Source organism: Jatropha curcas, chromosome 3 (genome assembly GCF_041381405.1).
Source record: "Jatropha curcas cultivar XTBG-Jc1 chromosome 3, XTBG_Jcur_1.0, whole genome shotgun sequence".
NCBI classification, from domain to species: domain Eukaryota; kingdom Viridiplantae; phylum Streptophyta; class Magnoliopsida; order Malpighiales; family Euphorbiaceae; genus Jatropha; species Jatropha curcas.
Window position 1 is genome coordinate 644,726 of NC_143153.1, and position 129,132 is coordinate 773,857.

General features: G+C 32.7%; 21 protein-coding genes across 37 annotated transcripts in view; 11 read left to right on the forward strand and 10 right to left on the reverse strand.

The window, feature by feature from the left end:
- The window catches only part of LOC110010609 (RNA cytidine acetyltransferase 2), a 5,273-nt gene extending 3,145 nt beyond the window's left edge, over positions 1 to 2,128 (forward strand). Inside the window, exons 8-15 of the mRNA XM_089719604.1 lie at positions 67 to 106; positions 204 to 335; positions 459 to 558; positions 647 to 716; positions 1,112 to 1,241; positions 1,465 to 1,590; positions 1,700 to 1,774; positions 1,872 to 2,128. Coding sequence (XP_089575730.1) covers positions 67 to 106; positions 204 to 335; positions 459 to 558; positions 647 to 716; positions 1,112 to 1,241; positions 1,465 to 1,590; positions 1,700 to 1,774; positions 1,872 to 1,907 — 709 coding nt within the window. The 3' untranslated portion in view covers positions 1,908 to 2,128. The remainder of the gene's footprint in view (positions 1 to 66; positions 107 to 203; positions 336 to 458; positions 559 to 646; positions 717 to 1,111; positions 1,242 to 1,464; positions 1,591 to 1,699; positions 1,775 to 1,871) is intronic.
- Positions 2,129 to 3,127: 999 nt separating this feature from the next.
- Positions 3,128 to 8,177, forward strand: LOC110010603 (uncharacterized). Its single transcript, XM_020683539.3, has 14 exons — positions 3,128 to 3,221; positions 3,317 to 3,353; positions 3,703 to 3,772; positions 4,089 to 4,182; positions 4,281 to 4,336; positions 5,433 to 5,588; positions 5,677 to 5,714; positions 6,228 to 6,267; positions 6,349 to 6,480; positions 6,592 to 6,706; positions 6,806 to 6,875; positions 6,958 to 7,090; positions 7,425 to 7,550; positions 7,661 to 8,177. The coding sequence occupies exons 2-14, from the start codon at positions 3,319 to 3,321 to the stop codon at positions 7,943 to 7,945; spliced, it is 1,350 nt and encodes a 449-aa protein (XP_020539198.1). The 5' UTR covers positions 3,128 to 3,221; positions 3,317 to 3,318; the 3' UTR covers positions 7,946 to 8,177.
- Positions 8,178 to 9,109: 932 nt separating this feature from the next.
- On the reverse strand, positions 9,110 to 11,566 carry LOC105644828 (nuclear transport factor 2B). Its single transcript, XM_012230312.4, has 2 exons — positions 11,156 to 11,566; positions 9,110 to 9,421 (listed from the first exon to the last, which is right to left on the reverse strand). Exons 1-2 carry the CDS (start codon positions 11,450 to 11,452, stop codon positions 9,347 to 9,349), a joined length of 372 nt encoding a protein of 123 aa, XP_012085702.1. The 5' UTR covers positions 11,453 to 11,566; the 3' UTR covers positions 9,110 to 9,346.
- Positions 11,567 to 12,551: 985 nt separating this feature from the next.
- HK3 (histidine kinase 3) lies at positions 12,552 to 19,979 on the reverse strand. Of its 2 annotated transcripts, XM_089718931.1 has the most exons (11): positions 18,573 to 19,978; positions 17,916 to 18,197; positions 17,572 to 17,741; positions 17,021 to 17,233; positions 16,583 to 16,769; positions 16,451 to 16,502; positions 16,113 to 16,342; positions 15,558 to 15,656; positions 13,851 to 14,971; positions 13,311 to 13,680; positions 12,552 to 13,120 (listed from the first exon to the last, which is right to left on the reverse strand). In XM_089718931.1, exons 1-10 carry the CDS (start codon positions 19,056 to 19,058, stop codon positions 13,425 to 13,427), a joined length of 3,096 nt encoding a protein of 1,031 aa, XP_089575057.1. In that variant the 5' UTR covers positions 19,059 to 19,978; the 3' UTR covers positions 12,552 to 13,120; positions 13,311 to 13,424. The 2 variants fall into 2 exon arrangements, with proteins under 2 accessions (XP_089575057.1, XP_089575058.1); XM_089718932.1 differs by lacking the exon at positions 17,021 to 17,233 and having other exon boundaries at positions 18,573 to 19,979.
- A 9,396-nt stretch (positions 19,980 to 29,375) lies between these two features.
- On the forward strand, positions 29,376 to 30,801 carry LOC105644826 (Ribosome associated membrane protein RAMP4). Its single transcript, XM_012230308.4, has 3 exons — positions 29,376 to 29,517; positions 29,975 to 30,131; positions 30,635 to 30,801. Exons 1-3 carry the CDS (start codon positions 29,515 to 29,517, stop codon positions 30,679 to 30,681), a joined length of 207 nt encoding a protein of 68 aa, XP_012085698.1. The 5' UTR covers positions 29,376 to 29,514; the 3' UTR covers positions 30,682 to 30,801.
- Positions 30,802 to 31,768: 967 nt separating this feature from the next.
- On the reverse strand, positions 31,769 to 37,600 carry LCR (Galactose oxidase/kelch repeat superfamily protein). Of its 2 annotated transcripts, none has more exons than XM_012230307.4 (2): positions 37,164 to 37,600; positions 31,769 to 33,337 (listed from the first exon to the last, which is right to left on the reverse strand). In XM_012230307.4, the coding sequence occupies exons 1-2, from the start codon at positions 37,307 to 37,309 to the stop codon at positions 32,092 to 32,094; spliced, it is 1,392 nt and encodes a 463-aa protein (XP_012085697.1). In that variant the 5' UTR covers positions 37,310 to 37,600; the 3' UTR covers positions 31,769 to 32,091. The 2 variants fall into 2 exon arrangements, with proteins under 2 accessions (XP_012085697.1, XP_089575088.1); XM_089718962.1 differs by lacking the exon at positions 37,164 to 37,600 and adding an exon at positions 36,685 to 36,709.
- A 3,951-nt stretch (positions 37,601 to 41,551) lies between these two features.
- ACOS5 (acyl-CoA synthetase 5) lies at positions 41,552 to 44,753 on the forward strand. Of its 3 annotated transcripts, none has more exons than XM_020683372.3 (6): positions 41,561 to 41,997; positions 42,061 to 42,645; positions 42,834 to 43,032; positions 43,193 to 43,338; positions 43,834 to 43,901; positions 44,268 to 44,753. In XM_020683372.3, the coding sequence occupies exons 1-6, from the start codon at positions 41,596 to 41,598 to the stop codon at positions 44,494 to 44,496; spliced, it is 1,629 nt and encodes a 542-aa protein (XP_020539031.1). In that variant the 5' UTR covers positions 41,561 to 41,595; the 3' UTR covers positions 44,497 to 44,753. The 3 variants fall into 3 exon arrangements, with proteins under 3 accessions (XP_020539032.1, XP_020539031.1, XP_012085696.1); XM_012230306.4 differs by having other exon boundaries at positions 41,567 to 41,997; positions 42,064 to 42,645; XM_020683373.3 differs by lacking the exons at positions 43,834 to 43,901; positions 44,268 to 44,753 and adding an exon at positions 43,535 to 43,800 and having other exon boundaries at positions 41,552 to 41,997.
- Positions 44,754 to 47,613: 2,860 nt separating this feature from the next.
- On the forward strand, positions 47,614 to 53,006 carry LOC105644822 (squamosa promoter binding protein-like 2). The gene is made up of 6 exons (XM_012230305.4): positions 47,614 to 47,739; positions 48,300 to 49,153; positions 49,363 to 50,123; positions 50,325 to 50,452; positions 50,966 to 51,235; positions 52,216 to 53,006. The coding sequence occupies exons 3-6, from the start codon at positions 49,423 to 49,425 to the stop codon at positions 52,557 to 52,559; spliced, it is 1,443 nt and encodes a 480-aa protein (XP_012085695.1). The 5' UTR covers positions 47,614 to 47,739; positions 48,300 to 49,153; positions 49,363 to 49,422; the 3' UTR covers positions 52,560 to 53,006.
- A 4,236-nt stretch (positions 53,007 to 57,242) lies between these two features.
- Positions 57,243 to 60,654, reverse strand: LOC105644821 (Ran BP2/NZF zinc finger-like superfamily protein). The gene is given in 10 exon segments (XM_012230304.4): positions 57,243 to 57,265; positions 57,268 to 57,636; positions 57,712 to 57,736; positions 57,968 to 58,077; positions 58,170 to 58,221; positions 58,571 to 58,641; positions 58,915 to 59,188; positions 59,741 to 59,856; positions 60,121 to 60,166; positions 60,511 to 60,654. Coding segments are annotated over 10 exon segments (1,095 nt in total). The 5' UTR covers positions 60,520 to 60,654.
- A 1,574-nt stretch (positions 60,655 to 62,228) lies between these two features.
- On the forward strand, positions 62,229 to 67,562 carry LOC105644820 (hypothetical protein). 6 transcript variants are annotated; one of them, XM_012230299.4, is made up of 8 exons: positions 62,229 to 62,574; positions 63,117 to 63,200; positions 63,288 to 63,411; positions 64,077 to 64,153; positions 64,266 to 64,778; positions 64,918 to 65,448; positions 65,947 to 66,159; positions 66,953 to 67,562. In XM_012230299.4, exons 2-8 carry the CDS (start codon positions 63,183 to 63,185, stop codon positions 67,277 to 67,279), a joined length of 1,803 nt encoding a protein of 600 aa, XP_012085689.1. In that variant the 5' UTR covers positions 62,229 to 62,574; positions 63,117 to 63,182; the 3' UTR covers positions 67,280 to 67,562. The 6 variants fall into 6 exon arrangements, with proteins under 6 accessions (XP_012085689.1, XP_012085690.1, XP_020539090.1 ...); XM_012230300.4 differs by having other exon boundaries at positions 63,117 to 63,197; XM_020683431.3 differs by having other exon boundaries at positions 63,127 to 63,200.
- Positions 67,563 to 68,017: 455 nt separating this feature from the next.
- On the reverse strand, positions 68,018 to 70,131 carry LTPG1 (glycosylphosphatidylinositol-anchored lipid protein transfer 1). Its single transcript, XM_012230298.3, has 2 exons — positions 69,611 to 70,131; positions 68,018 to 68,410 (listed from the first exon to the last, which is right to left on the reverse strand). The coding sequence occupies exons 1-2, from the start codon at positions 69,933 to 69,935 to the stop codon at positions 68,199 to 68,201; spliced, it is 537 nt and encodes a 178-aa protein (XP_012085688.1). The 5' UTR covers positions 69,936 to 70,131; the 3' UTR covers positions 68,018 to 68,198.
- A 4,887-nt stretch (positions 70,132 to 75,018) lies between these two features.
- On the forward strand, positions 75,019 to 76,322 carry LOC105644818 (glucuronoxylan 4-O-methyltransferase-like protein (DUF579)). Its single transcript, XM_012230296.4, has one exon. It carries the CDS (start codon positions 75,165 to 75,167, stop codon positions 76,011 to 76,013), a length of 849 nt encoding a protein of 282 aa, XP_012085686.1. The 5' UTR covers positions 75,019 to 75,164; the 3' UTR covers positions 76,014 to 76,322.
- Positions 76,323 to 78,787: 2,465 nt separating this feature from the next.
- On the reverse strand, positions 78,788 to 80,362 carry LOC105645005 (uncharacterized). 2 transcript variants are annotated; one of them, XM_012230508.4, is made up of 3 exons: positions 80,112 to 80,362; positions 79,930 to 80,001; positions 78,788 to 79,846 (listed from the first exon to the last, which is right to left on the reverse strand). In XM_012230508.4, the coding sequence occupies exons 1-3, from the start codon at positions 80,154 to 80,156 to the stop codon at positions 78,923 to 78,925; spliced, it is 1,041 nt and encodes a 346-aa protein (XP_012085898.1). In that variant the 5' UTR covers positions 80,157 to 80,362; the 3' UTR covers positions 78,788 to 78,922. The 2 variants fall into 2 exon arrangements, with proteins under 2 accessions (XP_012085898.1, XP_020539015.1); XM_020683356.3 differs by having other exon boundaries at positions 79,930 to 79,997; positions 80,112 to 80,361.
- Positions 80,363 to 82,233: 1,871 nt separating this feature from the next.
- On the reverse strand, positions 82,234 to 85,989 carry LOC105644817 (phosphoribosylformylglycinamidine synthase). 4 transcript variants are annotated; one of them, XM_012230294.4, is made up of 5 exons: positions 85,574 to 85,984; positions 85,321 to 85,424; positions 85,000 to 85,113; positions 82,847 to 82,930; positions 82,234 to 82,517 (listed from the first exon to the last, which is right to left on the reverse strand). In XM_012230294.4, the coding sequence occupies exons 1-5, from the start codon at positions 85,872 to 85,874 to the stop codon at positions 82,461 to 82,463; spliced, it is 660 nt and encodes a 219-aa protein (XP_012085684.1). In that variant the 5' UTR covers positions 85,875 to 85,984; the 3' UTR covers positions 82,234 to 82,460. The 4 variants fall into 4 exon arrangements, with proteins under 4 accessions (XP_012085684.1, XP_012085685.1, XP_020538967.1 ...); XM_012230295.4 differs by having other exon boundaries at positions 82,444 to 82,716; positions 85,574 to 85,987; XM_020683308.3 differs by lacking the exons at positions 82,234 to 82,517; positions 82,847 to 82,930 and adding an exon at positions 83,441 to 83,732 and having other exon boundaries at positions 85,574 to 85,989.
- A 1,615-nt stretch (positions 85,990 to 87,604) lies between these two features.
- On the forward strand, positions 87,605 to 91,112 carry LOC105644815 (oxidoreductase, 2OG-Fe(II) oxygenase family protein). 3 transcript variants are annotated; one of them, XM_020683610.3, is made up of 7 exons: positions 87,605 to 87,831; positions 87,910 to 88,064; positions 88,315 to 88,670; positions 89,494 to 89,632; positions 89,930 to 89,996; positions 90,087 to 90,208; positions 90,595 to 91,112. In XM_020683610.3, exons 1-7 carry the CDS (start codon positions 87,725 to 87,727, stop codon positions 90,726 to 90,728), a joined length of 1,080 nt encoding a protein of 359 aa, XP_020539269.1. In that variant the 5' UTR covers positions 87,605 to 87,724; the 3' UTR covers positions 90,729 to 91,112. The 3 variants fall into 3 exon arrangements, with proteins under 3 accessions (XP_020539269.1, XP_012085682.1, XP_012085683.1); XM_012230292.4 differs by having other exon boundaries at positions 87,606 to 87,831; positions 87,913 to 88,064; XM_012230293.4 differs by lacking the exon at positions 87,910 to 88,064 and having other exon boundaries at positions 87,610 to 87,831.
- A 704-nt stretch (positions 91,113 to 91,816) lies between these two features.
- LOC105644814 (chaperone protein dnaJ-like protein) lies at positions 91,817 to 92,420 on the forward strand. Its single transcript, XM_012230291.4, has one exon. It carries the CDS (start codon positions 91,926 to 91,928, stop codon positions 92,217 to 92,219), a length of 294 nt encoding a protein of 97 aa, XP_012085681.1. The 5' UTR covers positions 91,817 to 91,925; the 3' UTR covers positions 92,220 to 92,420.
- Positions 92,421 to 95,105: 2,685 nt separating this feature from the next.
- LHCA2 (photosystem I light harvesting complex protein) lies at positions 95,106 to 96,833 on the reverse strand. The gene is made up of 5 exons (XM_012230290.4): positions 96,674 to 96,833; positions 96,173 to 96,358; positions 96,041 to 96,078; positions 95,438 to 95,952; positions 95,106 to 95,321 (listed from the first exon to the last, which is right to left on the reverse strand). The coding sequence occupies exons 1-5, from the start codon at positions 96,727 to 96,729 to the stop codon at positions 95,304 to 95,306; spliced, it is 813 nt and encodes a 270-aa protein (XP_012085680.1). The 5' UTR covers positions 96,730 to 96,833; the 3' UTR covers positions 95,106 to 95,303.
- A 5,370-nt stretch (positions 96,834 to 102,203) lies between these two features.
- Positions 102,204 to 103,650, forward strand: LOC149497282 (meiosis-specific protein ASY1-like). The gene is made up of 6 exons (XM_089719589.1): positions 102,204 to 102,374; positions 102,455 to 102,531; positions 102,610 to 102,667; positions 102,771 to 102,937; positions 103,015 to 103,152; positions 103,255 to 103,650. The coding sequence occupies exons 1-6, from the start codon at positions 102,245 to 102,247 to the stop codon at positions 103,306 to 103,308; spliced, it is 624 nt and encodes a 207-aa protein (XP_089575715.1). The 5' UTR covers positions 102,204 to 102,244; the 3' UTR covers positions 103,309 to 103,650.
- Positions 103,651 to 105,525: 1,875 nt separating this feature from the next.
- Positions 105,526 to 107,167, forward strand: LOC105644810 (Rubber elongation factor protein (REF)). 2 transcript variants are annotated; one of them, XM_012230287.4, is made up of 3 exons: positions 105,526 to 105,677; positions 105,764 to 106,003; positions 106,520 to 107,167. In XM_012230287.4, the coding sequence occupies exons 2-3, from the start codon at positions 105,764 to 105,766 to the stop codon at positions 106,964 to 106,966; spliced, it is 687 nt and encodes a 228-aa protein (XP_012085677.1). In that variant the 5' UTR covers positions 105,526 to 105,677; the 3' UTR covers positions 106,967 to 107,167. The 2 variants fall into 2 exon arrangements, with proteins under 2 accessions (XP_012085677.1, XP_089575520.1); XM_089719394.1 differs by lacking the exon at positions 105,526 to 105,677 and having other exon boundaries at positions 105,755 to 106,003.
- A 345-nt stretch (positions 107,168 to 107,512) lies between these two features.
- On the reverse strand, positions 107,513 to 109,680 carry LOC105644811 (NADH-ubiquinone oxidoreductase). Its single transcript, XM_012230288.4, has 3 exons — positions 109,512 to 109,680; positions 109,077 to 109,383; positions 107,513 to 107,817 (listed from the first exon to the last, which is right to left on the reverse strand). Exon 2 carries the CDS (start codon positions 109,358 to 109,360, stop codon positions 109,085 to 109,087), a length of 276 nt encoding a protein of 91 aa, XP_012085678.1. The 5' UTR covers positions 109,361 to 109,383; positions 109,512 to 109,680; the 3' UTR covers positions 107,513 to 107,817; positions 109,077 to 109,084.
- Positions 109,681 to 111,614: 1,934 nt separating this feature from the next.
- LOC105644812 (HCP-like superfamily protein with MYND-type zinc finger) lies at positions 111,615 to 113,741 on the reverse strand. Its single transcript, XM_012230289.4, has 3 exons — positions 113,349 to 113,741; positions 112,978 to 113,140; positions 111,615 to 112,835 (listed from the first exon to the last, which is right to left on the reverse strand). Exons 1-3 carry the CDS (start codon positions 113,603 to 113,605, stop codon positions 112,086 to 112,088), a joined length of 1,170 nt encoding a protein of 389 aa, XP_012085679.1. The 5' UTR covers positions 113,606 to 113,741; the 3' UTR covers positions 111,615 to 112,085.
- Between the last annotated feature and the right edge of the window lie 15,391 nt (positions 113,742 to 129,132).

Consider the following 129,132-nt stretch of genomic DNA (forward strand, 5'->3'; position numbering starts at 1 on the left):
TATTCTGAAAATCGACTGTCTCATTTCATTTGTCGTCCTCCTGATATATGGTTTTATTTGTTGCAGATTTTACTGTGGAACAGCAGCCACAAATTACATAGAATTGGTTATTCCTTTTAGCTCCTTTCCGATATAGCAGTATAATCTGATCTCTCCAATTTAAGATGTAATTGCTTAATCAAATTTTTAACTGATCTTTTTAGGATCCATTTGTCAGTCCAAGGAAGAAATGGAAAAAGTTGTATTATCTAGGGACCTACATCAACTTGACTGTTAATGCTATTAACCGCTGGGAAGGATACAGTTTCTTCTTGTTGTTAGTAATGATCTTTGAGGTATGGAAATACTTGATTCTTAATATAGAGAAGCAGAGAGAGAGAGAAATTGATCTATTGTTATTATTGTAGCAAACGTCTCACAATCTATAGATTTTTATATTTTCACCTGTAATATATCAGGGAAAAATATATTCACCTGCGATGTTTAAACCATTGCCTGATTATGAACTGGAGATTTCTAAATATGACGAGAGTTGCTCTGTCCCTAACCTTGCAGAGCGTAAGTCTTATTCTAACCAAAATTTCTTTATGTTATCTTCCTTCCTCGCTGAATAAAATTGACTGATCATTTAGTTACAATGTCTCAGAGTCTCGAATCATATTCATAAGACAAGTGGCTTCACATTTGAAAACTTTGGATCAAGAGGTTGCCCTGAGGTCAGTAGTGGGAAACTCTCTTTAATGTTAAAGTAATTTGTCGAAGTCGATTGAGCATTCAGAAAGTTGCTGTTCTGATACTGTTGAATCTGTGAGATTCCTTATGCTACTTGGCAGTTTATTATATTTATCCTAAGCTAAACATTTTTTTTGGTTATTCAAATAGATGGTAGGCTTAGAGGAATGTTAATCATTTGTTTGAAAAAATTGTCTAGATATAGTTTTTGTTTGCACTTATAGCAGGTATTGACTAAAAATCCTACAACCTTTGTGTTATCCGGCTAACATGTAAGCAGATATATCGATGAAGATATTAAGAAAGAAGTTCTATTCTAAGCTGTTTTGATTTAACATCTTTCTTAAGCTTGCTTTGCCATTTCCTTCAACAAGTACAGGTTATTTGAAAGCTTTTCCAGAATGATCGTGGCCAAGGAACTGCCTCGTGTGAACAAACTGTGGGAAGGAAGAAACCAAGAAATAATTGATGATTTTATTAGGGATCCAGGGAAACTAGAGACAATTGACGTAAGTAGACGGTAAATGCATCATTCAATTCTCCAATTCTTACATATGGATGACATATATGGGAATTGGATAACCAAATTACCCCAAAAAAGAAAGATCTCCTCTAGGAAAAGGTTTTAATGCTGTTCATTGACATATATGAATTCAAATAAGAGAAACCTCTAAATATGGCCATCTTCCCATAAGTGATATCTGATTGAAGTCTACTATTCATCTTTTGTAGCTAGTCATTCACTTAATCTGTGACCTTTCTTCGAGTTATTTTAATGGGAAATTGCCAATTGAATTGTCGGGTGATGAACAATCCTGTTTGCTCTGTGTGTTGCAAGCTCAGGTTAACCTATTTCAGGTATATCTAACTGTCATCATCCATTTTGCGTTCTAAAATCTAAAATCCTGATTATTAAAAAGGTGCAAAGGTTAATCTGCTCTGTTATTCTTTATCAATTGTTAACCAGGATGATGATGCAAGGTCCAGGCTCAGGAATATTGTTGAGAAAATTAATGACTTTTACAACACTTTATCTCCAGAGGTATATTATATCCCCACCTCTTTCCTCTTCGTCTTAGTGATGTTTTATTTCTTTTATTAAGAAAATTCAGATTTATAATATTTCCTACTATGCGCAGGTGGTGGATGATCCCATGAAAAAGCTGAAGCTTTAAGTAGACAGTCTACTAGCAGCAAACTTTATGATCCAATGGCATTCATATTCATGAACTTCGTTGTGTTTTGGTGATTTTAAATTTCTGGGTTATCTTTGTTCCTAAGAATTAATTTTACATTTTGTGTCGGATTGCCTGTTTCGGTACAATGGTAGCAGTTCTCCTATCTGCAAAAAGAAAAATTTCCTCAAATGAAGTATATGAGCTTTCATTTTTGTTTACACCTTTCATTTTCCTTTCCATATCCCAGCCAATGGCTAGTGCAACTCATCATCAACGCACTAAATCAACGAAGCAACGGCATTATTAACTGACTTCTAGAAACTAAATCGGATTTCTTAAGACCAAGAGTTGATTGCAAGTTTAATCAAAGTCCTAATGCGATCATCAACTATCTTCCTCATTTTGCACCTAACAACAACACCACATACATATAAATAATTATTTTGCGCCACTCATGAAATATGTTAACAAGCATGTGACTCACTCACTAGATAAGCCAATTAAACTGGAAAACTTGGGCTCTAAAACCTGAAGCTGTCGCTCTTTCTCTTTTTCTTTTGACAATGAAGACCTGAAGTTTATCTACTTGAATCACCAAAGAGTAAAAGGACGTCTGGATACCGTAATTTGAATGCTTAAATAAATTGTTTTCCTTCGCTTTAAGTCGGCTATTCAACCTACCATTAAGCAAGGTTTGGAAAAAAATTGAAAATCCTAACTGAAATTGAATTATTTTCGGTTTTAATTCGATTATTTAACTTTTTGATTTTGAATCTATTATTATAAAACACTTATTTTTTTAATAAAATTAAATTAATTTAATTCAGCCTTTAAATTTATTTGATTTTAAAGAAAAATTATACCGTTTCCATTTTTAGGTTTCGGTTTTGTTTATATACACTGGTTCAACCCGCTTGATAGGTAGGGAGAGAACGTGAACAAACGGACCGGGATGAGTTAACTGTAGCCCAATTTTTCACGTAATCAAAATTATAATATAATTGGGCTTAGTAAATAGAATGTTCCAGAATATTTAGTATAATTTCAATACCCATAATTTTTCGTTGCGTTTAAAGTAGTAAAAGAAAGGATATTTAAGTAAATTTCTTCTCAGCCATGAAGCTGTGGCGGTTATAACAAATTAATAACCGAGAGAGAGAGAGAAGTTTGTTATCCACGCGCGTATTATATATACAGCTGTAGTGCCTTTGTTTGCAGGTACTGTTCTCGTCAGTTTTCACTCTCCCTTCATTTTCTTGTTTCTGAAGGAAATCACTCGCAGCGTCAGCTTCGTTTGTCTCATTTTTACTGGTTTGAGCGCTAAGTCCATCTTCTTCATGCTCGTTCTCTATTCATTGCTTACGATAAACTGCATTTATAGTTTGTTTATATGTTCTTTCTTGCAGAAATGGCGGACGATAGCGTTCCAGTTCCTGATAAGCAGTGAGTTGTTTTTTTTCTGATATATTGACTGCTATGTCTTTCGCGTTTCCTTTTTTCATTTTACTGGACCAAATGATGCACGTTTTAGCCTTAGAGTTTTTAGTCTTAAAGTTATAAGTCACCATTGGTAAAAGCAGTGACAGAGGTCTATAGAAATCGCGTTTTTTGTGGAGTTGGAGTTGAGGTTCAATATGAGTCCACGAAACGCTTGTTTTGGCTTTAATCTTTCGTTTCTATGGGTCCGTATTGAACAACTCACGTTTGCGTTAATCTTGTGGATTTGCTTTCTCCTAACTACCTTTGGTGGTGCTTATAATATGCCTTTTAATTTATTCCTTGGCGCTTTCAGGCTTTGCCTGTATGAAGTTGATCTCTCTCGGCTGTTTTTAGACGAAGATCTCAACCAAAAGCTCTCTCTGGTGAGCGGATTTCACATTCTATATATATCTTGGTCCGTTTGTTTTAAATATCCGCGTTTGAAATTTCTATATGCTCTAGTTTTTTCTTTTTCTTTTCTTTTTTCTGCTCTGTTTGGATTCTTCTTGAAAAGTCCTTATCATATATACATGTGTACCAGCTTACCAGAATTGCTTGGACTGATTTTTTGTTGTTGTGCTTTTCCATATTTTAGCGTTTTGATTTGAAAAACAGAAAACCTCTGTTTGATTTTCTTTCGCTGTTGTAACTGAGCTTCTTCCCTCTCCCTCTCGTATTTCTTTTCCGGACTCATAAAAGTCGCTTGCTAGTATCAGTAACGACCTGCTTAATGAAAGCTACTTGAAGAAGTCCGTCTCTAAAGATCCTAGGCGTTGCCTTTATGTTCTAATTGGTGAGTTATTGTTGTTGGTAGTAGTTCGTTATACATAGATTGCACTGGTGATGTGATTAGTTTGGTAAAGTTTTTTGTGCTTATTTTTGCTTGGCTAGATCCGATTGAGTCATGGAAGGCACGCGGTGGCCCCACAGTGTACTGTGCAATTCAGGTATTTTATTTGAGCCAATCAGTAGTTTATATAATTGTATGATGCATTACCTCTCTCTATTTTCGGGACTCTCTCTATAGAATTTTGAGGAAATCAGTTTGGTGTTTAATTCAAAATTACTTGCAAAGTTATTTAAGAAATTCTCTATGTTGACAATTAGAAAAGCGAATTATGCCTTCATGCAAATATTAGTTACATTTTGTAAATAAAATTCGTTAACGACTAGCTTGCTAAGGAAGCCTATTTACATGATAGTCCAATCTCCGATGATCTAGGAAATCCTTCCTTGCTCTTGTGATGCATTGTGCGCTTTTGAGTCTTGAGCAAAAATCTTTTGATTTCAAAAAATAAAAATAAAGAAAAGGAGCGAGCTAGCCTTCTGTAAGTGTATATATCCTTCACTGGAGCCATATAAGGAATTTAGATATCATATATGATTTCAGAAATATGCACTACAAATTTTGTTCATTTTGTTGATTTAAGTTATTGCACTGAATAAAACCTTGGATTGAGATCTAAAATGTATGCAACACTGTGTTGACCTTATTCTTTCCTGAATTTATCAACTTGGGGATCTAGAAATTTCTCTTAGGGTGGATTGATGTAGATAAATAAGCTGAATTGTTATGACCTCCCTAGTATTAATGCTTGTCTCACCCTGAGGAGAGCAGAGCGACTTGCAGAGATCATCTTAGGTTCCTTAAAACTAACATAAAATTACTTCTACTTTGTAACTTTAAGCATAAGCTCTTTACTAAATTATTACATTTAATGCTTTCTGCTTTTGGTCATTTGCACATGTGGGTTCAGAATTTTTCATATAGCTCTGCTTGGAAATTGTAATTCGGGAGGATTGAATTAACCTTGTAGTTGAAATATAACATGTTTCTTCAAGCTACATAAAGTTTCTTGTTGATATATATACATATAAAGAAAACCCATATTCTGGCATGATGAGACTTTCTCCTAGAACAATGCTATGTAAATTTAATTGTACGTATTCATTACTGAAATTTCACAGCAGCTAGTTTTGATCTTTCCATGGTCTTTATATTGTAGGCATTTTAATTGAAACTGTATCATCACCTTATTCCAGGTGTATCTTGAGGGGGAAATACCTGATTATCCTGAAGAAGATGAGAATGTTGGGAATTTCATAAGCTACATATTATCACGTTACCCTCAATTTGAGCAGAAGAACCTTGTAGGTGCCCATATTTTGCATTTGTTTCAGATACTTGATGCATCAGAGGTAACACTAAGTGCCTGACTTCAAGTTTAGATTTTCTTTGCCATAAGAAATTTGGGTTATGTGTTACTCTTTTCACTCCAACATTCAGGATGGATATGGTTGGACAGCATTGGATACTTTGACAAGGTAATGGATATATTTATTTGTTTATTTCTCTTCTTTATAAATGCCAATAAGAAATAATTCAGTTTCTTCAAGAATGTCCAATATTGTTAATCAGAATTGGACGCATAACTGGGAAATATCATTTTCATTTTATTGGTGAACAAAGACATGAAAATAGTAATGTGCTAGCTAATAGGATTGAGATACATACATTTCGATGTTAGAAATATATTTTGCTGTGATATTTCGTATTTTACTAATAATTTTTGAAATTTAATTTGAGCGTCCTGTGTCCCTCTGCAACCATCTACAGCTCTACATTTTCTCGGTTAAAGGAACATCAAGAGATATATATGCTCCCGATAAACTGTTCTTTTTAGTTTATATTATGCATGGAGAGCATATTAATCCAATTACTTTCATCATCAGCAAAGAGGACAAATGGCAAGTTATTTCCATTGTGAAAAAATCGAGTGTCCAAATTCATTTGTAGATTTTCTGATATATAGAGTTTGTTTTTTTATTTTTCTGCAGATTTTATGATGGACAAGCAACCATGAATAACACAGAACAGGTTATTCTTTAATATTTTTTTGGATATCTCTAGTTTACTGATTTGGGGTATAGTTACTCAAATTTGTAAGTATTGTTTTAGGGTCCACTGATCAATCCGCGGAAGAAATGGACAAAGTTGCATTACGCAGTCATCTGCAGTGACTTGACTGTTAATGCTGTATCTCGCTTGGAAGGACTCAATTTCTTTGTAATCTTTGCTGGGACCCTTATGGTATTGGAATAATTGATTTTTGTTAAACTCTGCTTAAGATAGGTTTTACTATACTTGTGATGAATGTCTTGCATGCTATAGTTTTTTTAATACTCTCTTCTGATGCACTAGAAACCTGGACCCAAGGATACTTTTGGTGAAATGCAAATATGGATGTTCAAAAAGTTGCATGACTATGAATCTGAGGTTTCTGATGGGAGATTTGCCGTCAATGTCCTTGCTGAGCGTTAGTCAATTTTCCTATATAAAAACTTTGCTTTAAGTTAAAGTATCTCGGTTCCTTAGTGCATAACAATTAAAAACTGATTTATTTACATTTTCTCAGAATCCTTTTTTGCATTCGTAAGACAACTGTCTAGAGAATTGACTTACTTGGATCAATCGCTTGTGCGGAGGTCGGTGTATATCGGAAAAACCCTTTATTTTAGAAGCAATTAATTTCTTGACTTCAAGTACTTACAAGTTGCTGTATCGCAGGATACTTAAAAGCTTTCATGACTTGATCCCGCCTAAGAACATGCGTTGTCTATATAGAATGTGGACAAGAGGAAAAGAACAAGAAAGAGTTGAAGAGTTTATCAAGGTTCCAGAGAAACCAGAGAATCTTCAAGTAAGTATTCTTCTACGGATGGTAATTAGAAATGCATCTTTTTGAAACAAAATGTACGAACGTCACTTTCACTTGCTCATATGTATGTCATTGAATGGGATTCATTGTGTAGGTATTGGATTAACCAAATCACCCAAAAAAAAAAAAAAAAAAAAAAAAAAAAAAAAAAAAAAAAAAAAAAAAAAAAAAAAAGGAGAAGAAAAGGCATTCCTTTACTTAGTAAAAGTAAAGAGTTTTTAAAACAACAGTAATAAGAGACATATGAATTGGATATCTTCAAACTCCAAGATCGTACATGGCATCTAACTAAAGCCTCTTAATTCATTTTCTGTAGCCAATAAGACATTTGTTGGAGGATCTTGCTCAAAGATATTTGACAAGGGAACAGCCAATTAAACTGTCACAGGATGAAGAGGATTTGCTCATCAACTTTTTGCAAAACCGACCTAATATGCCTCTGGTATGTTTTATTTTTCATCCTCTGTTTTGGCACTCACGAAATTTTAACACCTAGATATTCTGGTTTTTACGATTGCTTAATTTTGTTTTGTTAATTGGTGATGCGGGCAGGACAACGATGCAAGGTCCAAGCTGAGCAAGATTTGTGAGAAGGCTGCTGAATTGTACAAAACGTACGATGGAAAGGTGGTGGAGGATCCCTATGGAAGGAACCAGATAAAGGAGTTGACTAAGAACGAAAAGGTGGTCGTTGGAGTTATCAAAGATGGAAAGGATGTGCCTGCGGATGATCCCGATGTAATCAAGAAAAACAAAAGAGATGTTGAGGATGATGATGATCTCAATGCGAACAAGAAACCGAAAAGTGAGGCAGGTAGTTCAGCAGGAACATCATAAAGAGAAAAACTTGGAAGAGTTTCCGCAAGGTTTACTATAATTTCCTTTCTTTGTGTAGACTCGGCCGAATTTGTTAGCCGATAAAGTTTACTATAACTTTCCTTCTACTGTGGACTCTGCCAAATTCAGTATGGGCGCATTGCTTAATTTGTTAATTCCGAAACTTTCTGCAAGGTTTGGTTTGTTGGTTCTTTAGTGAAGTAACAAAAAAATGAACAGATCTTATATCTTATATCATTTGCTTTTTTTTCCTTTTTATATTATTATTATTATTATTATTATCATCATCATCTCCATAATTTACAAGCATAAATCTCTATCAAAATGCTTTACTTTTTTTATTTATTATAATACTATAGTTTTTATAATTTTAAATTTTAAAAAGTGCGAAATGTATCTCAAGTTTTAAATATTTAGAATTTTTATTATTAATTAAAATATTTAATATCTTAATAAAAGGAGAGCTTTGACAACTGGGAAAATTTTTCACAGTTTTGAAGAATTAAGTAATCAAAAATTAAAAATTGCTTTATGTTTCTAACAAATAAAAAAACTAAAAACAAACAATTACTTACAAAAAAATATTAAAATTTAAAATTTTTTTTAATAACTTGGCCGTTTATAAATAAATAAAATTGTATTATATATATATATTCTACTACAAATATTGTTAATAAACTTTGACCAAAATTTAGTTGATTAATTTTGCACTTCATTCACAAAATCAACCAAACAATCTAAAAAAATATAACATGAAATTCTTTAATTCAATGAATTCGCAACTATAATATTTACAAATAAATCATATAAATTTTTTATCATATATATTTATAATCTGCCAAAACTTAAACAGCATATAAGTTTTTATAATTGTATATTTTAACTAACATCGAAATTAGTGGCAATCTAAAACATCTTATTGAGCGGATTAAAAAGTAGTATATAGTTAGACAAGGAAACATTATCTTTCCATCCAATAAATCATATAGCTTACGTAATCAGTCTAGTTTTTATTAAAAAAAAAAAAAAGAGAGAGAAACTTTTTCATTCAAAAAAACTTTCGTTTCCAAATTCAGTTAAGCAGTTTTATTTGTCTAATAGAATATGCTGGATGTCTTAAAAGTTGTCAATAGAACACAAACAACCCCTTCATCAACAAAAACATTACCAAATCTTGAACATCTGATTTTTAATAATTAGGCGTCTTTTACCAATCCAACCAATCACAACAAAGCATCTCCAGAATTTTGAGACAACAGGGCACAATGCAACACTAAACATAATCATAACCAACCAAAAATCACAGTTTTCATTTCAAACGTCTAAAAGCAGAGGCAAGAAAAAGTGATTTTAATCCTGAACATTTTGGGCCACAGTGACTATTTGAGTTTGATATGGTCTTCAGGCATAGTTCAACCGGAAAATATCATTCAACACGTAAAAGCTCCCCTGTGGTGTTGGCATCAAATGGAACATCTGGGAGCATCAAGCATGACAAGGAAATTAGGTTAGGGGAAAAATGAAAAATTTATGTTTTTATCCAGAATAACAGATACTAAAATGTAATAAATCAAAAACCTCCAACCCACTTCAACAGAAACGGATACATGTGAAAACTAATTGCAATACCAAAATTATGATCCCAGTCCCAGAAAAGCAAGGATATCAACTAAAACAAAGCCCAAGTTGTGCTAACTCCTGGAGAAAAAGTAGATGCATTGATAACCAAGTGCTCCTGATAAAACTAAACAATAAATGTCTTAAACAACATTTACTGTTCAAGATAGGCTAGTTATCAATGTATGCCATTAAGACTCAAGATTAGTTGACCACAAAACCTATCATAGGCAAAAGCAACCAGTCTTGGTAATATTTCATGCACACAACAAATTGAGCTTCCAAGCAAGCAATGCATACGTCAACAAAGTGTGAATGCAAGAAGCACAACTAACAGGCTCACACTCAAAGAAGCACATAAATGCTTTAACCGGTTGAGCTTTAGATGCTCCAATGTTGAGCTCTCATTGCACAAGAATTTCATCATTTACACGTGATGCAATTATTTTGGCCCATTTTATGCAATCAAATCAGTCCATTTTTTGCTTTCACAACATTTACATTGCGGATGCACTTTACAAACAGCATGGAAATGCAAACAATAAGTACTTGTTTCATCCATCGGCAGCATCGAAAAAAAATCCTTACAATAAAATCAAGCAATCCTTGGTGAATCAATACATTGTGCACTATGAGCCCAAACACAGAAACACATATTGCTACTGTGTCATACTAAACCCTTCACAACATCAACTCAAACCAACAGATAATGCAACACTCTTTACGTTTCAAAACATCGCAAGCAAAATATCCCTTCCAGGTGCAGAATAACCAAATTTGAAGCTATAGAACAACAACAAAACATCTATGTGCAGGGCTGAACTTGACATTGAGAAAATTCATGATCCATCCGCCATGAACATAATGCATCACACACAATTAAGATGCTTAATTTTGCGCCAGTGTAACATAGTTCCCGAAGGTGTGGCAAAAGCTCAGCCTAAAGTAAAATTGAAACCAGATGCTCAAGTAGAATAAATACCAAACACTCAAGTCAATAAGCCTAGCTACCTGATTGTAATTTTCCCTAGTCCATGTATCTGCACAAATGCCTGGAGCACCTGAATACTTTTTCAGTAATGCACACACTAGATACTAAAACTTTGTACCTCTAAGAAATTAATCAACTTAATAAGCACACTACACTAGCATATACAAATATTGATAGCGATTCAAGTAATGCTCAACTACAAACTGCAACAGGAATATGGAACAGAAAATATAGATTTAGCTCAAACTCTAAGAAAAAACTTCAGCAATTGGCAACTCAATAGTGTCTGAAGAACTGCCAAAGATCTATAATCCTGGATCCACCACATAACAAGAGAGCAAACGCAACATTATATAAAACCAGAGAATGACCTAAAACAAGTAACCAAATCCCTAATGCATAAAGGAGATCGATACTTCAACCTTCAAAATCACATCCACAACAAGAAATTTCAAAAATCTAAGACCGATCACCAATAGATCAATCCACACACGCCTCGAATCCCTAAAACTGCTAACAAAGTAAATCAAACATCAACTAACAATAGATCAAATAAAATAAAATAAAATCCTCTAAATATATCCATTGAATTAAATCTATACCTGACTGAACTTGAGAGCGTGTTGTTCGCCGGCGAGCTGGAGGTTACCAGAGACAAAGACAAGCATGCCACCGGCAGGACCAGATGGCTGACAATCGACGGTTGTGATTCTATGCTGGCACTGTTTGAAAGGAAGGCTAGTGAGCTTAGCGACGATGTTCGGAGAGCCTTGGATCTTCTCGCCTTCAAAGGTGAGCATCGATCCGTCTTGGTAGAGGTTAGCCAAGCCAGCACGGTTCGCATCGAACGTGGAGTAGTAGTGCTCGACAAACGCCTTCGCTACCGCGTCTGGATCCATCTAGAAATCGGATTCTGGATTTCTTTACACTTGTTTGGCTCTCGGCTTTGTTTTTCTTTGTTTCGCCGCTTGCAAGTGACGCTACTTCGTGCAAAGAGCAAAGAGAAACTGAGAGAGAGAAGGTTTCTGTTTTATAGTATGATCTAATGGTGGGGATTGAAAGTTGGAAATTTATTGTTACGATGGGTTTTCTAGATTTCGTTTGTCTACGCCTCCACAGAACAAAAACCACTGCTACGAGTGCGTATTTTTAGTTTCCAGTATTTATTTATGGATTCATTCGTAAATCAAACCAACAATAATAGATATTTTTTAAAAAATTATTTTTATTTTATTATTTTTACTTATTAGTGAATGGAGTCATATATACTTGCGAAAAAAAAATATCAATAAATAAGACGACAAATCTAGTCTAGATAATCATTGTTTTTTCATTTAAAAAATTAAATGAAATGATTTTTGGTTTAATTTTATACTTAAAAGAAAAAAAAAACAAATTTCGTTGCCCAATTTTATCTAATGCTTTAGTTATAAAATTGAAATTAGTAATATTTAGAATATAAAAAACTAAATATTTAATTTAGCAAGTAGAAATGTAGAATGTTAAAAAAAAATTATAAAGATAGTCATCTTTATTTTGATTTATCCTAAAATATAGACTATTTTTTTTACATAAAAATTAATCCTTAAATTGTCTATTGTACCATTATTAAATTTTATTTTATTTTCAATAACCTCATTAATTCTTACTTGTTATTCTAAAATAATTACTCATATATTATTTAAAATGAGCATAATAGAAAAATTATATTGAAATTATACTTTAACTGCAATAATTGTTAATTTCTTAATCTGTGTGAAAAATAAAAAATCAACTATCTCCTTAGAATGAAGGGTTTAGAAGTTTTATTTAGGGTAAAATTGATATTTCATCAACTTAACAGTAACAAGACTATTTAATTAAAGAATAAAAAATAAAAAAATTTATTTCAACTATTCATGAAAATATAAATTTAAACTTCTAAAACTCACTAAGCTATGAGGGCTAAATAGCAATTATTCCAAAAGAAAAAGTACAAAAAAACATATGGAGTCAAAATGTTACAATCAGACAAGAATCATGAGATAAATCAAATTTGATACACAGTCTGTCACTATATAAGTTACATGGATTCCTGGAACAACAAATTTTTCTGTATGTTAGAAGCAAAAACAAGAAGAAAGGAGACAGTACAACTGCACATCAGCATTTTATTGATGAGATAATATACACTAACCTATCCTTTCTTGACTTGGAGAATCTTTCATTCTTTCATCTGAATCTATCTCTATGATACAAATAGATAATCCTCCAGAAAGAGAGATCGTTGGATCATCAGCAAGAATTTTATTACCACAAGGATAAGAGGCTGCCATTTTTGTAGCTTCTATGATACAATCAGATAACTTGATTTTCTTTCCCATCAATTCAGAAGTATCGAATTTCGGAGTCCTACCCTAACAGCTTTTTCTCTGCACAAGTCTCACATAATAACACTAACCAACTGAGAACAACTTTACAAGGAAAAATGAACCAGCTTCACTGTGGCTCGCAAAACAATAAATGAAACTCAAGCCCAATCAATCATGGCTTCTATATACACTCTCTGCAACAAAACATATGTTTTCCTGGAGAAATGTCGAGTAAATCAAGCAGTCAGCAGGCCAGTAAATTAACAATGTCAAATTCTAGTCTAAATAAAGCAATTAAAAGAACAGTTTTACCAAAAATGTGAACGGGAGTTTGATAAGCGAAAACAACAAAATCTCCAAAAGACTATCAAATGCAAATTTCAGTTAAGGTCAATAGAACACTTACTCTTGGGAGAAGCTTTTCACCCATTCAGCTATCTCAAAAGCATCCCAGAGAACAGCTGCTTGAGCTCAAGTCATGAGCACACTTTCAATATTAGCCTGCCTGTCTTCTATAATATCACATTGGGACTAGATTGGAAAAGCGTGAAACCTCCCGATATAGTAGTTCGGCTTCAAATGGTTTGGAAACATACCCATCCATTCCGCACTTTAGGCATTCCTCATGTGTAGCTTGGATTACATCTGCAGTCATTGCTAAAATGGGAACATGCCAATTTGGAAGATTTTCATAGGCTCCAACTGAAGCATCTCCATTTTGAATAGAATTGTTGAAATTGTTTTCTTTATCCCGAATTTTCCTGGTAGCTTCAAATCTGAGGAGAAAGCATTTCATAATGATTACAATATACAAATAGGTAGCTATGGAAAACAATATAGCAGGAGGGAAAGCAAAATTATAATTTGTGTTTTCCAAAAAGCAAAACCCAAACAGAATAAATGACCAGGAAAAACTTAAGAAGGAATGAAATGTTGTTTGACATACCCATCCATTTCAGGCATCTGGATATCCATGAAACAAGCATCAAAATCGTGAGGAGGGGTAAGCAATTTAATTGCCTTTTCCCCACTCTCTGCACAGACCACTTCAGCTCCATACTTTTTCAAAGCCCCAGCAGCCACTTTGAGGTTCACACTATTGTCGTCCACAATAAGAATTTTTCTTCCAAGAAGAAGGTTGCAGAGCTCCCCATTGCGTGGAATCCCTTTGTTTCCAACACCCATTGCCCGTTGTAAAGATGCAGCCAGCATACTTGCTCTTAGGGGCTTCATGATGACAACTGGAGTATCAACACCTGAAGTTGCAGTGTTTGTTCTGGAAGAGCTAACAGAATTAGCCAGAAGGAACAGTTTTGGAGAAGTACCATAATTAATTTTCCTTATATTATTGACAAAGAGAGTTGAAATGCTTGAATCCCTATCCCATACTTCTTGTTCGATAAGGACCATGTTAAATACTGAATTCCCACTGCTTATGCTTGATGAAGCTTGACTCAAATCAGAAACCACTTCAATATGAATTCCAAGCCGCTGGACATGATATCTTGAAACCTTGGCCCTAACAGGCCTGGGATCCACAACTAATGCTGTCATGCCCCGAAATTCGGAAGGGACTGTGTTAGACTGGTTGCTGATTGTGTGGCTCTTGTACTGACTTGAATTTGAGGAACCATTGGCAAAAACAGCAGTAAATGTAAAAGTGGTTCCAATCTTGGGAATGCTTTCAAACCCAATTTCCCCATTCATAAGGCCAACCAAACACTTGCTTATACTTAAGCCAATTCCTGTGCCTCCATATTTTCGGGAAGTGGATGGACCAACCTGCATAAAAGGAGTAAAAATTCGAGATTGGGCTTCAAGAGGGATCCCTTCTCCTGTATCCTCAACTGAAACAATTAGATTGATAAGGTCAGGAGAGGAAGGCAAAAGAGTATGAATAGATCCCTCTTGACTGAAAGTCCTAAATCCTGTCCAACTACGGCGTCTGTCTGCAACAGGGAAACCACTCAATGTGTTTCTTGATGATGATTCTGTCTCCACGTCTATGGAATCAATCACCTCTTCCACAAGATGGACAGTGACAAAGATATGCCCTTGATGTGTGAACTGGCAAAAAAATGAAGCTTAAATGTACTACTCTTACAAAAAGTCTTTAGAACAATGTAGATGTGCGAACTAGCAAACAAATGAAGTCTAAATGATTCTACTTCTACAAAAATTAAACTATGTAGATTGAATTATGTTGAGTGAAGATATTAGACATTCTATAAGCTTGTTAACATGGATCCTGTACTTCCTCAATCCATCAGACAGACAAGACAACAAAGATTTTCCTGTCTTTGAAGAAAAAAATTTCACAAAATGGCCTTTATGTATGCCAGGCACAGCAGGATGTCCTATAGAATTACTAGCCAAAAGATTAATTAATTTAGTTAGGAAAACAAATCAGTTGGAGGACCGTACAAAATTTGTAAGAACAAGTTCCAAGTTAAAAGTTACAATTTTAACCCACGTGAGGTACTCACAAAATCTTTGTTTAACATGAACGTAAGATGGAATGCGCTAGAATGATAGATCATGTTTTATTCTAAATTTCTATGGCAGTGGAAGACAACGAAAAACTTTTGCAGTGGCCATGATTCTGAAATGAGTTCATCATAGAGGCTCAATCCAGAAATAGATAGATGCTTACTTTTATTGAATTTCCCATGAGATTGATGATGATTTGCCGAAACCTCCCTGGATCACCGATTAGCGTTTCAGGGACATTATCAGAGATGTAAACTGCCAACTGCTCCTCCCGCCAATTTTATCATGCCAAAATCAAAATGTTAGATATTAGATGGTGGAATTGAGCATCAGAGAAGTAAAGTTCAAGAAACTAGTATTAAAAAAGACAAGAAAAAAAAAGAAAGGAAGACTGTGCTAAAGGAGAAATTATTAGATAATGCACATGTATTATCCTCTCCTAAAGTTATTACAATCTAGTTATTTATGCTGGAGATTTAGTATTTATGTAAAACTAACACTATGTTTGAAGGATTAGTTGAATTAGAAAGGAAAAGATAGTCTTTGATCTACTGAATTGGAGAAGAAAAAGAAGTAAGGGATAACGAAGTCCTCTAATACATTTTTGGTTGTTTTCCCCCCATCTCATCCATCCCTCCTATAATTCAATCCAAATGAAGAACAAATAGAGCACACACCACTCTAGTATCTACTAATTTCACCATCAAAATAACATTACCTCTACTCCTTTCCCTTGAGACTTGTCAGAAAAGAGTGACAGTACATCATCCAAAATTGCCCGCAGATTAAATTGCACATCCTCAAGCTCTAGCTTGCCAGATTCAATTTTTGCTTGATCTAAAACCTCATTAATTAGTGAAACTAAAGCTTTTCCACTGGCTTGCGCAGTTCTGACGTAATCTTGTTGAGTCACATCTAGATCTGTGTCCATAAGCATGTGCAACATTCCTGGAAAAAGCACATATTTACATTATCATGGCTCAATGATATTCTTAGCACAGGCTAAGTAGTGCATGCCTATGACTTTGATGACTAAAGAAAAATCTCACAACTCACCTAGAACACCATTCATTGGGGTTCTGATCTCATGCGAAACCGTGGCAAGAAACTGCAGAAAATTGAAACTAGATTGATTTTATGCTACAGAAACAAAATGTGACCAGCAAGTAGATTAAAATCATCAATTACCTGAGATTTTGCAACATCAGCTACCTCAGCTCGTCTCTTAAGCTCCATCATCTCATGGTAATCATCTTCAACTTTGGCAATTCGATTGACAGTTGCATGGAAAATATGTCCGATTAGCAGCGCAATCACAAGGACACCAACTGAAGTTGTTGTAGCTAACCATGGCCAAGGTGGCTTTTGCTTGAACCTGCATCAAGGAAAAAATCTAAATTATACACATCTGAAACAATATATATATCTAAAACATCAAAGCTTCATATTTAGCTCATCCAACATAATAAATTTTCTATATCTTTGATGTGATAAAAGCAACACCATACAGACACAAGAAGATTTGGACTAGCTATGTGAATAACAGGACTTTCATTAGCAGCAAAACCAATAGGTCAGAAGCATACAATTTCAACTTGGGAAGAAAGGGAGAGGACTGTTTTCTACCTGCAATGCATCTCATGCTTTCTATGGGGATCTCCAAAATTAAGGGTGCTAACAAGTTTCAACTCATCTTCTGATATATTTGAACCATACATGCTAATGGGGTAAGACTGGTTGGTAGTGTCATACACATCCACTAGGATAGTTTGTTTGCTTGCAAGCTGGTGAAGTAGCTTTTCCACTAGTGATTCAATATCAAAGACTCCTCCAAGATACCTGCTTAGAAGTGCCAGCAAAATTGTGAGCACTCCTCCTTAATAGTTATCATTATTGCAATAATTCAGTATTTCTAGTTTTTCATCAGAACATCAGCTCAAAGAGATCCTGGCATCACACAATATAGAATAATTTTATTTTTTCTCACGGCCCTACTGGTATTAATTTTCTTCTAATTGGAATTAGCTTTATGATTTTCAAGCATTGTCATTTCTCCAAGATTCAGAGTCTGTATTTAGTAAAGCCGGAAGGAGCGCCTATTTCCACACACTAATTCGACAGAAGGAATCATTATGAAATGTTCCTATAAAATGTATGACTGAAGACAAAGATAATACCCATCAGTCGCTTGAATCCTCTCATTAGGAGTTGCATTGGAGGGAAGATCTCTCTTGTAGACAGCAAATGTCAAAATAACTCCAAGGCGGTTGGTTTTGAGTAACCTAAAAGGAGCAGTTAGAACCCCAGTTCCCGATTCTCTAGCACGCAACACGTTTTCCCTGTCTTCCTGTAAGCACAGATAGATATAAACCAAAATCCAAACATAAGAATCAATGCCAATGAGTTCACACGCTCCATAAATTAGTACCGAAAATTCCAAGAAGGAAAAGAACATCCAAGTTTTTATGTAATGACCATTGCAAAATCTGTGTAGTGCTTTAAGTCAAAGTAAGGAACTCACTTTTCCAGACAGCATATCAAGAGAAACCACATGTGAAATGGTATCCTGAGCAAAGATGACAGGGGCATATTCTTCTTGAATTGGGGATGGCTCCAATAATTCTGGGACATAGTCATCTTTATGAACTGGATTTTGTTCAAGGGTATCCATCCTCTTAATAGTCCAGCCTTGTTGTTTCTCAAATTGTTCCCTTTCGGAATGGAGCACCCTCACAGCATACGCCACGCCACTTGTGAGGGGCCTCTCAAAAGCAGTTCTTTCTGTGTACCTTGCAAAAGTCCTCTACAAATTCTTAAAGTTAGTTTGTATTTTTGACTGGATATAGTAAAAAGCACCCGGATCTGCTTCTAGATTAAGCTTTAATATTCCAAAATGAAAAACAGAAGCAAATTCACCAAATCTAAACATTATAAAGCAATTTACTGTTTGAGAAAAGCTTGAAGAAATAGAGTTATCCACTGAAGGATAGAATCACAGGTAGGTGCATGATGAGTACCTTAATCTAAACTAGAGAGCTAATGGATCAAGTCTGGCTTGCAAATTACAGTATAGAAATCAAATTCACATTCTTCAACACAAACAAGAAACATTAAGGCAATTAAGGACAAAACAAGGAGATTTATCATTGCCTAGAAGACTGAGTAAAGATCTAGAAACCTGATCAATAGCAGAAGGGTCCTTGCCATGGTGAAAGGTTGAGATCAAAATGGACATGGCCTGTACATGGTTCATGCTAACATTAAACTGATCCTGTAACATCCTGGCTCTCTCATCACACATGCTTGCAAGGGTTTCTTTCCTTTTCTCAGTGGCTTGAGAGCTCATATACCATAAGATCCATAAAGAGACCATGATCCAGCCAATAACCCATGCAAGCAAGAGCTTTCTCCACCATGTTTTTCTTACTCTTTTAGACCCAATATACTGGTAGTAGTGATGGTGCATCTTGCAACTAAGCCCTGAGATCTTTTCCCAGAGCCTGAGCCACATCTTGCCACCATCACTGAGCAAACCAGTTTTGGTCTCCACAATTTCACCATTAACGAACCAGTGCATGGAAATTACCGATACAATCCAGCAACATAGCATCCAAAGTAGATGCCCCACCTTTAAACCAAACCCAAATACATGGAGCAAATTCATCCAAAACAGTAGCCAACGCAAGCTACCAAGAAACAGTACCGAGGTGAAGTGGGTCTTACTGCTAATTCCAGGCAGAAAATATAAAAGGGCAAAGAGAGAAAGAGACCCACTATCAAATCTACAGAAACTGTCTAGCAAAACCCAACGTGAAGAGAATTCAAAGTTATTAGAAGAACAAAAGAGGCACAAGGAAATGAAAAGGAGCAAAGTCCACCAAACTCCGAATTCACTATAAACAAGTGGAATCAAAAAGAGGAAGTGGGTATGATAGAAGATGCTATCTTATCCAACAACAGGAGCTACAAAATAATTTCAGATTTAAGTGCAAGAAACAAGCCCCAACATAGAACAAGATAAGAAATTCACACAACCCACAAGAAAGAATCAAAGAATCCTCAGATTCTTAGTTTCTAATTCCAAACAGAAGTCTGTTTTTTTTTTCCCCTCTCTTTATCCTGTTAGCAACCACCACCAACCAAAACTCAGAACACAGAATGGACCAACGAACAAAGATTCGAAATTCAGTTATTAAATCAGAAATCCAAAATCCCTCCAACAAAGAATCTGCCAAGAAAAATCTAGTTTACAAGTCTCTTCAAGTTCCACCTAAAAATCAAACAAGAAGAAAAAATCAAGAAACATGTAAATGCATTTAAAGATTTTGACTTTCCAGTGTATATCCCATTTCTCCCAAATCTAGATTATAACCCAGGTAGTAAAACATGAAGAATTATTAAGAATCAATAGTGGAAGGTTTAGCAGTCTAAGTAACCGCAGCAGGAGAAGTAGTAGCAGTACTAGAAAAAGAAGCTAAGAAGAGTGGATTCATGGACACACTAACAAAGAAAGAATCTGAGAAAGAGAGATGAGAAGAATATGGTTGTAAAAATGTCTGCTAGTGTAGGCCATTATCTCTATCCATACCATCCAACCCAAAATAAAAAAATAAAAATCATTTTTTACAATTATCATTCAGTATTATTTATAATTTTAAATAAGAATAACAATGTCACTGATAAGAGAATAGTATTTATTTTTATTAACTTTATTTTTTTATATTTGTATTATTTAAAGCTATCTAAATATAAATTATAAAGGGCAGAAAAGGTATAGTTCCACTAAGCAAAATCACTGCTTTTTCACAACTTTCCTTTGCGTTCACATCCCCATCCATCCATTAACCAAAGTAGAAAACTTCTACACGCTAAGTCGTTAACTTATGTGGCTGTACTTTTCTTCTTTGACAAAAGTACCCTTCAATCAAAATAAAAATTCAAACATTGAACATTTATCTTTTCTACCCTCAATTTGGCATTAGATGCCCTACGCTTTTCCCAAAATTACCATTTCAGGACCAATAGTCAAAAAAGATTAGGTAAAATCAAACCAATGAATAGGTCCCATGATGGGAACCTCTCAAGGTGTTATTGTGTTATCTATCTATTTTGTTCTGGAATCTAATTCCCATTATGTATATGATTATAGACTTCACTTATAGCACTAACCTATCAACCCCATTAATTATTTCATAATAAGTTATAAATAAAAATAAATTTATAGTAAATGAATTTATTGTAGCTTGAATTACATCATCTTTACTATTATATAATATAAAAATTTTCACGTGATATCTCTTTTATTTCTATGTACGTTAAAATAATGAAAAAATGATAAAAGAGAGAAATCCCACTAATGATAAAATCACCTTTATAATGCAAAATGTGGTCTTAACCAACTCTGCCTAACCTATGGATGATAGGGTAAGCATCTTTTCTTTAGCTTTTTGTAATTTGTTTACAATATAGGAAGCAACAAGAAGCAATCTCTTTTTGACAAACTACAAATGGCTTTGCATGTAAAAAGCCAATAGAATTGAGGGGTAATATTGTCATTAACGCTATGAAGTTGAAGACGACTTGGTTGGAAGAACATGAGTGGCGAAGTTGTGAATTGATGGAGAAGTGATGGCAAAAGTATGAAGGCGCTTTAATCAAGGCTTGTCACGAAGTGATTAGGCCATCACTACCCACTTCGTTTTGGTGTCCTCTGGGGAGCTCTTTCTGACAGCGACGTCCACGTCAGCAGCACCGGTTCTCTGGCAATAGCCAATCATTTTATCTAACGTGTACTGCCCATAATAGCCTTGTGCTACGTGTCAGCCGTGGGTTTGGGATAAAATTATAGCATCTCCTTGCCACGTGTACACATGGGATCACTCTTTTTTTTTCCCCTTAATGACATAGTGTTGCTTCATGGATTGTCACCTTGTCAACAACACTTGTAATTCCTGTTATATCCACATGACTTGCAATTATATTTAATTATATATTCAATCAATTAAAATTTAATTAATAAAATTATTTAATTGAAATTATTAATTCAAAAATTGTTGACTCGAATAAATTTTTCAATCTCCTCGTGTAAGATCATATATGAAAGTTTTTCCTCGCAATTTCTATAGCTATATTAAATAAAAAATGTTCATATTTTTAAATTATTTTTATAAAAAATTGCATAAATTAATTAATAAACTTAGCTTGGTAGAATAATTAATATTAACATATGGTCTTATAGCTTAGGTCTTGGCTGAAATAAAATTAATTAGCCTTCAATTCTTTTTAATCCCATAATATGAAATCAATGGTTGCATTTGTTATTATTATTCTTTGATGATTAATATACATAATAATGGAGGCTAACTCTCTTACAACGCATGGGTATAATAATAATTTAAAATATAATTATATTTAATGATAAATTTCAACACTTTATTAAACCTTTATACCTTTGAATTTCTTTTTTCTTTTTAGCTAAAATCAACTTTAATAGAATAATTTTTAATCAATCTTTATCACGATAATACATTTATAGTCAGTAATATTTAATGAGAGAAAGACGATATCAGTAAATTATATAAAGAAAATAAATAATTAATAAAATAAATACTGTGAAAGAAATAGCTTAATTATTTCTCACAAACTTATTTATTTGCTTATTTTTTTAGTCAAATCTAACTCAATTTATTGGTATATAATTCCTTGCTAATATATTAACTAAACGATAATACTAAAAATACAATGATGTTGGAATATTAACAGGTAAATAGCAATAGTCTAAAAAGTACTACTGAGTACAAAAATTGAGTTATTTTCGTCTAATTTGGCCTCTAATGAATATTATTATATATGTATATATTTCAATAATTAAATCCAATTTCAAATTATTGTTTTATTACTATTAGAAATAAATTATGTTTGAAAACAAAATCAATTATGTCTAGAAATGAATTTTAAAACTCGGATCAAACGGATAAGAATAAGACAATCCCAACTAATTCATTCTAGCCTAATAGTAATACTTAATTAAGGAGGAAAAAAAAAACATAGAGAGTATTTGAGAATAGAAATTGAAAGGTAAGAAATAAGATGTAAAAATAAAATAGAAGATTTTCATTTTTTATTATGTCTTCCGTTCCATAATTTATGTCCAGGTTTGACTAACTATATTAACAAAATTTTTTAATTTATGTCCAGGTTTGACTTGTATATAAATTAAAAATTTTGTTAATATAGTTAAACTATAATTTTTGCTTTATTTTTTCTGATATACCCTTGTGTCATTATCCATAAAAATTTAATGATCCATATTAAATTATTTTAAAATTAATTAAAATTTTGATTAAATAAAGTTTTATTGAAAAATTAAAGATTAATATATTTTTTTATCAGAAAAAAAAATATAATTATTTATTAAATTACTATCATCCACGGAAAATTTAATTTATCCAAAAACTATCTAAAGTCATTAGGTCGCTCACTTACACCAACCTGATCAAAACTTAAAATATAACAAAACTAGAAACACATCAAGTACTGTTTAAAACAAAACCAAAATTAATAACAATTTGTCGTACATCACAAAACAATGAAAAAAAAAAATAAATTAACGATAATATAATAGTTTGACTATTATCATTATTTTTTCATTTGCACCATATTTTATTCCTACCAAATTATATGGATAAAATTAATCCATATTTGGACCATATACAGCAATGAGAATATGAGATTATTTCTTACTTTAGATCTTCAAAACATAGTGTTAAGGTTAGTTAAACTTTATGTTTAATATAATTAGAAATAAGGACCATGAATTTAAAATCATCTGATGAGTTTAGAACAATAAAGAAAAGAAAATATGACTTATGAAAAAAAAAATAGACAAAAATAATTTTTTACTGTAAATTCTCTACCCTATTAAACTAGCTCTAGCCCCTTATAAACTTGAAACTTTCAAATTAATCCAGGAAGAAGGTTCGATTAAAATTTGGCAATACACACCACAGGCAGAAATTGAGTAGAAAGATTAATTATGTGTTAAACATAAATGATAGGTTGAGAAGGTTCAAGGTCGGTCCAAAACTGAAGAAAGGACTTGACAAAATAATTAGGTAGTATTTTCATAATAAAAATAATAATAGAAATTTAAAATAAAATAAAATAAAATAAAAAACTTGCTTAAGTCACCATCTCTCTCTCTCTCTCTCTGAAAACAAGCCAAGCGTCAGAGATTACGGCTTTGCACCCACCACGTCGTGCATCGCTGATGGGATGCTTCCATCAACAAACTAGAATCAAAGGTATATTTATATATTTCTTTGAAAAGGATATAATATATATTTGACGCCACTTAATCAAGGTAAAAAAAAAAAGTTTAAACATAATAGTATAGCTGTACTGATTAAAACATTCTAATATATATTAAATGTTTGAAATTTTTTATTACTACATAATATTTAAATATTATAAGAAATATTTAAATCTTCACAAGTTAAAATGAAAGGGCAAGTTTAATTTTAATTAGATTTAAATTTATTAAAACTGGTTTTGATATATTAATTTATTTAGTTTTTTAAATTCATAAATGTGAAATAACATAAATAATGCATGATGTGCAATGTATAAACCACGTTTATAACAATGACAACGATTGTCTATTTTTTTTTAATTATTTATAATCTTGCCCCGAAGAAGTGAAATAACAAATAAAATAATATTATTTTTCATTGAAGCTTTAACAAATGCAATCATCTTATTATTATTTAAAGTTTTTCTTGCATTTAAATATTTTTTAGTGCATTTGTTTTATTGGCCAGTTTTTTCTTTTTTTTAAATTATTTTTACTGATTATTGTATAATAATAATGATAATGTGTTTAGCTCTTGCAAGAAATGTCAAGATGCCGGCTACAGCCATGCTAGGGAAGTATATCAACCAGCACGTGGCAGGGCAAGAACCGTAGGATAGCTAATAAAAAATTGGAGATCTAATCCAATGGAGAGAAGAGTAATTAATTAATTATAGATTAAGAAGTGTTAAACAAAGATTAATTAATGTAGCTAGTATATATTCTATAGTGTTTAATGGAGATATTTGGTCACAGAACATTTTCCATGGTGGGACCAACATGTCCATTAATCCTTTAATTGTATAGGACAACGATGTGTCCACGTGATCAATGGTGGGAATTTGCCAACCTTATTTTATATTCTTTTTTAATCCAGCAGCAGCCAACCACCGACTACCTTTAGAATAATTTCAGCTAATTAGGATAAAGAAATATATTAGAAGAAGAAGAAAAAAGCAAAAAGGAAAGGACATGTAACTTTAATTAAACCACACAATTAAACAAATGAATATGTTTAATTAATTAATTATTATTATTAAGCATGCACCATCAAATCACCGTCGTTGAGTTGATAATCCTACTTTTATTGGTGACTCACAGCGCAATTGCAACACCAATCATAAGATTTCATTTGATGTTGCGTATTTCTAACTTGAGAATGTAAAAAAGAAAAATGGCCAAACTATTGAAGCAACGAGTCAAAGAAACAAGTTCTATTTAATTTTTTATTACTATTTTTAGTAAATTATATTTATAAAACTAAGAAATAAAATTTTTCTAAACTTTTTTTTTTTTTTTTCTAAACCTTGTAATATCTATCGACGAAAGGAGGAGTGCCGGGCGTGGTTCCCATCTTCTTAGTAAAAATTTTTTAATTTTATGTCTTAAAATAGCATATTTTCTTAATTTTGCTCCCAACTTTGAATTTTTTTTTTTGCCCTTCTTAGATTGTGTTCAACAACTTATAAAGTTTAACTTTTAACTTTTATGAAAAGTTATTCAAATAATTATTTAATTATTCAAACAACTAAATACTATTAGAAATAATTAATTTTACCGAATACACTTTTAATCTCCAATTCTTACTCCGTGACTCCTAACATCAAAAGAATACTCTTAAAGTAGACTCATAAACCCAATATAGATAAAGTTTAATTCAATAAGTTAAGGGTAAGTATTCTAATTGGAAAAGTTGAGTTGAGGCATTCCAAAGGCACAGTTTCCCTTTTTATTTTCGGATTCAAGTTGGAGACAAAGAGGGAGTAAGAAAACAAAAAGGGTTAAAAATAGCAATAGGGGTGAAATAAAAGTTGATAAATGGGATTTAAATCCAGAGAAATGATACATTGAATCGTGCAATATTTGGTCTTGGAAATGTCCTAGAGTACACGGAACAATGACTATATAAAGATGCGTAGTTTTAAATGGCCAAGCCAACTCTGTACTACTAATGTTTTCAACCACAGACAGACAAGGACTCGACACTTACTTGAACTGCTAGAACTAACCATACTATTTCCACACACCCAAGTCAGAATTGCAACTGTCCACTCTACATTAAATTCAAACAAATTGTGTATTTGATTTATCCAAAAGAATATTCCATTCAATATATAAAAATAATGTCATGGACTCGAAATCGGACAAGAAGAGTAACTATCGGACGCTTGCTTAGAATACCTTTAAAGAAAACAACTAAAAGACTCGGTCAATGACTCTCTATAAGCCAATATCAATCATAATATAATGTATTGATGCATAATAGCAAGGCAAACCATATATCTAATTATTAAGCAATACGTAGCATATGGTACACGGCACACGAAAGTACACATTGAACAAGTAAGAAATCATTCTCATAAAGCGATATCTGCAATTATATTTAGGAATGGCACGGGTGAGAATAGCGATATACCCATTAATGAATTGAATGGTCTTTCAACTTTCATTCAGCGGGCATAGATCAATCATCGATACTGTATGAAAAGAGGAACGCAAAAGTATCTTATAAAAAAAGTGAAAGTCAATAAAAATTTGAGATGTGAACTATTCTAACCAAACGATCTAAACTTAAATTACTTGTCACCATCTCTTAATGGTAATTTAGAGCATGGGATATACATATATACGTGCATGTTCTAATTCTAGAAATAGTCTACCTCATTAACTAATTTAATTCTCAAATTTCATAGGTTTATTTTCATTGATTTCTCTCCTAAATGCTTGATAGAAGACGCGATAGAAAATCCAATAAAGCAAGAAAACCACTAAAATTTGTAAAAAGAGATTGGATTTTTAAATAATTAGATGAAAGAAAAAGACAACAACGTGGCATTTTTAAGCAATAGACAAATCAAATTTGAAATAAAGAACCTTTTTTTTATTTCAATTTCTTATTGAACATGTGTCACCAGTTGACAATTGACTTGGTTCGTGGCTAGCACACAAACAAAGCACTTCCAGTCCAGCAATTTGTGAGTCCCTCGTAATCGCGATGGACGATAAAAAGCAATACATCAACAGACTTTTTTTTACAAACGTAAATGGGTCCGCCTGAGCTCGTCACAATCTGCAAGCTAGGCAAATGGTTGTTTCAATCATTGTTGGTTCAGTAATGGAATAAAAGTAGAAAAAGTGAATAATAGCCAAGTAGAAGAAAGAAAAACATCATGCACTTAAGATCATTTTAGTTTTCAGTCGTATAGGTTTAGCTCATTTTGTATTACTGTTGTGTCCTGAGTTAGTATCTATTTTGCAGAAAAGCATAAACCAGAAAACGTAGAAATGCGGAAACCGACACCTAAAATATAATTTTACACGAAAAACTAGTATTTTTTACTTGAAAATGGATATGCGGAAACGCTATGACTAAGAGTATTGGTCGACAATAGGTTTGTATATGTGCCTTGGAGTGAAATGCTAAAGACAAATTCCAATTTCTCGAGCAAGTTATATCATTTGATTTGACCACAGACATTATCGCAGGCCTCCAGTAAGAATCCTAAAGAAATAAAAGGGTCAGTTTTTCTTTGAAAAGTATAGAACTTCTGTAGTATTATAAATAGGACAAAACAAAATTTGACGATTGAAAATTGTTGAGGGGGCCAGAAATGGCATAAATTGGTTCCAGGTGTTAAAGTGTTGAAGAACCTATTGGTCATGAACTTTCCTGCCTAACAATTTTTCTGGTTAAACTTTGTATTGCATAAAAGCAAAACGAATTACAGGGTCCTAACAATTATGACAAGCTAGCAACCATGAAAATTATAAAAAAGGAATTTTTTTCTTTACATGTGAAACTTTGTCAAGTCACAGCAATTCAGTTCCTTCTCTCATTTTAGTTTTAGCAAATCAAATGCTCTGTACACCATTGATAATGCTTTTACAGCTTTATTTTGAACCCTGCAAACCCAAAACGTCAAGTAGTTTTAAGGCTTCTCATCTCTGAATCAACATATAGAGAAAGATTCAACTAAACCCAAATCTTGAAACTCTAAGCCATAGGTAATTTTTTTTAGCAGAACAAAAAATCAAACTTTATATCAAGCCTTGATTTTGTAAATTGGTAGAATGAAAATTTTTAAAGGAAAAGGATAGCACATTAAAGCTTAAAGTTCTACATAACATAATAGTAACACCTGTACCAATAATTGACCAAGGGATCCTCTTCTTTTCATTCAACTTTTTCGTAAAATTGACTAACTTAACAGTCGGTCCAATTAGATTAACCATTTCAAATCAAGCACTCATCTGATAGCTATTGCCCTCCAGCTATAGAGCCAAAGGATTATCCAAAAAGTGAAGTTCTAATAAGCAAGACTATGACTAATTAACCAAAGAAAAAAAGAAAGAAGCTGAATAAATATGAAAAAAGCCATGAAACCTTAAATTTAAGAGAGAAAGATAGAGAGAGAAGCCTAATGCCTTCCTCAAATTTGACATGAACTCTTAAAAACATGAAGTCCCATTTTCCATGTGATTGTTTGGGATCGAAAGGTTGAATTCAACAAGCAAGAATGCCAAATTCATTAAATACCCAGCACTGGAAGTTCTACCAAACTCATGGGAAACTATTAATTTTTTGATGTCAACATTTAATGAACTTGAAAGAGAGGCATCGGTAGTACAACAATCTGGACAATTGGGTCATCAAGTAATTAGTAAAGCAGTAAGCCAAGTACACAGGTCCTACAGTAGTACCTTTCTTGATGCTTTTCTTAAAGGCAAAGAATGATCTCAACTCAACTTTTTGATTCAAAAATTTCCAATTCAAGTTGAAGAATGGAAATGGAAGGGTAATACTTTCGCTAGTTATGTAAGATTTTGCAAGAATTCCATGTCTGTGCAGTGTGTCAATGGAAAAGAAGTTCTTTTGGCGAGGAGAGGAAATTTAAAAGCTGACCCTTTTGGGTTAAAGTGGCCATGAACGGAGAAGGAACAAGTTAGTTGTCAAGCCCATATCCACAAGCAGCCAGCGTAAGGCTTAGTCTTGAACAGGTTTAAACCCCAATTGGAATGTCTCAAAATGTGAGACTTAAAATCATAATTCGAGTAGGAAAAATTATATTGCTTGAAGTTTCCGTGGGCTGGGCTGTAAGCAGCCCATTAAGTTTCAAAGAATTTTAATTTCATACCTTATATACATGCAAATGGCCGATCTATGGTGCTTTTTAATACAAAATTTTAATACATTTTGAACTTTCTTTGAGCTTATCCAGACCGATCAACGGTTAAAATTGCAATTTTCAGAATGAAGGGTTGAAAATGACCGTTGTCCTATCCAGACAAAGAACTAACGAGAAATCCAGCAGAAACAATAAACTCTATTATTAGGAAAAGGTTAAAAACCGGTAAAATTACTAATTTAGCGATCCAACACGTTTCAAATGTTTGCTTGACGATGACACGTGTCTCTAGGAGACCACGTCTCGCCACTTCTCAATCAACCCCGGTTAACTCTAATTTGCAGTCCAGGTATGCATATTGATCCAATTAAAATCCGACGCGTGTTCCATATTCGTGGCGCTGCCAATCACATCGAAGGCTGTGACGATACGCCAGTTATGCTATCAATATCTCCTTTTTGTATAGCTAATATAAAAACAAAAGGAGAGTGATTTTTTCTTCAGAAAATCAGACACAGATCGGAAGAGAGGGAAAGGGGAGAGAGAAAGAGCTCGCCGGAGAAGGGAGGAGACGAAATCACCTGTAGTTTCTCTTTAAGCTTCATCGCTCCAATCGTTCCCGGCTATCAGATCTCCCCGTAACCATGGTAAAATGTTAAAGATTATAGCTTTTTCCTTTTATATTCAACTTCTTTTGGTTTTGACCTTGATCCGTTCCTTATGTCGGTTTTATCTGTTCTCTTCATTTAGTTCTATAGTAGAAGAATTGTCTTGTTGATCTGCCTTAGACCAGAAAAATAGGATGATAAATGATTAAATCGATCTGATCTCTTGATTTTTCTTGTTGTTTTATTGCTGTTGACCTTGTTTTGGTTTGTCTTAGAATTCTTTTGGGAAATTTCATGGATTACCTGATTACCATGCATTTTTCTTATTTATATCAAATGGTTGTATTTTAATGGTTTGATTTAATTGATTTAAGTGTTTGTTTACACTTGCATTTTAATAAGCTTCTCAATTATTTTTAATGGTTTTTTTATTAAAATGATTTGTAATGGTAAATTGTATTAAATTTTGTGGTATTCCTTTTTCTTGTTTGTTTAGACTACATCAAGGCGCCTTGCAGATAGGAAAGTTGAGAAGTTTGAGAAAAACATTACCAAGAGAGGAGCTGTACCTGAAACCACTACTAAAAAGGCAAAGGACTATCCTGTTGGCCCTGTTCTGCTTGGATTTTTCATATTTGTGGTCATTGGATCATGTAAGCCTCATTACATTTATTTGTCATTTGAGTTTCTATGGCTTCCTTCCAATAGTTCTGATGGTTTCCATCAAGTTCATATAAGAAGTAAGATTGATTGATAAAATTTGACTTGACAATAGTGATTGAACCTTACTCAAGTTTCTCTGCTTGTGCCATGTTGATTGCAGTCATCTTTAATGCAGCTGAATGTACAAGAATTGAACTTAGAACTAAAGATTGTCATTGAAAATTACCTATTGCTTTCTATCACCAAATAATCATATTTTACAATTTAACCGAGAAAGATAAAATGAAGGATAGCACAAACCTTACAGGAGCCTGGCAATTGTGTCTGGTTTAATAGAAGTTTGATAACCAGGGTCATATGATTGTTAATCTTATAGAAGTTGAAAATTTTTCTTGGTTTAATATGCAACAGGGAACTAGCATCTTAGTGTTTCTTGTTAACAGAATTGTTTTCCATGCTTACTGATTTGAATTCTTTTTGTTGCTTATAACAGCTCTATTCCAGATAATCAGGACTGCTACAAGCGGAGGCATGGCATAAATGTAGAACAAACATAATTGAAAGGTGGAAGATGTTAGCCTGTAGTTGAGATGGAAATACTTGACTTTGTTATTCTTGTTCTGAACTAAGCTATTTTAATAAATTTGCCCATTCCTATAATATGTGTCTAGAAGATGTCTTGACAGCTGCTAACGATGATGGTGTTATTTTTACCTGAGTGTCGTGTCGACAGTTTATCTATTTTTTGATCATATATGAGTTTGGAACAAAGTGATGCATCTGAATTTCAGGCTCTTGAAATGAGATTGCTTTTGTGGTTCTTAGGCTACAGCTATATATCCTTTTGCCCTTTTAAGAAAATGTAGGATAAGGGATCTCTCTTTAGTGGAAAATTTCCATAGAGAAGAGGAACTGCAAAATATAACAGAATTTATATCCTGGGTGTTCATCTTTGTTTTTGTTTTTGTTCTTGTTCTTTCACATGTAACGATCAGAATTCGGGGTTTAGCTATGCACATCATGGCTATTAAGCGTAGCTAGCATACTGCGGTCGGGGACTTTGTAAAACGTGGGCATCTTGTTGTAAATTCAGTGGTTCAGATCATCAGATGTGAAGTACAGATTTGGGCTTTTATTATTTTTACATTTTTTTAATTCCTGCCTGTTTTCCCGTCATTGATGAGCAGCAAGTAGCCTTCTCTGAATTTGTTTCTGTATTCGATTTTGTCGTAAAAATGAATCTTAAATCTTAACGGCAACCTTTGATTAATGGATTTTAACATATTAGTGTTTTTTTTGTTACATTTTTTAACATGTTAGTTGATATTCCAAAATTAAACGTCCTGTAGTTGACAAGTTAAATAATAATACACACATTGCAGGCCGTAGGCTGGGTGGGCGGGGGAAATCAAGAGGATTCAACGCCATAAACTTTTAAGCGGCAGAAAAAATTAACGTAAAGAATGACAACTAAGCTTCACAATGTGAATAATTTTAAATTAGGGGTAAAAAACATTATATATTATTTCATTTTTTGAAAGAGAATAATTTCTTCCGAGTTCTTTCAGCACCCTAACAAAGCAGACTTATAAGCTTTTCTTTCAACAACTTTATCTGATGGAGATCCTCAACAAAAATGCAAGCCATCATATCATAAATGGGAGGCACATTTTATAGCTCCCTTTGCTCTGAAACATACATAACTATAAACCAGCTATTTTTGAGCAGCATATAAAACGTAGTCTTTCCCATCAAAAGTTATTTTTCAACGTGTTTGTACAATCATTCCAAGGATTATCTGCTTCATTAAAATAATAAAGTTGTGCTGGGTATAAAATAGCCGCAACAGCTTGTGCAGCCAAGTGACTGACCAAAAGACCAACACTGAAGTCTAGAACCCCCTCCACTAACGTGAAAACGCTGCTACAATACCCAAAGGCAATGTATACATCAAGCTATAGCAGCAAGGCTTGGGTGGAAGGCAGTGCCGCAGGCAATCCACTGCCGCTTCCTCCCACGTGGCACCAAACAACCAGGAACCTTTAGCCATTCCCTGCTTTTCACATTGTATGTAACTAGTCGGTTCATTTGTCTGGATCTCAAAGACAACATGAGCAAACCTTTGTTGCCCAAGCAAGTCATCCTAACGTGCTTCCCATAAAATTCCAAGCACCATATGTTTGGCATTCTGTCAACCTCCTTCCACAAGAGAGTCATCTTCTGCAGCTCCCATATGCACACGCATGTGGCCGCATTCTTTGTTAGCAATCCCACAAGCATGATTCGGCCACCACACACTGCAAGTGTGTGGTCATTCAGATGGGGTGGGGCTGGTATTATATACTGTTTCCAGACCCCAGTAATCATGTTGTAGGACACTATCCCTTCAGGGTCTGAACGCATGAAATAGACTGTGTCATTAATAGAAACTGCTTGTGATCGGAAATTCAGAGATAGTGGTAGCTTAATATTAGAAGGCATGCTTCCTGGTCGAGTCCAAGAATTCTTCATTGAATCATAAACCTCATACTCTCCATCACAGCAAACCCATAGGATCTTGTAGCCCCCACCGATTGCATTTCCATTCAATGTCATCCCCACAGCAATTCGCGACCAGACCTTAACTGACCTGGCTGGCAACTCTTTGAAAGACTGGGTCAGAGGGTTGCAAACATAGAAGTTTCTGTGACCAATATCAATAAAGCACACCAGACCCCCTGCAGAAGCAACTGGCAAGACAATCATCTTAGTGGGTAGAGAAGAAATAGTAGGGTGATGCCATTTCTTCAAGGAAGGATCATACATTGCTCCAGAATTCACATTTTCATGAGTAATAGTGTAAAACCAGGGATTGGAATGTGGAACTTGAGCACAATGCTGAGAGAAGCTCTCAGAGTCCAGCAAGGAATTCCATTTTCGACAAACTGTGCGAAAGCGGAAAAATGTTGCAATGGGAAGCCTAGCAATGACAGCTTCGAAAAGGTCCTCTGGAAATTCTTTCCACACTTCTTGTTCCATGATCTCAGTCGTATCAGTAGTTCCTAGTAACTTCCCTCGATTCCTCTCCTTTCTAGATTTCTTCATGGGAGGAGGCTTGGAAGGTTCCAACATCTTGAAACTTCCAGATTTTCCAGCTGCCATCACAAGATCACAGTAACCATCTGCAGAACCATCATGGATATCAAGGATGCACCATCTGTTAAAAAGAACAAGAATTTATACTCCTTAAATTACAGTAGATTTACCGAATGCATATGCAAGAAATTATTTTGGTAAAAACAATTGCAAAAGATGAGCAGATGAAGGCTCATAAGGTGAAGGCTTAAAGATGCTAATAGCTAGAGTATGTATACCTGCAAAGCTTGCAAGACATATAATATAAATGACATGCATGGCAAAACTAAAGCCTGTGACATCAGTAAAAATTGAAGATATCTAATTCAACATGTGCCAACTGCGAAGTAAAAGAAAACTAGTAGCAAAGTCATAGATTTAGTAACACTTCCAACTATTGATCCTCCAACCATGAGAAATTCTAAAATAAAAGGTGTAAACTACCAAGCAAGATTTCCTCTCTTCCAGAGACTGATGCAAACAACATAATACAGGAATAGCGAAAAGGGGCCGCAGTGCAGCACTCTTAAGTATAACTGCCTAGAAACTATTGTACAGATAATATTAAAAGAATAGAAAACATTTATGCACAGACAAACACATGTATGCAATTTAAACAGTATGTTTGACATTGCTATTTGAATTGCTATTGAGAGAAGCCTTTTGTTGAAAACAATGGTTAAACGTCACTTAAATTTGTAAAGTGAATTTCACAAAATATTCGTTGGAAAATCCAAAAAGAAAAGTGAATTTAACTATTTTAGTGATAAAAGCTTCAAAAACAAAAACAACACGAACTATTTTTTCCAAGATCATCTAAAATAATGTTTCTTTGGAAAAGCAGTTTCAATCTCAATGCCAAACAGAGTAAAAGTCTATAAGCATTGGTTCTGGCCCTACCATCACACCAGACATTCAGAAGCTGTTCAAATCAAAATAGGCACTTCCTCTTATACTTTGGAATCTGTTTGAGACCTAGGCACGACCCCTCTTATTTTGTCAAACAATCATTTTTTTGTTTATTTATTACTTCTCAGTATATAGATTGAGCATTTCTTTTGCTTTATTGTTTTAGCAGGTGACAAATAGGAGGAAATAGAACCATGTAGCATAACTCAAATACTTTGGATTGATACCACACTAAGTTATTGTTTTGGCAGGTTATACAGGGGAAGAAAAGAATGTATTCTATACAAAGAACCACATAGCAATCCCCATCACATACACAGATAAGACAATGCCAAGTTATCACATTTCTACAAACACAATCCATAGACAAATAGAGCATTGTGTGTGTATGTGTATGCATCAGTACTGTAATAGGAAAAACAGAAGTATCACCATTATGCCGGCAACAATATCACTACAAGAAGACAGCAGACAGTAACAAAAATATTTAGAATCACAGAGCTAAAATGGAAAGAACTTGGTAAGGGCAGTTGGACAATGAGCAGAGCTCACGCATAGAATGCCCAGGGTAATATAATTTGGAAGAGGGCAGTGTGGAATTGCATTCAACAAAATGGGAAAAAAAATGCAAAATAACTGCAAGGGAGAAAACATGAAAATGAACAGAAATCTTTTGCGACGCCTTTGATTTAAAAAAGAGGTCATTTCCAATACTTTAAGAAAAATTGATATGATGGATTTTGAAACGGTCAATCAGAGAACTGGACAAAAAAAATCACGCAATGCTTTAAGAAAATTTAACATTTGGAATAAGAAATGGGACAAAAATCCTTAGCTTTGACTAATTTGTCATTCTCTTAAATCCCCCAAGATAAGCAATTTAAATTCATGCCTTGGAGGTGAGATTGTTTGAAATCCCTCATTTAATGAATGAGATTTTTCATAATATTTTTAACCAAAAACGTCCAAAATTCCGTGGATTTCAATCCATCAAAACAAAATAAAACGTCTAAAATTAGGAGATTTCTTCTTATTCCAAATGTAATCTACCATATCTACATGATCGTTATTATAAAGAGTTTAAAATTCATTGTGTAAATTTTTGATAAGTTAACTAGTTTCTTACAGTTTTCCTTTTCACCTCAACAACAATTTTACAGAGGTCTTCCGAACTACCAAAATATTGAGTTCTTGGAGTAAAACAAGTTCAAGCATACAAGATAGGATTCAATTGAAGAAGATTTCTACTTTCTCTTTTGGGTTGGGGGACGAGGAGGGTGGGCGAAGCCTAAAATTATTAGAGTTCCCCTCCTGTTTTAAATACGAGTTTGTACCTGACTTCAATTATAGCTCTTCCCTATCAGAGTTGACTGAAACTGTATCATTTCAGAGTTCTGTTCTCTGACAAAGTATTAGCCGAAGCATAACCATCAATGCCAAGAACTCATTCCTGGACTAGAAGTCCTGCTGTGTAAAGCGATAACTCTTTCAAAAAAAAATTTCAGAAATAAATACAACGAACTATTAGAACCCTTTAAGACATCATCGTCCATGCAATAGTTTGTGACTTCAAACAAAAGATGGGAAACTAGGAATCACACCACTAACTTACATATAAGAGAAGTCGTTGAACTTACAAGTAAGAAACCCCCAATAATCACTTGCCAATCTATATGACCATGGCCCTCATGTACATTATAATTGAGGCCAAAAGATGCTATCTTTCTGTAGGGCAGCATCAACACCCACACTTACAAATACCAAGACATCACGTCCAGTTGAAATTGTTATACAAAGAACAAAGCCAAGCCGAGCATGTTATCACAAAGACTTACTACTGCAAAGGAAATATAATTATACCACTAACTGGTCCTCAGTGAAAGCAGATGTGTGTGTGCATACACAAAAACAACAAACAAGGAACAAAATCTTGGAAGCAGGAAATGTTGACACTTTATAGTTCGTTACAATTAGCTCTAAGTAACTAGTTTGCCAGCATACATGCACCTGCATTGCTGATAAACAAACATGAGAGACAATGAAAAAAATTGTGATCCATGAGAAAGAAATGTTGTCGCACAAATCAAAGACCTAAAGGAATAAATCAAAAAGGAACCGGGCCCATTAAATCATGCTTCATAACATACGCCAGGATTTTCCCACCCCTACAGCCAAATATATAGGTCTCTTCTTTATCTTTCCTCTTTCGGAGGGCAATGACGCCCATTTTTGCATGACTTCCTAAAGCATTAAAGACTGGCAATACGTGATGCTAAGATCCTATTCCATAATTTACAGTACCATAGTACTGAGAATACAATGTCTGTTATCTATAGAATGCACATAATTATCAGGATTTAAGTTTATCAGTGATCACAATCTTTAAAAAATCAGCAGCAAGCAATGAGATTCAAAAAAAAAAAAAAAAAATCCCATAAGAGGGGAAAATTTAAAGGCAAGGGCAAATTAAAATGTGAAAGTTAATCAAAGTTCCCAAGGAATAAACATTACAAAACTAACCAATTTGATAGCCAAGAAAACTAATTAAGCTGGCCTGCTCTAGTACAACATCCAACACACGCTGAAAACTCGAACTTCCTTGCAGATTAAAAAGAAAAATTAAAGAAATTGCAATTACTGGTAATGCCATAATCTTAAGATCATCCGTGAAATTAATCAGAGTCAAAACTTTAATTAAAAAGATCAAATGAAATAAAAAGTATTAAAAAAAAGGAAAAGAAAAACAAAGGAAAAATAGTAGTATAAGCATTAAAACCGCATTGCGTGACAGAACACGGCAAGTTAGTCACAAAAGTCACCTAACTTACCAAACTCACAATCAAAATTAAATAGAAACCACCTTAATTATTAACTACAAAACAGAACAAACACAAAAATAATGAGTTAAAAAAACACCTATAACAAGTAAATTCCAGTTCAAGTCATCACATGCGAAATAGAAGATAATCGAGAAACGAAAGAGATCTAGAGAAAGAAACCTGTTGTGATTGTCGTTATGGTTGTGGTGGAGCTCGAGAAACGGCTGGTGATGGAGATGAAAAGGAGGAGGAGGAGAGCCGTAGAGATTCAAGAGGTCTTGAAGCTGACCGATTAGTTGCCTAAGCATGGCCAGCTCTTCTTCCATGCCCTGAAACAGGCAAAGAGAGAGAGGGAGAGAAGACAGAGACAGAGAGAGAGGCCACTTTCTCCGCCTCTGAAAATACACACTAAAAGGAAGCACCACCACCAATCCAATCAAAAACCCCCCGCAACGCCCCTCAGGCTAGACCCAGAGAGGAGAGCCCAAGTCCCTTTCTCTCTTTTCTTTCTCTCTCTCTGTCTCTTATGGCTCGCCCGCTCTCTATATGTGTAAGCCAATAGTTTTTTACCACGTCATCTTTTAGGCCCACTCGTTAAAATTTTGTAATTATTCTCACCCGAATGAATGCAACTTTGTCTCAGTAAGTAAACTCTACTCTACTACTCTATATATTTTTATCTTACTTGCTTTCCTTTTTAGCCCCTTTCGTTTCTTCTTTTGCGCGTTTGCTACTAGTGGCCACTTGTCATTTCCGGCTTTTTAAATGCCTTTGGCTTTCTTTTCATTTTTTTTTCCTTTTCTTAATGTAAAAATTGTTGCTCTTTTAGAAATAATTTTCAATCATATATATAAATGCCAAAATTTAAAATTCATATTTAAATAATTTTATTTATTAAGATAATATTAGAAAATAATTGACAATTATGTTATTAATTTTGTACAAAACAATGGATGAAATGGATATTTTTCTTAATATAATTATGTATTACATACCAAAATGTTTCAGCATTTATTCTATATCGGTGTTATGATACCTAGTGTTCATAAAAATTAAATATTTCTTTTCAAGTGAAAAATTCATTTTTAATTGTTAGCGAAGTGGTTGGAAAGCATAATTATGAACATTAAAAAGAAAAATAATATGAATTTTGTCTCTAACGTTATAAATTTGAAATCTAAAACTATGACTTTTAAAATGATTTTATCTGAATATCATTTCAATCAAAAGCATGAAAATATATATGAAAAAAGTCACATCACAGTGTATCTTTTTTAGGAAATGAATTAAAATCCTTTCACAAAAATTATTAATTTTATAGGCTTAAAAATTTCCAATTTCTTTTTGCTTTCCTCAAGATAAAATCCAACCAAACATTTTGTTTGATGTTTCTTTCTCATAATTAATACAATTATAACACAGTAGAAAAAGATTAAATGGGATGATTTGGAAGGGTAATAAAGTGAAAATGAAAAATGACCACGTTTTGAGTGCATATGATTCCCTCCATAAAGGAGAATATTTATTTGACCAGCCTTCCACGTGTGTGTGAATAGAGGCTTATTATGGTCAAGAAGACCAAAACTCAAATACCGACCTTTTTTTGAACCAGGTTATGTTTTGTTCTCGCTTAAATCAACGGCTCAGGTTTCATCTATCCATTCCTTTCTTCGTTCCACGCACACGGCATGATTGTCTTCCACTTTTTACAAATGTATGATGATTTTGTTAGAATTACGGAAGTATCTACTCGATGTCACTTTATGTGAAATGCCTTTTCTGCCCTTCAATGAGTGAAAACTATCATTCGTCCCTCACACTTTTTTCCTTTTTTATCCCGTGGAGTTTGATAATTATGTAGAGGACTACCATTAATTTCAGCAGGATAATTATTATGATCTTTTTTTTTTTAAAGAAAATTTAAAAATAACGATGATGATTCCCAAAATGAGAAAAATCATAATAATAAATATAATATGTTTTTAATTTTCTAATAAAAAAAATCATCAAAGTTCTTTTTTTAATTCCGGATAAATATATTATTCATAATGAGTTGAGTTGATTTGCAACATATTTAAGTTTAGCGTACAAAAATTTAAAAATCTTCAATTGGAGTTAAACTCAGGCTCAATCTTACTTGTTTGGCAAATGAATTAAATTCAAAATTAGTAATATCTAATTCAAAAATTCATTGAGTGTCATCGAAATGTATCGTATCAACCTTATTAAATTATATTGGTTAGAAAATAATAAGTTTGCGTTAGACCCAATTCGAGGCTTGATTCACCCCCAGCTAGAATTTTTTTTTTCCTTTTCCTTTTTTATAATTTTTTGCGTTATTTCATTTGCAAAATATAAAATGTGTAAGTTCTAATGGTAGCTTGCCACGTAAAAACTATGATCAATGAAGACAGCAGGCTAGTCACCCACCTTTGTCCCCTAGTGGGGTAATACATATCTCCAATTCATGAGTAGGGTGAACTTATATTGTAATATGAAAATTAAATCCCACCAAGTTTTTGCAATCATTAATTAAATTCTATTATGCTAAACTTTAATATTATAAATATGTATTTATATGTGTATTTATATGTTATATTTAAGCTTGCATGCGTAATCGAATTTATTGTATAAATATGGAAATGCTCAAAGTGAATTTAAAATTTAAAATAAAAAAAAAGAAAAAAATCAAATACAAATGCTCAAATGCCACCCAAACACCAAATTGTAATTTAAAATTAAAAAACAGTAATAAATATTTCAGTTTTTTAATGTTGATTGATTTTAGAAAAATAAAAATCTACCAATGAACATGTATAATTAGTGGACACTTGTCTTATAATTAGATGCCCCTTGGAAGATTTCTTTCTTTTTCTTTTTATTTTAATTATTTAATGAACTAGCCTGTCAGATTTTCTTTTACCTAACGTCTAACGAGTAAGAAAGCTGTTACGGTTAAACTGTCACGGGGATCAACGACCTAACCTCAAAAGATTTTGCTCTTGCTTCAATGTGGCACTTGACCATTGTTTTTCCTATTTGTTAGGTTAAGTCTCTTTACATCTAATTATATATGCTACCAATACCATCATTTCCAAACCATAATTCAAAGGGTTAAAAAAAGCAAAATTAATTACATTTTTACATTTTGATAAATATATCATTTACGTATTTAAAGAATAGTTCAATTTATGTATTTTACCAATAATTAGAATTAAGAGTTCAAAATTTAAAATCGGTATAAAACTATATTATAAAATAATTATTGATTAATTTTATGTTTAGTGCGAATGGGCAGAGAGTAATTTATGTAATATATTGACATATAATTGCAAAAAATGTAAAAGAAAATTAAATATTTTTAGAAGGAAAAAGAAATGGTAAACGAGAGGTGTGGAATGTAATTGAAGGAAGAGAAAGTGGAGAATTTGGTAAAGGAGAAAGTAATGATGATAGACGGAGGCTAAAGTTAAGGTAATAGGGAAGTTTTTATTGGGTTTTTTTTAATGATTAGGTTTGTCAAAACCAAGAGTATGGGTTGCGGTGGGTAATCATTTCGGCTTGTCTAGGGAAGAGAAGCTTTGATTCAATTTTTCTTTCCTTCTTCAATTTTTTTTTTTTTTTTTACTTTTTTTTTCTTTGTTTGATCACGTCTCATAATGATCATCATCATCACGGATTCCCTTCTTTTACGTGTGCACATCCTTCTTTTTCTTTGCTTGTTGTGCCCTTTTTCAATCTTGACTTGTGATGGGTTTCTGTTTGCCATTTCTTCTACTATATCAAGTATTAACATTTAAATTTTGAATACTACTATAAATTTATAGTACTATTATAAGTTATGGGTTTTAAATTGTAAAAAATGTAAATCTCTTTCTCTTCCGTTTCCAAATAAATTTTCTTCATTCATAAAAATCGGACATTCGACCTCTTACTTAAGAGATACGAATCCTTTCTATCCAAATGAATCTCTCATTCGTAAATATACTTGTGTGGTAGTGTCTAATAATTTTTCAAATTTGTATAGTGAAAGCATTGTGATTGTTTAACGGACCAAGGATAGGTAGTGGAGATTCAAACCCATTAACATGTATAGCAAGCCCACTTAAAGTTGCTAAAATGAGGTTGGGCTTTCAATCTCTAGAGCCCATTTACATGCTCAATACAGGTAGACCTGGCCGGTTCAGGCCAGTGAGACTTAGACAGAAATTTGGAACAAACCCTTCCAGTTTTGGGCTGGTTCTGATAAAATTTAAATGAAAAAATATCTATTGTTCCAAAGTTATTGTTAAAAAAATTAAACTTAATAATTATTTTAAAAGGTATGCATAAAATGAATATTAATTTCAAGAAAAATTTAAAATAAATATAAATCCCATCACAAAGAAGATGATTATAGTAGCAGATTTTTGAGCCTGTGAATTCTGATCTCTGATTAGTTGGTGACTCTAACATGACTCAACAAATCCCTACCAACCAAACTCCATAGCAAAGCTTACTCCTCCGCTAATTGTAACTTAATAACTTCCATGCAAACTACATGACCTTAAGCTCTATCTTCCTTTAAAACACAGCTCATTGCCTACCCTTTTTTTCCCTATCGAGAACCACCATGTCAAAAACTGAGGAACATATTTTCCGAAGCCGATACCCGGCAGTCCCGGTGCCGGAGAATATGACAATACCGGAATTTGTACTTCAAGATGCTGAATTGTATGCAGATAAGGTAGCATTTGTGGAAGCTGTGACAGGAAAGTGCTATACTTATGGAGAGTTAGTTAGAGAAACTAAAAGGTTTTCCAAGGCCTTGAGGTCTATTGGGCTTAGAAAGGGGCAAGTTGTAATTGTTGTGCTGCCAAATACTGCTGAATATGGCATTATAGTTCTAGGAATAATGGCTGCCGGTGGGGTTTATTCTGGTATTAATCCTGCTGCAACTGAATCTGAAATTAAAAAGCAAGTGGAGACTGCCAATGCTAAATTAATCGTCACAGATGATGTTAGTTATGGACAGGTAATAACTATAATTATGATAACTAATTCTATATTTTCCGATGATCTGAGGATTTTTTCTTAGCAGGTGAAGCATCTAGACATTCCTGTCATTGTAGTAAGCGAAGTGCGGGTAGGAAATGCTATGAATTGGAACGAGCTACTAAATGCAGCAGATCGCGCAACGGATAAATTTGCATATGAGCAAGTTCATGATTATGATCTATGTGCACTTCCATTTTCGTCAGGCACGACAGGGATTTCTAAAGGAGTAATGTTAACTCATCGAAATTTAGTAGCTAACCTGTGCTCTAGTCTTTTCAGTGTAGGACCTGAACTGGTTGGTCAGGTTACTACATTAGGGCTAATTCCATTTTTTCACATATATGGAATTGCTGGCATATGTTTTGCAACACTTAGGAATAAAGGGAAAGTGGTCGTGATGAGAAAATTTGAACTAACTACATTTTTGGATGCACTTATTACACATGAGGTCACTTTTGCACCAATTGTTCCACCAATTATTTTGGCCTTGGTTAAGAACCCCATAGTAGAGAAATTTGATCTTACAAAGCTCAAACTTAGGGCCATTATGACTGCTGCTGCTCCACTTGCTCCTGATCTACTAGCTGCCTTTGAAAACAAGTTCCCTGGTGTCCAAGTCCAAGAGGTGAGTACAGTTAACCTAATTGGCAAGCTGGAAGGGTTCTGAATTTTGAAATCAGGGTTTTTAAAACCCTAATCCCTTGTATTGTAGGACAAGTACTTAACTATTTGCTACTAACTTAACAGGCTGGTTCATGAGATTATCTTGCCATAATTAGACCAATTATAACAGAAACTTGCTTGTTTTATTAGGCATATGGACTGACTGAACACAGCTGCATCACACTAACTCATGGAGATCCTGAAAAGGGTCATGGAATTGCAAAGAAAAACTCAGTAGGGTTCATCCTTCCAAATTTGGAATTAAAATTTATAGACCCTGATACTGGTCTATCTCTACCCGAGAACACCCATGGCGAAATTTGTGTAAGAAGCCAATGTGTTATGCAAGGTACAAAGACGTATAATAATTATATTAAGCATATAATCAATCTTTTTTTTTTTTTTTTTGTATTATCACGAGTATCCAATATCTTTTTTGAGCGTTAGACTATATCATTTCGGGATTCATTTCCATGAAGTCTTTTTCCATTGTTTTTTTTTTTTAACAGGTTACTACAACAATAAGGAGGACACAAACAACGCTATTGACGAGGATGGATGGCTACACACAGGTGATATTGGTTATATTGATGACGATGGAGATATTTTCATTGTTGATCGAATCAAAGAACTAATCAAGTACAAAGGCTTTCAAGTAAGACTAGCCATTCTAATCACTTATACGTGCTCTTATACAAAGGCTTCGTTATTTATTTATTTATTTTCTTTGAGGGCAATTGTTGCATTTTTTGTATTTACATGTAAACTTGTTTTTGGATACATAATGGTTGTTGGGCATCCCATTTTTTTCAACTCCACCCTACACTACTAATTAATAGTTTGGTGGGCAGGAGCCAGGGACTGAAACTACAGATTTCTTTTACCTCTAGGTAAACAAAAAGCAAAAAATAAAAAAAACTAATATATTTAACAAATTTTCACCGATCAGAAATTCATGTCCCATCCTCAACTCAATGATATATGTAGCAAAATCTTTTCTGACTACTACCTAAAAAATAAACAACTTAATTATATTAATGGTATAGGTAGCTATATATATATAACAATGAAGTACAAAATAGTTTCTGACATATAATTTGTTTTTATTGCTAAATTATCCGACACTATTGTTTTGGGATTTGGGTATTAGGTAGCTCCTGCAGAGTTGGAAGCTATACTCCTCGCACATCCCTCGGTTGAAGACGCAGCAGTTGTGCCGTGAGTATCTGAACCAACATAGTACATTTGCATGCAGAATCATACATTTAAATGGCTTAAAAATGAGATAGTATGGATCCTCAGTTAGAGCATTCTGTGTGGAGTCTCTATGAATGCTTGGGAAAGAAAGCGCTAGACTCTTTTGCACGCTTATCGCGAATCTGGATTAGTTATAAATATGATTATTTAGTTTTTCCTCATATTTTTTTTTTTTATATAGATAAGGATTAAGGTAATTGCTTATGATAGAAGCAAGCATTTGGCCGGTTTAATTGATTTCATTTAAGTTTTTTAATACAAATTAAAATTAAATGTAAACATTATTTATCAAAGTTCATAAAAAAAATGGCATTTATGGAATTGTAGGCTTCAAGATGAAGAGGCTGGGGAGATTCCTGTTGCTTGTGTTGTGCTAAACAAAGAAGGCAAAGAAAATGAAGAAGATATAATAAACTATGTGGCCTCTAATGTTGCCCATTACAAGAAAATAAGAATGGTGCAATTTGTGGACACTATTCCTAAATCACCTTCTGGAAAAATAATGAGAAGGCTTGTTAGAGAAAAGATGATTGAGAAGATGCAAAGACAAAGCTAGCTAATGGCCAAAAATTACACCTAAAACTTTAATTACTTTTTGAGGGATTAATGTTAATTAATAATGATGTTCCTTGACTTGTTTAGTAATGATAATCCCTCTTTTGTTTTTTTTTTTTTTTTTTTTTTTTTTTTTTTTTTTTGTTTTGGACAAGATAATCATATCTTTTGTCCTTTGGCTGGACCCTGTCATTGAGAGAACCATTTAACAAGATGTTGGACTTTATAATCAAGCAATAAAAGTTTATTTCATAAGAATGTAATGCTATTAAATTTGTGTTTGTATATTTAATACCTAATGGAATTATTTTAACTTATGATGGAAATTTTTCTTTCTCATTAATCAAGATTTAATGGATGTACCAAATCAATATGAAAAAGATGTACTTTAACAACTCATCGAAAAAATAAATTAGTCTAATACTTATAAGTTTGATTTGATAACTCTTTCTATCTATATACTTTAAGACCGTATTAAATAACAAAACATCTTAATTAACTAAGATTAAAACACTATCAGAGCTTTTAAATTATCTTTAAATATTTTGACCAAATCAAAATTCCGTCTTTATTAATTGCACGTAGCACACTCCATCTTTATTAATTGTATCCAACACTCTAAAGTTTTAGCTTTTAATTTTTTTTTTCCAAACATATTCATTGTTTTTTTCCTCCGATTCAGCTAACTAAATAACTAATATTCTTTTTTGTCATTTTAAGTTAAACAACTTTTTTTTTACTGAATATTTCTAATTTAATCGTTATATAAACAACTACCAGCTACATTTTAAATTAAACAACTAACTAAACAGTTATTTTTTTACCGAATACTTTTAATTTAAACCGTTATATAAATAACTATTAAATAATAAACAACGACGAACAGCTACTAAAATAGCTAATATTACCGAACAGATACAATCAACTCTTTTTTTCCCCCTTATTCTTAGAACAATATATTTATAATTTTCACTTCATCCTTTACCTTGTACTTAAGTACTGAGTCCTTTCTTACCAAGTACCACCAGATGAAGGCTTCCAAACCTTAGTGTAGGAGGAGGATATGGGTCCATAATGGCAACCTTTTTCTACCACAAAGTGTTCTAACTAGTAACTATTGAAAAGGCCCACAAAATAAGGTCCATAATGTGCCAGCATTAGAAATAGACAATTGGTAGTGGCTGGCTGAGCCAATGTGGTCCTATGACCTACCCTACTAGTGATTAAGTCTAAGTCCTTTGATAATTTTAATAGGCTTCTATCATCACATATAACTCTAAAAAATTGACTCTACAAGGAACCGAAGTACAATGTTGGTTTTAACATCATTCTGCCAATAATTAATGCTACAATGTTGGTTTTACGTGCCCTTCTTTGGTGCGCTAGATATCTCTCCTGAAAATCCGACCCGATCCATTTTGTTTCGATCAATCCACTTAAAAGAGAATATAATTTTATCACTTTAATCTGTTTAAATTAAATTTACTTGTGATTCAGTTCGATTTCACATAAATTAATCAGTGAGGCTTAAACTCAACCTAAAATAATACAAACCGAATAAAACCAATTGAATTGCCTGATTTAATTCGATTGAAATGTCAATTTTAATTCGATTTAATATTATATTTTTTAACCTTAATTGAGTTCAGTTTTAACGGAAAGGATGGTTTGCTCGCCCTTACTTTTTTTCTATTTGTTTTTGACAGTCTTTTAGTTCTTGCAGATCTCCCACGAGTCAGTCATAAGCATAAGATCTTTTACTTGAATTTTATTATTTTATTATTTACCTTGAATGCCAACTTCAAACCACATAGGCTTTATAGTTTATTATGATCAACTTGAATTAAAATTAATTTATTTAAACACAACCCACTTTTGCTTGTCCACTAATATATGATTTTTTATTATTATTTTAATTTGAGTTCGATCACATCTTAGGTTGATTTGATAATATATGGTATAATAAATTTCCAACAACCACTGCACCTACTTGTTGTTGGTATATAATTTCAACTTGTCCAAGTTGATGGCAAATTTATCCTTTCTTTATTTAAATTAATGAGCAATTTTCAAGAAAAAGGCTTAATTAATTTCCACTTAATTATAAATGAATATTTTTAAAATATAAATTATTTTACTTTGGATACAAAAAATTTTGAATTTAAAAATTAATTCCTTGTATTACCTTATTATAAAATAAAAAAAAATTCATTTGCATTCATGTATGTTTTCTATATAAAACAATTATAAAATTGCCATTGTTGTAAATGGAGTAATGGACCATAGAATTTATTGTTTTCTTTGTACAAAAAATTTAAAATTTGAATAAAATTTTAACGTAAAATTACTATTTCACTAAATATTTTTTTTAAATTTTTAGTTATTGATTACATTTAATTGCAATTAATTAAAATAAAAAAATATAGGCTTAACATATATCATTATAAATTACAAGCTCTTTAATCTATGACGTGAGCTTAATAACAACTTCACAATTATTTCAAATATTCTCCAAATAGTTTTTTTTAGATATAAAAATGCATGCGTAAATTCAATTATAATATCAATATGCGCTAAAAATGAACATAAATTATATTTCCAAATGAATTTTACTTGAAAAATTAAAAAATTTTAAAATCTTCATTTCGAGCACGGAGACAATAAAAAATATCGAACAATTACATTTATTTTCTTTTGAAATATAAAATTAATATTACTAGTTTATATTAAAATATTTTATAAATACTCGTGATCTTTTCTCGAATTTTACAACGAATATTCAAACCATAAATTGTTTTATATTTTTATAACACCCAATCACACATGCTGTTATATAAAAATAATTAATTTTCTTTTTTTATTTGATTAAATTAAATATTTTTAATTTTCCAATAAACAAGAGAATTCCTTTCCTTTTCTTTTTCCCTCATATTGACCAAGCCGTGCAGTCAACGTTGAAGCCGAGTCGACTCGAGTAGACTATGACTCGAATCGACTCGGTCTCTTCTCGCATACCACTCTTTCTGCGCCACTGACAATGATGACTGTGAGCCTTCCCTTTTAAACCGTCCAAAAAAAGCCAACTGTTAGTACTTCAACTCCACTTTGCCTTCTCTCATTTAGCTTACTCAAAAATAAATAAAAATAAAAATACAATCCATCTATTCAATCTCTTTATCAGATTCCTTCTTCTTCTTCTTCTTCCATCCTAACCAATCGTCTTCTCTGCTCGTTTGGCTGATCCGTAAGCCTTTTTTTTCTTTTGCATTTTTTTGGCACTTCTCTGTTTACTAAGCAATAACGATTAAGGATAGAAATATGGAAATTTATATTTTTTTAATTAATATTTTCGTTACTAAATATGGTGAAACTTCTGGGATTTTGCGGCTGAGGTTGAAACATCATTTTCTGGATAGTTCCATTAAAATGCTTCTGTTCTCTCTCTCTGGACTTTTGGAAAAGATGCTTTCTTTTTTCTTTTTTTAACCTTGTTGTTTCTGCTATTTAATTTTCCTCGGGAAAGTGGAATCGGAAGAAGTAAGAAACTGTGTCGTTTTTGCATCAGATGGATTTCCCCACCTGCAGAAAAACCATAAATAGTAGGGGACCGAAGACTTTTAGCTTTTTCTCTATAGAAAGCTACGACTGTAGTATTTTGTTTGTTCTGGTTCTTCTTTTCTCTCCCGTACATATATGGGTAAAAACTATAAAGATAAAAACTGGGTTTGTTGTCTTTTATTGGTAGATTTGTTGAGAGCTTCTTGATAGGCTATTGATTTATTTTTCTTTTTAAATTTGTAACAGGGTTTTACAAGGTGGTTGTTGGGGAAAGCGATTAATTATTGGTCATTTTTATCTATTTTATTTTCTGGGAGGAATGGATGTAGATTTGTTGATGAATAGATGTGGGTCTTATTCAGGGCCCTACTTCTCTGATTTAGCCCAAACACATTCAATGTGAATTATTGTAGTTGGAGGTTACTTTGTACGGATCACACTTTGATGGTAAAAGGTGAAGCATTTCTCCTTATTACAGTTAGTTCTATGCTTGATAGTATATGATTGGAGAGGGAGACATAGAAAGAAAGAGATATTTTTGTTAGAGAGTTCACAATTCATAAATAAAATAACGGTAAGAATTCTTGTAGGAATTTGACTGCAACTACTACAATCGACAAATAAGTGTTGCGGGGAAGTGGAGAACAATTTTTACTTGGATTAAAGAGAGAGGAACCTTTCTCTGAATGGTGGATAGCTTGTTAGGTAGGAAGCTCTGAGAGGATGAGAAGAAGAAGAAGAAGCTTTTATATCAACATACTGAGCTTGTGAGAATCCGCAAGATCAGATGTTCATTTTCTTGGATTGAAATCTGTGGCTTTAATTGATTGGTTTTAGTAAGTATTATGGAGATAGAGATTGAAATGGAGGACTATGTCTGCAAAAGAGTTTCTGGGTTGGAAAGAGAGTTCCTTTTTGAGGATGCTACTTTTGTCTAGTTAAGAAGTTTCGAGTTTTTGGGTTTGTTGAATTTGAGCAGCATAAGTGGAATTTGTTGCAATATCAAGATGAGGCAGATCTGATATTACTCCTTTTAAGATTGGTTCTGCTGATTCAGTTGAACAGGTATGGCTGACCCTTCGATCGAGTGAAATTTAAAGGTAAGCTCCTTCTTAGGGTTTTTTATTTAAATTTTCAGGCTGCATACTGTATGCAATACTTATGTATTTGTATAGACTCTAGCTTCTTTTACCAATATTGTTCCTCCCAATGTTTGCTTGTGCGATATTTTCATGATTAGTTTTAAGGTTTTATTCTTTTTTAATTGTTTGGGGTTGAGTTACGAGCAAATATGTCCTATTTTGTGCAGGATCTGGCATCTGGTTGCTTGCAAGTTATATAAAGTAACTGTAATCTGTAAAGTTGTTCTATGAGTTCTCTCTCACTGATGGAGTGGAACACAAAACCCCCTATACAGTGGGACTGGGAAAACCTAATAATGTTTAATACAACTAATGAACATCCGAAGAAGTTAAGGGCAGCAGTGTGGGAAATTGATGGAGAGAGAGGAATTGATTCTGCTGGGTCTTTTTACTCATCTAGAAGTGGTAGTGGTAGTGGTGCTTCTGGCTCTGATTTGGGACTTGCTTCTCTATCAAAGAGCTCAAAGGCAGCTTCCATAAATTCTTCATCAATTGGAGAAGTGAAAACATCCACATTTACTGGGGAGGCTTCTGAAGCTATTCCAGAAGATTCCAACAATGACAAATCATTTGGAAAGGTGAACCCAACTGGTGCTTCTTCTACTCTTGATGTTTCAGTTGGCTCTGGTGAGCCTCTGCTAGCTTTAAAGCTTGGTAAACGGACATACTTTGAAGATGTTTGTGCAGGAAGCAATATTAAGACTTCATCTTTTTCTGTGACTCCTGGTTCTTCTGTTTCTCCTGCAAAGAGATCCAAGTCCAGTAGCCAGGCTTCACCTACCCCACGCTGTCAAGTAGAAGGCTGTAACCTTGACCTGTCATCAGCTAAAGATTATCATCGTAAACATAGAGTTTGTGAAAGTCATTCAAAGTGCCCAAGAGTCATTGTAGCTGGTTTGGAACGCAGGTTTTGCCAGCAGTGTAGTAGGTAATGTTTCTAATGAATATGTGATGATTGTATATGTTAGAAAACAATGAGGTCTGGGAATGTCCATTTTACTGCTTTTTTTGTCAATTATCATGCTTATCTTGTATGAGAACTGCAAATCATAGTACTTTTCTATCTTGTTTTTTCCTTGCTTGTATCGGCAATTCATTTGATGCTTTGTTGGTTGTGGGTGATGAAAAGGTTCCATGGTCTATCAGAGTTTGATGAAAAGAAGCGAAGCTGCCGCAGGCGTCTTTCTGATCATAATGCAAGACGTCGCAAGCCACAGCCTGAATCAGTCCAATTGAATCCCGGAAGACTGTCATATAGTAGGTTTTGAACTCTTGACTTTGACATCTCTTTTGCATTGTATGTGAGCACATTATTGACATTGAACTGTATTTTCGGTAACTATTGTGGTTTTCATAATCCTGAAATGAAGCTCCAAGAATTGTATGATAGACTTGCACGTTTGCCTTAACAAAGATGTATGCAGAGGCACACTAAGAGGAACCTCTTTTCTAATATATAAACATTAATATAATTGTGATCTCTATTTTACTCATTTTGTTTAAAATAGAGATCACCGTTATTGATTGATGCTTGCAAGTTGATGTCATTGGTTTGGAACAATTTATCTGAATATGATAAATGTTAGGTTTACTATATTTGGAAACTGTTTATGAAATATAAATCACCAATATTGTGCTCATGCTAGCAGACTTTCCATTGTGTGTGTGGAGGAAAATTGTTCTAATAAAAGTACAGTAAAGATGCACTCAATATAACACTGGTATAGCACCATAGCATTCCTGCAACTTGATCTGTATTTACTTGCGTAGGTGAGAGGCAACAGATGAGTCTCGTTTGGAACAGGCCCCCGCTGGTTCATTCCAGGCAAATTGCAAATATATCATGGGAATGCCCATCCAGCTCCAAATTCACTATAACTAAAGAGTGTGTAATGAAGCCTGCAAAGGTAGGGGTTATCAATGGACAGCTGCGTTTGCCTGTTAATGAGCTGGCAACTTCCATTCCTATGCACACTCATGATTCCAAGAGCTTGTTGTCATCCAAGGCCAAGGTCACCACTGCTGAGGTTCTCAACCAAGGTTCGTTCTACTATGTATTAGGAAATATTCTTTATGCTCCATTTAATTTTTAATTGTTGATGAGGTGATTCGGTATCATACTATTATATCTTAAAAACCACTATTTAAAGATGTGGCTGTTTAAGAACCGACAAGATCTTGTCCTTTGTTAAAAGAACCAAATAAATTACGGCAGCTAACTCATTAGATTCACCAGTTAAGTCCATGTATATTGATGCTACCTCTGCCATACACTTTAGCTAACTCCTGTTGTCCGAATAAATTACTGGAAGATCCTTAAGTGTCTCATACAGCAAAAGATAAGGCGAAGCAAAAGCTAAGGTTCCTGTATTTGAATGAGAAGATTCAATCAAAAATTCTGATGTACATGCGTATACATACATATATATGTATATGTATTAGTTTGAAAGTGAATTTGGGTGCAGAGATAAGAATGTCCTTTGATGACCTAGCCTCTCTTAAAATCAAGGCCAAGTAAGGCTAAGTCTATGGCCAAAACTGATGGATAAATTTATGGAAGTAACTGAAAATTGAAAGAAATGGTGGAGTTCAATGTAAAAGTCAAAATTTTGTATTAGGAAATAATAAAAATAACTGTAATCAAATTTAATTCCTGCGATCTAATTCTCATAATCCTGAAGTATTACCAATTCAATTCTAAAATGTTAAGGAGATTGTTATTATGTGATTTGCTGTATACATGTGTATGTGTATTTTTCCTGGTCTATGCCCGCTTTATAGTGAAGCTCATTGATGATTGTTTACTTCCCCCAAAATATTCAAGTGAATGAAAAAGGATCTGTTTCTTTTACTCATGCTGAGTTGGTTGGTGTGAGATTATGATGAATAAAATGTTGTTGAAGATGAATCGATGTTGTGCATCCTAGTGCAGTGCATATAACGGGCAATTTTGAGCTGGCCTTTGTTGTTGTTCTTTTAGTGATGCTTGTCTTTCTAAATCAAAGCACCAAACTTTGCAGGTTTGGAAGAACCAATTATCTCATCCAATGTGGATGCAACTCAGGATCTTCATCGTGCTCTCTCTCTTCTGTCAACTAATTCTTGGGGCTCATGTGAGCCAAAATCCATTTCACATGAGCAGCCCACGCATACAAGTCATACTGGGCTGCCTCAGTTATTGACTCAGGCTATGCCCCGAGGCTCAATAATCGAGCCATCGGATTACTGGAGGACTGAACAACATTCTGACTCTCGAGTGCATACCTTGACTTCAGAGAATAATGACAGTAGCAGTTACTTTCAAGAGTTCCAGCTGTTAAGAACCTCATATGACAGTGACTTCTACTCTAGTCAATTGAACTGACTGCTTGAAATTCAATCATAATTTTCGACTTGACTTGACAAGTTTGTGCACCAAAGGAGGTCTATTGGTCTAAATCTAGCTCGATCGTATTACATCATCTTCCCTGCATGTTTCGCAAATCTAATTCAATTTCTATTGTTGAAACATCTTTGAAATTCGAGTAGCAGAAGAAGGTAATAGTTATTTCCTCCAGCAGCTTGGCGTTCGTTGCTTGTGCCGTCAGATTTTAGATAATGGTGATCAAAGGATTGGAAGATGTATTTGCTAAAGTTTGATTGAGGTAACACAATTTCAATTTTATCATTAAATGTGGGTTATTGTAACTAGCAGAACAAACATTAGTGCAGGCATGTATTTGCTGCTGCAGTATCTCCCGTTGTTTTCCAATTGTTCGCTGCTAGTTGGCTTACTAATCGATAGTTAATAGTAGAAGTGACTTTTAAATTAGTTCGCAGTCTTTTCTTTTTGGGCCATCAGATACTATGTACTAAGAATATTGTACAATTTGCACTATTGCCAACAGTTTTAACAATACCACAAATTCCATTAAGGGCAGCCCAAAATCGAGCCTGAGATTTTGGGTCCATTTGATTAACCAAATCAAATCAAATAGAATTAGGTCGGTTTTAGTTTTTCCGAGTACGTTTTTATGATATTCAAATTTGAAACCAAATGGTACAACACCGAACCAAACCAAATTAAATAAGTATGGTTTGATTTGAAATCAAATTAGCTATTTTGAGCGTAAAATTCATTCGGTTCGTTATATATGGTAACCAAAATTTAAAAGCTATCCGAATTCGACCTAATTGAATCGGTTTGATTCTGTTCTCACTTAGGAACCAAGACTTTCTCCCCTCTAGTATCACCCTTACGCTATGAAGGAAGGTGAATCTCACACACAACAATAACAATAATAGTATTAATAATTTAATAATAAAGCTGCCAAAATTACTATTTCTCTAGTAAATAGGAAATTATTAAATACAGTAAATCCTGAAGTACTCAAAAATTAATACAACATCTTTCATTTTTGCGAGTGCAACAACAAACCTTAGTTTCAAACTAGTATATAAATTATTTATTTTGATTTATTTTAAATATTCACTCAGATCAAGTTAAAAATAATACAGAGCAAAGTATAAGTAGGAAAAAAATTAGTAAACAATGCAAAGCAGACGAGTGATAGACCCTATAATATTCAACAATTCAATTAAACAAGGCATAGTAACCAACTTACCATCACAAATTAAACAAAATCAGTTATATTATATTATATTATATATAAACTCAGCTTTTAACCCAAAAAAAAAAAAAAAAGATTAGGAAAAGAAAATTTTAGTATACTGATCATGCAAGCTCCATATATAGCCTTCTCTGTCTGATTCGACGAAAGTGAATTCTGCAAGAACTGTAACGTTAACGTTGAGTAAAAACATATGCAAACTCAAGAATCTTAACGTTGGAAATAAACATATGGGGAGAGTATGGTGTGCTTGGATCCATGGATGCCACCGGCAAGAGGCAATCAACGGTCAAGATTGGACTCAGCCTGTGGCATACAGGGAACCAGGCACAACCCTTTCACCTTTTTTTATTTCATATATAATATAACATATACTCTTCCATCTCTTTTCATTATATTATGTTAGCAAAGAAAAGAAAAATATATGGGACCGCATGAGTTGAATATATTGAGTGACATTTTCATATTCAAATTTTCGATATATATTAGTTGATGAGCTCTACAGAAAATTTCTTACCATTTTTAAAATATTCCCGACAGACCAAATACAGATTCTAGGAATCTATTCTCAAGAGAGAGATTCCATATATATAGAAACAAATAGTATTTTGTTCCAAAACATTTCCGAGAATTCAGTATGCGTAATAAATACCCCATGATTTGCATAATATTGTTTTTATTTAGTTTCCAACTTTGTATCAATTGAGCTAATTTCTCATAATCGCGTATTCATTTTCCAATCACACGTGTGCTGGGTGTGCACGTGGCACTTCTAATTTCTTTTCCTAATTAATGGATGGTACGGGCATGACTTGCCTACAGCTATTACACAGAAGGGCTCGCCATCGCCAATTACTTTTTGCCATTTAAAAAAAAAACTGTTATAAATTATTACTATTTTATTAAATTGATTTATTGTATGACTGAATCCATACACGAGTTCAGGTCAAGAATGCATCAAAATGTAGCTTTGCTCCAGTAAAATTTTTGCTCAATTGGCAATTTCAGCAAGATCCGGTTTTTAAGACTTTGTTTCAAAATTTACTACTGAGACTATACATTTTTTTTTTATTTTTTTATTTTTAGAGGCCTGAGATTGTTGAGGATGCTTGAGAAATGGAAAATTTTTTTTTTTTTTTTGGAAAGAGAAATATATTAATAATTAATAAAAATAAAACCAGGAAGAAATGGAAATAAGTTATATTTATATATTCATTAATAATGATACAAATTAGATCAATATGCCATATTTTCTTTTAATTATATTTTTTCGGGATATATCCTCAAGTGGCAACCCAAAAATATTATAAAGCACTCAATCGCTTAATACCTTTATGAAATTTTCTTTTCCAGGTTTTAGCTTAAATTAACCTATTAAACGGAATCTCCACAACACCGCTTCTGCTTAAAAATAAAATTCGCATAGGATTTCGATCTGAAGAGGTGGGAACTGTTGCATAAAAAACTTTCCTTGCCTTCATAAGTTTCCTCAATTTTTTTTTTTACGTACATCGAACTTTTATACGTCATGTAATAATGAACAGTATTTTAGAATTTATATTATAGAATAAAAAACAAATTACATTTGTTTAAAAAATCATATTAGTGCTACAAAGTATCAATTGTTTACTAAAATTCTGAACATGCCTATATCCTCATCAAAGCTCTATCATAAAGCCTTTTCCGACAAAACACGCTTTAAAATATAAATATTAGAAATATAAAAATAATTAAATAAGAAAGTAAGCCTCATTTGAAAAATCTGGTCATTTTTAACATGAGAAATAAATAGATCAGTGATCGGTTATTCCAAAAAAAATTATAAAAACTGATTTTACATTTATGCAACCCAAATTTTTGGGAAAAAAAAAAAAAAAAAAAAAGAATGCTTATAGCCGACCCCAACCAGTTTGAGACTAAGGCAACGCTTAGTTGTTATTTGTTGTTGCAGTCCAAATTTTAGTTAATCACATCTATTACTATATTGAGTTATCAATATCAGAGTGATGGTATACTTATCCCATTCCATATCACGTATCAGGTCCAAAAAAAAGATATCAGTAAGAAAAAAAACCACTCTTAGAACCCGGAAGTATAACCTTAAATCAAATGCATGATTCTGATCTAAAATACAGCTTCCAGATTTACCCCAATAATAGGTCTCCTCCCCTTTTCTTCTTTTCCTCGACATCTTAATTATAAACTCGAATCTCCCTCAAACTAACACGGCCAAATATAGGCACCCCACGAGAAATCAGATGAGACTGAATATTACCACCTAAACGGCCATGCTATGCATTGACAGAAAAGATGGATTTTGCGATAATTGAACTTCAACTTGTGACTTGGCTAAAAGGCTATACAAAGCCCAGGTGCAAGTCACCGGCAGAATGATTATTGCCTATTGGGTTCACCCAACCCCACTTTAGTTCGAATATTATCTGAAGTATCATTGTATTCAGATTATAGTAAAAGAACTGAATTGACCCATAGTTACAAACATAACTTCCTAGAAGTATGAGTATCCAGAATCCTACAGGTCCCTTTCCTACACTTCGGACAAATATAGTTTCTTACTTAAATGTACATTAATAGTACAGAATCCTAATTACATAGTTCCTCAAGTGACAAAAAATTCTAAAGCCCAAACCATCTTGGACTGAAGGGAAGAATAGAAGAGAACAAATTTGTGACTAGGGACTAATCAACAGATGCTGAAGCTCAAGGGGGGGAAAAAATATTGCATCCAACAACGCAGAGCCAACAATTACAGCCAGTAAACTAAAACAAGCAAATGAAAGACATGCAGTCTGTACCACAAACTATACAACTGAGTCGATTCTTACTTTTGATTTTGACAGTCTAGACTGCCTGTAATTTCATGTCACAAGACCATTATCACAAGCAACTAAAATGGAGAGGGAAATGGATGCACTGATTCAAACATATAACTACCTGACTCATTTGTCAGTGCTGACCTAATCAAGTTTTGAATTTGGTAGCCCATTCGCTTCTAGCAGAAGCATCTATCTAAATGATGATACTGAATGGCACAGGCAAAACAATTCAAATGAACAAGATAAAACACTGCCTTCGGTATTCTAAGTTCACGGTAGCATACCCACTATATTAGATGAGTTGATACCAAAAATTACAAAAGCCTAACTAAGAGAAACCAGAACCAACCTGTAAATCTTTGCCAGATCAAGCTGGCAGAGACATAATGCATCAAGGATTCATAAAGACCGTTAACATCATTGCAAGTAATACAACAATTTGACAGACATCATGAGAAGGTAACTTGACAACCGCTGCAACATGAGGATGACACGACTGACTTTCAGACACCCATATTGAGCAATGCTGGACGACAACTCTGGACCTTCTCAAACCTCAAAAATGTCCTAGTACTCACTGGAACAGTAGACAATTGCAAATCAATTGTTGCAAAGTGTAAATATAATTGACAATTAACAACACACATAGATCTACAGAATAACAAAGATGAAATACAGAGCAAGGGGTAAGAAAGAAAAAGAAGGGGAAAAGGGTTTGCCATATTAGAAACATCCTTCTTAATAATGCTTATTGAGTTTGTGAAGTGTACAAAAGTAATTAATGAAGACAGAGGTATCAAGCAACATGCCAAAATACAACGAAGATGAATCACATAACAAACCTGATCATTCTCCTCTGCCACCGGTGAAGGGGACTTCTTTGACTCATTAGGTTTCTCAGCTCCACAATTCTGTCTATTGCACTTGGTCCTGAATGGATAGTTTATATTGTTACATTTCTCACACTTCCAGCTTCCATCAGGCATTTTTTGTTCTGAAAATCAACAAGTACATAAGAACCAAATTCAAATTATGAAGCCCAACATATTTACAAAGGTAGAGAACTTACTGGAACTTTTCTCTGACTTTGCAGCCTGCAATAACAAGAGAAAGTTGTCAGGAGCAGGCAAATTTACCATATTAATCTAAACAACAATCTAAACAAACAATGGTTATGGTACCCAATGAGCACAATAAATTTCAAAGCTTTGGCTCCAAAAAATTAATGACAGCAAGAAAGCCCAATTATAGGACAATGATAACTAGAACAAACGAGATTTGAACAAACTGATTCCAGTATCTTAAGAGTAAAAAGAAAAACAAACCTGAGATCCTGGCTTCGGTGTATTGCACTTCCTCATGTTACAAACAGTTCTGAAAGAAAAGTTGATATTCCCACATTTTGGGCATGTCCAGTCATTATCGCGCGTTGCATCTACATTTGCACGATAAGAAGAAAAAATTGAATTTAGACCACGCAAAAGTGCCAATGTTACTAATCATCCACAGCATACTGAAATGACAAACCTGCACTCTTTTTCAGAGATTTATCATCTGGAAAGAAACCTGGTCTTGGTCCCTAGAAAGAAAGAAAAAAGTGCACTTGTGAATTCAACATCACATCTAAATTATTGAAGGATGTTGAAATCTTGGCGAGTAGCTGATGAGAAAATCACCATATTAAATATACAAATTCAAGGCATTAAGGCAAATTTGAGATGCATTAGTTGTAAAATCCTAAAACAGCTCAACAACAATTTCAAAGTGCTTTTCTCAGTAGAATCTAAAAAGCACTTTTCAGAATAATGTTTTTCAACCTTAAAAGTCACTTTCTATACAAGTTAAAGTATTACATCAAAAGAACTATATTAACCTATCTTTGTTATCTAAGTTCAGATTGCTAATGGTGGAAAAATTGTTTAACCTACCATAGCAGCAGGGCCCATAGGCATGCCCAATCCATATCGGTCCATCAAGGGGGGCATGCCATACATCCCACCTGATCAGAAAAGAAGGAAGCCATCAATCAATGGAATCTAAAGTGTTCATATTATATGAATACAAAAACAAAGCTGCATTTAAGATGAGGCCATCTGTGACATACAGTTAACAAGACAATTATTAGAATATGTAAAACAAAATAAAATACCTTTACCAATGAAATAATAATGCAAAATACAATTTATGGGTCAAAAAAAAAATGTTAGGTATAAAATATAACCAAAACCCAAAACTAACAAATAGAGAAAATATTTATGAACCAGGAATGTACCATTTCCCATCATAGATCCACCAGAATAAGGAGGTGGTCCAGGCATATGCAATGGCCTATAAGGACTGCCTGCATTAAGGCGGCTGCTGTAATTATAATGGTAAGCTGAACCCCCAGAAAATGGAACATCGTATGGAGGAATAGAAGACCCATTGAAAATGGATGATCCATATGGTGGCACACCCATATACATTGATGAAGGTGCACCAGAACCTACATAAGTAGCTGACGATGAGTAATTCTGTGGGGGTTGCACTGGCTTCATAGCAGATTTCTGGAAGGGAAAGAAACAAATATAGATTTAAGATCCAAAAACAATAACCCAGACCTTCTTAAAAAATTGTAGAATAAGTAAAATAAGTCCATTAACAAATATAAAAGACATTAAATTCATCAATATAACCTGTATGGTTATCAATTAATAAACGTAAAGCTAGGATAAAACGGTACAACACAACAATAGAAACAGAAGAATCTGAAAAAAATCCCATCAAAATCAATGATCAGAAAAAACCAGCACAGCAACAATCAAAATTGGAACCAGATATCTAACTGCCTGCTACAGAAACTAGGTCAATTCTATCACGTGTGTTTACTAAAACTAAAGGATCCACTTGAATCTCATGCTAATTCTGATAGCAAGTAAATACTGATGGATCCGTAGGATTACATCCAACCCTAATAAAAATTAAAATAAAACAAAAGAAGAAGTAAGAAAATAAGAAATATACTCTATGCTTCGAGTTATAGAGACAAACACCAACATCCCTTTCATCGCATTCTTTCTTTATTTCTAACACAGCTATTACTTCAAAGAGTAACTTACAGAATTATGATCAGCTGGCCTGGGTTGGGTGCAATTGCGCATATTACAAGTTGTCCTAAATGAAAAGTTTACATTGCCACAACTTGGACACGTCCAATCGTCTTCCCTGCGACTACCTACAAATGACAAAAAAAATTTTTGACAAACATAGTCAATCCCACCATTGTAGCTATAGCCAATTAGTCAATATTTGTTCTTAGTTTGGTCCGATTGCCAAGCTACCTCTCTCTCTCCCCCACCATTGACATTACAAAATCCAAGTAATTCAGACCCCATGCTTCCAAATAATAACTTAAGTTTTAAACCACATCCAGAGCATCAGACCTATTTGAATTAAGCTAGGGGGAAAAAAGCTCTAACAAAGCAAATAGTAAGCATACCGTCAGTTCTAGCCCGCTTGGCTGCAGAGGAATTTCTGTTGTCGACCTGCGTACAAAAGGAAACACAGTGATTCAGTGATTACAATAAAAATAATTTATGTAACGTAAATGCACTTAAAAAAAAAAAAAAAAAAAAAGAGCAGATCCAAAATACATAAACCTAAAAATATTGCCCAATTTGCGCGTCAAAAATGAAAATCATGGCAATTTAAGTAACAGTGGAACAACAACACCGTATTAATTTTTGTTTCGTCGAACGTAATTTCTATAAAGCAACAAATAAAGGAAATAATCAAACATTCTAGGGTTCTACATAGAAAATCTCGATTAAAAAAGAATCATCGATCGAGAAAGAACTAATCAATAATCAGAGGATTGAGATAGATGTACCTGAGACATGGTCTTAGCGAGATTGAGAGGAAAGTAATGGATCTCTGCTTTTAGATTGGGGACCTGAACTGTATTCTCCCCCCCTTTATCGAACGCAGCAATGGGCTGAGAAGGAAAAAATAAGGCTCCAAATCGAGAGGTGATTTAATGATATATTTATTTTATAGAATAAACGTTCAATTTTTTATGCCTAAGGCTTTGTTTGGATGGGGCGACAGAAGGGTAATTTAAAACTAAAAGGTAGGTAATAAGGTGAAAATGGTATATTAAGTTAATAGTACTTTTTTTATATAACCAAACAACATATAGTTGGCAGTTAATAGTATTTTTTAAAATTAAAGTAAAAATAGTGAAGTGAAAATGGTACGGTGAGTTGGTAGTATTTTTTTTACATTTTAATATGGGAGATTTAATCACACGTCGATATGCACTTACCGCTAGGCTAGACTGAAAAGTTATATAAAGAATACTAAAATATTTTTATCGTGAAAACTTCTTGTTTTTCATATATGATTTCATTATAAATTTTTTTTAGTATAATTTTGTGGTACAATTAACTTTTATTTCAAAAAAAACACTTCAATTTATAAAATGGCATCAATTAAATTCTTCAACTTAAACTTACAAAATTTGTCTACTAAATATTTTAACCTGTAAAATTATATTAATTAAATACTTATTGAATAATTGAAAATTGAAAAACTATTTTTTAAAAAATTACAGTACTTATACATCAAATAAATATTTTATTTATACTATTTAAAAATAAAAACTATAATTATTAGTTCGAAAAGGTCTACAATGTTAAAAAATTTACAATTTTAAAAATATTATCGGTTTTGCAAAATTTAAAGTGTCTCACAATTTTTCGCATGAATTCCAAAAATAAAGTTACGTAATGTCTTTAACTTTATTTTGAAAGGCACATAACTAAATTGCATCCATTAACTTGTCAAGTTTTCCACTATAGATGTACAGAATAAAAGCAGTAAATTTATGTTATAAATAAGTAGTTAGATTAAGATTCTATTAAATAATAATTGTTAAGGTTGTGTTCATCATTTATAGTTGCAAATAATTTTATATTTTTTATATAATTTTATTATGATTTATAATGAATCACATGGTTTGTTTTGTTGATTTCTCTCCTATATGTTGAATGAAAGAAAATATTTAATTCTAAAATATATGTACGTTGCACATAATTATTTGTTCGTTAATTATAAATGTGTATTTAAAATTAATTTCACATTTCATTTAAAAATACTGGATATAACTCATTATAAATAGTTTAATTAAAATTGTCATATAATAATACATGATGTTTAATTATAAATTTTTTTTTTCTAAAATTTATCCTATAATATTATTTAACAAAATATTACAAGATAAAAAAAATTAAAAATGTTTTGCCATCAAGAATTAATTGAATAATTTCTTCCAACAATGCACGTGGTAAAGTAAATCTATTATCAATTAAGAATTTTATTTTAATACATTTATTTTAATTCAATAAGAAATATCAAGACTAAATTTATAATTACAATATTAAAAAAATATTTTAATTGAATTAAGAACCATAGTTAAAATTAATATTTTCTAAAGAATTATATTTTAAAATGTTAAATATTCATTTGAAATTAATAAAACAAAAAAAGTTTTTTCTATTAAGGATAAAGTAGACAAATTCATTTATAAATTGTACTAACATCGCTACATCGGCGAGCGAGCAGGTGGACAAGTAAGGTTGAGCCAACTGGGCAGCGAAATGTGAAGTTGCAGTTATGTTTGCATCTGCCGTAGCGCTACTCATCACTCCCAATGCTTCTCTTTTTCTTGCCTCAAAACGCGACCAGCACAGCACAGTTTTCTGCTTCTTCTAATTTCTATCGACTCCACACCCTAAAACCACGCCTCCTTATACCTTCACTTGTCAAACACTAAACTGTAATCCACAAAAATACACGAAACCGAAATTCTTTTTTAAGCTTTTCTCTCTCTATTATCGTCTTTACTCGTTCCTATAACGACACTCAACTCGTGATCGCTTAACCTTCTTCACTGGTATGCAAAAAGCCGATTATCAATGTTTTTCCGTTATTTAAACACGATTAACAAAATTAAAAAGAAAAATGACGAGAGATTTTGTATGCTGTTTGTTATTTAATTATTTCTTCTTAATTCTGTTCGGTTTGCGTAAGTTTGGAGGAAACTTAAACGATCATAAGGTTTTCTTTTTCCCTTTGTTTGGATTACTTGATTAGTGGTGAGAAAATTTTAGTTATCATAATATTCATGATCAGGAGGAGATGTAAAAGGATCCTGAAAATTTTTTTTTTTTTCCTGAATCGTTGTAGGTATAATGTTCAATTTGTAATGCAATCTACGTTTATTTAAGAAAATCTTTCTGGGTTGTTTTTTTGGTTGCACATGTTTATATAACAGAGTGTTGTGAAGCTATTTTTTGCGTTAATTTTTATGCTTAATGTGGTAAATTTTTTCAGATCATCATCTGCTGTACATAGTAAGGCTTGATTTATAAATTATGTTGATTTTCATTTAATGAGCCTACAATTCATTTTATTTGTTGAAATGGTGAATTATAGGTATTTGCAGGAGGCTGGAGCTTTTAGCCATTTTTATTATCAATACAAGAAATTTTTGGTCTTAACATGTCGAAGGATCAGGTAGTTAGTAGTAGTTCCATGTATAATTTCATTTTTCTTTGTTTATGTGATATCTGGTTTGTTGACAAGTCTTTTGAAATTTATTGTTAGCCTTCTCTGGCAATAGAGGGAAATGTGGTTGATTCTTCTCGGGCTGCTATTGCTATTGGTTCTCTAAGGGTTGATGCCTCACACAATGCTTGTCCCTCTCAGACACAGTCAATCTATCATGCAGGTTAGTTTCTTTTATTTTTCAATAGAATATAGAAGAAATAATACCGTGTTCTTGTTTTCTGTTAGATATGTAATGGATACTTTTCTATTTTGATGGATTCAAAATGTAAACTTGAGATGATGAGTTTGTATTTCTACTTCAGATTAGATGAATATGATGGACTTTTGCTCATTTAAGTTGACATTTGTGCTCATGATGTTTTAACGAAGAACTTCAGAAGTTCGCTCTTGACATTTCCGTGGATATGAGTTTTGTCTCACCAAAACTTGCTTTATTTCAAGTGGAATTTTAAGCCTGTGAGATATCTTGTTTTTAAACTGGAATATTTGTTTCAGGTACAACAACTGAGAAATTTTGAAAATAGTAAATTATTCCTTTTCATTGTCTGTTTTCTCTTTTTGACTGAGTTTTTCATTCATTTGCATGTATATTCAATGTTCAATCCCTATTGCTTTAAACGTCAATACGTATTTCAGTTGAATGTATGGCTGAAAACACTTTTATGGATGCTTAGATTCTGAGTCTGTGTTACTATGGCTGAAGTATGTTGAATTAGGAGTGGCTCATTGATCGAGCTGTAGGGATGATATTTCCTGAGATGGTTTGGGATAACCAGGGGGCACCAGTTTGAAGTTTTCCTTATCTTTCACTTTGTTGTAACTCAGGTAATGGGAATATGGTTGGTACATGGGACACATGTCTTCCGGATGTTAATGCTGAAGGCTTGGAAAGTAGTTCTTATGTAAGAAACTGAGAATATTTCTTTGCCTTCACTTTCCACTACCTATTATGTTCCCATCTCTGAGTATTTTAAAGTTCTCTTATTTATTTGTTTTCTTTTCATCTTATATAAGGGTGTCTACACTGATTCGTCATCACTTCCATTTCATGGTTATGGTGGATACACTCCCCAAATGCCGCAAAGGCCATATCCCTCATTTGCGACACCACCTCAGCCTGTAAATTGTCATGGCCAACTACTTAATGTCCGAGAGTTGCCAAATTCAGAGCCACCTTACTACCAGCAACTCATTTCACCAAACATTCCAAATATTTCTTCACAAACCTCAGTATCTCTTGCTAAGCTGCCAGTTAACATTAATCCCCAAGGTGATGGCAACAGATTTGAGCCTCAACCAGGTTATCTGCCTTCACTGGGATCCTTTGGCAGAGGAAGCAACTTTTCAGGAGAATCTGGAGGCTTTAAATTTTTACAACAAGGATATGATGGCTTTGAAAATAGTGGGTTGTGGTCAGATTGGTCAAAACCTGGAATTGGGAAGGGTTCTTTTGCGCATTTGTCGTCATCAACAGCTGGTCCAAAACCAATTGGTTCACTAGGTTTGTCTGTGAACCATTTTGGAATGGTTAGTTCTATTACATGAACAGGATTCACTCATGTTATTTATTTCTTTTATTAAATGGAAGCTAGACTCCTTTCAGTTTTGTGAGGCCTGTGAATTTTTCAAGTTTTAGTGTATCATCTAACAATGAAATTTTGCTCAGGATTCCCCAAAAAAAGAATCATTTTATGGGTTTGGATCTCGTTTGGGCTCCACCTATAAAAGCTATCCTCAAGGTCAAAATAATCGGAACTCTGGCTATGATGTTGTTTCCTCATCTATGTTTGGAATGAGTGGGCAGAGCTGGCCCACACTTCATGAAGCAAAACAGGGGGGAAGGTGCAATGACTTCTCATGCAATTGTAATATTGCACTTGATACATTAAGTGAGCGAAATAGAGGACCTAGGGCATTCAAGCCGAGAGGTCCAGCAGCAGCGAATGGTTCAGTGACTGATAATCATAGGAATGCAGTTTCTGACATTTGTAATGAGTCCTACAATCGCCTAGATTTTGTCACTGACTACAAGGACGCAAAGTTCTTTGTTATAAAATCTTACAGTGAAGATAATGTTCATAAGAGCATAAAGTATAGTGTTTGGGCAAGCACTCCAAATGGAAATAAAAAATTAGATGCTGCTTATCATGAGGCAATTGAGAAGCATGGGGCATGTCCTGTCTTTCTATTATTTTCGGTAATTCGCTCAATCTCCTAGTGATTATCATATTCTAGTGGATATGATCACTTTGCCAACTCAACAGCTACATGCTTTCTTAGAGCACATATCTTGGTTTTTACTTTACCTAGTTGATTGGTGGCCTTAAAGAATGTAAAAATGCCTCAACACATTGTGTGCAGCAACTTTAATGCATCTTTCTACTTAGTTTTTCTTTCATCAATTGATGTGTTTATATCTTGTTTGTAATTGCTCCATGCAAGCAAAAATATTCCAGAGGTGTGGTTCTCTTTCTTTCTTTATTTTGCTGTTGCCATTATTATACTCGTCAAAATTTATGTTATGTGGCTAGCTATTAATGGATACTTACATTAGTCATTGGTTAAGTTTCTTTCATTGAACATCTCAGATAAAAAGCAAAGTTTATTTCATTGAAGTATAATGAAAAATCCACAAAGATAATATTGAAACTACTGCGATGGTCTTTGTTTTCACATTGCATAATTATATATACAGGTGAATGCAAGTGCCCAGTTTTGTGGAGTGGCTGAGATGGTTGGGCCTGTGGACTTCGACAAAAGTGTGGATTATTGGCAGCAGGATAAGTGGTCTGGACAGTTTCCTGTCAAGTGGCACATTATTAAAGATGTACCTAACAACCAGTTTCGTCATATTGTGCTTGAAAATAATGATAACAAGCCAGTCACTAACAGTAGAGATACACAAGAGGTATGGATTCAGTTGGGTTTCATAAAATTCTCCCAGTGTTATTATTTTTCATTGAATGATGGTCATTTGCCTTGCCATTTGCAACTTCAATTTCATTTGCAATAGGATCACTTGCTTTTTACAGTTTTGCTTTCAGTTGGCTGCGGTGGTTATATTGGACCTGCTCGGAAATTAATTGCTAGATGTGTCAAGCCGGGCCAAGGACTTTGACACTACCAACTTTCATTTTCTGCTCTGTCATACATTTCTTGTTCAGCTGTAGTTAACTACAATAACTAGCACTACCAGCAAAATTCTGTTTTTTTTTTTTTTTTTTTTTTTTTTTTTTTTTTTTTTTTCAACGGATGGCTTTCTACAGCTTTGTAAGATTCCTTGCTATTTTTCCGCATGAGCCTTGCAAGCCTTACAAAGCCATCCCTTTGGCACTTAATGTTCTTTCCTGCTGATATCTCATTGTTATTCTGAATGAATGAAAATTTAGTCCATGCCTAATTTTCACTACTCATGCAAAAATTTGTGTCCTCTGGGACAAATTTATCGATTGTGGATGGTTTTCCTGCATGCACTTTACTGATTGTCTGTGTCATATGATGTATGCTTGCAGAATATTAACGGTGCCTGTATGGAAGATCTTGTGTTCTTTGTTCCTTGAAACCAAGGCCTGATTCTGCAATAGTCTTCTGTTATTGTAATTGTTATTACTGTAGTAGTTGTTAGATCAGTTTCATGTACAGTCAGTTGCTTTATTATATTTCTCATGGATGATATTTATGCCGTTTGCCAAATGTCACAGGTGGAACTCGAACACGGTGTTGAGATGTTAAAGATATTTAAAAATTATGAAAGCCATTCATCCATCCTAGACGACTTCCATTTTTATGAAGAGAGGCAGAAAGCAATGCAAGCAAGGAAGTCAAGGCAGCATCAACAAGCAACTCTAGTGTCTAGTCCAGTGATTGGAGATAATGAACAAACTCCTGTTTCAATTTCTAATGCTTTCATACAGAACATGTCTAAGAGCTTTGCTGAAGCTGTTTCTCTGAAGGAGACCGAAACAAAGTTGTCTATGTCACATCTGCCTCACGGGGCCATGGGAGTCCAACACGAAAACAGAAGCTGACAGATAGCTTATTCAACTAATCGGATAGGTAGGAAATTTCTTTTAGATGTCTCGACCGCAGAAAGTTTAAACTTGATGGTGGCTCTTTTCATTCTCCGGTTCTATTTATTTGATTTTATTTACATTTGAATCTACATGGAGATTATATGTGGATTGTTTCATAAGATTGAAGATGTTGGCAAAGTTACATATGATATTCGTGTTTGTGCTTTACTTCCATTGATTATTTTGTTGAACCCATATTTGTGATTAATGTAGGGATTGTGTCGTGGTTCATGTGTTAGTTGAATTATTTAAAAGCTTAATGCATAAATTTGACCCTAAAGTTTGGCCGATTATCCTTGTAGCCTTCTAAACTTTGCGAGGATTCAATTATAACCATACACTTCAAATTTCAGTAATAAACATGTCTATCGCAAAAACGAAATATTTTTACAGGGATTTAATCATGACTCTACACTTTCATATTTCATTTTGGCGAGGATATAATTATTATTGAAATGTGAAAATATAGAATCATAATGATTTTCCGGTAAAGTTTAGAGGACTACAAGGATAATTGCTTGAGATTGGCGTAATACTATTATTTAAATCTCAAGTTTAGATTGGCCTAATAACAACTAGTTACGTTTATCCTGTCATGTTTATACTGGTATAGATCCATCCCTTTCACCTTGGCATTACACGTACTAGGATAGCCAGCAACAAAAACTGAAATGAAAGGCATGCATGGAAAGCTTTAAAGAAAATAGCCTAAACCACAAACCATGTCATGGAAAAGTTAATAATACAATAATAAAAGCACAGAAAAGTACTTTGAAAATTAAGAAAACAACAATAAGAAAAGGAAAAACCAAGCTTCACCACATTTCAGCCTTTCTCATTTGGTGGCTTTCACCTTCAACTTCAAGCCTAGAAGTTAGAAGATAGAAGTAGATACGGTAGAGAAAGAGTAGATAAAAATGGCCGCAGCAATCGCCAAAGGACCGGATCCATGGTTGGTTCCACTGGAGTCATCAGATTTCTCCGGTGTCGATGTTCCAGTTGAAGAAGTTGGAGTTGATGATGATGATGCAGTAGCATTTGTGAAAATTGCAGCATCTGGGGAGCTAGGAGATAGGCCAAGAAGCTCTGTGCATTCAATACACACACATCAAAACCTTTATTATTATTATTATTTTTTGTTTTTTATAGCTAGAGGTCCGATGGACCGGAGTAATATTGTGAGTTCTATAGGATTCAAACGTCAAACCTCAGCCTCATCTTTCGCATCTTCTGTAAGAATCAGACATAGAAAAACCAACCATTCACATTTGACTGACTTTTTTAATATTTGTTGAACGCTACTTTATTAAATCATTAATTGATAGTAACTAACCTCATGTTGAGTTAGGTTCCTGAATTCAATTGTGTTACCACCTCAACCGCCGCTTATGAATTCTTTAATTTAGTCGTGTTACTGTTTCAACCACCGCTTCTTAATTCTTTGATTTACCAGTTTCGTTGAATTCAATTGTGGTGCCACTTCAACCATCAATTATCAATTCTTTCACTTGCTATAAATGTAATTTATTTAAGGTTTTTGCATGCAGATTTAAAAAATAAGAATGCAATTAATTTTCATACATTATAATAAAAATTTTATAATTTAATTAAATTATCGTTTATTTTGTATCATTAATAATTAATAATTCTTGTATGTAATATGTATAAAGATAAAATTTAAAAAGTTCATCAATTATTCGATAATATTTTCAAAACCATTTATATTTATCAACATAAACACTACTCTTCAACTTATATTTCTAAAACGACGTCTTATATTTGTGATATTTCTGGGCAGAGGGGGAATACTAAACGACATAAATAGCAACCACCAAATTAATGATGACGATCACATGCAGCATTAGTAGTCAATTTTCCAGTTTGATTTGACTAACATAAGATCAATTAAGATAACATTAGATTTTTTTTTTTTTTTTATCGATTAAGATAAAATTTAAGGGTTAGATGAGAGAGACCAATCCTTTCGGACCCGCTTCCGTCTAAGGTTAGATGAGAGAGGCCAATCCTTTCGGACTGGATTGCGATTAAAAGACATTAGATCAGTTTGATTTGCAGTAAACACAGTATGTATTAGATGAAAAACGCTAAACGCATTTACTCCTATATGTAAGAAGAAATATTAATAGCACTCTAAATTTTGAATTTTGGTGAGGGACCTATCGTTCGTGCATTAAAATTTGAAATTACAAAAAAAAATGTCAAAAAGACTGAATATTCTAACTTGAGAAAGAAAAGAGAAAAGAAAAGAGAAGAGAGAGGACTCACTAGGGCAGAAGCTAATACTGGCATTTTGGAGCTGACAAGCAGAAGGAAGCTGAAGCAACTTAGTCTCCTGTATACCCAAACTCTTGATTTGTGCACTACCGTTATGAGTCTGTTGAATCATAAAACACAAACACTTTGGATCACTCTCTTTCAATTCTTTCACTGAACCACAACAATCTTTTGTCGGCGTATTCGCTTTCCCTGTCGCGTAGTTCAAGCATGGCGTCACCTTCTGCAAATCTGCACTACAATCTTCTGCTAAATTTGCCCCATTCACACTACTTAACAAAAACATCACCATTATCGCAATCTTCAAGCTCTCCATACTAATTTCTTGCTTTTGATCCCTATTTTCCTCTCTTTTTTTGTTCTTAAGTACCAGAAACAATACTGCAAGAGAGAAACCAAAGCTTCTCTATATAATAATTGGTTTGTTTTCGTAACTTTGTTATTAGAATTTGGAATCTTGGCCGTTTATTTTATTGATGGGACCACAATCTTTGAAATTAATGGTTGTGATCGAGTTTTAGGCTTTTGGGTTTTAAATGGTGGTCTATTGAGGTAGTTGGGATGCACTTAAAGAGTTATTACTAGCAAAGTCTCCAGTCTGTATAGGCATGGCTGAGGTAGTTGTCGGTTTCGCAGTACAGTTTGGGAGTTTAATGAGTAGAGAAACACGCGTCTTTAAACTAACCACGTGGCAGAGTCGTGATGATCTTGTTCTGTGTGTTTAATTGACGGCTGTGATATACCCATTTACTATTTTTTGGTTTTGCTTTGCATGGATTTGAACGGTTGCGATCTGATTACATATTTTGTGTGTGTGCGAAAATATGGAATAGTGTAAATGCCTTTTAGTTTGTCTTGAAAATAGAAAGGACAAATTTCATACGTTTAGTGTCCCCTCTTTTGTTTTTTTTTTAAGACAACTAATTATTGCAAGAAAATTTTTATTATGAAGTGCTCCATCAATTCCACTTTAGTGTTCTCTCTTTCCGATAAAAAGTATTTCCGATAACAAATAATTAAATTATCATAAATAAATTATATTTTGAATTGAATTTCAATTTTAATGTTATTTAAGGCTTAAAAATCTAAAGCGGTGATTATTGGTACTTTACCTAAATGATATGACTTGCGAGTGTTCTTATATACTAAATCAATAAAAAAAATATTTCATAAAATATATACATTTTTTATTTTCAACGTATAATTAGAAATACTATTATATTAATCAAAATATTATGTCATTAATTTTGCGTACACGTGAGTTCATTGAATCCTAGCATGAACGTGAATCTTTAAAACTAAATTTATATTAATTGAATACATATTTGTGCAAACTTTGAATTTATAAGTGCATTGATTTCAAAATTTTAAAACTAAAATTAAAATAGATGGATGGAATTAAATAAAATTTTACTTTTATAATTATTTAAAAAAAAAGATATTTATTAAAAATATAATTTGATGCATGATTTTCAATAATTCACATATATCAAAAACTATGTGTATATATGTATATATAAAAGAAAAGGTGCTTTCCTAGATGTAACGGATAACGGGAAGAAGACTAACCTGATTTCGTCATGCATTTTGTTTGGTGTGTGTTCTTTTCCTCCTAACCGAACGGCTTCCGTTATAAGGTGGAGGAGTGGGGTCCGATCTCTAAGCCAACAATTCGTCAATTCTATTACAGCCAGCAGGAAGGATGGTCGAGTATGGAGACCACATGCATAGAAGAAGCGAAGCATTTAGTGCGTTAGACTTTCTCAAAGGAGAAAATTTATTATAATGAAAATAAATTGTGAATATTAAGGAATATAAAAAATAAATAATTATAGTTTAAATTTTAACAATAATAATAAGTGTATATACGATTTGATAATAAATCCAAGATCGAATCTCATTTTTCTTGATACTCAAACCAAAAAATAACAATAATGGTTTATAAAATTTGAAATTCACTCGAAATTATAGATTTATTATTTTGTTTTTTCATTTTCTAGCTAAATTTTAATCTCTAATTGTTTATCTTGAATTTTAACTGTTAAATAAACAGATAATAAAATATACAAAAAGATAAAAATTAAGGTGTGTTTTTTTTTTTTTTAAGGAAGTAGAAAGTTTGTTCATTAAGCAAACATAGATCATAAAAAATTCAAAAAATTAAATTTAGGATTGATGTCATATTTATGTTTTGTGATTCTATTTTATTATACTACTATTTTGAACATGGTATATAAATGCTTTCACAAATCCTTATGTGACAAATAAAAGAAAAAAAAAAAACAGATCTTACATATATTAATGTTTGATACTTTTTTGGCAGCAGAGATCGAGATCGTTCATAAATATATAAATGCTTCAACTTTCAACTATTTATCCTTTTTTTCCTCAAGAAAATTTATTTATTTTGAAAATTAAACTCTGAGGTTCGCTTTTAACATAAAATTGAATATTTGCTTCCTCATTTGAAAAATTATTGCATTGGGCAGATATTTCGGTGGTTGTCCAGTAAATGCTGATGTAGCTAAGACTCTACTCTTTACTCTACATCTACCCTTGACCCTTCTCTTCCAATCATCGTTCAACTGCTGCACTTCAATCAATTTATGTCGTATAGCAACGTATCAATAAATACTATACTGCAGTATAACGTTGGCTCCAAGTTGCAACTGAACTACCTGTCGTCGAGTGGACGATTGGTCATTAAAAATCAGTATTTGGAAAGGAGAGTCCCTTGTTGTTTAAATAGAACAGCAGCTTGTTCGGCTTTTTAATGAAATGACTCGAGTCAACCGACACGACGGGGGATGGCTGTCGGTATGGCAAAATGCAAATCTTTTAATTCTCGTTCTCGTACCCGTACCCTGAGAGTAAATATATGTTTGTCTTGTATTAAAGGCGACATGAGCCGCTGAAAGAGGTGTGTTTGGGTCGGATTTTATTTTTAAAATCCATACATGCATGCCTTGTCTAGTGGTATCCAAACGGGGGTTTGGTTTCGAATCGAAAAAATAGCTTTGGTTTTTTTTAAAAAAACCGAATCAAATTGAAGTAAATAGAAATCGAATCAAACCGGTCAGACAAAAATTTGGACATTTTTTGCATGTGGGCCTGCTTTGGTTATGTTAGTGGGCATTAAATGATGTTCAATTAAATGGATATGATGGGCCTTCCTTCAAGTCTGTTAGCTTTGATGCCTTTGGGCTTTCTGTGGGCTTCTTAATTAAATTAACCGACCGACGGCAAGGACAGGCTGTGCATTTTTTGATTCGATGCCATCAAATCGTTGTCGTTTGGCTCATCACTGAAACGACAGTCATATATTTTTATGTCATAGATGATGGGTTAACCATCTAGCGAAGAGGAAATTATTATTAACCTGTCAATATTTATTAACTTGGTGTTTGGGTTATCATTGTCCTTGAGATTGATTCGCGTTTGGCAGTGGAAGAGAAGTTTCTTCTTGGCTGTCTCAGTCGCTCGCTCCTTTGTTCATTGAAAATGATCCTCTTCAAGTTCACCAAGCATTGCAAAAACAATCTGATCTTAATTCCGAGCTCAACTTGATTATCTCTGATTGTAAAATTCTTAATGAGTGAGTTGGTAGATAGCTCTTTCTCTTAGATTAGTCAGCAAGCTAACATGGCAGCTCATAGCTTAGCTAGAGCTTCGTGTTCTTTCTCTTGCCTTCATCATTCGGATACTATTCCATCTGTATAAAAGCTTTCTTATTTGCTGATTTAACTACTTAATAAAGCTTCTATTTCTTCTGAAAAGAAGAACATAGGGTGAAAACTCCATATATGAGAAAAATATTTCTTCAATTCGGTAATAACAAACCTTATCCCTTAGGAAAAAATGAACCAAAAACAGAACAAGTTATTAATATTCATGTTGTCTAACAACCCCACATAGTATTCTATCATGGCTTTTGCATGATAGAGCAGGGGTAGCTTACTTACGATGCTGTTCTAGTTAGTTTTTACTGGTAGATTTTCTTATTTGGTAGTTAAAATTACAGCTTATTTACTAATTATTTATTTGGCTTTTTTTTTTTTAAAAAAAAAAATAATGCTCGTGAGATAATCTTGAATTGCCAAATCAAGCAATTAACATTGTTTGCATCTGTATGTTAAATTGGTTTAAATTTTATTTCGTAACTCTCACTTTTTTACGAATAATTATATATTTATTACCCAAATATATATATAACTCATGTTATTACATAGTTATTTAAATTTCATTCATCGTATTCATTAAAAATTGAAAAATTAAAAATTTGATTTATTACAAGTAAATCTATCTATCTATATCTGTTCATATAAATATATAATTTTTAAGGCCTAAATGCTTATGTCAACATATTAAAATATGAAAGTGATGGCATGATATTTTATTTTTTCATTATAATTAATATATTTTATATTTAAATAAAAAGTAAATATTCTTTATTAAATAATAGAGTTATAATTAAACTAATAAGATTTCATTATAATTAATATATAATAAATATAAAGTTTTTTATTAAAGAATTTTTATTCTATAAAAAAATTAATGGAGTTATAACATAGTTGTAGTTAATAAAAATTAATTAAATAATATAATTAGATTAATAAATTGAATTAAAATATTAATTTCAATTCACTAAAATTTATTTCATTAAGATTAAATGTTCTTAAACTTCATTTAATTTGAATATATGAGAATTTCAAAGAAAAAAAAAAATCAACTAAATATATCAATTGAATAACAATAATTCGTTTATAATAATTAATTGTGCTAATTTATATTTCAGTTCAATATTTGAGAAATTAAAAAAAATATAATTTTACGTTCCATCATTTAATCAAAAATACATAAACAAATTATTTAAATTAAAGCAAGTCAAATATAAATTAAAATAATTTTCTTGAAAAATTATACAATCCGCACATCGCGCGAATTCGGAATTAATTTTAGTTTAATTTGAGAATACTAGTTAAGCAATATATATGTAAATAAGTATCAAATAATCTAAATTTAAATATTGATCACTATATATATGTAAAATAAAATTTTTTTAGTGTATAATTATCCGTATCTAAAAGTCTAGTAAACTTTGATTATATCCCATTTGAGTACTGCATAATTCATGAGACTTTCCCATCATGAAATTTCCATATCTGAGACTAATCCTTAAACCTTAATATCATTATAACTTAAACGAATAAAAAAATTGATCTAAATTTGACTAATTAAGATCATTACGTGTGTCTCTAATCTACCATGCATAAGCAAAAATAATGACTTGAGAATTAAAATGGAACATTCATGCTAGACATTAAACAAGTTTCCACAGGACCACAGAAACGTGGGAGCCACTTCTTCTTCTTCTTGTTGTCGTGGTTGTTTATGCCCATTAAAATATTATCAATAAATATCCCATTTCTCTCTCTATATGGCCTATAGCTTAATATAGTACAAACCACAAACCCAAAACAGAAACAGACAAGAACACCATTCCATTTCTTCCTTCCTCGAAAAGCCTAAGACTCAGGCATCAGACATGAAGAATCGCCATTTTCTCCCCGAAAAATCATGGCTCCTCCTATTCGTCATCGGCGGTCTAATAATCGGCTCGCTGTTCTTATCCGGCGGCATCAACCGTTCCATCAACAGAAACTTCCTCTGTTCTTTGGCCAACAAAAGAGCCCGTGCTACGGCGGAGTACGCCGCTACGCCTATCCAACTCCATGCCATTCTCCAATACGCCACCTCACGCGTTGTCCCACAACAATCTTTGGGAGAAATCTCTGTCTCCTTCGACGTTCTTAAGGATCGCGCTCCCTGCAACTTCCTCGTTTTTGGTCTCGGCCATGATTCTCTCATGTGGACCTCCTTAAATCCACGCGGCACCACCATATTCCTCGAAGAAGATCCTAAGTGGGTCCGGACCGTCCTCAAAGACGCTCCTACTTTGCAAGCTTACACCGTCCAGTATCGGACGCAACTACAGGAGGCAGACAAGCTTCTCGCCGGTTACCAGTCCGAACCGTACTGTTCACCTAGTAAAGCATATTTACGCGGCAACTATAACTGTAAACTAGCGTTAACCGGATTACCGGACGTGGTGTACGACAAAGAATGGGATCTGATCATGATCGACGCGCCAAAAGGTTACTTTGCGGAGGCGCCGGGGAGAATGGCGGCGATATTCTCCGCGGCGGTAATGGCAAGAGCGAGGAAAGGGTCGGGGGTGACGCATGTGTTCTTGCATGATGTAGACCGTAAGGTGGAGAAAGTTTACGCAGAGGAGTTCTTATGTAGAAAACATCTGGTTAAGGCTGTAGGTAGGTTATGGCATTTCGAAATTCCACCGGCGGCGAATGTGAGCCGCGGAGGTACATGGTGCTAGAATGCTCCGTTTAATTGATACCATTAATTTTTTTTTTCTTTTTTAGCTTAATTATAATAATCATTATAGGATAGAGTTACAGAGAATTTGTGCTGGAAAATGGAAGAAGAGAGATATGAGGCAAGTGAATTGATAATGGCCGTTGATTGAAAGAGGTAAGGATTTGAAAATGATATGAAGCTTCTCGGTGCGCCGTAGTGTAAGACCTGCTTTTCATTGAGACTCGAAAATGATGTTTCGGGCTGGAGATTGGTTTGCTTGTTGCAGTATCTATAAAATGGAAATTAATAAAGACTCCTTTTTGGTTTATTTATTTCTCTGTTTTCCTGTCGTTTGATAACTTCACCGTCCATGTCTGGACAGGTGTCATTGCTGCGTTTTGCTATTAAAAAACGCACGTAAATGCGATTGTACACATTCAATATGCGATTCAAAATTTTGGCATTAAAATTTTTACTAATGAGACTTCAGTTTAGGGTGAAGAAAGACGTGTTCAGACAGCTAAAAACATTTACATTCTAAAATAAATTAGCGTTAAAATTAAAAATTATCTTTTTTATTTTACTAAAAATTCAATTTTTTTTATTATTTGGTGCAAGTTTGAGTTGATAATTATATAAAAAAAAATTAATTTTTATACAAATTATATATTACCTCTAAGTTGAGAGGACAAATTAAAATTTATTCCCAAATAATGCGTTGGTAAACAACAATAAATGTTTTGATTTTGGGATGGGTTTGCCGTTGACCTACTTTGTCCTAACAGATCAATGGAGAAAGGACAAACACAGTATTGCTTGCAATAAAAAGATCCAAGCTTTTGAAACAACCCTTTAATATAAACTTTATAGGTTTTATAAATTACATATATGAACCAAAATTAATAAGTCTATCACATAATTGACTAATAAATTAATCAGACGAGCAGATTATGCCTGGCCTAATTAAGTTAGATTTTCTTATTTCTTAATTTTCATAATTTGTAATTTCTACCTATAATAGATTTGTATTATCCCTTTTGAATTGGAGTTTTTGAAAAAAATTTTAATTATTAAATTTGCTTAATTGCAATCATATCACAATTCGTTTCCATGGGCCGGACCGGCACTAAAGTTTAAATAAACTTAAAGACATTGAAACATGTAGTAAGTCTGAAACATTATTTATCAATCAACAAACCCAATAGATATATATTCAACTAGACGGTTCAATATAATGATAACAATCCAAACCATTTTAAATGCCCTAATTCCATATATAACAAATGATTTAATAATCCTACCACGGAGGAGTTCAATAATAACATAAATAAATAACTTCTTATACATAACGCTCACAAATTAAATAATTATTGGAATCAGGAAATTATTTTAGCTCTGCGATGAAGAAATGGAACTTTAGCCGGAACAAAAAAGAATCTACTTCCTTAAAAAGTTAAACAAAAAAAATGTGAGTTTTATAATGAATAATAATTATGTCATAACATAAGCATTGTATGTAAATGCAAGCACTTTAAATAAACAAACATTGTTATGCAAATGTTCAATTATACACATATATAAATCAAGAATAAAATAATGAATATTTAAGCTATAAACTAAACAAATAAATAAATAAGTAATAATTAAATAAGTAAGAAATTGTAGCATTATATAACAATGTATGTATGCACGATGCAAATGATAATATACTGTTTATTATAACTCGCGACAATAAAAAAAGGAATACTCTAATCGTAGCTCTGTTTTGCAAAAGCAGAAGACGATCTTGAATAATCTATATGAAGTAGAATTGAAAGGAGAAGAATTAAATAAAGGACTCCTCCTAATAAGAATAAAAAATCATTCTAAATAAATATAACAATCTATTTATCAAGTATGATTATTCAAGATTCTGCCCAAATTTCGATAGAATCTCCCCTAAAAATATGACTTTTTACCTGTTTAGACAATATTAAATATGTAACATTCATTAATCAAACACACGCGCTCCATCCATTGGGCAATCAAATAACTTAATTTTCATCATTCTTTCAAAACAACCATATCAACATCCACCAATTAATTTACAAATTATAATAACCTCCGAGCTTGTTCCAATGATATTATTAATTATTTTCTAACTAATTACCCAATAAATGAACAATTACAAACAAAACTTGTATTGATAAGTTAAATTCAACAACTCCCATTTGATAGTTACTTAGCCTCTCATCATTATAAAACTCTCATTATAAAATTATAAAACTCCTCATCAGGCCTTTATTTCATCATCCTTGCTTGAGGTTTAAACCACATATATTTATACATTTGTTAAAATTTAAACTAGCCACTAAGAACCAATGTTAATCTAAATAAAAATTCAATATATATATCTACTAAGTAACTTAATTCACTTTTGTTAAATAAATTCACAAGGTATTATTTAGTTATTTTAAATATGTGTCTATAACATCATTGTTAGAATTAATATTTAGATTTTTAAATGAAAAATTTTTGAAAATAATTTTTGGGATCGTTTCATATTCGCTCTATATGATATATTTTAATTAATTTATATCCTTTCAATATCCTTAAATTACCATATTTTCTGTATTTTGTTGGATAGGGTCATAAATATTGAATAAGTCAAGCTTTGGAGGCTTGGTTCAGAGAAAAGTCATTCGATAAACTTGAAAGTTAAAGCAAAAATCGAGCTCGCGAGCTTCACTATTAAGCCGACGAGATTATCTATGACCCATTTGGAGGAGAAAAAAAAGAAAGAAAGTAAAAAAAAAAAAAAAAACAATCATGGGCAATATGATTTCTTTGAAAAGGAGCAAATACAGAAAAATAGTTCAGGCTACTCTCTTGTTGAGTCCTTACTAAAACAGCAATATATTTTTCAACTTTTCAATATAAGAACCTAAGCTAGGGCAAAGAAGTTGAAGTATCAAATGAAATTTTCCTGACCAAGAGACAAGTGACTTTTGAAGGCTGAGCATGTGTATTATCAAGTGTACAGAGCACAAAATCCGGCCGGTGAAGGGCAAGAGCAAGCCGCTCCTCTCCGAAATCCAAGCCAGTTGCATCAAGAAGAACATGCCAAGAATTTCTATGTGCCTCTGAAATCCAATGCAGAGAATATCTAGTCCCATTCACAATAACTGGATAAGAAAACAGCCCTTTAGGTGTATACTTACACTTCCTTCTAAAATACTGGCTAAGTTGTGACCCTTTAATCCTTAAATCCAACCAAGTTTCTGGCATTGGAATCACCTTCGCCTCCTTATGACCTGCAAATTCCCTTATCGCGTCAAGTTCTTCGCCAAGAATTGTCATGTAGTAATTTCCCCTGAAGAAAGGGTAGCTCTCTCCAATCAAAACCATAACATCTCTATAATTTGGCATGAAAATGACTGAGTAATCATTTTCACTTAGGCCACAATGTTTCAAGGCTTTATTTCGAGCTTGGATTTCAGGAATTGAAATGAAGTTTCCTGGAAAAGAAGTTTTCTTGGAAAGTATATCTACCAGTCTTGAGGATTCTAATTGTGTTTTATCAAGATCGGAAAGGCTACGAGTGAATGAAGGAGAAGAGTCTTTCTTGGGAGAACTGCGCTTTTCGTCAGGAGAAGTTTCCGATGATTCTTCATTGATAGAAAGATTAGAAAGATCAATTGTTTCTCCTTCTTCTACAATTCCATTGCAATATTGAGGATATTTAGCAAACACATACTGTCTTACATACTCCATTTCGCTAGGAGTAATGGGTCCTGACCATCTCAGGTCAAGACCTCGAAGAGTTGATATAGCTTCAGCTATTAAGTGAGCTGGGATTACCCTATGTGCTTTCTGTTATATATCAAGAATTTGTTAGAGAAAAAAAGTAGTAAGGAAAATAATAAGATACATATTTATACACACAGAGGACTTGCCTTAATCACCATGCTGCTTGGTCTGCCATTTTGGATTGCAGAATTATTGGATATGGAAGTTTGAGGTCCTTCCTTTACAAGTAAAAGAAAATAAGAACCATATGTATCCGGAATTTGTGCAATAAAATAATACATGGGTTAAGAAGAAAAAAATCTTGAAAATCAACAAAAAAATTAACTACCTTATTAGACTCTTCATTTACAATCAGTTCTTGATTGCTAATCATGATTATCTTGCTCCTTTCTTGAGTTCTTCACAGATCAAGAAAGAAGTCTAATTTACAGTCAAATTAAAGAAAGAAAGGAGAAAGAACAGAGCAAGAAATGTTGATGTCGAGACCAGCAAATGGCAATATAAGCAAGATTTATAGCAGAAATGGGTTAAAAAAATTTGTGCTAATTATTAAAGGAATCAAGACAAAAAGAGAAACACTCACTAATGACGACAACATTTTCCTTCAACCGGAGGCTTCGAAACAATTGTTAATTACTTAACCCATATTTAAAAAATAAGCTCGTCCAATAATTAGGTTATAACAGTGTTTAGAGTTGAATGAGAGGATTATAAAATATTAACGGGCCCTTAATTTCATTGGTAGACTAATTTAATATTTAATTCAGTAAATCGTTATGACACCGCTAGCTACACAATAAGGGGTAGCTCTCCCCTTGGTTCACCAAATTGATGAAAATAACTGTGGTCAAAAGGACTAAAACTCGAACCTCACATTTCTCACATAAGTGAAAAGATTAACCAGACCACCGCCTTCCTTCATTTAAATTAAATTAAAAATGATAATAAATTAATAATCAATTAATCATAATATTCGGATTACTAGCCTACCTCTATCAACCTGAGTCGAAGATATATATGTAAAGTAATGAATACAACCTGCATATATTATCAAATTAGGAATGCTAAGTCACCAAAAGGAATATAAAATTATGTAGAGATGGTGACTGCTAGAGCATTTCAGGACGTAGGAACTTGCACTATAATGTAATAAAACTTGTAAACAAGTAGGAATCTTTTTTTGGACTGAAAAGGACTGATCATGGAGCCAGTATATGCTTAATTTGAAAATTGGTAGTATTAGATTAGAAAATTTTAATTGATTAAACCTTAACACGTCCCTTTGTGGCTTCTTGGAGAGTGATGCGAATCATTCAGATTCAGCTCGAGTTCATTGGGCCTGGTGATTCTTCTTGTCATTTATGTATTAGTAAAATTTTAAATTTGATGGATACATTCTGCATGCATGACCATATAACTGTCATTTTAATATACTTAATAAATATAAATTTGGTACCAAGTGTGGCATAATTGATTCTCTTATTAGTGCGAGAAATAAAAAGTCCCAAGTTCGAGTCATCTCCGCCGTAAGAATTTTATAATAGCAAAGTAGGCACAAATGGGCAGCATATGGCCCCTCTAAACTGCTCTATAGGACGATGAGTCAAAAGGCTCAAAGCTAGGTGAAATAAACTACCGACAACCAACCAACACAGCCTACACTATATTATGCATTTGGAATTTAGTTTACACAGCATCTCAGGAGCATTTTTTCAACCACTACTCTTATGTTTGCCTCCAATCAACACCATATTATGACTTGCGAACACAAAATGTCACCTCAATCTACGTGATATCAAGTCACCAAAAATTCATGACATAATGGCAAATGCCTTGTTTGACTAGTGCACATAGAAAAAGTAATTGATAAAGCTAACCTGATTAATCATAAGGACACTTTTCAATTACAGAAGAATCCCACTAGGGGCAAATAATCTCATATTAGATAAGAAAATTAACCTGAACCAGAAATCTGAGGTAATAGAAGCATTTGAATTTAGCTGGTACCCACTCCGGCGTTCCCTACCGAATGACTATGCAAGCAAGAACATAATCATATCCAGCAATCCCACATGGCTGAATGTTATTAATCAAATCAATAGTTAAGAAAGCAGACCCTTCAAAGCAGGTATAACAAAGGTGCATGTAAATGGGTACAGGTCCTACGAAAGTACAGCTACCTACAACCGAGGTTAGAACCAGCAGGGGCCAACCTTTACCACTAGTTTCGCATTCTCTGGACTTCCTGGACTCGCAAAGAGATATATTGACACAACAAAGGTGACAATCCAGATTTTAGGGCACTTGAACAACTCTATATGCACTCCCCAAGTAATTGAAACATAAAAGTCAAACCAAGATGCTCCATCTATTGGTCATCCATAACCAAATTTATCTAGGGCCTTGTTGATATAAGATTGCCAAAACAAAAGAAAAAAGAATAAACAAAGTGAATAGATAATTTTGTTTCCTAGTTTGTTACTATTGAATTACTATAATATTCATCTGGTGCAGGTGTAAAAAAAGATCATGCTGAATCATGATTTCTCCACCAGCAATACATGGATTAATCAAAGAACGCAACTGGAAGCGAAATAGTGAAGAAAAGTTAGGAAGGGTGGGCAATCATAAAGCCCCACAAGATCCGTATTCTGTACAAAACAAAATAATTTTCCTACTACAGAAAGTACTTCATTCGATCATCTCTCCTCATGGCATTGTATACCGCTTGCACCTGGAAAGCAACAAAGGTTCTTATCAACAAATGGTTATCTACTTTGTCAATTGGAGGGCAGAAAATATAATGATAATGAAGTGTTCCTGATATATTCTTGACACCATAATAGATCGCAAACTTCTTGGCAGGGAACAAGGTGGTAAAGTTCTTAAGCTGTAAGCACAGCAACCCATTTCAATTTATCTTTTGGGTGTTTCTGTGAAGAAAAAACAAGTGGTGCTTCATTGATACTATTTTTATGAGTTACAGTGTGAAAGTGAAGAGTGTGTGTGTTAGAGAGAGCGAGAGAGAGAGAGAGAGAGAGAGAGAGAGAGAGAGAGTGAGACCTGTTCACTGGAAACGACTTGAACTGGACCAATGTTGACAGAGACATACTTGCCCCTTGATGATACTTTCTGCCTCACATGACCCTGGCAAAAGCTCTTTCAATTAGATACTTGTTCTTAAATAAAATTATGTAGGTAGCTAATTTCAACTGGCCATCGCAAATTTGGCAGTCTAAGAAAAAGAGTATGTGAAATAGCAAAATTTTTCCAGAACAAGAAAACATTTGAAACTTACATCCGCAATTTTATCAGAATCTTATGGTTGATGCAATTTGAATTTTACGATTTCAGCCGATTCTCATGTCTAACAATTCTCTTACCCAACAAAACAAGTGAGAAAAGTCAACGTAGAGAAAGAAGAGCAAGAGAAGATGATGAAGATGAAGCTAGTTATATAGTTATATTCTCTTATATTAGAAGATGAAGATAATGAAAAGCTTGAATTTGGAAATGATAATAAATAGATATGGATTTGATAGTAAATTTTAATGGCTTAATAGTTTTACTTTATTTTTATTTTAAAATTTGAACTTTATAATTTGATACTTTGAACTTGACAACTACACAAGTCATTAGGTTCTCTTTCACTTTGCCTTTAGTAAATGATCTGGAATTGAAATTTATATAATACATTATTTGGAGCTTATCACAACAATTGAAAATTTGCAGCTACCGGTAACTTATCACAACAATTAAGAATGCTTCTCCACATCTTTCCTGTTGTTCAATTCTGATGACTGACTTTGCCAGTGAACTGCAATGGGGAAAATTGTTACCTCGTGAGGAAAAACAAGTTTGACCTCTTAACTAAGACTATCATTGAGGATCTCTGTACAATTTAGCTTCTGTGCTGATTTTTGGTCTCTTGCGAAGTGAGAAATGGTTCCTATTAAAGAGAGATATTTTGGTCACTCTTCAACTTATGCATGGTTTATTTGTTTTACTCTCTTTGATTGCACTGTCAAGAGTTGAAATTCACCACAGCAGGATCAGCAATATATCCACATAACAATGCAAGGAATAATACCGACCTGACTATATTATCCAAAAAAAGGATTGTAAAAGCAAAACCACAGACAGTATCAATCAATTAAACTAATTGGGTGAGACAGTTATACTTAACAATGCACTAGTCTTTCTACACAATGTTGTTCAATCTAACCTGTGATTGATGAAAATGTAACCCTGGTGATGTGGTGCAAAAAGCCACATGACATAGCTATGTTCAAAGACCATCAACAGGTGCAAGCCTTGTTCCATTACAAGCCCTGTGTCTAAGTCCTCCATACTTGTTATTGAAGTTATATGTATTTTCTTTCTTTTTCTTTTTTAATTAGACTTCTTATTTTATTTTATTTTCTATTGTATGTTATATAGGTTTAGTAGTTAATTTCCTTGTTAGATTATAATTCTTATCTAGTTTAAAGTTTATATATTTTTTCATAATTAGATTTAGGTTAGTAATTGCATTCCTAATTAGTTTTCTATTTGCAATCCTATACATATCACTCAAACTCAAGAATGTAAAACAGTTTCTCAACAATAATGTTATGAATTTCCTTTAATAAAGATGTGTTTGCTTTATTTTATCCCGAAGTTCTAGATTGAATCTTGTTATTTTAAGGTATTCGAATATATTATTGATTTTTGTTTTAAGGGTTTGAATTTGATAGTGTGTAGATACTTTACCGAGCTATCTGCTGCGGCACCTGGAATATTTAAGTTTGCATTGGCAACAACAGGAACCACTGTTCAGTTGCTGTCAGTTCTACGTCTCTATTTACTGCATGTATTAAAGTAACATCTTTCTGATTTTCTCAGGAGGACAAGCTGTTGGCTAACAGTGGTTCATCGATCCCAGACACATATTCTCTGTTATATTTCATTAGTCGATCTTCTAATACCACTCATTTCAAGCAAAGGATAAATAAAATATCCAGCAAAACCTTAAACTATCTAGCTTTCAGAAAAAAAAAAAAAAAAAGTATGAATCTAGTAAGAAGGTTGTATGGGAATAAACTGAGAGTGTGATATGGAATCACATGCACCGACATGCCAATCTTAAGATTTTATTTCATTTAGTGCATCAAGTAAACATCTTAATTATCAAATTGATTTGCAGCAACCAGAACTGAAAGAAAATGATATAATACCTCAGGGATTGGTCTCTGAATTACAGATTCAACAGCAACAACCATAGCTTGCACAAAATCATCACCTCCAGTTCCAATTGCAGTAAACCCTCTAACTGTTGGGTATGAGTTCACCTGGCAAGTGAAAGAGAGAAACAAATTAAGGTAAAGATATTATTGCCAAAGGAATACCCAAACACTAAAGTGTCATAAACTGAGTTTAATACACTTCAAATGCGGAATCTATAATAAAACTTGAAACCACAAGCAACATTGAGAATATTGTACAGGACTATACACGAAAGGAAAGTGAGAATTACAAGAAAGAAAATAAACGTTTACCTTCTGATCCAAAACAAGCCATTCATTAGTAGAATCATCCGTTACTGTACCTCCAATAACAACGTTTGTGGTCTGCCCGACCCTTCCTTCCGTCCTTGACACCTCTGAACCAAAAATAAGCAAAATTATCTAATCAACACACCAATAAATTTCACTTCCAACTTATAATAAGTGCCTATTTCAGATAAAGACAAAAAATAATCAAAAAGCGCAAGTAAAGCAACAATTTAAAAGCAAATGTTGAAACATAAACCTGAAATAGCTTTGAGAACAGCTTCTTGGGGCGGGCCTTGGTCCTGGTCATCACTGGAAGCTGAGGTTGTATTATTACCAGTATAAGAGGAGCAATTTAGATGGTTTCGTCTCGTTAAGTGAAAACCGCGAGCCCCAATGCTTCTTCTACAAAATCCACAACTCGATTTACGGCTTGAAAGTCCAGAGACGGTGGTTCTCGAAGGAAGCGATAGCGAACTGAGAGCTCGATTTTGGTTATGGAGAGGTCGCCATGGCTCTGCTATGAACACAGGGAAACGCAAAATGGTCCTGCACGCCATCTCTGGTTTTTTATTATTTCTCTTCTTCAAAATGAATTCCTAAGCAAAGGCTTTCGAAACGGTTTTTTTATCGGTTTTGGCCTTTCGATTAACGAGATATTATTCTTTTTCCCTCTACCGTGGGTGACATGGCAGTTTATACTGGACATAACAAATGTAGTAGTGCTCGTTTTAAGTCATAGGTCAAACCGTATAAAAAGACATAAGTAGGCGTATGAAAGGCATATCTACGCAGTTCTGAAGGTCCTTATTGTCTTTTCGACTAAACCCCTTATGGGAACACAAAGAAGAAGTGAGTGGTCGAATCATTTCCTTTATAGTTAATTAGTTATGGTCGGTTCCCGCGGGAGAGTGTGATATATTAACGCCATCTGTTAAGCCTGGGAAATAAAGATTGCAACGGGTAACTAAGAAGCGGATTATTTCCCAGAAAATAAAGATTGTGACCTTGTTTTTTTTTTTTTGGTAATACGCATACTAGAACTGCATTATGAATTATAAAGAGATAACAAAATCTGACAATGCATTCCTGACAATGCAAAACACCACGCTGCTGCTGTTGCTGGACAGTTGCGGTCCTCCACTCGTTTAGAAGCCGATTCATGCTGTGAACAATTTGTGCCGTTGAAAAAATATTTCCCATTCCATAACAGTTCATTCCTTGCTGGCCAAATAGATCATGCTGCAAACACTACTTTTTGAGTTACATGTTTCTCATGCAATCTGCAGGAAAAAGTTAGTAAAAGACACGTTGATTGTGAGCCTGTTTGGTTGTCATGAAGTATTAAATTTCCGGAAAGTTAAAAACTTCACCTACCTAGTCGTATGGCAAGTAATTTTCCCTCTCGTAAGTGTAACTTCCTGATCTAAAAATTTCTTTTTTCTCCATTTTACCCTTTCTTCCTTTAAGATTATTTGTGGTACTTGCTCTAATTATAAAAGACAATAATATTTATAATGTAAATTTAAATATATTTAAAAAATAAAATAAATTGATAAATTCATTACACTTAGATAAGAAAGTGTAACTCTCTTGCCGTCTCTAAAAGAATTACTTCTTTCGTATAAAAGAAGTTATATGATTTATTTTATAAGAATTGAAATTAATAATAATATAAATCAAATACAATCACTTCACGTCCTTCCAGTAAATTATATTTTTCCAATTTATTTACCTCAATTAAATATCACATCATAAAGATTTAAAATTATCCTTATACTCAACAATAGTTATTTTATCTCTCTTATTTGATAAATGCACTGATTCATTCTAAAATTTATTTTATTAAAATATTTAACTTTATAGGAATTTCCGTTGAGTGAGAAATTAAATAGTAATTTAGTAATAAACATGAGGGACAAAATAATAAAATTATTAACCTCTAGCATTTTCTTTTATGAAAAGACTAAAGGAAATAGTTCAACAGGAATAAAACTCAAAAATTAACAATATATTTAACAAAAGCTAAATAATTATCTACCATATAAAAAATTTTTTTGTTTTGAAAAGAAAAAAAAAAAAGTTATTTACCCTTTCAAAATTTATCCCAAATAACTGTGGAGGGCATAGTCGTTAAAATAACTGCCGCTGCTAATAACATGAACATCCGAGCCCTTAGCTTTGCTAAAAATGCGTCGTCGTTTTAAATGGTACACGGGCAACACGAAGGCAAGGCAAGTGACACGGTGTCGTTTATACCCGACAGACAAAACTGGAAAAAGTTTCCACGCCATAGGTTCGCCTGCTCGGTAACTATACAACCATAAACGGCCACCGCACTTAAAAGCCCTAATTTTGAAAAATCTAGCAATCAAATCGATTCCCTCCTCTCTCGCTCGACTAAATTGAAATGTACGGATCCGATAGAGTCACCGATGAATCGGAACGAACAGCTTTGCGGAGAGCAGAGAAGAAGTACAAATTATACTACGATCAGGATTCTAAATCCTCAAAAAAGTAAGCTATTAGCAATTTCAATTGAACGTTGTTCTTTTTTTTCTCTTGGTGCATTTCGGTTTAATCAGCATTTATCAGCAGAAAAAAGCGACCAAAGCAAGTGGATTTATCGGAGGTTTTAGATTTCAAGTCAATTTTGGACTCTTATAATCAAAACGGTGAACTTTCTTACGGAATTTTAGCGGTTCACTGCGGTTTTGATCGTCCCGTCTTCTGCTTGGAAAGTCGCCCAGGTTTAAATTACCTATCCTTACACTTCAATGAATGGTTTCACGTATATGATAGCAGCTCTGGTTAGTCGGACAATAGAAGGAGGTTTCGATGACGTTTGGACAGGATAAATCATTTTATTATATGTATTTGTTGATTATGGCTTTAAAGTTGAAGAATTTTGAACTGGATATTTTTTCTGCATAGTTTGGTTTTTATTGAAATTGGAAAGGTTGAAATCGGATTAAAAATTTATATTGTTTTTCGTTGTAGGTTTTTATTTCATTCCTGGAGCATTAAGCATAGAGGAACAATGCCTATGGATAAGAGAGAGCTTGATGAATTTTCCTCAGCCTCCTAACAGAACAAATCACAATGCTATATATGGGCCTATACATGACTTGTTTATCGCAGCAAAGGGGAGGAAAGTACTTATGGAGGATGAGAATTCACTTCTCAATTTGGATGGATCTGATGCCTGTGTTGATAATGGAGATGCTTGTAGATGGAAATTTTATGAAGAATATGTTGCTTCATCAAGAGGAAAGACATGTAAATCCGTTTCTGCTTCAGCTTTATTGCGAAGGCTACGTTGGAGTACCCTTGGCCTGCAATTTGACTGGTCCAAGGTAATTACACATTAAACTATGTTTACTTTTTGAATTGCAAAATTGATCGTCTCACTTATTCCAGTATGTTTATTGTAGAATAGGAGCATGGACACAAATTTTTTGAACTTTCAGTCCTTTGAGTAATTCAATCATATAGTGGACACTTAAGCTAGTATAGCAAGAATATAGTTTCAAAATCTGTCTGACCAGACTATTTTTTTTTCTCTTTGCAACCATCAATTTCACTTATGGATGGAAAATCAAAACTATTTCCATTTGTGCAATGCTCTTCAAATTTATCTCAGTATGTACTATCTGAGTGTGATACCATAGCACCAGTACAACAAACTTACCTTTCACTGTTTCACATGATGTGGAATTCGTGCAAGTTTCATGAAGATATGGTACTCTTTGTTCCTGAGCTTCAGTTACTGTGCATTATTTTAAATTGCTGTAGATTATGGTGGATAATCATAATCATTTCTATTATAGAGATTGACCACTATGGATTTATTATTCAATATAAACCATTATCATTAGTTGCTTATAACAATATGCTCCATTGGAGATGGTTAGTACTTGCCATTTCAAATGCTGTACAAATCTGAAATTTGGAGTGTGAAGGTAGTAAAACTCTTTTAACACACAAAATGCATAAACTTGCTACAGTTTTTAAGTTTTAACTCAGGTTGGATATGTGAAGAATTTCATTTGTTATCTTGATTTATGCACATTGATTTGCATGCTGGAGGTAAACAGTTAGTGCAACATTATGTTACATGTTAATAGTGAAACTTAACAATTGGAATGAATTTCTAATCCATGTTAGTTCATGATGTAGCGAAACTACAATGTATCTCTCCCACATAACAAGATCCCTAATGACCTCCAGCAATTGGCTAAAAGATTGGCTGCTCCTGCAATGCCTATGGGAGAAGAATTCCGCCCAGAAGCTGCCATAGTAAACTATTTTGGATTAGGTAGTTTTTATTGAATTTACTTCTTGGAAGATTCTTGATTACATATTTTGTATTTAATTTGTGTTGTTGATATTGGTCTTAAACTGTTGTTAAATCAATTGAGTGAAGTTTAAAACAAGATAGAGATACACATGCACAAGTGCAAAGGCATATGGCATACCCATGCTCAATGTTATGTACATGGCTATAAATTTTTTTTTTCTTTACTAAATTTAAATAATATTTAAAGTGGATTTAATATTAACAGCCACCCAACTCTTAAAAATCTTCATCCTTATCATTTAAATCTTTTTTCAGGTGATACCCTTGGCGGCCATCTGGATGACATGGAAGCTGATTGGAGTAAACCTATTGTTAGCATGAGGTATATTGGAAATTCTACCTTTTTTTCTTATTCTTTATTTCCAATTGAAAGAAGAAAAATGTGGTTTCTGACTGTATCTTTCCCTTTCAGTTTGGGCTGCAAGGCTATATTCCTTTTGGGAGGAAAATGTAGGGAGGATCCGCCATTAGCAATGTTTCTACGAAGTGGTGATGTAGTGCTAATGGCTGGAGAAGCAAGGGAATGCTTTCATGGTAAATTTCATCTTCCGCCTCTAGGATTTTCTAACACTAATGAAGATCTGAATTACATTTGACATTTGGAAATTCAAGTTCAAAATGAAAAATCAATCTGATAAAAAAATGTTCTTGAGATGCTGGCAATTTAAATTTCTTCCATAGAGTTCTGTATGTACGCATTCCTGAAGTAGAATGTGTAATTTGCATCCTAAGGTAGAAGTGTTAGCGATGGTTAACCACCTCATCAAAAAAGATTTATTTCCAATGAGTAACTAAGAGAGGTGCAGTACTGTCCAAAGAAATTATATCCTTAGAAATGATCATGCGTTCTGGTGACTTCTACTTTCCTTTTTTTTTCCCCCCTAACTATTAATTCAATGCTTTTGTTTCTTATGCATTAGGTGTGCCTCGAATCTTCACAGATGAAGAAAACGCTGAAATCTCACCACTTGAATTGCATTTCTCACAAGAAAATGATCTCTTACAGTATATTAGAACATCGAGAATCAACATCAATATCAGACAAGTTTTCTGAGCATGTTGATTCTTTCTCCTACAGACTGTAGAATTTTAATCGCTATTGAATTATAGAGGCTGATGGAAAGATGATAGTTTTTGAAGATCTCAGAAGCATCCGTACAAAGATTAATTCGAATGGTTGCACCAACAATAAGAGTAATTCGTTTTTAGTTGAAATCTAAACAGTTTTGGAGGTTAGAGAGGGTAGAAGACAGGCAACGGAAAAGATTCAATTGCTATTGCTGATGATTTAACATACTCTAACATGATCTAAACACAGAAATAGGTTTAATATTCTGTACTCCAATACATTTTTCAGTTTAGACCGAACATGTCCTTTCAGCCAGATTGAATTACTATTTTACACTATATAAGCAGAGACTATTTTTGATGATTTGTATTTTACGTGTTCGGGTAACATACACAAGTTTTTAAATTATATCTTAATATCTTAATTTAACACTTTCGCGTTTCTATTTTCAAGAAATAACTATTATATTTATAATTTTTGTTTCAAACTTACTTTCGGATTCTCTCCAAAATATTTTCAGCCTACTAAGGTTTAGATTTTGTTTGCATTTGTCGGCTCACTAAGGTTTAAAAGGTGAACTCTCAATAAATATTTACTACATTTATGAAAATCGAACTTCACTCAAATAAAAAAAAAAAAAAATTCTAACACCCATTATAAAATTTATAAAACTCAATTAAATTTGTGCTGTATTCATCTGTTTAGGTCCACGGTTCACACACAAAAAAAGATAAAAAAAAGAAAAATCTTAAAATTTGTTCTCGTATAATCCAAGCTCCATCTATCCACTCCAAGAGATGGCCCAATTGGCCATACCGTCCATAATAAACAACTAAAAGTTACTACTGGCCGTCAGATTTGTGTATGAACATAATTCACACACCAGAATGGGATCTATACCGATAAGCAATAAAAAGAGAATCAAAACAAAAGAAAAACTATCAAAAACCAAAATTACACACAACATCTTCACTATCCTCCAAAATTCCTCGCATCAACTCCACCAAACACTCACGCGTCTACGTGTACAATTCTATTACCACTTTTATTATTTTAAAAATATAAATAAAAAAACAAACAAACGCCAAACACCAATTTAACCTCTCAAAACAAAAATCTTCCACTTCTCCCCTTCCTTCCTTCACCTTCTCTCCTTCTGCTCCCTATCCGATCTGCCACAAAATGGGTCCGCTCGTCTTGACTCAGCTCGCTACAGGGCTTAGTGTGCTTGCCGGAGCTGTTATCGTCAAATCGGTGATGGACCAGAAGCCTATGGCCGGTCAGTTCCAACGGTGTCCAAGTTGCAACGGTACAGGTCGTGTCACTTGCCTCTGCTCACGTTGGTCAGATGGAGATGTCGGGTGCCGGACTTGTGCAGGTTCAGGTCGCATGGTTTGTAGTAGTTGTGGAGGGACGGGTACGGGTCGACCTCTTCCGGTACGAATATCTGCTCGGCCACCTAACGGCCGGCTCTAACCGGTTTGTGCCTCGAGATTCTATAGCTCCTTTCTCACTTATATGTTTGTGTAATTTTTTGTCCCAATTACAGAATTAAATTGTATAATATAAAAATTTATGATGGTAGAAGATGGAGATGGGAGATTAGTAGGTTGTAATTACTGTACTGGCTACTGAGATTCTTATAAAAATCGATAAAAATTTATAATTTTAATTAAATTTCTTTCCTAGTTTCTTGGTTTAGTTTAATTTCTCATTTCGAAGAATATGAGAAATGTCAGAAATGTCTCGTTTTGGTTTGAGCATGGTCCAGATCCTAATGAATAAACGGAAAGAAAAATTCCATGTGGGTTGTTGTTGGAAGGAAACGTTTCCGTCCTTCCTTTGGCATAATTTTTTAGATTAACAAATAATTGTTCCGTTACTTTTGCTTAATAAATAATTAAGTTAAACAACACATTGTTTGAAATATAGAGCAAACAAATCCTTTCACATTTTGCAAACTATTCAAAACATTCCATAAAATTTTGTAAAATTCATTTTTAAATTTAAATTTGTAGAATTCATTTATAGATTTAAATTTTTGTGTTTAGTATGAACAAGATGAAGAATTTAACTTTTATGAATTTGAATATAATTGGATTAAATTTTATTAAAAAAAATTGAAATTTTCAAATGAATTCCATAAATTTAACTAATCCAAAATTTTCTAACAAAACTCTTTACTCTCTTAACATTTTAACATTATTAAAGAATTCTAAAATTATTATGCAAATGGTATTTTAGAAATAAAAATAAATTTTATTTAGAATTCATTTATGCTAAAGTGTAATTTTCTTAAAAGGAATTACCCAACAAAATAGGATCGTTAAAACTGTTACCGAACAAATCATTGGTCAAACAAAAACTACAACTATCATTAAGGATTCTGATTCTGGACTTCCATTCACCAAGCTATTTTTGGACTCCCGGTGGTAGGACGACTTCATGGAATCTGTCAAACGGCCGCCAGCGATTAGTTCTTTCTTAAGTCAATGAGTTGCCGTTACTTAAAAACCGCCGTCTCTGACGAAGCCAATTATTTTGTTCTTTTAAGTCGTCGGATGACTGCGCCTACCCTCTCAGGTGGCCAGACTAACAATTTCTTTTAATACTCAAACTACTTGTCGTTCCTTTAAACCATTATCGCAGACCAACGCACTTCATAATGACACGGAATCCTATAGAAATTTATTCCATGAACTCTATGACAAGTTTTGAAAGAGATCCAAGATCAAAGTAAACTCCCCTTTGTGGCATCCAAAGCTTAAAGAAGCAAGAACACCAATAATAGAGTAAAAGAATAAGATAAACGCCACAATTTAATTGATAAGTTTACCTTGATTCTTGATGCAATTAGAAGAATGCAATTTCACACCCTCTAAAGCAAGAACACGCCTAAGCATGGAAGAAGAAATTCTCTTTTTTGATTAATTTATTGAATAATAATATGTACAATAGAACAAGCTATTTATATTAGTTCTAAGAGATCCAGATTCTTAAAGGATTTAGATTAGTTAGTCTAAATTAGCTAAGGATAAGGATTTAGCAAATCTAAATCAACTAAGGATTTGACTAACAAAATCTTAACAACTTAAGGATTTGGATATCTAATCCAAATCAACTAAAGATTGACCAAATCTAAACAAAATAAGGCTAAAATAATCAAGGGTGGCCGAATTATAGGAGGCCCAACCCATTAACATTGCAAAAATTCAAAATAAACTAATTAGTTTAACTAGAGGCAGAGGCGGACACGGTCTGGGGCGTGCTAAGCCGCACGGGCGTGCTTCAAGTCAAAAGTGTTCTCGCGAGAGGCAGAGGCGGGCACGGTCTGGGGCGTGCTAGTTGGCACCGGCGTGCTAGTTGTCACCAGCGTGCTTCAAATCAAGTGTTGTCTCGCAAGAGACAGAGGGTTGCACGGTCTGGGGCGTGCCGCCTTGCACGGGTGTGTTAACATAGCACTGTCTAGGCATGTCATATGTTGGAAATTCAAGTTTCAACTCAACATGTGCTTCCATTAATGTGAGAAATTTAGGTGTTCCCCATTCTTCCTTGAGCTTTATGGTTGAGTGGTAGTGATTCCGTATCAGATACTCCTGTCATTAGCATGTTAAACCCATTTAAATACCACACACAATCTTTAACCTTTTGCTTGAAAAATTGAGTTCAAATTTTAGAGAATAAAACCTTTTTTTTTTTAAAACTTGCTATTCATCTGAAAGTATTGAATGCAATAGCTGATTAAAAGACTTATAATTAAAAATGTGAATAGGGTTTGGGAAAATCAGATTGATGGAATAGTTTTTTAAATTAAGTAGTGAATTAGATTCAGTTTATTATTATTAATAATGTATGCACGGTAGCTGTAACCCAAAGAAGACGATCAAGTGACCTTTTGACGTAGGATTCACTTTCTTGTTGAAAAATATTAGGAAGGAGGGGGAAAAAGAAATCCTTTAAAATTATTAGGTGGATGGAAGAGTTCTAAAAGAGATGTTTCATATTTTTCCTCCTCCCAGCTATATCCATATATCTCAGGAATCAAAGTTTTCTTTCTTCCTTTCTTTATTTTAATCATACATGCACAAAGCGTATGTTGTCCAACTGGGTTAGAAATTATTAAGTAGAATACAGTTAAAGTAAATATGAATAAGTTGCATCCTAAGGAAGTTGATCCCTTCTCTTTTTAGGTTTTTGTATAGTAGTTTTCAGATTGTGCATTTCTTGCTATATGTATATTTGGTTTAGGATTGGCACTTTAACTAGATATCAGAATCTTGATCATTAATCTTTGTTGATCCCACTTAATTAACGAGTTTCATTATCAATTCCCTTAATGGATGCTTTTTACTAGCTAAGATATATATAAAACATATATCTAATTTAGAAATTTTGTACACTAATCCACCAGCATTCTTTTTCTATGAGAAAAACCGTAACACAGGCATTACAAGTTCTAATGATACAAAAGGTTCTTTCGACAAATACAAATCTTTCATGCTCTTTCCCAGCGTTTCTCCCATATTTTCAAGCCTTTGCTTGGCACTTTCTCTGGATCCTTCACTTGGGGCTGAAAGCCTGAAAAATACATAATATAAATATTCAATTAATCAGTATTTTTCATTACAGGAAATGTACCGATTTAGAAGATTTAAACTCAAAATCTCTTTAACTCTAGAGTGATGGTTACTTACAGCAAAAACGGTGGCATGACCAGGATCAGCAAGATGGGCAAAAAGATTGTCAATAGGGCCTGTGCCTGTATAAATATGTTGGAACCAAGCACCCATTACAGCCAACATAGCCAATCTACCATTTTTAATCTCCTTTGTCCTCAACTCTTTAATCTTTTCCGGAGAACCACTTCCCCAACCAAGTGGGTCAAACCATAACCCACCTGGGTAACCAACATCGGTTCCAGTAAGCTTGTTGTTGGGGAAAATTGGGTCAGTGTTAACAGACCCTGGTTTAAGAATATCTGCCCATCTTCTTCCCTCAGCCCAACCGATTAGAATGAGCTCAATAATGAAGAGGGTTGTGGTATCTGTGAAGTATTCTAGTTTACCAGCATCATACCATGAAGGTGTGTTTAATATACCAATTTTTGTTAGGAATTCTGGAATGAAAATTCCAGCTGCACCTAACATTGCCCATCTGCAGTGAACAAGCTCTGCTTGTACATTCCATCTCAGAGTTTCAGGATCAGATCCTGTACGTAATGAATGCCCATTTTCAAAACAAATATAAAGATTTCAATTTTTCAAAAATTTGAAGATTTAATTAGCTTTTAAACTTACCAAGACCTAAGGGATCGAAGCCAAAGTCTCCAGGGAGACTGCAACGGAAGAAACATTTCAACAAACACATAACCTGGAATTATATGGAATGATAAAGCAAAATTTGAAGGAACAAGTAGTGTAAAAATTGACCTGCCATCAAGCCATGGAGGAGGAGTGCTGCCTGGGAACCAAAGAGGTCTGTCAGGATCTGCAGCTGCACAAACTGTAACAGATCTTGAAACCACTGGTGAAGATGTGTTGCTTCTCAATCTCAACTTCTTTCCACTAAGGAAAGAAGCTTTTGTTGCCCCTACTATGGATCCACTCTTTTGGGAACTGCAATATTGACCATCTAAAATTCATCAAGTATTTCTATTTTTTTTAAATTATTGGCCCTCTTAACACAATCAATGTAATTGAAGTTTCCACAAAAAAATTAAATGTAATGAAATAAAATTTTTATTTTAATTAGATTATATTACATTCCATTACATCTTGTCTAATTGCACTTATGATCGTTATAAGTGGTTAATTGTAGTGTGTGTTACTGCAAAATTTTTTTTCTCTGCGTTACTTGTAATGCCAGATGACAAAATTTTGGTAATAGCATCATTAATTAGAGTGTGTGTTGAGGGATTAGATAGAACTTGCCTTGGAGAGGAGATGGAGACAGCTGCAATGGCAGGGGAAGCACAAGCACAAGCCATTTTAGGCTAAAATTTCTTTTTCTGGAATGAAATTGGGGTGTGTACGAGGGTGATATGGATGCAAATTTGTTAATGTATTCAAGGGCTTATCTTAAAGGATAGGAGAAAGAATGTTCAATTGGCTAATGGATTGCCATGTGGCATGCAGAATCTGTTATCAAACCCTTCTACTTCCACTTCATTTGCCTACCTGGATAAATCATAAATTGGTGGCTCAGGTTGTTTGCCTTGAGTTTCATATATCTAAATATCGATTCCTATTGGGACCTAGTACTCCCTCTTGACCTCTCATTGTACGAGAATGCAGTCTAAGGGTCTATTTAAATGTTATGTTACTGAACACTGTAAAAATTATTTAAAAAACTATTACGGAACAGAGCCTAAATATTTTTATATATTTGATATAATTTATGACCAACCAAATGTTGGTTGGATGGTAAATGACCTCAGTCCCTGTAAGATCAAGGATATAAATTTGATTCTAGGGAAGTGCAATTGGGAAGGTAAAAAAGCTTTATGCTAATCAAAGGAGATTCTCCTGGTTTTACCAAAAAAAAAAAAAAGAAAAAAGATAATACTTTGGGCTGCATTTTGCTCTTGAAGTGGAGACAAGAAACCAAAAGACTGACCCAACTTCAAGCATGCTTCTCCTTTGATGGGCAAAGCCTTTGAGGGACCTTGTTATGAGTGAGACTAAACCCATAATTGAACTGGTTGGGCTGGGCCGGTTTATAAAGTTGAAAGTGAGCCCAAAACCAAAAATTCATGGGTTGCTCATATCCAAAGCCACTTCTAAACAAAAATGGGGATTTACATTTACTCCCCAAGTCCCAACCAATGAGACAATATGGTCAAAAGAACAAATCAAAACAGAAGAAAGGACCAAAACAGCATAATCTAGTTAATTTAAAAAAGATCTCATAATGATTAAGGACTCCAATAATACGGAATCTTAGATTATATTTAAAAGTTATAAACTAGAAAAGAAAATTTTAAAGATAATATATATAAAAAAAAAAAGAATGTCTATTAAGCTAATTAACCAGCTGACCCCACAAAAAGAAAAAAAGAAAAGGAAAATCTTTTTGTTGTTTGGTAGAAGAGAATGCAAATCCAAATTTGGTTGCCACACCTTAAATTGGTTCTTATCTTCATATCTTAGAAGAAATCATAGCTCCCATTTGTATCACTTAGAAGTAGATAAAAGTCAGGCCCACAATCACACTCTTTTCTGTCAACTTGTCCTCCAAATCCCTAATTAGAAAGAAAAAAAAAAATCAACCAAAAACCCTAATTCTTACATGTCTCATATTTCTCATCACCACCTTCAACACAAAAACCCTAATAAGAATATCAATTCATGAACTTGTAATAAGATCACTCGTTTATTAAATATTAAATATTCTCCTACTGGAATTTAAATACGAAATTTTACTGTTCTAAAGGCAATTCTAATAATACTAAGTGATGAATACAAATAATTAATAAATTTTATTCATGAATATATACATCTTTTATAAAGTTTGACATATTTATTAAGAATTGTGCTATACGTCCCAAATTTGATTTCATTGTAGCAGAATAAAATATCTAAAATATCCTCAATAGGTTCAACGGCGGATTTTATCCACAATATACACGGATAGTATTTTATACATTTTGACCGGTTACAATAAAAATTGTGTCGGACCCAAGTTGAGGTAACTATATTTTTCGTTTTATTTAATGTAAAAAAGTAGAGTTGGATATTTCCAATCAAATATGATTTTTACTTGCAAAAGCTGCACATGATTTCACAGCAAGGCTATGATTAAGCTTTCCTGAGATGTAAAGATAAGATAGCAACTTAATTAATAATCCACTAAGTAATTGTAATTAGACAAATCATAATCAAAACCATATTTACCAACAGTAAAAAGCACCGACCAGGAGATCTAGTTTGGTAGGCTTAACAGCAAAAATGCTGTGCTTTTTTCTTTCAACTTAAAAAGACAGGTTCTCACATGCCTGGACGCCACCACCAACAACCACAGCAGCCTGGGCCTTTTAAGGAAGCAAATGGTGGTTGAAGTTATTACATGTAAATTCTAATTAATCTATGTTTTTTGATTTAAGGTCTACCAACAATATCAAAGCATGTTTGATAGAATTTAGCAAATCCTTAATTTTGGGTTGTAATAAAATCATCTCTCTCTCTCCCTTACTTGAAATATTGCCTTGGATTCCTTTACTCTACTTTTCCATGCAAGCATGTGCTAGCTATTAGTACTTGTAATTATGTCTTAAGAATTACAGCAAAAAAAAACCATTCTGTTAATTATGTCTCCTCAGAATTATATATGCATGTACTTCTCTTCTAAATTATAACATACGATGTTTGTTCTATGAAAATTCTCTTTCTCGTTATCTCTCGATACATTAACTATGTATAATTAGAGATAATTCTCTCTTAATTTATCCAGATCAGACTAAATTTTAATTTCAAATTTGACAAAGTAAGTAAGAAACATAATACGAGAGTTTCTCAAAAAGCACGGATCACTTTTTTTCGTAATTTTAGATTTCTTTATAACAAGTAGATTACGCCAGAGGAATTCATTATATGTCCGGAGAAACGGGTAATATAGATTGTGAATAAAAGAATCAATGGTTATGGTTAAACTTAGAATTAGGGCATTGAATTACAAAGCCAATGACTGTTCTTTTTCTCTCTCTTGATGAGGCATAAGAAAGTAGGGTCAATATAAGCAATTATTCAAATTTTTTTTTTTTTTCCAAATCTTGAGGTCATTTTCATGGTTCCTTTGTTGCGGAGTCAACAAGCCAAGAGGCAGTCCTTAGCATCATTGACTTGTGTGTGGGAGAAAAAAAAAAAAAATCAACAATGATCCTAAGCTGATCATCTTTCTGAAAGTACTAAATAATGTAACATTTGGTTTGGTTTTAATAATTACTACAACAACTTTGCCAAACCTCTAAAAGTTATGATTATAGTGTCGGATTCTTTTGGTCATTTGGCCCCTCCCAACCAAAAAAAAAAAAAAAAAAATTACATATATATACTCATTATTATATTTTCACATGCTGCTTCCATTAAAGCCATAGATTATAACTTCAAATACTATAATTGTAATGCCATCATTGACCAAGTTTGCAATTTGAGAGTAGATTGCAAGTAGTACTAAAGAGGGGATGATTCTTGTTAGGATACTAATCTTCTGTTATGTGGTTATAGTGCTAAGGGAACATCATAGTCACCTAATTGTTGGGATTTTAGGGCAATGTCTTAATAACCCTAATTAAATTATCCATCCCCATCACATTTGCTTTATTGGAAGTCATGTGGTATTTTCTTGCTCCAATTTTGTTAAGTGGGTTGATGTAGTTATCAGAATATCATCAATGGTGGCAAATTCATTGAAGTTTTGCAGGTGTCACTTAGTAGGTCAACTTCAAGTGGTGATGCTTTTGCCCAAAAAAAAAAAAAAAAAAAAAAAAAACAAATACATGCATCTCCAAACATCAGTCAATAAATGTCTAATTATAAAGAAATTAAAAAACGAAACCCATCAAAAACTAAAATTCCCATTACCAATCTAAAAAACAGCATGAAATTTTCATGCATTTCAATGATATTTACTCTTATTTTAATAAAAATTTATTACACTCACATGTCACATTTAACAAAGCTCGAACTCGTAGCTTCCGGCTCGACATGGCTGTGCTCTAACCAATTGAGGCCTCGGTCCTTAACTGGAGGGGTACCAACAGTCTCTTAATCTATAGATCAGGTCTAAGTAAGTATATCCAATGTGATAAAGGCAGGAGAAAGTTTAATAAGAGAGATTTTCCATGCCAAATATTTTTCTATTACTCACCTTTTTTTTCTTTTAATAAATCTTTTTGTGGTATTTTCAGTTAAACAGTTTGTATTATGTCCTGATGATTCATGATGAGCAGTGTTTAATAATTATGATGAACATGAATATTTGAGTTTGATAATCATGTGTTTACTGTCTTGAAAAGAAAAGGAAAAAAAGAAAGAAAAAAAAAAGTTATTGCCAGCCAGAGAAATAACATAAAGGGAACATATTATTGACAACAATCTAATTTCAAATAATTAATGTTGTACAATTTGAAGAGTACAGAGACTTACAAAATGGGCAAAAATGAAACAACATCCTTTCTTGTAGGTTAAGCAGCCAACTGCCTCTTTTTCTTTAATTTTTATTTTTATGGAATTTTTTTTTTTTTTGTTGACTTAATTAAATAAAACCCTATCTCTAAAATGTGATGTATGCACATCAACCAATCATTTTCACCCTTTTCTTTTTTTTTTTTTTTAAATTTGTTGAATTTATAAAAAAATATTCACCATTCCAACTCTTATTAACTCAATTAGATTTTCCAAATCAAAATTAATTAGCATCACATATGTAAAAATTTATTTGACTTGAAATTTTCAGGTGCTTTCTGCAACTTACAAAGAGATTTAAAATTGATTAAGTTTAGCATTGACCCTCTCTTTTTCACCTAAAACCCAATTATTAATTGCTCTAAACCCTAAATTAAACACTTGACCCCAAAAAAATATTTTAAAAATTTGTATTTAATATTTTTAGAAGTCAAATACATAATTTTTTTTTTAAAAAAAAAAGGAAGCAACAATGACTTGTTTGAATATATGTAATGATTTTGTAGTTAATTAATGATAATATTATTAAATTTCGATCTTTTGCTATCAATAATAATAATCATGAGGATTATTATATTTAATACAGCATGATATAGCCCTTATGACTCTAATTATGCACTTATCATCAAAACCTAAACAATTGTAATATGGATTTATTATGTGTAATGCACCTAAATCCAACCATCTTTTGCTTATTTTATTTCATCCATATTAATTTAGAGTCTACGTATGTTAGTAATGGGATTCTATGTATTTCATTAATTGTTAATTATAATTACTTATTTTTATGAATTTTAATCAATATTTTAAGGATGTTTGGTTGCCCGAATCTCGGAGAAAAGCGGGTTGGAAAGTCGGATTCCGATATTTGATTGGTNNNNAGAGCACCTTTGCCTGTTAACTCTTAGCAATGATCTGTGGTCTGTCCAGGTCAATTTGAGACTAATCCTCCTTCCTTGGTTGACCCTTCTTTAGAATCACTATCCATAAAATGTTGCATTATGTTGACAAGAGTTATAGTGTTACTACTTGAACTCAGAAGTCAGCAAATTTTCTGACAGTATTGCATTTAACATTAGCTGTCAAATGAAGTCCTTTAACTCTGAATGTGCACTGAAAATCAGTTGATTTTAATTCAAATCTATAATTATTGCAATTTTATTCAATATTTTTTGAGTCTCCAAATTTATAAGATTTGCAATTTGTCAAAGAACTCAATATAATCAACAAAATTTGAGACAAAGTCTACATGAGCGCATTAAAGAACTGACAACTGACTTTTACTTTCTACAATTTCAGGCTTTATACCATGCTCTTCCAATGAATTATGTAACAGTTACAAAGCTTCAGAGCATGCTAGATGGAGAGGCAAATCAGACCACTGTGCGCAAACTAATTGATAAAATGACCCGAGAAGGTTACCTAGAAGCCAAAGGCAACCGCAGGCTAGGTATGTTGGCAAAACATAGGCTCTCCATTTTAATAATTGGACGATCCAACTGCGGTGAATTTAATATTCTTCTTTCACAGGCAAGCGTGTTATACATTCAATTCATACTGAGAAAAAGCTTATGGAAGTGAAGAAAGTCTTGAACAATGATGCTATGGTGATAGATATGATACTCAACCTGTTCATATTTAGTTGCAGGAATTCGTTTTTCTAATTGTTTTTGCATTTTGATCAGGACGTTGATAATAACGAACAAAATATCAAGTCCAACCATTTAGAATTCCAAAAAATAGGTATTTGCCCCAAAATTTTTTTAGAATATCGTTTTGACTTCGTACAATACTGTTCCTTGTTCTCCCAACTCCAACTGAATTTTTTTTTTTCTTTAATTATCAGGGAATGACTATCGGGATGCCTCAACATGTGGTGTCCTTCACTCAATTGGATCAGATCTTACACGCATGAGGGTAAGATCTGACATTAATCATAATGGATCCATCAGGAGTGAGCAGACTATCTCAAGGACAAAGGAAAACGGCAACACTCCCACAAGCAGAGCTGAGGTTACTACATTTTTGGACAACTAATCCTAATAGAACTGTTCTACAGGCGACTAATGATTTACTGTTGGCACGTACAGCCAGTTATGTCAAGAGAAAGTTACGCTCGAGGAAATGAGAATGGCAGAGCAAATGGGAACTCTAATTATTGTGATGAGGCAGATGCAGTTATCTGCAGCATATCCACCCAAGAAAAAAGGACCAGGAAAACAAGCTCTGTAAGCCTTAAATTCCTTACCAATATCTATAGTCCATCACCTATATCTAGAGCCTCCATATTTTCACAATTCATATGGGTTTGGCCTCCTCTTCCTTTTCAGGTTAAGGAGCCTATTATTCAATACATGAAACGGCAGAGATCTCAAGCCTTTTGAAAGACTTTTGTGGAGTCCAATATCCTCCAAATTCCTTTCGTTTTAATTAGAAGGTAACCATGTCATTTGCCGTTTAGATATACACGCCCTAGAAATGCTGACAGGATAATGGATAGCGATTTTCGTGTATAGAAAAGGAAACTTAAATCAAATAGGCCATTACTGCCTTCCTTTTGTTATCTACGTACTTGAATGATTATCCAGTCAATGTTAACCATGGCTGGTTTTCCTAGGTTATGCTGTTTGCCATAGCTTAATACGTGGGGACAAGGGATATAAACTAAAATTGTTTTCCTTTTCATTATTATATCATTCTAGCTCTTAGCACTTTGGTCTCTACCATATTATTATTCTAATCTTATCCTTAGTAGTGGCAAGTTTTAGAGCCCATGGATTAGCGTTTATTATATCTATTATTTTCCACCAAGCACCTAGGATTTAATTTTTTGACGCCATGATTCTTCACAAATGTCATTTTCGTATGCGAGCTTCCAATGGACTTGCCTCATCATATAGGAAGTTATAATATATCCAGAAAGGTAATATCAAATCTAGAATCGAGATAGTTTAGTCGCTGGATTATTTAGGATGTTGACCCCCTATCTGTCTCTGTGCAAAAATCCAATATGAACATAATAATTAAGCTGGAATCAGTATCTAATTAATTAATTAATATTTAAATGCACACTTCACTAATTACTGGGATACAAAAAAATTTTCCAAGTGAGTAATAATTTCAAAGAAGAGTGTCCTGACGTAGTTTAGTGCAACCATTTACATGAGAAAATACATTTCAAAGAAGAGTGCCCTGACGTAATAATTTCGCTTCATTTAATTATTATAGATATTATTTTTAGAAACATATAAATTTAATGATTTAAAAATAACATAAAAATTTTATCTAAGTTTTTAAATACAAATGAACAGTATTACTGCCTTGGAAGAGATTATTAAGGGTTGAATATGAAATTTTATAATGGATCGACTTGCCGGTATAATGGAAGGAAGAATTGAGTGGAATATGTACAGTTAATGTTATATAATTAAAAATTAAAATGCAGTTCATCCTTTTAATGTATCTAAACTAAATACATTTTCTATCTTTTTTTTCCCTCTCGTTTCTCACTCTCCCAAACATAACAAGATTGTCCTAATTAGTATTCTAAAGTAATCCCATATTTATATTAAAAATGGCACAATTTGATTTGATTTTTTTTTTTTTTAATTTTATCTATCACTTTAAAAATTAATGAAATATTAATTATTTCCTTCCATTTCTCTTATTTTTTTGATGTTTCACCAAGCATAGATAAATTACTTACAGTATTGAAAAATAAAGAGAATTAATTACAATTTTGTTCTTGAAATGGTTCGATGATTTCTTTAATTTTATACAATTTAAAAATTATATCACTTCTAATAAAACGATACAATTTAAAATCATATTCTTTCGAACGGACAGGAGGGAAAAACCGCCACACTTGAAACATATGATATTTTTAAAATAGGGATAAATATACATTGTAAAGATATAGATATACATTTTCAATGGCTTTGATTAATCATCTTTCTTGAAAAATCGGTAATAAACAGATTCATCTAATTTGCAAATTGTTTTTTTAAGAAATAGGTAGGGTAGGGATTACTTTATTTATTTTTTAGATTTTGTTTTTTTAAATATTTTATCTTTTTTAGAAAAGAGATATAAAATAATATAAATTTTAAAAATGAAAAAAAGATGAATTAAATATATATATTTATGCTGGTATTATTTATCGGGTAAAATGATCCATTTTTAATAATTCAGTACATCATTTTTAATCCTTTAACTACTGAATTAAAATAAAAAATTTCATTCAAACACTAAAATAGAAAAAAACAAAAAAATTTGAAGACATTTGATAATGTCTTTAAACGGACTTTTCGTTTTAGCTTTCTTTTTCCTTTTACTGCCAATGTTGCCCTTTCTTCAAAAGATCACAGCGAAGCTCAACTCTATCAAAAGGCTTTTAGCCTATTATAGTCTTATACTAAAGCCAGAAAAGCTTTTACCATATTTCCACAGCCAAAATGCCACGTGTTGTTCTTGAAGCCTCTACATTCTCCTAGATTAACAGTCTATATGGTCCCACTCTATAGATTCTCCAATTTCACCGATTTAATTCTGATCCAATCGGGACCCACCCAATACTAATGAGATCACCTTTCCACCGTCCGATCATTTCAATGGCTTAGATTCATTTGGTGCTTCTTTACACTACACTTCCCATTCTTCTTTTATATAAAACGCACACTGCTATTAGAATAATTGAAATTTCAGTTACAAGCAACAAGAAGAAGCTAAGAAGAAACACCGAGCAGAATAAAAGGTTTGGAATCTTCGTTTCCTTTCTTGCTTTAATCTGTTTTTTGATCTGTTTGTGGAGCTAACCGTCGATCGGTTTTGATGTTAAAGATGGAGGGCGAGAAGAAGACAAATTCGGGACCAGAATTGAGACGCTTAGGGTTCGTAAGGATTGCTGCTATTCAGACTTTGGTGTATGTTTCGAATTTATACAATTACGCCAAGCAGAACTCTGGGCCTTTGAGATCTACGGTTGGTACTGTGGAAGGTGCTGTTACCGCCGTAGTTGGCCCAGTCTACCGGAAATTCAAGAACGTGCCTGATGATCTTCTTGTGTTTCTTGATAAGAAGGTAAGTATTATATGGTAGTTCTTTGTTTGGATCATTGTCTTGTTTGATTTCTATTTTTTCTTTTAATTATTGACAAGATTGATTGGATCAATCGTTCTGTTTTTGAATCTTCAGCTTATGCTATAATTTTGCTTAGTTTGTTGGTGTTAAAATTTAATGCGTCTTTTAGCTGCTAAAATGTAATCCTTTATAGGCTTGAGGTATTTCGTGTGGTTTGGTGATAGATATCAGATGATAGTTGTCGCTTGACAATTTTTTTACCGCTTTATAATTGGCAACTTCTTTAACTCTAAATATTACTTTCAATGAGCTGAATTTTGAGTTGGAATTGCATCTCTGTTACTCTGTTAGCGTTGAAGCTTTGAGCTTTTCCTGTAAATTACATATAAATTCCTTTATGAGCAATCATTCATTTTGATTTGAATTAAGCCTATACGGAAAAAGAACTGCCATTTTTGTTCTTTCAATAGCCTTGCGCACATGAAGCAGAACTAATCTGCCATTTGGCTGCTGCAGGTAGATGAAGGCACACAAAAGTTCGATAAGCATGCTCCACCAGCTGCTAAGCGAGCTGTGAGTCAAGCCCAGAGTTTGATACAGGTAGCTTCGCAGAAGGTTCAAGAGCTTGTGCATGAGGCTAGTGTTGGAGGACCACGAGCTGCTGTGCATTATGCAGCTACAGAGTCTAAGCACTTGGTCTTGAACCAATCTGTGAAGGCATGGACTAAGGTCAACCAGTTTCCCGTCATTCATAAAGTTGCAGATGTGGCCGTTCCCCCAGCTGCTTATTTATCAGAGAAGTACAACCATGTTGTTAAGGACTTAAGCCAGAAAGGGTATACGGTTTTTGGTTATCTGCCTTTGGTTCCAATTGATGAGATAGCCAAGGTATTTAAACAAGATGAAGCAGAGAAGAAAGGAAATGCAACTGGACATAAATCTGATTCATCAGATTCAGATTAGAAGATTGCATTTTAAATCTGATATTGTTTGCTTATTCTAGTGTAGTGGTTTCTGAAAATATAGTAGGACTTGTGGGTCTGAGAAGAAATGCTAAGAGATGGCAAGTGTGTAAATCTCTTACTTGTGATTATGAATGTTGGATGGTTTGTAAATTCTGCCTTGTACTTTATGGATATTTGTCCTTGATGGATACTTCTTGAAGTTTCTTATCATATTCAACTAGTATTGGGAAGTTTGTTATTGAAAAAGTTCAATTATTGTTAGGTTCATTGTCCTTAAATTTGAAACCAAGAATATAACTTTGGAGCTTTATCATCATCCGCTACTTCACATATTGTCAAACGCGTAACTATTTAAGCTAATTCGAAACTGCTTGAATAATAATTTGTTCACATTTTATTGTAAAATGAAGATAAAAGGTTAAGACCTAGGAGAAAGCTACTAAAAGATTTGAGCTAGCTGTTGGCAAGGTATGGCTGACTTGACTCATTGAGCTTTTTGTATGCTATAGAAGGCTCCATAGAGTTGGATATTTATGGAATACAATTTCAAAACGTGTAAATCAACATTTGAATCTCTTAGGAATTGTATGCTAATTACAGAGAAAGAGTGAGGTCAGACGAGGAAGATGATCAACATTTAACAAACACAGATTCCATGAGAGAGCTCCATGAACAATTATTCAACATCAACTTGTCTCAAATCTTTTATGATTATTATAAACTATCAAATGATATTGCTGGAGACAAATTACAAAAGTTCAACAGTACAAAAGCATAAAATCCATTCTTCGTTCTCCTTCCTTCCATTAAGAAAGCTCCTTATAAATATGTTTTTTGCCACTGAGTTCTCTGCATCAGTGAAACATAAGTCCGAATTAATCTGAGTGGACTAAACAAATAAGCAGACTCCATATCATTTTTCTTCATTAACCTTGCATAAAATAGTGAGTTCATTTATATGGGAAAAGTTCTATTTCACCAATGATATCTTCAATTATTAGCATATCTAATGAAGTCATATGGGATAATGGCATGCAAAACTACAGGTATAAAATGTCCAAGCCAGTTGCTTCTCATGGAATGGGTAATTAATACGAGGATTTGTGCACAAACTTGTGAAGAAAAATAGACATAAATGCACATATGAATCTGACTCATCATGAAGTTTACAATGACAAATATTTCAAAATTATACTTAGAAATGCTTAATAGCTTCTGACAAGGACCAAATTCATAAAAGTTTTCTGCTTCAATTCCATTCAAACCATTTAACTCCAGTAATGAAACTGACATTCCACTTAGAACTCTTCAAAAATGACTAGTCCTCTGAAGCTAATATCCTAGACGTTTGAGGTGATCAGATGATCAATAGTCAATGCAATACCAGAGAGGCTACAAGCCAGAGATCAATTAAAATATAAACCACAGAATTGCTTCAAATGGATCTTTAATTCTTTATAGATCATACTCAATAACAATTATATATGCACCACACAAACACTTCAAGCATAACATTGCCTCGTCAAAATTACTGATAATTTATGAATAATAAAACAAACAAACAAACCAACAAAGAACACTGCATTTCTTAAATTAATTTCATTGCACCTTCCAAGCAACTTCATACTCAGCATAAATCACTTCATACTGATAGTTTATGAATAACAAAACAAACAATCAAACGAAAGAATTAAATTAGTTTCATTGCACCTTCCTAGCAACTTCACACTCAGAGAATCACTTTAGGAATAACATTACCTCATCAAAATTACTGAAATTTTATAAATAATGAAAAAAAAAAACAATCAAACGAAAGAACACTGCATTCCACAAATTGATTCCAATACAGCTTCCTAGCAATTTCACACTCACATAATCATGCAATCGACAAATTCATCAAAGACTCAAGAGTAACAATTTAACTCTAAATGCTTGAAATTATTCAACATATTAACAAAATCTCATTGAAACAAATAAAGACAAGAACCAAACAACCCAAAACTCCAGCGCATACAAAGATAATCCGGAAAAAAAAAAAAAAAAAAATCTTTATTCAATGAATGGATAAATAAAGTAATGGCAAATTTCTATTCAATAATAACACCAACCTTCATGTTCATTTACGGGAGTCATAGCTATCTTGAAGGAGGTCATCATAGGGGTCCCTTCGGCCAGGCACCTGACTAATCTGAGCATCCCAAGCGAGCTGTGAATTATGGCGCTCAAATGTCCAAAATCCATAAGGACGGAGAGGGTAACTCCACATTTCCTTTGTTTTCTGGCATCGATCTTTCATTGCATACACATGTTCCCTAAATTTGCGATCCCTCTCCTTTGGATCCTCCATTAATCTCAAAATCAAATTCTCAGCGAATTCCATGATAAATCCCATCTTTACTTGAAAAAAAAAAAACCCTAGAATTTCAAAGCAAATAAATTAAAATCTTACTGAAACCCTAGAAAAAGTGCAAGAGATTAGATCGATTCGATGAATTCAAATCAAAATGGACAAAATCACTTAGATATGATAGAACTGAACGCACCTAATCAGAGATTCAAATTCGCGAATGACAGAAGCGCTTTCGGCTTTAGCTGCTAGACTCTTCTTTTGCAATGGCAAATTAACAAGAAGGACAACTAGATGAAGATGATGGAAGGAGCTGGAGACGAGAAATGGGCCGAAGCTAAGGCCTTTTACATTCCATCCTTCATGTTTCCCTTGCTATAATAAGCTCCTAATTGTATCATATCTATTTTGTACTATTTTACTTTTTCTTTTTTTTTTTTTAATTTCTCCTCACTTTAACCTAGACGGTATTCAGGTAAAACTTTTTTATAGTTGAAAACAAAATATCTTTTTGATACATAAATTTTGAAGTTTTTAACCATATAGAGAAAATTTATCTACAAATACGGTCTATTTGTAATTATCTAACTGTCTGATGATTAATTAAAAATATGATTAATTAAAAATATAATTACCCATTGACTTGATTGGCACAGTAACTCTAGTATCTTGTACAGATCAAGAGAAAAAGAAAAAAGAAGAGGCAGCGCTTATAAGATTCTTATTTTTATTCTTTTTGCAAATTGGTCATGAGATTCCAATTACTTTTAGCTTTTTTTTTTTTTTTTTTTTTTTCAATTTCCATTTCCATAACTTGAAAATTAACCTATTTGTCGAAATGAAAAGAGGCATTGGACTCTGAAAATAGTGATGTAGGATGTGGCAATGAATTTTCCACATTACGCCATCGAATTATTATTTTGAATGACACAGATAACTGATTTAAATTAAATTCCTTTAAATCAAATTCTTCAATATTGTTATATTTCTTTTTAGTCTAATTCTTTTGAAAGAAAATGAATTTTGGAGAAAAGAAACCTAAACTAAATAATAATAATAATAATAATAAATGATAATGATATGAACAAGGAGAAATTGTAAACAGAGGCTTAAGCTAGAAACAAACTGTAAACAAAAAGAAATTAAATTTCCTTAATTACCAGTACAGATAGTACTGAATGTGAATTGGCAGTACAGAATCAAAAAAAGCAGTGGAAAAGTATTTGTGGATCAGCTCTCTGCACTCTGCAGACAGTTGCTTTCAAGTTTCAACCACAAACTGCAATCCCCAACTAATGGCATTAAATGGGCTGGGCCTGGACCACCTATTTATTTAGTTACCCAACTTTCATTTTCCTAGGCTAATGTCATAATCCCATAACGTTTTTTTTAGACAATAACGTTTAGTATTATTAAAATATTAAATACTAATAAAAAAATTGACGGTAACTAAGATAGTTAAAATAACTATATTTGGGCACATGACCTAAGTGAAATGACAATAATAATAATAATAATAATAATAATAATAATAGTAGGGAGAAAAACATTGAGATTGGCAAAATTAGCTTAAAAAATGAAATTGTGAATGAAGATATCTCTAAGGATTTTATTTATTTATTTTTTTTAAAGTAAAAATAAGTGCACATCCACCATAGGATGTTGCCTCTTTATGGGAATATTTTTTATGTGTTGTATATTATTTGCCCTTTTGTGAACAGGGCATAAAGCTAATAGTAGCACAAAAACACCACACAGTGGATCCACTAGCAGAAAAATGGATATCTCTCCCACTAGTTGCATTTCTTTTTTATCTTTTCTTCTTTCAAGTTTTAATTTTGTTGGTCATAGCATTTGATGGCTTTTCTACTTTTTTGACCACCACACAGAAAAAAAAAAAAAAAAAAGTTGAAAATTGCTATAATTATTAATCTAACCCATGAAGGGAAGTGCTCCTAAGATAAATTTTAGGAGTTAAATTTGACTTTCTTTAACATCTATTAATATAAAATTCCTTATCTTTACCTCAAAGCTAAGCCATTTCTTTAGCAAATAAACAACAAATGGGATTATATATTTTGCATGTGGTTGTTTGCCTATTTACCTAATTTTTCCTTTTTTAATCTCTCTTTTAAGACACATATCAAACATGTTGCTCTTAAATCTTCATCCCATCATAGGGTAGGCTACCCTTTGTATCCTTCGTTGCTAGGTCAAAATAGTTCACCTATACCCACGTTATTCACAATAAATGGCATAAATAATCAAGAAATTTTAAAAAAATATATGGAAAACAAGGTTAAAAATTGGCGGAATTTGCACTTTTTTTTTTATAACTTACCGAAATTAAGTTGACTCTATAGTACACAAAAGTGAGGAATAAAGAGAAGTTTAAATTAAAAAAAAAAAAAAAAAAATTCTTGCCACACGGCCCTAGCCCAGGGCACCACCATCGAAATGCAGCCGTTTAAGGACATATGCCCTAAGCCCCTGCCCTTTTTTACTTTTCTTAGGATCCTAACACCTCATTCCCTAATCCACCACCTACAATTTAAATTAAAGGAACAAAAATAGTTAACAAAAAAAATAAAAAAGAAAAAAGTACCCTTGATATCTCCGATATACCCTCTGTACAAACAAGAGGAACAAAACTTCTGTGCTATTCAACGACCATATAGTAAAAGTTAAATTTTCATTTCCCGTTTACGAGCCGTTAAAACTCACAGGACTCTGTCGTTTCCGTCAGTCTCCGTCACTGTTATCTTTAACGTCATTCGCTGCCAATGATGGCGTTTTGGTTCCCCTCCCCACCAGCCTCAACATCGCCACCCTCACCTTCCTCGTCCACCCATCGTTCCACCGGGGCACACTCTTCCTTATGTCTCAACTTCCAATCAAGTGCTTGGCACGCGCGTGAGCAGTAATTCACAGCTCCACAAACGGAACACCTTCGAAACTCGTGTTTTCTAGTCTCGGGTCGTCCACAACCCACGTGAGAACATAACCGTAGCCCTGAACCCGGCGTACCGCCCCGAGAAGCAAACCAATCAGCCATGAACCGGCTCGCCGGGTGTGCTTCGGGAGCCGGAACATTACAACCGAAATCGCTCAACAAAGGACAACCAGGGCCACTCGCGAGCCTGTGGTTAGGGTGGGCGTGTGGATTCCAAGTAAGCCAAGCACGAGTGTTTAATCCAGAATTAGGGTTAGAAAGCACAGCGGCTAATTCCCGAGCGTTAGCTTGGACCAAAAATCGCCGTCCTTCGGCCACGTTTTGCCGGACGCCGTAACCGTCCTGTAGGCAGTGACCAAGCTCCCGAAGGGCGTCGATATGGCCCAGAAAGGCAGCTCGGGCGCACAGAGCCACTCCCGCTCGCAGGTCCTTGTCGTTTTTGGAGCCACCACTGCCATTGAACTGTATAACCGCAAGAGAATATAGTGCCGGCGCGTGCGAACTAATCGCCGCCTTTGCCATTAAAGAAGCCCCACTCCCTCGATTTTGCAAACAGTAGAACCGAATCTGCAAAAAACCAAAATCAACACCAATTTAGCTTTTTCCATTATCATCATGTTTATAAAAAAAAAAAAAAAAATTCTTTTTGAACTTCTTGTCCAGAGAAAAATTATAATAGATAGAATAAAATGAAGAAACATATAATTACCATGCCAAGAGTATAACAAGCTTCAACATTTCCGGCGTCGGCACACAGTTTCAAGAATCGGTGAGCGGAATCCGACCAGTTTTTTGCTATTATAGCAAAGGTTTTTTGAGAAGCTTTAGATAGTACCAGAGAATGAAGGCCTAACCCATTTAATCTCTTGCATCTGTTACCATTTAAAAATAAAATAGAGTTAAAATACAATATCTCAAACAATCGTTTCATTTCTTCATTTGCACGTTCAAAATCAAAAACTTTAATTTATTCAACCCTAATTCTAAACCAATAATGGAATTTTTATTTCCATTAAAGGAAAAAGGAAAATCCGAAACAGAAGGGAATTATAGAAGAGGAACGAGGAGAAGATGATATACGTTATCAAAACGTTGATGAAATCGGACGGACAGGAGGCAGAAGAGCTAATTTTGCAGAGAATACTCAAAACAAGATCATCAGGTAAAGTATCAAACAAGTCAGTTTCTCCGGCAATCTCCGGCGATAACCTTTGCCTTTTCCGGCAAACCATTTTTTCTCCGGTGGTGGTGTCTCCACCCTTTCTTCTCTTCACTAACCTATTATCTAAACCAACTTCTCTTGTTCTAGGATAGCAAAGGCCTCTCCTTGTTCTCATTTCTGTACAACTCTCTCTATATGGTTTGTTTTTGTCTCTCTTTCTTGAGAGATAAAGAGAGAAAAAGCGAAGCGAGACCTTATATAAAAGAGAGAAGCAAAGAGACCAACAATAACAACGACAGAGCCGAATTGATTAAAATCTAATTAATTAATTAAAAAAAAAAACACCACCCCCCCTGGGGTAGAGAACAGAACTGAGCCATGTTTAATTACACTCTTCGCCCTCGTATTGTCGTTTTCACGGTCAAACGGCATTGACCCAGATCCGTCCGTTCGTCGTCGTCGTCGATTTTACTGTTCTTTTCTCTTTTCTTTTTAAACTTTTTACTGTGGAAAGTCATCCTTTCTCTCGTAGCTTTTTAAGTAATGCTTGGTATTCTAATAATACATCTGGGTCTGGGGTTTCTGTTTTGAAAAAACGGTTAAATTCAATCAAAGTAAAACAGTAACTAACTTCTGTTATATTTTCTCTATTCAAATTTATCTACGATTAAAACTAACAAACGCGATCTAGTCAGGCGTGTAATGCAACGCTTGTAAGCAGCTCAGTTTTTTATTTGAATTTTGTTGGTGAGTGGAGAACACGCGAGGGAGTTTCAGAATGGGAGAAATAGGTCTGTGTTAACAAATTTCAGGTAGCGAAGTTTGGGCGTTCTTCAATGACCGAAACCATATGAAAGGTCAAAGGAATGAATCAGGACTAACAGGGTTCAGTTACTCTTCTTTGTTTCTATTACTACTTGCCTATTTATGATTTTTTTTTTTTTTATATCCTCCCTTTTTTACTCTCTTGCTTCATTTATTTTTAAATTTTATTTATTTATTTTCCATTTTACTCTTGCTAGCTTACTAGTAACTAGCACTCTTAAAAATTGTGATTTGAATGGTAAATGTAAGACGGTACAAGAGAAAGTATTGTGATTTGAATTTTTAAAAATTGGCTTGACCCTAAATTTAAAACAAACAATAGATTGCATGTCCAAAAGGAAGGTCAGAACTCAGAACATAGAACAAACAAAACTACTGTGTGTGTGTTTTTTTTTTTTTTTAAATAATAAACTAACTCCTAATTTAGTTTGACTGAAGTTTTAGATATTCGTTTAAAAATATTTAGTGGAGACAGATGCTTAATTTCCACGTCCTCGTACTGCATTTTATTATTTTACACAAACTAAGTATTGGTCCCAACTTTTTTTAAAGGATTGTTCTTTTTTATTGTGTCAAATATGCTGGAAGAACAAATTCTATAAGCGTTACGATGTCTGCAATATTATTCTTTGGATAGAATTAACTCTGTTTGATACTTTATTTTTCATACAATTTCTATGTATTATTCTATTAATCCAATTACTACAAGGAAAACAAATTAAATATTCATCTTTTTAATTGTCTATATTATTAGATTATATTCTATTAAATTTTTAATTTATTTCATTTTTCGGTACAAAAAATTAAATTTACATACATTAAATTAAAATATATATAATCTCACATTAATTGTAATTAACTATATTAATGTTAATTTTAAATTCAATTTCCGACTATATTTCGAAGATTTAGAACACTAAAATCAAATTATTTTTATTACCCAATACACTTACATAAGAATATTGACATTTAGAGCTGCATTAATATTAAAATCCTTTTTATTTCATAATTTAAGTAAAATTTAACACATATATGGTAATAATTAAATGGTAATAAAATTTGCATAATAAAAAAAAATTGTATAACATTGTGAATAAAATCTTAGAAATAAATAATTTTGTAATCTAATGATAAATATAAAATTATCTATAAAACGTAAGGATATTATATTTTTTACATATGAAAATTAAAATGAGTTCTATCTATAAAAATAAATTTAATAATACCAAAGCAAGAGTAAAATTACCAGAAAGGATCTTTCGTTCCGTTTTGTAGTTATCCATTGATTTTATTGGCAGAGGTCAAAGTCAATGGCAGAATCATAGTTCATGGCTGGTTAAATGGGAATTAAATTAACAACATAATTGATTAATTAACATAATGTAAGTTAATTTGTTACGGCAAAATGGAGATACTCCGTAGCAACGGAGGTGGAGGGTTATACTTATAGAAAAGAAAGCACCGGAATACTTTTGGTTGGGGTCCACTAGACCCGTTTATTATGAGTCAACTTTAGAGATCTCAGTGGCCCCACTGACTCACTCAGATCATGAGATGACTTTCGCACAGTAAAAAGTAAATCGTTTTCACACTATTTTTCTCTTTGGAGCTATCGGTTAAAAAATTATTCGCCGCAGCTCTTGTTTCATCTCTCTTATCCTTTTATTTTTGTTTTCATCGCTGGTTTTGAATTATTTGTTAACTGGGTTTTTGATGCAGGAATTTATAAGCTTGTCTTTTATTTTGAATTATTTATACATGTAAGACTTCCGTTTTTATTTATAAAATTTAATTAAAGCATGTGTAAATTAATATATCTAATAGCATGAAATAATATTAATTTTTAGAAAATACTTACCACATGACTCGATTTCAATACGAAATATTTCCGAACATTAATTTTGAGCTCCTTGAAATTTATATTATACGTGAGATTTAAATATAGATTTATTACAAAATAAATAAAAACATTATCATTTAGCCAAACTACCAAGTGGCAAAAATAACATAAAGTTGATAGCAATTGAAGGTGAGAAAGTTAAACGATTTTGCTTATTTTATTTTTTCTTTTTTTATTTTGAATAACAAGTCAACAGCTCTTTTAAACAATTTCGGCTCTTCCTTTCCCTTTTGACAAATAATAAAAGGCATTTTTAAAAAAATTTATAGGAATTAAACAAAAGTTAAATAGGTTATTAGGTTTTTGTGATGGCGTAAGGAACGTAAAAACGTCGGCCTGGTGTCACGTCGCCGTAAAATCAACAATTCCCGTCACATCAAACGGTGACGTTGGAAATATATATAATATTTGAGTGTTTAATTTGTTCATAATTCTGCATAAAAAAATATTTATTGATTATTTTATTGGATAACAACGGGCACTTTTCACAAACGCACCTCACCGTTAAAGTTGCGAGCCGTCAATAATCACGACCCTTGTAAATAATTTCTCATGTTAAAAATTATATGTTAAAACGAATTTATTTATCAATTTAAGAATTAAAATTTTAAATTTATTAAATAAGTCATGGGCAATCCAAGGTAGAAGGCCATAATATTTTTGTTCCTTACTTAAGATCATAATATTTTTATTTTTTTCATTTTTTTTTTAAGAAAAAAAAAAAAGGAAGAAAGAAAACTAGTAACGTAATTGTAAATCAATGGCTTTTATAAAGTTAAGGTGTATGGGCCTTTTCCAACACAAGCGTGGATTCTTCAAAGAGGGAAAAAAAATGTCATTGTTGATTGGTGGTGACTCACTGACTTTGAAGCACAGTGAGATTATCACAGCTCCATTAGTTTGAGAGGGCTAGGTAGTGAAAGGTGTGGATAAGTTGAGGAATGACGTGGATCTCAAGGAGTGATGTCGACCATTCATGTCATGCAAGTGGGGACCCACCTGGCTCTCCGAAGGCAAAAATTTTGTACAAAGTGGGACCCTTTTTATTAAACAAAAAAAAATTTAACGCTAAGGTGGGGACATGTGTCCCCCTCGCCAATCAGCAGTATGGCCCCCGTAATCATCGTAGCCGATTCACTTAGCAAATATTTGGTACCGAAATTTCGCGATTTACTTGTGTAAGTTGTAAGCATGAAAATGTGCTTCCTTTTCAATTTTGATTGCTCTCCAATCGCAGAAAGTGAAAAAGATTTGTTTTTACCTTTTACTATTCTACTTCACTGTTGCGTTTTTACTGTATCCATATTTTTATTGAGTGGTTGCATATTTGCCATATAATTAACCGCATGAAAGAGATTCCTTTAGTTTTTTTACCTTTTTTTTTAACACAAGAAATATATTCATTTCCCTAATAATTAATAAAAAATAATAGATTATCGAAAATATAATTTTTAAGATAAATATATTGTTTGATATTTTAATATGCTATATAAAGAAATTAATTAGCTAAAAATTCACCGATGAATTAGATAATAAAAAATAATTAAAGAAATTAATATCAATTTTGGCCGGTAATATAATAATTTAAAAAAAATAATCTGACATTAACTAATACCATTTCAATTATTGATTTGCCTATAATGATATTATAATATATATTTATATTTCTATTATTGGGGTTGATTGCATTTAAGTGATGAACGTGACTGGTTGAGTTAAGCTCCGGTAGTTGGTTCCTTAACTTAAAAGAAGGGTAGTTTATTGCTTAATTAATTAATTAATTAATTTTTAAAAGTGTAATTTTCTCGAACCAGTCAAAGACGTACTTCAACTACATTCCTCCATTTTTCTTCAATCTTCTAGTTTTTCTATCTGTGTTTATATGTTTTCAAATCCAATTTTCTACTTGTTTGATGGGATACGTTTTTTGTCAAGGGTTTTGACTATTTCTCAGTAATTTTTCGTTCTATGCAAATCAGTCACTTCACTCTCTCTCCCTATAATTGAGATAAGGTGCTTAATATTCAAAAATCATAGAATTAGTTTGTGATTAGATTGTTTTAATCACAATCTAAGCATTATCTCTTTTTTTGCTATTCTCCCCATATTTTGTCTCTCCATTGATAATTCCATGCTCGAAGCTTCTATATCCTGTATTTAAATCACTTTTCTAATATGAATATAATTACCTTTCAATAGTCATGTTGAAAGATATATAAATAAAAAATTTTTTTGAAAATTATAAATAAATAATAAAAAAATTTTTGAATACCCTTCTGTTGAAAATATAATTAATATATAATTTTCTGATCTTTTTAATACAAGTTTATATATCATAAAATAATTAAGTTCAAAAAAAAATAGAAAATGGTTATTTAATATTTTTTTTCTTTTTTTTTTTTTTTGAAGCAAGTCTTTTCTGTTTTTTTTTTTTTTTTTTTTTTTTTTTTTTTTTTTGAAAGAGAAGCAAGTCTTTTCAAGTAGCAGAAAAAGAGCATCACATTATACATACTTTCGTATTTATTCTTCGACGTTGACATGTATTTCTTTGTTTCTAATGTTTGTATATGGAACGAGATATTCGTGGCTTGAATTTTTGGATTAGGCTTTTCAATAATCAGACGACACGTGGTGAGCTATCATACGGACATCCACATTTTGGCTGAAGATAACATGAGTAATTTCGGATTTGAAATCAAAGGTGGAAAGCATTGTTATGTGGCTTCCTGCCCTAATCGCATGGACATCTTTAGGATAAAACGAAAGAAAACGGATATTTCTCTTTTTTTTTAAAAAAAAAAGAAAGGGAAAAAAAACTAAAAAATAGATATTTACATCGATAAATAGTTAAATCAGGGAAATATATTTGCGAACTTCACCTTTAAACAAGAGTTTTTACTTAAATATCATTTTACGTTAGAGCATCAACATATGGTTTATATCCTTTTTTTTTTTTTCGAAATGAAAGTTTATCGTCATTCTTCTATAAGATTATGTAAAATACTATTAAATTTAGACAAATTGATCGGTGCACGTCACTTTATTACGTATGCCGTTACATTAATATATTGAAAACCTCTAAAGAATTAAATTATTTTTTATATTTTAAATATGCAAACACTCAATTATTAATTTTCAACATATATACAAATAGGAATTCAATCACTATTATTATATTATATAGAATAAAAAAGTATCTATATTTGAACATGAAGTGTTTTGGAATTTTATTCAAGATATCGAAATTTATTTATTGGATTTATTTTCGATAATAGTGAAAAAGAAAAAACACTTTCTTGTGATCATTAGCAAGTGTTGAGGATGGTTTGAGAAACAAGACAAATGAAAGATTGAATGGGGAAATTAAAAATTAAAAAAAAAAAAAAAAAAAAAAAAAAAAAAGATGACAATTAGATCACACGTTAAGTAGGAACATGTAAAAGATGATTACATGCAAAAGAAAAAGCAAAGGACACCACACCATGTACACGTGATACCTTTGTCTCTGACCATCATGAAACTTAAATAGCCTTAGAAGATGGTGAAACAGATGGAGACCAACCAATACACTGAAAAGCACGTTACGTGTCCCAAATCTTAAAAAAAAAATTAAATTAAATTAAATTAATATTGAGAAATAATTCATTTCAAGCGCACATAATAAAAAGGAGAAAACTAAAAGAAATTAATTAAAATTAATTTTTTATGGAAATATATTATTTAAATATTATTGTATTGATCTGAACGTGAAAGCGGATGAAGAAAAATTGTTTGGATTTTTATTTTTTTTTATTAATTTGTTTTTAAGTTTCATAATGATTTATTTTTATTATTTTTCTCTTGCATGGTCGTTGGAGTATATGTTAAGTGTAAACCCCACGTGGCATGTTATGTGTCCTTTCACTTTACACTTGCTAAACATTAAGGAAAGCAAGATTTCTTTCCTCATATATATATAATCCTATATATCAATTATCATGTGATTTTTAGGTTTCTTTCTTTGTCCAAATTCAATATGGGAATGCATAAATTCACACGTCAACCTTATAATTTTTATCTTATAGTAACATTTTAAATTTATAATTTTTGTAATATTATATATTTTTTTACACTAACAACGACAGCTCGTAAGATTCTCGACTTGTACATGTAGTAGTATATATAAGGGATCTCTTCAATATATTATGTATTAGTAAATTTTAAACAACTAAATTTCTATTAAACAACTTAATTCTAAAATAAGAAAATTAAATACATAAAAAATTCAAACACTCAAAAAAAAAAAAAAAAAAAAGAATTATATAGCAAGTAGTTGTAATGCTTACACCGACACGTGAAGAAGAAGATACTACCAAAACAATTACCATTTCCGGCTATCATTTCCTTATGTGGAAAATAAAAAATAACATAACTCTATTCTTTTTCCTTATATATGTTGCAATTTGCAAATACTATGTGTGAATTATAGTCAAATTAATATATCGGTCGTTTCGGCCGGAAAACTGAAAATTTATTTTTTGTAGATAAATTTTAAAAGGATTAAAATGATTTTTTTTTTTTTTTAGAAATAAAATGATCCTATTTAAGGACTATACTCAAATTTCATTTTGACTTATCAGGGATTTTAACATACAAATTTTAAACACTTTAATTTATAAAATATATATTTAGCACAGATAATATATGACACATGATATATCGACACGCAAGTATTATGAATAATATGTATCATAATTCAATTGTAATCATATCAAGCCCTGCAAATTTGGGAGTTTTAGGCCATCACTGATTTGGAATTGAGCTGTGCCTGAAAATTCAGAATGTGCACAAAATAGATTCCTTATAAAACTAAAACTCCAATTAATTTATGAAAATTGAACTCTTCTAGAAAAGAATGACGAGATAGGTTGATTGTTCGCTTAAATTTAAATTCAAACTAATAAAGTATTTGAACTTGTTCTAAATTCTTCAAATTTAAATTTCATAAATAATATATATTAAATTTGTTATAAAAATTATTTAGTAGTATAATTATAATATTATAAAAGTATTAAATGGATGGACAATAAATATTGACTATTTATCTACTAACCTTGAATTTCAACCCATCAAATTAATAAAAATATTATTCGAACTCATATTAAACTTTCTTAGAACCATCCAAACCTATTTTATAATTATATAAATTTTAATAAAAAAAATATAAAATTCAGAAATCCCATTGATCTAAAAGTTGCTTAAAATGAAAATATGAAGCCAAAATTATACGGTTGAGGAGTTCGTTGAGAAATGCGATAAAAAAGGTGGGTACATAAGCAACTGCGAGTAAGTATTACTATGTAACTTCCTTTGCTAAATTAGGACAGAATCTGTTTCGCGGGAAGGACCCACCGTTTGTTGGGACGTTTAGAGACAGGTGATTCGCTCCCTCCAAGTGGCATACGGGTCTTCTTTTAATCGGCCACGTGGCAGAATCACAGACACGTTACCCTTTCTACTTCATTAGCCACGTAAGACAAAATTTTGAACCAAATTTGTATTAGGTGTCGTCGTTTCGCTTAGGTTTAGTGGTCAACAAATTTGACGCCACGGTAAGCGACCACTTGTTGAGTTGTTGTTAGCAAGATTTTTGTTTTTGTTGTACTTGGCTCTGTTGGGTGATGACACGGTGACGCATTAAGGCGGCCGGTGGCGGCGGCGCCTTGTGCTCCGCCTCATTGGCTCGCGTGACTTTTCCTCTGCTCTTTTCGACTTTTCCGTGAATTTCAAGTTATGTATCTGTCCAAATTAGACTGCTGCTTTTATTTTTATTTTTTAAATACAGAGGGGGAATGATAAAAAAGGAGGCAATGCTCTTTTTATTTTCACATAATATTATCTTAATTAATTTTAAATTCGAATTTCCAGTCTTAATTTTTATCCTTAATCAACAAATTTGAATTTTAAAGTTGGATAAATGCTTTACCGATTTTTTTTCTCACATTTTTTAAATTGGATAATTATTATCCTTGATCGAATATATTGACATTCTCTAAAATATTCAAAAAATCGTTAAAAAAGCTCCTAATAGCTTGTTTGATCAAATAAGTTGTTCAGAGGTGATAATTTTGTTCGGATACATTTACAAAAGCATATATTATACAATATATCTGATTAATTATAGCTCGTTTTCGCTTTCAGAGGTAAAAGGGGCTTGTCCAATAAAATTTATATTATCAATGATTGAATTTGAAGGTGATATTTAAATAAAATTCCGTGAATTCAACTCAAATAAGATTAATAAACATAAATGCCCATGATATATGGACAAATAAATGATTGAATTGGATGAAATAACAAAACAGAAAAAATAGATGTGAAAAAAGAAAATGACAATTGGGTTGCTTTGTTATCTTTCAAGGACAATGTCGTTTTAGCCACCCGAAGGCGTACGAAAAGCTGGACGACTCGTGAGCAGAGGTAGAACACATGGTGGCATCAACACCACATTCCTGTAAAAGATCATTTTTCCATTTTAGATTAAAGGGGACCTTTTTCAACAATCATCAACACGTCCACTTCTTCTGCCACTTGAAACTTTTCCTTTTCTTTTCTTAATGGCTTGGAAAGGGAGGGAAAGTTGTAGATATATGTACAAGCAAAATGTATGATATACATCTACTCGTATAGAATTAGAAAAGAAAGCAAACTGAAAACAAATCCATAAAGAGAATCGAAAACCTTCTGATAATTCATTTTCTGTGTACCAAAATTCAGGAATTGTACAATTCAATTAATGGAGTAAATGGGAATTAAGGAAAATCAAGAAATGATTTTTAAAAACAAAGTGGCAATCACAGTTTAACGCAAGAAAATATCAAGCAAGCTGATCCTACAATTAACGTAGAAATATGTCAATCTGTAATTTCCTTATTATAATTCTAGCACACACGTTGAGATTTGGAGGGATTTTTAAATAACTGAAGCAAGTTCAGAAGATCTGAGATGAATAAATAAATAGAAAGAGAATGTGATTAGCTTAGACACAGAATTTTCAGGAGACAATACAGAGGATGTTGCTTAACGCATTAGCCATTAGACACTCCTCGTAACTGATGTGAGTTAGTAAGTGAGTGTAGAACTCAAGAAAATGTGAGCTGCTTTTGCATTTGCATATGCTTACTCACGTGATACCTTTGCATGGTTGAGTATGGTCCAAGCCATTTTTATTATATGCATGGTTGAGTATACTCAATTCAATCGGGATATATAATTTATCTGATCAATTGAAAATATTTTCTTGACTAATAATACAGTTAATATTACTAAATAAATTCTAAAATAGTTAAAAATAGCTAATTTTATTAAACAAAATCATTATTTATGCAAATTAATTAATTATTATTCAAATGTTTAATTATGAGTAAGTAGAAATAGTGTGGAAGGCATATCCTGATGGAAAAGCTATAATATGAGGCACAGATTGATTTTAACTTGACAAGATATACAATTGATTACAAGGGATCAGTGGCTGCTTCTGCTGCTACTGCTAGTGGCGCCAGTAGCTGCTCCATAAAAAGTAACGAAATTATTTCACACACACAGCTTTGACCGGTCCAAATACATCATGTGAATCTTTATTTATTTTTATTTATTTCTTTCATAGATTTTGAACAAATATTTACATTAACACGCCACCTCATGCCTCTTCTCTAATTGTGACTGTCTGTAAAAAAAAAAACATTAACTTAACATTTTATCTCTGCAAACTTCCTTGACTGTTCATTGACACAGTAGAAAAATCTTTTCGATACAAGTTTTTTTACTTTACTTTATATTATTACTTCTCCAAATGACAGAAACATCCTCTGAAAATGGCTTCTTTCAGTTAATGACGGGTAGGGGCTTTCCTGGAATTTCAGTTTGATGAAAATTCACTGCTTAATTGGCCGTGCAAGCAACAAGCGGTTTGCTTTTTGCCTCCTGGGTATGGGACAACTACAAGTTTGCCTTTACGTGCATGGTAAGTGAGATTAAGCTTCCACAAAAATACCCGAAGCTTCCCTCTCTTTATTTAAAATTTAAAATTCGGGTCGAATAATATTTAGATAAAATCTTTTTAATAATTTTAATTTTAAAATTTAAAACACCTATCGACTTCTGTTTATCTAAAGTATTTATGTGGTGATTTTAAATATTAATTTGATAATGAGTAGATTTGTTTATTTTATGTTGAATGGTCATTGATTTATCATTTAGCAGATATGCATGAGAAATTTCTGTGCCAGAGAATAAAATTAAAATGGTAGGAGAAGAGATAAGGTAAGATGAGGAGTGAGTGGAATACAAATCTTTTCACTTCTTATCTTACCTCTTGAGTGGATTCTTGTGGTAGAGGACACGTTTATTTTTTATAAATTATATATAATTATTAAAAATTTAAAAAATATAAACGTCAAAATATTTTTGGGGACAAATCCCTACGATTGATAATAGAAAATTCTTATCGTAGGTGATGCTTTTCTTGACTAATAAATTTCATTCTTTTCTAATAAAATTAATAATAATTCTTAAAATTTCATTCCGAATTTGAAGGAGATTTTAGTCAAAATAGATTTTGAAAAAGAAAAAAACGTGTTTTAAAAAGAAGTATGTTACGTCTTTTTCAGATAATGATAGAACAAAATTTTAAACTAATTAGAAGATTTCCAATTTATTTGGTAAGTGCATACTTCTCTGGTCTCCTCCCGTGTACTATACGTACTTCTTTTTTTTTTTTTCTGTTCTTATGTCTAAATTCATTTTAAAAAAAATATTTATATTTACTTTTTAAAGTCAAGTATTCAAAATATTTAGTCACCATATATAAAAAGTTTTAATCGTGTATTATTCATAGCTTGAATATAAAAATTTTATTTTATTAAAAAACTTTTTTCCACCGGTGACTCAAGAGGTATATTTTATTTTAATTTAACTATTTGTGCAAAATTGGGATTCAAATTCATGAATTATGAAAAGGAGCAACCGAAAATTGAATAATAAATTTTTTTTAGTATTAATTTAAGCTATTGTCAGGTCATATATACACTGACCATGTGCGTAATAATGAAATTAAATCCATATAAAATTTGGAATATTGGTGGAAATTTATTTTTTACCCTTGTCGTCAATAAAATTAATTAAAGAGTCGTTGAGAATATAATTTTCCTTTTAAATAAAAAATCACACTCAAGTGATTGAGAATTTGGCTTTGAGTAACTGAATAATTGTTGGATTCACGTTAACGTTGTTTGTTTCTTTTGAAAACTCCAAAATCTTTCTTATCTCATATCATTATAAAATATTTTGCTAAAGCAGCCAAAGAAGAGGAAATCTAGCAATATTAATTTTCATTTTTAATATTTAAGATTTTCCATCTTGAATATTCATAGAGGGACACATCAATGACTTGATTTTGAACTGACATTATTATTATTATTATTAATTATTATTATTATATCAATAATATCAGTAAAATAAAATATATTTTAAATTAAATGAAATTAACAAATAAATAAAGCTTGACCGGTAACTAACCCTAACTAAAGTTCACGAGAATAATACAGCATTCTTATTACAAGTTTTAAATTATTTCAATTTATTTAAAATTTTATTATCAATATTCATATAAATCATCTATTTAAAGTATTTATATTTGGAACTATAAATAATTTTATTAATTATATTTATCCTAAATTGGATACTCACCAATCTTTAATGTAATTAAATTATATAAAATAGAATTCGTTTAAAAAAAAAATCCTTTTTTACTAATAATAGGAAGGATATTTGTAAGTAATTATATAAAGCAGGTAAGGAATAGAAAATATGTTGAGATTTAAATCTGTACCCTAAGTATCCAAAGTCCGAATAACGGGGGAGGAAGTTCAATAACGGACGTTATAACACCGTCAAAGCCAGCTACCGGACGTGATGGAGTAAAAAAAACTAAGAAATGGCAGCTCAAGGTGGCGTAAAATTGTGTCATTCTCTTCTAATTCCAAAAATTTCCTCAGACAGGATAATTAAATAATTAGTTAATTTTCAATAAAAAGAATTTATTAGGCGACTTAATTGGGATTAGTGAGAATTTAGCGTAACGAACCCTAAGATAGGATTAAGAACAGGGAACTAAGGATGTTGCTTAACGTATTTGGCATCTCTCCCACTCCTTACTTTTCTTCTTCGGAATTAAGGTGTGGGCCCCTTTTTTTCCTCCTCGATTCTCGTGTGAAATCCTAGTGAGCGTGCACACGTGCTGGCCCATTTGCTTGAGTAAATGTGAAGTTATCTAACATTCTCTGTCTCATTATTAAAAAAAAAAAAAAAAAAAAAATCTTTTTTCATTATTTATAATTACATACTTGATTAACAAAATATTTACTTAATTACTAGTTAATACTGTTTTATTAGGAAAAGAATAGTATCGGAGCCTTTTACCTCTATACAGGAGTCATATGTGGTCAAAGTCAACGTTCCTTTCTTATCCTTTCTTGTGTTCCTCCTATTTTTAATTTTTTTTTTTCTTCTCCTTTGTCACCTGCCCCTTTTTTTTAAATTGAAATACCATAATTTCATACTTTTTTTATTTTTTTTCCGAATATTTTTAAACCTTTTTGAATACTTGGAGATCCATAATTATTTCTTTTTGCTTTTTTATATATTGAATATCGTATTTTACATATATTGTCTATTAAATTCAAGTATAGTTTACTTTTATATTTATTTAATGGAAGCACTAATGTTTATACCTATAATTTTGCATTTTTAGCAAAAAAAATGCAAATTCATTCTTTATTTACGAACCCCATATAATCTGAATAATGAATTTTTAAAAACAAAAAAACTATATATATAGAAAAAGAAAATTCAAGAGATTTTGTTAGATTTATTTATTTTTCACTGTTTTCTAACTATGATTGCGTATCCTGAGGATCAAGAATTACTTAGGATGCGATTTAAGGAATCATATTATAATTAATTAATTAATTAACCATAATTTTGATGATGAATTAACGTAACTTGAAGGGCGTTGTAATGACTAATATTAGTATTAATACTCAATTTTCAAAGTTGAATGGTTCACATGTCCAAAAGCTAGTAAAGATTGCTTCTTGCCAGCTGCTTTTGAAACACTCTTTCACTTGTGCGGTAAGTGAAATTACAAACTAATAATCTATTTTTCTTTAAAATTAATTTTTTCATAAATCTCAATTTAAATTAATTCAAAGTGAACGTTACGACATCAATATTAAATCTAAAAAATTATATTTCATAAATCCCAAATGCAACAAAGGTTTTACCTTTCCTTTTCAAATTTCCAATTGCTTCTTTGATTATATAATGAGTTTAAACTATTATTTAAAGAATAATAAATGAATTAGTCAAATTCTAAGATTTTAGGAAATTGACAATGATATAAATTAAGTACAAAATACAAATATTAGTTAGTGATTAATACAGATAGTTATATTTATAATTAATTAATATTTTCTAAACATAAATTAATATGAATGGATTAAACAAAGGAAAAAAAAAGAAGTCACTTTCCAACCCAAACATGCAGCAAAAAAAAAATCATACGGCTGTTATTGCCTTTTAACTAGATTAATTATATTAAATAAATAAATAATTAATTAATTGTTACATTACATGTGCATGCATCTTGGAGGCAACTACTTAAACGTCATCGTTGAGAGCTCCATTTAATCTAACTCTTAGCATATGTTTTATGTAAAATACATTTTGTTAATCAGTTTCTTATAGAGTTATAGTTGACAAAGAAAGTAATTAATTAAATAAGAAACCTTATTAATCAATGATTAAAAGATAAATTATAATTTATAAGGTTGACTGCGACGGGACAAACATATAACATGATGACGGAATCCGGCCGTCCAAAATACCGACAAGTTAATATTCCTTTACCATAAAAATGTAATTAAGGGTTGGATTAGGTTTTGTTTAGCAAGCGATTGCTGAATCATTAAAAATACAAAATTTCTGATGTTTGGTCGGTGTCTAATCTTTAACCTCCCACAAAGCTACTTCTCCTCTTCTTCCTTCTTTTTTTGGTAAAATTTTCTTGTTTCTGCATATTTTCTATTTTAAAATGAAAATAAGTCACATCTTGAGAGGTATAAGGATTGGCAATCCAAACACTTTTATTTAACTAAATTTTCTTTCATGAAAATTACTTTTCTTGTCTATATATTAATGTATGTTTGCTCAAATTGTTATCAATTCACGTTTGCTTACCGGAATTCAACTTTCTCGTACAAGATAATTTTCCATACGAAAATTAAATTCTAGGAAAGTATTATAGAAAAATTAAATTATCATGTTTGGATGATAAGAAAAGTTTTCCAGGGATGTAATAGAAATACGAAGATTAATTTTATCATATATTTTTCAATGTCTTATTTCCTACGGGAATCTAATTTTTTTCATCTTTTCAGACAAGAAAGTACTTTTCTATGTAGATGAATTAATCGAGATGTATGACTTACATATTAAGAAATTTAATTTTTTGAGAAAATACCAATCAAATATCGGAATCCGACTTTCCAACCCGCTTTTCTCCGAGATTCGGGCAACCAAACATCCTTAAAATATTGATTAAAATTCATAAAAATAAGTAATTATAATTAACAATTAATGAAATACATAGAATCCCATTACTAACATACGTAGACTCTAAATTAATATGGATGAAATAAAATAAGCAAAAGATGGTTGGATTTAGGTGCATTACACATAATAAATCCATATTACAATTGTTTAGGTTTTGATGATAAGTGCATAATTAGAGTCATAAGGGCTATATCATGCTGTATTAAATATAATAATCCTCATGATTATTATTATTGATAGCAAAAGATCGAAATTTAATAATATTATCATTAATTAACTACAAAATCATTACATATATTCAAACAAGTCATTGTTGCTTCCTTTTT

Coding starts and splice junctions, on each gene's coding strand:
- LOC105644812 (XM_012230289.4), bottom strand. CDS start 113,605: ATGAGAACAAGGAGAGGCCTTTGCTATCCTAGAACAAGAGAAGTTGGT. Junction 113,141..113,348: donor TTCATCAACGTTTTGATAAC/GTATATCATCTT, acceptor AAATGGTAACAG/ATGCAAGAGATTAAATGGGT. Junction 112,836..112,977: donor CTTGTTATACTCTTGGCATG/GTAATTATATGT, acceptor GGTTTTTTGCAG/ATTCGGTTCTACTGTTTGCA.
- LOC105644818 (XM_012230296.4), top strand. CDS start 75,165: ATGAAGAATCGCCATTTTCTCCCCGAAAAATCATGGCTCCTCCTATTC.
- LTPG1 (XM_012230298.3), bottom strand. CDS start 69,935: ATGGAGAGCTTGAAGATTGCGATAATGGTGATGTTTTTGTTAAGTAGT. Junction 68,411..69,610: donor CAGTATTAGCTTCTGCCCTA/GTGAGTCCTCTC, acceptor TTGAATGCACAG/AGCTTCTTGGCCTATCTCCT.
- LCR (XM_012230307.4), bottom strand. CDS start 37,309: ATGGAAGAAGAGCTGGCCATGCTTAGGCAACTAATCGGTCAGCTTCAA. Junction 33,338..37,163: donor CATAACGACAATCACAACAG/GTTTCTTTCTCT, acceptor TCTTTTTAACAG/ATGGTGCATCCTTGATATCC.
- LOC110010603 (XM_020683539.3), top strand. CDS start 3,319: ATGGCGGACGATAGCGTTCCAGTTCCTGATAAGCA. Junction 4,183..4,280: donor TTGCCTTTATGTTCTAATTG/GTGAGTTATTGT, acceptor TTGCTTGGCTAG/ATCCGATTGAGTCATGGAAG. Junction 5,589..5,676: donor AGATACTTGATGCATCAGAG/GTAACACTAAGT, acceptor TCCAACATTCAG/GATGGATATGGTTGGACAGC.
- LOC105644814 (XM_012230291.4), top strand. CDS start 91,926: ATGGGTCCGCTCGTCTTGACTCAGCTCGCTACAGGGCTTAGTGTGCTT.
- HK3 (XM_089718931.1), bottom strand. CDS start 19,058: ATGAATTTGCTCCATGTATTTGGGTTTGGTTTAAAGGTGGGGCATCTA. Junction 17,234..17,571: donor AGGATTCAAGCGACTGATGG/GTATTATCTTTG, acceptor ACTTCTAAGCAG/GTATCTTGGAGGAGTCTTTG. Junction 14,972..15,557: donor TCATGGGAAATTCAATAAAA/GTAAGCATCTAT, acceptor TTTTTTTGCCAG/TTCACACATCAAGGGCATAT.
- LOC105644811 (XM_012230288.4), bottom strand. CDS start 109,360: ATGGGATTTATCATGGAATTCGCTGAGAATTTGATTTTGAGATTAATG.
- LOC105644826 (XM_012230308.4), top strand. Junction 30,132..30,634: donor ATTTGTGGTCATTGGATCAT/GTAAGCCTCATT, acceptor TGCTTATAACAG/CTCTATTCCAGATAATCAGG.
- LHCA2 (XM_012230290.4), bottom strand. CDS start 96,729: ATGGCTTGTGCTTGTGCTTCCCCTGCCATTGCAGCTGTCTCCATCTCC. Junction 96,359..96,673: donor GTCTCCATCTCCTCTCCAAG/GCAAGTTCTATC, acceptor TCAATATTGCAG/TTCCCAAAAGAGTGGATCCA. Junction 96,079..96,172: donor CCTCCATGGCTTGATGGCAG/GTCAATTTTTAC, acceptor CTTCCGTTGCAG/TCTCCCTGGAGACTTTGGCT.
- LOC105644815 (XM_020683610.3), top strand. CDS start 87,725: ATGTACGGATCCGATAGAGTCACCGATGAATCGGAACGAACAGCTTTG. Junction 88,671..89,493: donor TGCAATTTGACTGGTCCAAG/GTAATTACACAT, acceptor TTCATGATGTAG/CGAAACTACAATGTATCTCT. Junction 89,633..89,929: donor AGTAAACTATTTTGGATTAG/GTAGTTTTTATT, acceptor ATCTTTTTTCAG/GTGATACCCTTGGCGGCCAT.
- LOC105644810 (XM_089719394.1), top strand. CDS start 105,755: ATGTTAAAGATGGAGGGCGAGAAGAAGACAAATTCGGGACCAGAATTG. Junction 106,004..106,519: donor TTGTGTTTCTTGATAAGAAG/GTAAGTATTATA, acceptor TGGCTGCTGCAG/GTAGATGAAGGCACACAAAA.
- LOC105644817 (XM_012230294.4), bottom strand. CDS start 85,874: ATGGCGTGCAGGACCATTTTGCGTTTCCCTGTGTTCATAGCAGAGCCA. Junction 85,425..85,573: donor TGTTCTCAAAGCTATTTCAG/GTTTATGTTTCA, acceptor TTTTTGGTTCAG/AGGTGTCAAGGACGGAAGGA. Junction 82,518..82,846: donor AAGTCGTTTCCAGTGAACAG/GTCTCACTCTCT, acceptor GTTGCTTTCCAG/GTGCAAGCGGTATACAATGC.
- LOC149497282 (XM_089719589.1), top strand. CDS start 102,245: ATGAATTATGTAACAGTTACAAAGCTTCAGAGCATGCTAGATGGAGAG. Junction 102,938..103,014: donor CTCCCACAAGCAGAGCTGAG/GTTACTACATTT, acceptor TGGCACGTACAG/CCAGTTATGTCAAGAGAAAG. Junction 103,153..103,254: donor GGACCAGGAAAACAAGCTCT/GTAAGCCTTAAA, acceptor CTTCCTTTTCAG/GTTAAGGAGCCTATTATTCA.
- LOC105644828 (XM_012230312.4), bottom strand. CDS start 11,452: ATGGATCCAGACGCGGTAGCGAAGGCGTTTGTCGAGCACTACTACTCC. Junction 9,422..11,155: donor ACGCTCTCAAGTTCAGTCAG/GTATAGATTTAA, acceptor TGATGCTCCCAG/ATGTTCCATTTGATGCCAAC.
- LOC105644822 (XM_012230305.4), top strand. CDS start 49,423: ATGAGTTCTCTCTCACTGATGGAGTGGAACACAAAACCCCCTATACAG. Junction 50,124..50,324: donor TTTTGCCAGCAGTGTAGTAG/GTAATGTTTCTA, acceptor GGTGATGAAAAG/GTTCCATGGTCTATCAGAGT. Junction 51,236..52,215: donor TGCTGAGGTTCTCAACCAAG/GTTCGTTCTACT, acceptor CAAACTTTGCAG/GTTTGGAAGAACCAATTATC.
- ACOS5 (XM_020683372.3), top strand. CDS start 41,596: ATGTCAAAAACTGAGGAACATATTTTCCGAAGCCGATACCCGGCAGTC. Junction 41,998..42,060: donor ATGATGTTAGTTATGGACAG/GTAATAACTATA, acceptor ATTTTTTCTTAG/CAGGTGAAGCATCTAGACAT. Junction 43,339..43,833: donor TCAAGTACAAAGGCTTTCAA/GTAAGACTAGCC, acceptor TTTGGGTATTAG/GTAGCTCCTGCAGAGTTGGA.
- LOC105644820 (XM_012230299.4), top strand. Junction 64,779..64,917: donor CTGTGAACCATTTTGGAATG/GTTAGTTCTATT, acceptor AATTTTGCTCAG/GATTCCCCAAAAAAAGAATC. Junction 66,160..66,952: donor ACAGTAGAGATACACAAGAG/GTATGGATTCAG, acceptor CAAATGTCACAG/GTGGAACTCGAACACGGTGT.
- LOC105645005 (XM_012230508.4), bottom strand. CDS start 80,156: ATGATTAGCAATCAAGAACTGATTGTAAATGAAGAGTCTAATAAG. Junction 80,002..80,111: donor TAAATGAAGAGTCTAATAAG/GTAGTTAATTTT, acceptor TTACTTGTAAAG/GAAGGACCTCAAACTTCCAT. Junction 79,847..79,929: donor CAAGCAGCATGGTGATTAAG/GCAAGTCCTCTG, acceptor GATATATAACAG/AAAGCACATAGGGTAATCCC.